This window comes from Electrona antarctica (genome assembly GCF_951216825.1).
Source record: "Electrona antarctica genome assembly, chromosome: 2".
In the NCBI taxonomy this organism is placed as follows: domain Eukaryota; kingdom Metazoa; phylum Chordata; class Actinopteri; order Myctophiformes; family Myctophidae; genus Electrona; species Electrona antarctica.
Window position 1 is genome coordinate 32,759,132 of NC_136807.1, and position 144,179 is coordinate 32,903,310.

At 42.7% G+C, this 144,179-nt stretch overlaps 5 protein-coding genes across 9 annotated transcripts in view; 1 reads left to right on the forward strand and 4 right to left on the reverse strand.

Moving 5' to 3' along the window:
* The window catches only part of ccdc187 (coiled-coil domain containing 187), a 33,648-nt gene extending 21,387 nt beyond the window's left edge, over positions 1 to 12,261 (forward strand). For 3 of the 4 annotated variants that reach the window (XM_079513409.1, XM_079513411.1, XM_079513410.1), the window contains exons 7-12: positions 2,896 to 3,005; positions 3,660 to 3,737; positions 5,497 to 5,688; positions 7,581 to 7,675; positions 8,027 to 8,121; positions 8,791 to 12,261. In XM_079513409.1, coding sequence (XP_079369535.1) covers positions 2,896 to 3,005; positions 3,660 to 3,737; positions 5,497 to 5,688; positions 7,581 to 7,675; positions 8,027 to 8,121; positions 8,791 to 8,942 — 722 coding nt within the window. In that variant the 3' untranslated portion in view covers positions 8,943 to 12,261. The remainder of the gene's footprint in view (positions 1 to 2,895; positions 3,006 to 3,659; positions 3,738 to 5,496; positions 5,689 to 7,580; positions 7,676 to 8,026; positions 8,122 to 8,790) is intronic. The other variant, XM_079513412.1, reaches the window with a different exon arrangement.
* An 18,700-nt stretch (positions 12,262 to 30,961) lies between these two features.
* On the reverse strand, positions 30,962 to 31,786 carry LOC306933055 (mitochondrial nicotinamide adenine dinucleotide transporter SLC25A51-like; the record flags this gene model as incomplete). The annotated part of the gene is made up of 1 exon (XM_079515048.1): positions 30,962 to 31,786. One exon carries the CDS (start codon positions 31,784 to 31,786, stop codon positions 30,962 to 30,964), a length of 825 nt encoding a protein of 274 aa, XP_079371174.1.
* A 1,822-nt stretch (positions 31,787 to 33,608) lies between these two features.
* On the reverse strand, positions 33,609 to 86,848 carry LOC306915647 (segment polarity protein dishevelled homolog DVL-1-like). 2 transcript variants are annotated; one of them, XM_079493124.1, is made up of 15 exons: positions 86,370 to 86,848; positions 76,201 to 76,270; positions 70,540 to 70,661; positions 60,077 to 60,195; positions 52,843 to 52,981; positions 51,273 to 51,366; positions 50,876 to 50,945; positions 50,297 to 50,436; positions 47,973 to 48,049; positions 45,844 to 45,911; positions 44,920 to 45,000; positions 44,488 to 44,622; positions 43,938 to 44,105; positions 43,010 to 43,225; positions 33,609 to 37,117 (listed from the first exon to the last, which is right to left on the reverse strand). In XM_079493124.1, exons 1-15 carry the CDS (start codon positions 86,537 to 86,539, stop codon positions 36,516 to 36,518), a joined length of 2,271 nt encoding a protein of 756 aa, XP_079349250.1. In that variant the 5' UTR covers positions 86,540 to 86,848; the 3' UTR covers positions 33,609 to 36,515. The 2 variants fall into 2 exon arrangements, with proteins under 2 accessions (XP_079349250.1, XP_079349249.1); XM_079493123.1 differs by having other exon boundaries at positions 44,905 to 45,000.
* Positions 86,849 to 90,202: 3,354 nt separating this feature from the next.
* Positions 90,203 to 103,895, reverse strand: LOC306935282 (matrix remodeling-associated protein 8-like). The gene is made up of 11 exons (XM_079518255.1): positions 103,779 to 103,895; positions 98,979 to 99,005; positions 98,346 to 98,654; positions 97,954 to 98,055; positions 97,699 to 97,829; positions 97,223 to 97,565; positions 92,535 to 92,693; positions 91,870 to 91,900; positions 91,403 to 91,482; positions 91,249 to 91,302; positions 90,203 to 90,988 (listed from the first exon to the last, which is right to left on the reverse strand). Exons 1-11 carry the CDS (start codon positions 103,792 to 103,794, stop codon positions 90,963 to 90,965), a joined length of 1,278 nt encoding a protein of 425 aa, XP_079374381.1. The 5' UTR covers positions 103,795 to 103,895; the 3' UTR covers positions 90,203 to 90,962.
* A 700-nt stretch (positions 103,896 to 104,595) lies between these two features.
* On the reverse strand, positions 104,596 to 110,073 carry aurkaip1 (aurora kinase A interacting protein 1). Its single transcript, XM_079519011.1, has 4 exons — positions 109,947 to 110,073; positions 107,943 to 108,069; positions 107,028 to 107,524; positions 104,596 to 105,567 (listed from the first exon to the last, which is right to left on the reverse strand). Exons 2-4 carry the CDS (start codon positions 107,995 to 107,997, stop codon positions 105,451 to 105,453), a joined length of 669 nt encoding a protein of 222 aa, XP_079375137.1. The 5' UTR covers positions 107,998 to 108,069; positions 109,947 to 110,073; the 3' UTR covers positions 104,596 to 105,450.
* Positions 110,074 to 144,179: the final 34,106 nt, after the last annotated feature.

Consider the following 144,179-nt stretch of genomic DNA (forward strand, 5'->3'; position numbering starts at 1 on the left):
TGTAGATTTACATGCGACAAATAATGTGTGCTGTGCTCAGCATTAAGCAGGTTGCTGTGTGTTCCATGGCATTGTCATAGTCAAAAGAAAACAGGGACATCTAACCACAAACGAAGGTTTTGGAACCTTTACTTCATCTATGATGATTAGTGAAAATAGCACAAGCTAAAGCTCACAACCTGTGTTGTGAAATGCAGAGAGAGAGAGTAGGGGAGTGACTTACAGCAAATATAATGGTTCTTGTCTGGTCTGTTGTACAATTTGCAATCTTCTAATTTAGGCATTTAGCATACACTCTTATCCAGAGCAACAATGTATTGATGTGTTTATTGGCCTGTCATTCTAACACAATTTTCTCAGATTGTTTTTTTTGTTTTGTTGTAGCTTGCTTCCAAAGGTTTCATATCAGCATGAACACTGACTCTGCTGTAACTACTGCTATAACACGTTTTGTTGGCAATATCTCGTTTTGCTCCAAGTATCCATGCAACATGCCAGCGAGCCTCTGTATCGTTGTATAAGTGGCGTGCACTGGTTGTGTCTTGATAGACAGTTGATAGGTCATGTCTCGTGAATTATAACATTTCTGTGGAAATGTTATAAGAAAACAGCCTCACACACAACTCTCTTCTTAACATCATGTGTTATTATGTATTCTGTACTAATGTTAACCTCTTTTAACAAGCCTCAAATGCCCTCCCTACTGCTGTCTGCATGTTTGGTTGAACTCTCGACTCAAGACGACAGCGGGGGTCCGTCTTCCGCCTCTGTACAGCAGCGAGCTCTGAGCAGCCCGCGGCAACGACATCGCTCTACTCACGCCTCCAGGAGTCAGCGTTCTAACTCTCACACTCAGTCAGACTTTACAGGGCGCCAGGCTCAGGAGTCCCTCAGGGCTCCGCCGTCAGATGAAGGGCACCGGGACTCCAGGAGTGAGTCCGTGGAAACCTTGAGTGACCACGACACGGAGGATTCAGACACCGTGTTCCCCCAGCGTCTCCCGCAGAGGAGCCGGAGGCTGAACGGAAGCCTCCACACCGCCCCATGTCAACGGCGGGCGTCCCTTCGTCTCCCACGAGAGCAAAACCACAGGAGTCTTTGTCACTCTCACGTCAGCGGCTCCACGGAGGAGCAGAGAGGCTGTGAGGAGGAAGGAGGGGGGCGGGAGTGGAAGGAGCGGGTCTGTGACCTGGATGACAGGAGGAATAGGAGGAGGTCAGGAGGGTGGGAAAGGAACGGCGAGGAAAGGACAGAGAGGAATGGCGATCACAATAGAGACGTTCAACAGAGACGATGTAGTCGCAGTCAGTCCGTCCGGCTGCAGGACGGGGACAGACACACAGACGGACGTACTGACACAGGCGCAGACAGACGTACTGCCAGAGACCTAGCACGCACCTGGTCCTACCGGGAGAACCCTGACAGGCATGTCCGCTTTCAGGACGACGACAGGCGCTGTAACAGTTACCACGGCAGTGACCGTGGTGTGTGGGAGATGCTGGGCCAGGTCCTCAGAGACAGGGGAGTGGCCGTGAGGCACGGCGCTGCCCCGCAGCCGCAGGCGAGACCTCGAAGCGGAGACAGCCGGGGGTCTCACGGCGATGGGAGCGAGGCCTCGTACGGCAGTGCTGACCCTCGGCCACAAAAGGGGGCCTTCCAGAGAGCAGCCCCCGCCAGGCGCAGTTACCACAGAGATGTCAGAGAGGTGGGGAGACTGTCGTCCAGAGAGACCAGCGAGAGAGACTACAGGGGAGACCGGGAGAGGCGCCATTATGGCGGCCTGGCTATCGAGGAGGAGGAAGATGGCGTGGAGGTCGATGAGGAGGAGCCCAGGAGAGATTCGGACCTGCGGAGCCGAGAGAGGGGAGGGAGCAGGAGGTGGAGAAGGGGGGCAGAGTTCAGACCCAGGACCGGGTCATCGGTTAGAGAGGAGGTGAGCGAGGAGGAGAGGCCTTGCAACGGCGACCGTAGGGTCAGGAGGAGCACAAGTGAACGCCGGCGTGGGCGTGTGGACGCAGAAGAATGTTTGAGCTCGGAGCAGGAGGAGCTGACGGTTGAGAGGAGAGAGGAGAGGACAGAGGAGAGGCCACATCGGCGAGCGCCACAGCGGAGCCAAAGCCTCCTGTGCAGCAGCGTGGCTTCAGCCAGAAGGGCTAGGTCCACACACGCACCGCCAGGTAACACCCAACAGGGGGAGCCAACTCCCCAGCCGGCGGAGGGAACCCTTCCTACCTCTGTGTGTTTTGTGTGTGTATGTGTGTGTTTTTCTCCATCATCTCCCCTCAATCATGATCAAATCTGGACAAATTGGGGCCTTTGAGATGTGACTCAGTGTGGTCGGTTCTCTCCGCTGACGTGTGACGTTTTCCTGTTCCCACTTGGTAACGTCGGTCCCTTTGGCCCTGAAATCATCATCTGGGAAATGACTTTCAGTAATCATGCTTTCATCTTCATGCCGTTTGTTCCGTCCGGGTCCGTAGACTAGAAGTTCCACATCTCCATTGTAGCTGCTCTGTGTGCCATCGTCACGTTCCGTCTACTTTCCATCTTTCCCTCATCTTTTGCTTGCCGTGATTCAAGTGTTATCCCTTTGAACTTTTTGGTTTGGGTACTTTCTTTAGATTTTTCTTTGCGCCTCTGGTTTTGGTACTTTCTTTAGATATTACTTTGAGCCTCTGGTTTTGGTACTTTCTTTAGATATTACTTTGAGCCTCTGGTTTTGGTACTTTCTTTAGATATTACTTTGAGCCTCTGGTTTTGGTACTTTCTTTAGATATTACTTTGCGCCTCGGGTTTCGGTACTTTCTTTAGATTTTTTGGGTGAATGGGTTTAACAGAAGCTTTGGTTTCCTTTCTTTTTGTCCATCCATGAAGCGTGTCCAACATGTTCCACAGGTGCGGCGGTGCAGTGTCTGGACCTAGTGGAGCTGCAGCAGGTGCTCCGAGACCAAGAGCTGGCCCGCAGACTGCAGGATGAAGAAGACCGGGTGCTGGTGGTGAGGAGGGTGAGCACTGTTAACATTAATGTATGCTCGCCATATGAAGAGAACTCAGGCAGGATACACTGTTAACATTAATGTATGCTCGCCATATGAAGAGAACTCAGGCAGGATACAGGGAAATTGGAAGCGATGAAACAAAACAAAAATACCTGGAACATGAATTAAATTGAAGATGATAAATCGATAAATTGGTGTCCGACCAAAAAGAATACAAATCTGTTAGTGCTGGAGACTCGGAGATGGGGAGCCCCCGGTTACTGAACAAACACTATTACTTACAGCAATAATTTATTCAAGAATAAGTCTGAGAATGATAAACACTGTGTGAAAAGAGGGATTAACTAGCAATTATGGGCACTAGATTTGCCCATAACATCAGGTTTAGCAGGCATATACAGTAATATACAGGGGTGATGGTACATTTAGGGAGTTTACCGGAGTTTGTTGGTAAATTTACCGAGTGTTTCCTGGAATATACTCAACCGTATTCCATGCTTTTTGCGCAGTAACTAAAATACCATCAGTATGTAAACCTCTTCAAGATTTATATGTATTCTATAAATAAAATGTATAAACACATGTTGAGGTTTCAGGGTAGAAGGATTGGCGTGTGTACTTGCAGCCCTAATGAAGCATTCTCTGGTGCATTTCTTCCAGAGTCCTCAGCCCTCCTCATCTTCACGCAGCTCTTACCCAGAAGGGGACTTCAGGGTGGCTCAAGTGGCCCAGGATGAGGTGAGATGATGTTTATCACACTGCAGAGGACGGCTGGCCAATTCACCCGTCATATATCGAAACCCATATTTAGAACCAATAACCAACCTATTATTATTATTTAAAAACAAGTTTTTTCTTTTATACTGTGACGATGTGACCACTCTTTGTCACGAAAAGGAACCAGTTGCCAACTGATTTGTGCTGTACATGCTCATCAAGAGGGCACGCTTGGTGGGCTGTGTATGGACACAAACAGAAACAACAAACTACAAACTTTATTTATTCAAGAAAACCATAAATGTATCGTCTCTCTCTCTCACTGCAGCTCTGCTCTGGAGCCTATAACAATCGAAATGGAGTTCAGGTCTTTAAATATGTTTGCTTGGAATCACACCTACAAGTTCTACAACCATTTGGGCCAATTCCGTATGGACAAGGATTTCATTGTGTCAAAGAAGGACACTCAAAGCAAAGTTTTATGACTGAAAAGCAAATGTTTTATATCAATAATTTGAATATCCTTGCTGGGGATGCTGTGGGCGCTGGGGGTGTGTTCCCTCCTCCGCGTCATCAGTGCCCATACCCGAGGTGAAAGGGCGTTTCTGTGTGGAGTTTGCATGTTCTCCCCGTGTCCCCTAGGGTAGGTACCCTCACAAAAAACATGCAGTAATCCTGGTCTCTAAACTACCTCCCACAGGAACCCACCCAGGGTGCCGCCCCGCGTCCGAAACGGTAGATAAATGACTCATGTGGGGGTCCTCCCCAGGGGTGTGGGGGGGGGGAGAGTTCCAGACCCCCAGGAACGCGCCCAGGGGGCCGGGCCGGTTCCGTCGTGCTGCCCCCGTGCCCCGTGTCCGAAATGGTTGAGAAATGACAGTTACCGTGCGCCAGTCCCTCTACTGTACCCTCTACTGTACTGTACTGTCACTGTACTGTACTGGCACACCCGAAAGCATCATATATACAGTTAATGTGTGCGTTAGGTTGCGCACAGGTGGTGAAAAACAACCATGTTGTTTTCGTGCTCATACCCAGCCAGCTACCCAGCCACCCACCCACCCACACACAGCTCCGTAAGGGAGTGGTTGCACCACTCAAAAATGGGTTGCAAAATCGTGGGATAAAAATTAAAGAAATAAATTGAATTCTGAATCAATGAATCTGATTTACCACTTAACCGTGTGTTATGGTGTTGTGATGTACAAAAATAGTGAAAATAGCATTGCAATGCTTTGTGAGCTTGTAGATCTGCTATTTTCAGGCAAAAGTGAAATTGTGATATTGATTTGATGTCATATCACCCTGTCATTACTGACCTTACCTGCCCTTGAACTACCTTAGTAGTGTTCATCGATCAGTATGCATATCAAGATGTTGAGATGAGTGTAATCTGATCTGCATTGCATACCAACAACGTGTATTTAGTGATCCCACGAGGGAAATTAAGTTGTCATGGCAGTACTGCAGTTATGAAACACAGGCCAGATAGATAAAAAAGAGAGACAACTAAACTTTTATCAATATATTGATGGATTTTTTTTAAATATACAAACACAATACAAGAAGACATTGTGCGACAACACAAAATGATAAAAAGAAAAGGAGTCAAGACAAGGACTAACAGAAATGACAAAAGACATGCACTATACTGTACATAAAATAAGGGTACTTAGTCTGGTATCAGCATCTGAGTCCTGAGACCAAACATCTGCAAATATTCAATCAATCAAAAATCTGCAAATATTCAATCAATCAAAAATCTGCTTTTATCCAACAGGAAATTGCGAGATTCATGCAGAAGAGGGAAATTACTTGGAAGCGTCGGTCTAGAGAGGTAGAAGGCCCAGTGTCTTGGCGGGAAGACAGAGAGATGAGCAGTCGGTCCAGAGAGGTAGAAGGCCCAGTGTCTTGGCGTGAAGACAGAGAGATGAGCAGTCACTATGACCCAAGAGCTTCCAGAGAGAGACAGGTGAGCTTTATGGAGAGAGACGGGTGAACACAGTCTCAACATTCAACATCCAAGATTTTGTGGATATCTGGTATAAAACTTGTCCAAAACTTTAACCTTTTCAGGAAATGTAAAAAAGAACCAGCCAATGGATATAATGTGATTAGTCACAAATTTCTCTTGTTAATACTGTACTTTTCATTGGGTGTTTTTGAGTGGTGCAACCCCTCCAAGGAACAGCAATGTCCCTATGTCCTAACCTATGTCCCGATGTTTAGAGTACCAATAGGGGGTGTTGTTGCACCACTTGCTTCAGACTGGTCAGATTTTTTTCCCACAGACACACTTTGACTTTGCGAAAATATCAAATCTACAAGCTCAAGCCTGCAGATCTTCTATTTTCACTACTTTTGTGCGATGAACTAGGGTATTAATTTACATAAGTTTAAATATGGATACATGAGGTTTCCGCCCGACAGTGACAATTTGTACAACTACACAAGAGCACCTCAAGTCGTTTTGTCATAGTCGTTATAAGACACCTACTACATCTGCTACAATGCTCAATATATTATTTTTGTTATCAGATGAACCATGAAACCCAAAACAAAATTGTATACATATTACAAATGCTATGCATAAAGCATAATCAATTATTTGGGGTCATGTGGAAAGCAGACTAAAGCCATTTTCCCACTGAGCAAAAAACAAATTATTTCTGGTGAAAAAACGTCATGAGTGATAAAGTGCCATACATCCTTTTTTTTTAATGGTGGATATAGCTCCTGTTGCAAGTTTTGTGCTATTTATGATCCACCAGAAAAAAAGAGAAATACATGCTCACAGAAATGCGTCAAATACGTCAATTGCTTTTTCTTTTTAGGGGAGCCCCATGTTTACACAAATCCACATTTACACACTCATTTTGGAATTACTACTTCCTTGGTTCTGCATTTCAATGTGGAAGTGGCTAAAATAATGTCATTCATACATTCTGAATCACTTACAACTCACTTTACTTCAAACTATGACAATGTGACATTATGCCTGTCACTGTATGATTTCACAATAAAAAAGAAAATTGTACCCTACTCAATTTAGGGGCATTTGTTCTGACTGGGTCCTGTGGTTCCGTCTAAAAAACGCCTAGCTTTCATGGAACAGTTTGCTCATACATGGCATGACAAATGGCATAGGAAGTATTATGTTACACTTAAAGAGTAATTCCAGCTCTTTATCCAGCTTTTTTGGAGGAGCACTGTGAGCGCCTTGAGTAGAAAATAGTTAATTCTTAGGGTATATTGTATAGGGTCACTATTTCACATTGTAAACAACAGCAAATGCTTTAAGTTAAATAATACATATATAATAATTGATTAAAAATAATTGTGTGTGTGTGTGTGTGTGTGTGTGTGTGTGTGTGTGTGTGTGTGTGTGTGTGTGTGTGTGTGTGTGTGTGTGTGTGTGTGTGTGTGTGTGTGTGTGTGTGTGTGTGTGTGTGTGTGTGTGTGTGTGTGTGTGTGTGTGTGTGTGTGTGTGTGTGATCTTTTTTTTTTTTAAATAGTGTTTTTTGGGGGCTTCTGGTGTCACAAGGCCATGAGGGTTACCCTCATCAGTAGGTTTTATATAATTAGATTTTGTGCCTCAAGGTGGTGATGGAAGAGATGCCATGGGGTCACAGAATTCAGTAGAGTTCATCCTTTGGTGAGCATGACGTGCTTTCAGAGTGCAGGCCTGTGCTGTATGTTTATTTGAGGATTACAGTTCTTGTTTTAGAACAATTTTGAAAACTGGGCTGATTTTGTCAAAGCTCTACACCCAATTCACACAACCACAGACTCCGGTAGTGGAACAAATCTTAGGCAAAATGAAACCATTCAACTATGGTGCTGTGTTGTGTTGCTGTGCCACAGGGTCAACGAGAGAGACTGGACTCCGAGGGTCTTCCCTCCCCAACGGAGGACTACTCCCCAGAGACCCAGCCCCCCAGCCCGGTCTCCAGCACACCGTAAGTCCCCTCCTCATCCAGTCGGCTGATCCACGTGCCAACTGCCAATATCACACACATTGTTTGTGCTGCTGCTAGTGTCTACCTGTTGGCTTGGTTGTACCGTTGCCCTCCTTGGGGGGGAGGGGCTCCATTTACATTACTGACAGGTTTTCAACAAAACAAAAAAACATTGCGATGCGCCATGTTGTGAGCATTATCTACACTATACAATTGTTGTGTGTTGTCATGTGGGGGTACAGACCTTCAGGGCATGACACCATACAGGGAAATATACATATGACCCTAGGTCATAACAACAATACATAAAAAAAGCTATGCCTGTTCTGACAGACCGTGTTTTATTTGCAGACAAGTCCAGCATATCAGAAACATTGCCGAGGAGCTGGACCCGACCTTCAAGGCTCGGACACAGAACAAGGACAGCCTCAGAGTGGGACAGACAGGTAATGTCAACATGAGTGATAGTAAAACACAAGGCTCACAATCAGAAAACACAGACTGTCAGTCAATTCAAAGCAAATTTGAGCAAATCGTTGGTGAAGGGGCATGGAAGGAAGTCAGAACAAGAAATGTACAATATTATTGACATGGGTATCTTTGCAATAATCTTTGCAGACAGCTAAGATTGACTTGAAAAATAGACACCAATATACAGGTATTATTTCAGAATGGACCTACTGTTGTACTAGTTTGGTCCATGGATGTGACAAGAAATAGAGGAGGGTCTCTCGTGTTCGGGTTTGTTTTAAATTCGGATTTGATTTTGGTGATTATTGGCAAGTTTATTCATAAAGCAGTCGTTGACCAAACGCTTTCCAAAAGACCAATAACAACACATAGACGTAGTCTATGATAAAGCCAATAACATAATGCAATGAAGAGGTGCTAGTATAAAAAGTCATTTATTTTTATACTAGCAGCAGCTGCTCTAGCGTCTTCTCCTTCTTCTGCAACTGTTGTCCTTGTTCCTGTGATTCACCGGACTAGCCGTTTCAGGCTTGAGGCGCGTTTGTAGACTCCTTTGCCCGGTGTTGTTACCATTGTATTTCCAGCTGAACAGTGAAACATTTAGCACGCTGTTTGATCATTGCCTCCGTCTGTTATCAATGTAGGCCCGCCCTACCAGTCACCTCCTCTGCCTCACTCTGGACTACCTGACTTCACGGAGGAGCCCACCTTCATCCCCCCCACCAAGAGGCCCAGTGACAAATCAGCACGCAGCAGCAAAGCCAAAGAGAAGAAGGAGAACTGTAAGCAGCAGTAAAACATCGCAGTTGGAGATGCTAAAATGTGGGAACTCAGGACACCAAGCAACACTAAGAGGACACTCCTATTCCAGGTGAAAAATCTCCACTGGTTAGTTACTGGTTACTGGTTACTCTGTACTCCAACTAGCACTTTAACCAGTTGAAGAATTGAGACTAGGTGGGACATATTAACCACTTAAACCCTATTGTGGGCAACTCATAATGGTCAAATATTTGGCAAAAAGTAGCCCATCTTCAAGCTTCCAGCTGGAAGTTGAAGTTGATCTGTTATGGAATGTCTTTTCGTCCATGGGCCCTGAGCGCAGACGCTGATTGGCTCTTCCCCTTTTTTGGTTTCTGCAAAACGTCCACCCGGTGGTTGGGGCCAGACCGCTCTGCAGAAGACACACGATGTGAATTCACGTGACCTGGATAGTTGGGGCCGTCCGTTCTCTAGATATTATAACTCTATGGTGTAGAGGGGTTGGATAGTTGGGGCCGTCCGTTCTCTAGATATTATAACTCTATGGTGTAGAGGGGTTGGATAGTTGGGGCCGTCCGTTCTCTAGATATTATAACTCTATGGTGTAGAGGGGTTGGAAAGTTGGGGCCGTCCGTTCTCTAGATATTATAACTCTATGGTGTAGAGGGGGAAATGAGAGGGTCAACCATGTATAGGAGTTTTAAGTGGTTAAAAAAAAACATTTAATCGATTGGTGACAGCAGTATGCGCTAACTATAGGCCTCTCCTTTTAGAAGGGAAAGCTGGTTTATTGAAGGATTCTCACAACCCTGTGTTGATGAGAGGGTTTAAATTGTATATATATTTTTCTTTCGCTGAAAGTGCGGTTTAGTCACCGGCATTGTGCACTTGACTTGTGTGGGCTCTCAGCTATTAGTCAGCTCATCCAGTGCCAGTAGCTTCTCTGGTGGTCCTCTCCAGCTCTGAAACATTCAGAGCCACTCTTGGTGAGCCCGTGCGGTATGGCTGGATGCAGGTGATTCGTTTCCACTGTTATTAAGTTAAATTGGTTTATTTAGTTGCACCGGAGACACATTCATTATCAAAGGTGCTTTTTGTCGGCTTTTGTTTTGAAAAGGACTGTGGTAAAAAATCCCCCACTAACTTCCCACATCCATTCCTTTCAAATCCGTATAATTCTAAGGCTTATGCTGAAAGTACTGCTGTGTTTCTGAGAAGTGATAAATTGCTTCATCATAAATTCTGGTTGTCAATTGTGACTGTCCTGGGCTTTCCATGGTGCTCTGTACCAGTGTTATAGCCATGCTAGTGTCTCAAATGCAGCGTTGCTAAAGTCACACGGATGATATTAAGTCTTGAGAGAGCCACTAAACAATTCATGCAAACTTTCCCATGCACGTGAGTGTCATGGTTATGATGAGTCACTCCGCCTTCAGTATGTCAACCTGCATGTTATTTATATACAGTACCACTCCACTTGACGATCAGCTGAACAAACTAAACCCTTCCTTGTAGTCAAATGTGATTTGCATAGCAGCACAAATTTGACTTTGAAGTCACATTTGAAGTAAAGGCAGTGTTTTTTTTTGTTAAAATAAGTGTGAAATAGTTCCAATAGTACTCATTGCTGTAGTGCATGGGTCTTAAACAGGGGCTCTGCGGTCCTTATGGGGTCTTCAGTTACTATAGGCGGCTGAAAAATCTTTGTGATGGGAGAACAACAACAAAATAGATCACTTAAAGCACCTTTTTAAGTGCTTTGTAAATTATACAACATTGAAATAAATTCTGTATTGGATCAGGAGCCATTGAAGTGATCTAAGTATAGGGGTAATGTATTCAGCCTCTCTTAACCCAGTTTCAATCCACTGGACTCGAATGGAAACATGGAGTTTTAATTAGTATCATCAGTAACACCTGTGAAGGAAGTAGGAAGAGTTATTCTGTGTGCACCATAGAGCAGGGGTTCTCAACCCGTGGGTCGCGACCCCTCGGGGGGTCGCCAAATTATTTTGGGGGGTCCCCAAATTATAAAAAAAAAATATTTTTATTTTATTTTTTTCCCAACTGAATGGATGGAAAATCGAAAATTAAGAGTTTACATGGTACACATAGTACATGCATACACCTTCCTAATGATTATATCTGGTTTCAGTATTTATTTATGGTGTATTGTCTCTATTATTAAGGTTATTGGGCGGGGGTCCCAAGACATTGCCAAAGCATTTCCGGGGGTCCCCGGCCAAAAACGTTGAGAACCCCTGCCAGTGGCGTTTTGAAGCACCCGGAAGGACCGTCTCAAAACGTCTACTTCCGCATTGGACCACCACATTTTGGTGGTCCAATGCGGAAGTGCAACCGAGCGCTCAATGTTAAAGCCCAGCTGCACCGGGTTTCCCGGTCATGAATCCACGGGTCCGCCTGTAGTCCCTCCTCTTACCACTAGGGCCCAGTGCTTCAATGTTGGAGTGCTTCACTGGCCCCTTGGTGTGCACACTGTCCGTTGACCTATAGGATGACCTACAGTGTTGTCTTTAACTGTAGAACGTTTTGGGACACATGCAAGTGTTTGATCATTAATGTATGTGTCATTAATGCATAGGGCTGGGAAATGTGGGCAACATCAAATATGATGACCTTTTTTTTTTTTTTACCAAATACCCCTATCGATATTGTGGCGATAATAAGGTATTGTGACGATGATATAAATTGTCTTTTTAAGTTTTTCAACAACTACAAAAAATAAACTGTGATGCATTGTGAGCTTGTAGATCGGCTCTTTGTTGACCAATTGCAAAGTATAAAATGCTTAAGCTGAAAAAGCTTAAAACATGCATGCAAGACTTTTGCTATGTCACAATAATTTATATACAAAAATCCAATATTGATACACTATTAACCAGCCCTATTAATGCAAGTGACTTTATTGGTTTAGTTACTGTATACTGAGGTTATCAGTAAACAGATATCTGTAGTGTACACTACACTGGTTATACAGTAGTTCTGTTAGATCTGATTTTTTACACTTTTTTGTCAATCTGCACATGTAAATATGATCCAACCCATGCTTATAGCTTTAATATTGTTTGTTGGGTTCGATCATTACCGACCCAGTCATTAAAACACGATCACTTTTAGTGATAGTGGGTTTTTCTTTTTTTTACCTTGCTGTATTCCTTCCAAAGATACTTTGTATAATTATGTTCTGCCCAGGCTGAAAACACAACATGCTATATATTACATTACTTTTTTTTGTTATTTATGTATAATTACACTGCACTGTTTATACAGTATGTATTAGTAAGTGTTTATTTTCTTGAAGAAAGTTGTATTTCCTGCATAAACTACCACAAATACAGCATCAGCATTTTTGTTCGCCTTTCTTTTTAATAAGGTTTAGTTTAAAAACATTTTCAAGAAGATTATCATAATGAAAGACATACAAAATAGTTCAAAGTGATGAATGTGTTCAAAGTGATGATGTAAGACACAAACTGCATAGGAGAGTGCATAAGGAAACTTCTGTGAAACTACAGTACGTTGATGTATAATGACCCCCACATACTTCCTTTATGTCATTATAAGGAAACTGTGTTTGAAGACCTTTTGTAAGACCACGTCTCCAGCGCTGTGAAGGGATGAACGCTACTGTTGTAAGAAGGAGAGCTATTTCCACCATGCGCTACATCACTATAGCTGTGGGTGGGGCTAACATTTCCACCGTCTGTCTTTTCCGCCCAAACACACACGCCTGCATGTTCCATTTCAAAACAAGGCTACGCCTGCTACACTACGGAATACAAATGTGGCGATAAAACCACCAGTAGGTCTGTCTAGCCCACTCCAGTGTTTGTAACTGAGAAATGCAAATGCACGTAGAGGTGTTATTTTTTTCATGTGAACCCTCGTGTGTTTTTATGTCAGTGTGCGTGAGTCATTGTCCTTTTAAAAAGTCCATGATGTGACACATCAAGAATCGCCTGACATATTTGTCACATGACGAGTCAGGTTGTATCTGAAATTGGATATTAAGAAGTCCAGGGTATTGAGAAATGTACGTATCTGTCCTTGGAACACTGGGAAATGAGTCAGCATACATGTCTCAACTCGTAGTTGTAAGTAATGAAATATTTGCAGTCATACAAAAAAATGGGGAAGCTGATGCTATCTAAGTAGATTAGTGGTTATTCTGGTTATCCATTTACGTGACCTCAAAACAGCCTTTGGATAAGGGGAAACTCCCAGACAAGTATCTCAATGGTGCCCTTGAGATACAGGGCAGGAAATCCCATTTTTATTTTACTGGTAATGAAAAGAATGGGCCAGTAACCTCCCTTTCTCACTCCAGAGTAAAACAGAAGGAACTAGAAAAGAATCTGGAGGAGTAATATAAAAAAACCTCGCCACCTCCTGGTGGCGCTATAACAGGCCGTTCTGGAAAATTTGGCATCCAGGGAGTGTGTGCAAAATTTGGCATCGACCGGGTTAACGGTGCTGGAGATTCGCTGTACACAGACGGACGCACACGGACGGAGGGAGTGCAAAACATACTCTCTCCCCATGCCTTTGGCCTGGTGAAGACAATGAAATCTCCTTACATGCCCAATAGAAATAAAATGGAAAAGCCTACAGTACTGTACATCATAATCTGACTTCAAAATCAAATTAAAGTAATGGTTTATCAATAAAATTTAGACAATTAGTGGTGTGAATCTTTTGGCATTGATTGTTGGGTTCAAGATTTGATAAATCTATTCTCGATTCAAAACTTCAATACATACTCCAAGTCCACTGTTCCAAATGATTGCATGAAATCAGAGTAAAGTGAGTATTGGATGAGATATACGAGAAAAGGTTTTATCTAATGATTGTAATAATGTAAACACAATGGTAACAATGCTAAACGTACAACATTTTAGTATTGCTTAAGGTTGCTGTAAAAAAAGAAAAAGAAAAAACTAATACTGTTACATAAATACAATTGTTAGGGTTAGACTAGCTGCCTTTTGTACCTTTCAACATCGCAGAAGATAAATGTGGTTTCTATGTGAATCCCCGCCCCACGTATAACAATGACTGTCTGTCATTCTGTGTCGTAACGTTGATGAAAGGCTGAATTTTAAAAGAGGTTTGAAGAAGACAGAAAACCCTGTGGTCTGTGTTTTACGCGCAGCAGCCCTCCCACCTCTACAGTCATACTGTACCACCCTCACACATTCAAATGTCACCACAGGTTGTTTTTCACATTAGTAACTTACGTATGTACACAAAAGGAGCTACTGTGTACCTCCAATAGTATGTGTGGTCATATTCACAGCTATTTAGCAACACATCTTTAGCTTGATTTATTTAACAATTGATTTCAATGTGGAACACTATTGTAAGAATGTATCCAGTTCAGGTACAGGAGTTTAATAACTGCAACACAGCTGCAGCTAATCAAATTAATAATGGGTGTTGGATTTAGGTGTAGGCCTACCACTACACTACCAATATGCTAGCATAGGTCAGTCCTACGTCTATCATATCCATTAATCATTTTGATTAGTGCTTACATCATGGTGTACTACATGATCAGTTCAGCCATCTGTTGGACTGCCATGTTACTGTACACATGGTCTTTGTTCTTTACCCTGGTGAAGTTTTTAACCTGAACTCAAAACAAACTACAACATCAGCCTAGGGATTCAACCCCTTTAAGTGGTTAATCAAAGGGAAAAAAAGAAAAGTCATATAGAGGTTGTCTCCAGCCTTGGCTGAGGAGAGTGCGGTGTATTAGTTTACACTGTTATTTCTGGGGCTAGATAAGGATTACACAAAGAGGTACAGTGTTGTACCGTATGAAGCGCTTAAATCCTCCCTTTTGGCCTCAGCCCAAATGTTAATGGATGATGGTGGTGAGGTCACCTTGTTTTTCCCCTTCAGAATTGACGGTACGCTCCCTCCCCCTTCCAGTCCAGTGTGGTTTCTCTTTGGTGCTGGTAAAGCCAGACGAGGGGGATTCTCCAACACTGTACGAGACATCCATGTAACAGCTGGTGTTTGGGCGGCGGGGCACATCCAGCTATACGCACGCCACCCACTTACAGTCCACAAAAAATAAACCTAAATAAGTGTTTGCAGTATATACTGTACCAGTCCAGTCCGATTTCCCTTAGTCTCTCAACTCTCTTCCATAGTCTTTCACCAAATTGCAAAGGTTGTGACAGGAAGCTGTCATCATCTTGTGATTTCCGTTCAGATGTCTTTAAATATCTTAAATATATTTTTGAATTCCCATTTCTGCTAATCAGCAAGCGAGATAGGATTCGACTGTTTCAATTTACAATAGGACTTATTACTCGACTGCGAAGGCTAAACGAAACAGGAGTTCTACGCTTATTCAGCGCCTCTGACATACAGTACAAACTGTTGGGCCTCTGACATACAGTACAAACTGTTGGGCCTCTGACATACAGTACAAACTGTTGGGCAGAAGCATTTGAAAATATGGTGTCTGACTGTCTGTCTCGAGACTAGAGACTACGTTTCCATTCTTTCACACAATGAGTTGTGTTTTGGAATCCTTTGAGGCTAAAGACTCTGTACTGCTAGCGTGTTCCTCCTCTGGCTCGTGATAACTGCTCTCTGTCGCGTTGCAGTTTACAATCAGAGTTCTGGGATCATCTGAGGGGGACAGAGGTGTCCGGGAGTCATCTGAGGGGGGCAGAGATCTTCTGGGATCATCTGAGGGGGACAGAGGTATCCGGGAGTCATCTGAGGGGGGCAGAGATCTAGGAGAATCTGATGGAGGCAGAGGTGTTCGGGAGACATCTGAGGGGGGCAGAGATCTTCTATGAGAATCTGAGAGGAACAAAGACCATCTGCATTAGGGTTGGAGAAAATTGAGAGAGAAAAAAAAGCCAGCCATATCATCAGTACAACATATAATCTGCTTTGTGTCATATGTATTTGTGGCAGATCTACCTGAACAAGTTACATGGTCAGAGTAATCTCCTTCAGGAGATCTTATTATCATTGTAGGAACCCATTTTGTCTTTCTTTTCTGGATGACTTTGACGACCATGAGGATCCAAATGGCCATCAACGCCACACTAGGAACGGCCACACAGACGAGCACTGGCCAAGTGTCTTCTGTGTCATCTGGTTCATCTTTTCCATCTGGTAATAACAGCGGATGATTAGGTTTGGACAATATGGATAAAATCAAATATTACTTAAATACCTCAATATTGATATTGTGATGATAAAATGACAATATCCATTTTATCTACCTAAAGTAGCAAAACTACAATGCGTCGCAATGAGAACTTGTAGATCTGCATTTCTTTTTTCTTTTTTTACTATTTCTGAAAGCATAAGGCTTGATGATGATGATGATGATGATGACACTTTAGCCATATCTCTATTATGATGTGCAAAATCCCAGACTATATTTAATCACATATCACAATATTGATATAATACTGTTATATTCAATGTAATATCGATATATTCCCCAGCCCTATTTGAACGAGGGGAAAAATCCCTCGCTTTAAGCAGAGCGACAGAACTGTATTGTCTCACCAGATCTACGTCCCTTTACGGTTGTAGGAGCCATAGGAGGCGTCACAGTTGTAGGAGCCATGACATTTTTACCACACTTGCTATCACTAACTGCATTCCCCTTGGCCACAGGATTGGGACACCTTGGAAAGAGGAAATGGATGCATTTAAAGATCAATCACAGGGAAACTGGTGCATTTTGCAGGGGAACTACGGTAGCCTGTAGCGCACAGTAACGGTTATTGTTTAAATCTGGAGATGCTTGTTCACCTGGTTGTCCAGGGTTTACACTTCTGGTGAATTTGGTCGTTGAAGGTTCCACTCGGACACTCTCTGCAAGAGCCTGTTGACACAATTTGCATTACACTTTAGTTTTCACTGGTATTTCACTGTTCTACATTACAAATTCATGTCAACATAACACAAGGTTAAAGTTATGGCAACTGATAGCAGATTACTGATAGATTCGATTTCAGTATGTCACAGGCATATTGTAATTACAATGGTTATAATGATGATGACTACCATGGTAAGAAAGTCAAGCTTACCCGTTTACCCGTGGAATTGTGTATTGTATATTTTGCATGTTTCTGTATTTTTATTAGACTACAACCTTTAATCCTTCCATTTAAAAGTCATGTTCACCAGCATACCTCAGCATACCATTATAATAATTTAAGTTTTAAATGTAATGTTTACTAGTATTGTGTCATTTTGTTTGTCTTACGTCCGGGTGCAGGTTCAGGCTCCTCTCCTTTACCACACTCCTGTACACAGAATGAGCAGGCATCGTCTCCACACCGGAGTCCTTGTATACAACCACACACCGTGTCCGTAGTGGCCGTGCACGGTTTCTCTGGGAATTGATCACCTTCACAACAGACAGACAACCATCATCATCGTCAATAATATTGTAAAAGTCGCTACTTTTTGAATTTCAATGACCCCCAATTTCATATGCATCCATGCATGCCTGCAGTATGTATACAGGCCATTTAGTTTATATTTTTCTCTGGGACCCCAGTCTACGCTGTAAAATCCTCAATGTTAATTTAACTCTGAGAATATGCAAATGGACCTCTAAGTCTAAGGCAGGGGTTCTCTGACCTTTTTTGCTCAGGTCAGCCCTGTAAATACATTTTTCCTGAATTGACAGTTACCTTACCTTCATGTCATAATTAGGCTAATTACAGTACGGAAAAATGTCAATCTTTCCCCCTGAGATACAGTATGTCTTGAGGAAAATATCTGTTTCCGTTATACAGATTGAAAATAACCTTATAGTCAATGTTTAACCACTTGAACCCCAGCATCCCTATTCTGGGTGGTGCAATGCGTTGTGAGCTTGTAGATCTGCTATTTTTGGCAAACAGATTTGATGTAGATAGAAAAATAACGCACCCAAGTACTCTCAGGGTCCATTAAGGTTCCAAACCCATAAGGGTCCATTATTTGGACCACTGGTGGTCCCCTATACCCGACATTGAGAAACAGTGGCACAGAGAATCTGTTTTAGAAGAAGTCAGACTCCAGAAATAAACATCATCTGAAAACATACCTATGCATTGTGTACATGGGTAACATCTGGCCTCAGGGCCACCGCGGCTGTAGTAGTGGCGTTTACACGGAATACAGAGGTCCTTAGGGTCTGGTCCACAATGCGTAAATAAACGATATCCTAGACAGAGAATTCAAACATCATGATGTTCACATATTTCAAATAATAAAATCAAATATGACGAAACATTGAAAATGATTCACAATGAATACGATACACAATGAACTGTGGTTTTGGTCTGGTACGTATAAGGGAATCCATAGGCACATATAGTCCCTATTCAATGAAGTGTGGTTTTGGTCTGGTACGTATAAGGGAATCCATAGGCACATATAGTCCCTATTCAATGAAGTGTGGTTTTGGTCTGGTACGTATAAGGGAATCCATAGGCACATATAGTCCCTATTCAATGAAGTGTGGTTTTGGTCTGGTACGTATAAGGGAATCCATAGGCACATATAGTCCCTATTCATACAGTATCTGTCTTTGTTGTGGTATTATCTGAAGCATTCTACTTTACAATTCTACTCCACTACATCTCAGGGGCAACTATTGCCTTACTGCACTCTTGTTTTACAGCTTTAATTACTAGTTACTTTGCAAGGTAAGACTATTAATACGTACATTAACTGATACATTAGGATGTAAGCTACCCAGCAGCAGCACATACAGTATTTGAAATAATCCCCACCTTTAACTGCTCAAGCATTAAAGTGATGCTCACATTAATGCATTACTATTCACAATACAGTGATATTCTACATAATGAGTACTTTTACGTGTGGTCAATACCATATCACTTTTTTCAAGAAGCATATTGAACACAGGACTTTTTTTTATTCATAACAGAGTATTTCTATATTGTGGTATTTCTACTTCTACTGAAATCAGAGTACTGTATTTCTCCCACCACTGCCATCATATTTATAGTGCATAATGTATTGATGTCTGTTCATAATGATCAATAGTCCTCATACCTGGGTGGCATGCATCACAGCAGACATCCTTTCTGTTTCCAGTAGGGCTCCAAGACTTGCATCCTCTCTCAGTGTCTGCAGTGATGCTCAAACAGCCGTGGATGAGCAGACAAGCTCCCAGTGCCCAGCTCATTAACGTCATGTTGGCGTGGCTGGACCACACAAAGCTCAGAAACTGTAAGCCAGTCAGCTAAAATGTACCTCCCGCTTTAATAATAAATAGGTATATCTACACAAATGTTTTTTATGTTTTTTTTCTTTCTTTTTATCTGTAGCTTTAAAAAACTAACGTTTTGATCCTTCTGTAAAATAATAAAAATCAACTAGGTAAGGTTCCACTCTCAATGGCCTCAGCACAGCAGTGCAAATTGAAATAATAAGTCAACCATCGCAGTATAGGAAACTTGTAGACTATTCAGAGGGGGGCGTGTCACACTCAGGGGTGAGTCATAGACTAGTTGCGGCAGGAATCTCTTTCGTTTCTTTTCTTTTCTTTTTTCTTGACATTGACATGTGTTGTCACATAATCAAAGCCACAGGGTGTGTGTGCTGTGATGAATGATGACATACTTTTGGTCATGACATTTGGACATGAACTGTAATGACATCTACTAACAGTACGTGGTTCCCAAACCTTTTAGCTCAAGACCCAAAAGAGAAATTAGACCTGATTAAATTATCTCACTCTGGTACAATTCCAAAACCAGAGTCCCCTGTAGCTTTATAACATACAGACCACCAGCCACCTCCTATTTTCCCTCTACAGTACACCCAACCTCTTTGGCGATATTAGCCACTTGACCAAATCTCTTTGACGAAAATAACCGATCTACAAGCTCACAGATATCACTGGTGTTTTAGTGAACCAGCAAACCAAGCAGTAGGCTCTATGCACAGTTGCACACTTTTTATAATCCAGCTTACTGTGGAGACACGTGCTGGAACTTTTTACTTTTAAATGTTTTGTTATTTTCGTCTTTTTTTTCAAATCCTCAAAAATGATGAAAAACGGCATGCTATAGTATGCCGTCCGAGACCATGGGCTATAGTCCATGGTATCGGTGTGATTTTCGTCTTTTTTTTTAATCCTCATGGCCATGGGCTATGGGCTGAACTTGAACCCACAACCTGTGGCTCACATAGACAGCAGTTTATCACAGAGAGCCACCTTCTTCTTCTTCTGGGTGTTATTCTCCAAAATGTGGTCCAAAAGAGTAGAAGGAACTCAGCTAGACTTTAACCCACAACCTGTGGCTCACATAGAAAGCAGCTTATCACAGAGTGTCACCATGCTCTCTGAGAATCTCCTTAGCTTTCCATCTCTTTCCAGTGTTGTTCTGGATGTTATTCTCCAAAACAAGCTGGAGGAGTGAAAATAGGAGGAACTCAGCTGGATTTGAACTCACAACCTCTGGCTCACATGGATGTCGTCTTAACAAGGGTACCACTGAGCTCTCTGTGATTTTAAATTTTAAGTTGTTCTTGGTGTTAATTTTCAAATGGGGCCTTGGGATCACTCCCCGTTGCAGTCAGAACTGCAGCATCACTCCCAATCTTCCGCCGTAGTCTGAAAACCCACCTTTTCAGACTCCACCATGGCCCATAGCACTTACCCTACCCCCTTAGACAGCACTTTTTAGACTTAGATAGCATTTGATACAGACTTATAGCATGTTATGTAGACAGCACAATAATTGCATTGTATGTAGTCATAGCACTTCATATAGTATATATGTACAGCATAGTATAGTATATATGTATAGTTTATATGTACAGTGTCATTATATAGATATGTTCTAGGCGGCTAGCTACATTCTTAGCTTACGCATGTTTCTTGATAAATGTTTTTATATATGTGATGTATTCCCATGTTTTTGTTCTTGCTTAATGTAAATCGCTCTGGATTAAGAGCGTCTGCTAAATTGTAAATTGTAAATTGTATCATGTACAGAGCATTTTAATGGTGTTTGCTGTGCATTTAAGTGTTATCATGGATGTTAATCAGACAATACAGGAGAAAACATGACAGAACACAGACAGCCTGGCCCAGCTCAATGTGTTCAGTGGCTGTCCACATGATCCAGATGTTGTGGATTCAAATCCCACTCTGGTCTTTACTCTGAAATTTTACTTTGAAGAAAGAAGAAGATAAAAGTGCCCGGAAATCTCACTCAGTCAGGTAAGGTAGTGAAGGTAGTGATGGTGCAGTTAGTAAAGAAAAGGACCTGGAAGTCAAAAAAATCACTTTCACCTACTGTAGAAACTCCATTCACACTTTTTATAATTCAGCTTACTGTGGGCACACATGCTGGAACCTTTTACTTATGTTTTGTAGTTTCTGAGTAACTTCAACGCCCAATGCATTCTCAATGGCAATAGCACAAACTTTGGCATGCTACTAGTCCTACATACTTTCACCTAGAAACCCCATTCAAACCTATTTAGGTACATCTTACGGTGGACTTACTGAAAATAAATCTTTGAAATGTTTCATAGTTTTAGAAATATAGTGCTTTTAAATTTAAATTTAAATTGCAGGTGTAAGTATGTAGGACTAGTAGCATGCCAAAGTTTGTGCTATTGCCATTGAGAATGCATTGGGCATTTAAGTTAAATAACTCAGAAACTACAAAACATTTCAAAGTAAAAAGTTCCAGCATGTGTCTCCACAGTAAGCTGAATTATAAAACGTGTGAATGGAGTTTCTAGGTGAAAGTGATTTTGACGTGCCACTATCTGCCATTATAAATTTCTCACATTTAAAGCACTATATTTCTAAAACTATGAAACATTTCAAAGATTCCTTTTCAGGCAAACATGTCCACCGTAAGATGAACCTAAATAGGTTTGAATGGGGATTCTAGGTGTAAGTATGTAGGACTAGTAGCATGCCAAAGTTATATTTCTTTTCGGACGGCATACTATAGCATGTAGTTTTTCGTGATTTTGGACTATTTGAAAAAATTATGAAAATCATGAAAAAACGACATACTATAGTTCATGGTTTCGGACGGCATACTATAGCATGTCGTTTTTCATGATTTTGGAGGATTTGAAAAAAAGACGAAAATCATGAAAAAACAACATACTTTAGTCCATGGTTTGTCATATTTTCGGGACACTATGTCAGAGGCAGGACTTGAACCTGCACCTCCTGATTCCCAGGCAGGCTCTGTACCCAGTCAGCCACTGTGCATGCGCTTCTTAAAAGGCCGAAAAGTTAATGACAGAAGAGCCAGAGACTTGTTTCCATTGTGGTTCATAAACATTAGAACGTCTAGAGATAAACAACAGCAAAAGAAACAATAGACACATTTCCTGTTATTTTATTTTTGTATCAATGTTGTACTCAAAGGGAACAGCAGACTGTGTTGTGGCAGGTAGCAAGTAGATCAGTGACTTAGCACACTGGCTGCATGACCGGCCGGTCGTGTATAGTCGGCACAGCCGGACAGCCAATGAAACGAAGGCTTGCCTTTGTTGCCAGGCAGTTTGGCCATCTTTTTCACCCAATCAGAATTTTTCACTTTTCTTTGTAGGGATTTGGAGACTGGAGTTCGATTCCCCCTCATGGAAGATAGATCCATAGTTAAAGTTAGTTATTGACCAGTTAACTGCCTGGTAATTGCATACCTGGATGTAAAATAATAATAAAATATGTTGAGTTGTAATTGTACCACTGTGTCTGTGACTTATTTCTCTGCCCTTGATTTTCTATACTGCTGTAAATTTACATTGTCAGTAGTTATGATTGAATTGATGAATTTGGATAATTCTTTCCATCTAGATGACCAAGTTGGGTCCGGGGACCCTCAGGGGTCCTTGAGGGAGTTCCAGGGGGTCCCCATGCAGCTAAATGATAGTTAGTAACCAAATGGACCGTTATGGTTCTGTAACTCAGAGTGTACAAATGGAACCAAATGGTTCCATTTGTACACTCTCATAGTTAAATTAACATTGATTTAAAAACATAAATTGGGGGACCCAGAGATAGAAATACCAGAAATGGGGGTCCGTAGACTAATGCATGTCAAACTGGGGGGGTCCTTGAAATTAAACGGGTTGAGAATCACTGCTATAGCCAGGGAAAAAAGGAAAGAATATCTCTTATGGGGGGTCCCTGGCATATGTTTTCAAATGGGGGTCTGCGGGCTAATTAGTGTCAATTTGGGGGTCCTTGACATGAAAAAACCATTGGTAGATAGCAGTAGTACTCATCATCATTGCCATCTAGTGGCTGTTATAAATCATAGCACAGCAAATGGAAGGCAGCCTCTGTAGACATGTTTAAAGCTCAGCTCAAGACCCACTTCTACACCCTTGCTTTTAATTGATTTATTTGTCTTTTTAAAAAAAATGTTATTCATGTCCTCACTGTATTGTTTATGCCCTGCCTTTCTTTCTTTTTTGTGTAAAGCACTTTGAGCTGCATTTCATGTCATGAAAGGTGCTATACAAATAAAGTTTTATTATTATTTTTTATTAGCAACAAAACATTTCTGTTGAACTCTGTGAAATTACACAACTCTTATATACATACAAAGATAAAGATAAATAGTATTAGAAAATAGATAAAATATCAAAAAACTGTGGGATACAATATATAGTGCAAATGTATCGGCTAGCAGCAGTTGAAATCCCATCCTAAAAATAAAACAAATGAAGAAGGTATTGCTCTGTTTATGTAACAGAATTTCTTTATACAGATGTAATTTGCTGTAAGCAGTGTAGGGGTATAAACAGTGTACACACAATGATTTGTATTCCTTAAGGTGCTTCCATTCCATTCCTTTCAGAGTGCATTCTCTCTCTATGAAAAAAGTTTTAGTCATTTGTTTTTATCAACACTTGTATGTGTGTGCGTGCGTGTGTGCATGCGTGTGTGTGTTCCTCAGGCACAGTAGAGGCGTACAGACAGTTGGACTGTGAGGTGATGTGGCAGCCCTCCTCCTCGCCTCCAGAAGGAGACTTTGACCTGTGCGTCCATGAAGGCAGCGCCCAACGCCTGCACTGCGTCGCCACGGTCTGCCGCTCCCTCACTCGTTAACTAAAACACCTAAAACAGGCAGGGAAAGCATATTGTTTTTTAAATGACCGGTTAGTTTGATTAGAAAGTTCTGCATTGTCCCTATAACTCATGCATCAAATCACAAAACGTGTCGGCTGAGTAGAGATACAGAATGGATTCTTCTAATGGTTTGTTTGATTTATTGATTGAATACTTTAATAACAGCTTGCAAAGAAGTACAGAGATACAGATAATGCTAAAAGGATAACACAGGCCTTGTTTCCATTCTGGTTCTATGTATTCAACTCATCAAGCGTGGGCAGTGTGTGTACTATACAGGCTACACATCTGTCAGACCCCACTTCTGCATTGCTGTACTGAAACGTCACACCTGTCCTCAGACGATTGAGGGTTGTCCACTCCATGCAGGGCAGGTGCTGGCTGGCCAGGAACATCTGTGGGATCCTTGATGTAGTGGTGAAGCCTGGATGTTCTGCTGCCTTGCACTGATCCCTCCATCTCGCCATCACCCAGGAAGCCTTGGAGGTGTCAGCTGGTGTTGTGTGAAGCAGTTCCTGAGCCTGTGTGGCAAAGGGGCACAGGGACTGGTGTTTTAAGGATTATGTTATACTTTAGCTATTGAAAAATAGCAGATCTACAAGCTCATAGCGCAGTGCTGCACTACGAGCTTGTAGATCTGCTATGTTTGGAAAATCTTGAAAATGTGGCGCAAATATTAGAATATATATTCTTTCAGAGCGAACGTTTTAAACTCCAATCTTTGCTTACGGGGGAAGACGACTTGCAGCAAGCTATACACCTTGAAAAGTACAGTCATGACTCTTACTAAACACCAAAACTCAAGTGTACACTTAAACTATATGTTGGCTTGTTTACTGTTGAGTGAGAGACCCACAGTTTGGAAAACACTGCATTAGCTGTCTGGGTGTTATACATATTGATATGACAATTAAAATTGTATTGCTATATCACACAAATTATGTTGTATTACTGTTGTATGGTAGACAATATATTTGGGTTTCAAGTGTGGTCATCTGAACACAGCGTCTTTACACTCTAGTGAAATAGTGCATTTCATATTTAATGTAAACATACAAAGAGGACTAAGGCGAGGCAGTCAGCAGGTCACAGCGCTGTAGGGCTTCGAACCCTATATCCAGCAGAAGCTCGGATAGTACTCTACCAGTGCTTTTTTTGCTTTGCAACACCATGCCTTTACTTGCATGTGAATTATTGATGACACCATGATAGGAGTACAATAACTTTGCATTGTGAATAAAACATATTAACCACAGTGTGGTTGCAGTGTAATGCTAACGATGTAATCACAGGGCTGTCTGCTTCATGTATTATAATTAAAAGTGCATTCTGGTATTGTGAATCAATGTACTTAAATGAAAGCACCAACTTCAGTGTTTACTGACTGACCTATAATAACAATATAGCCTCCAATAGCACAGCGAGGGGTCCGGGGACCCCCAGATTTTGTAAATAGCATCAACATCAGCTAAAGCCACTATAAAGCCTATTTGAAACTAGGCGATCTACGAGCTTGTTGATCAGCTATTTTCAACAAATCAGAAATGAAATGAAATGAAATGAAATCTATATTTACCCAGGGTATCTGGGCTAAGCTCAAGAACTTGTTTCCAGCCAGGCCCTGCTCATAGAACACATTTCATCGTAGTGGTTGATGCCTTGTTCAAGGGCATTTCAGCGGTGGTAATTTTAACGTGTCGGACGGCTGGTTCGAACTGGGAACCTTCCGGTATCTAGACCGCGCCGCTATCCGTTCGGCCACCGCTGCCATTAAACTCAGTCATTAAACTCAGTCAAATAAATGTTAAATCATGAAATATAACATCGGGTCTTGTGTAGGGTCTAAGGAGTAAACACTGATACAGTGAGTTATTATTTTGTCTGCTGGTTGCATGAGTTCAGCTCCATGTACAGTAACAGCTCAGCACAGTACTCAATTAACAGATCCCTGATCGATCTAAAAACGAATCCACTATGCCCCAAGACATATAAGCATTAAAACGTTTCCTTTGACAAGTCAGAGAGTGATCTGTTCGTGCCCATTGAGCCATACAACGTCTGTTTACGACGATGCTAACACGCTAATTCGATTAGCATCCCTTCCTTTGTCAAAGACGTGCAAAATAAAAAATCTGTCAATGTATACACATTATGTTACACGTCTTTATCGGCGTTTCTGTGGTCGAGACAATGCATTGTACCGACCTGTCAGTTTCTGCTGCTGCTCGGGACTTCATGTATATGACGTAAACATTAAACAGGCAGAGAGACATATATGAATCCAGGCATTAATCTCGTCCAAAAATATATAAAACGTAAACGCCAAAATCGCGAGAGAGTCAGCTATTCATTACAAAATATTTCACAGACCTTGATGTGATTGTTCGCTGTGATAAAGTAACACAAAGGTGATGATGATGATGAAGCAGGACAAAATACAACGAGACGAGAGGATAAACATAACTCGAGAGAAGAAGAACAGCGCCACAGCCAGCCCATCCACACCCACTCTGTGGCCAGACGTATATTACATCGGCAGCGAGATTAGGACAGCGCCACAGCCAGCCCATCCACACCCACTCTGTGGCCAGACATATATTACATCGGTACCGAAGTTTAGGACAGCGCCGCGGCCGCCGTCCGCACCCACGTTGCGGCCGGAAGCGGTACTGCGCCCGTAGTGAAAATTCACTACCGTAGAGAATGAACGGGACCTCGTTTAGGGCCGTTTAGCTCGCGCCGGAGATTGTGGGTTCAAACCCCACTCAAATCTTTACTTGCCAAAATCTGCCATTGACTCCCATTCTGAATTTCTCAAATTTAAAAGCACTATATTTCTAAAACTATGAAACATTTCAAAGATTCCTTTTCAGGCAAACATGTCCACCGTAAGATGTACCTAAATAGGTTTGAATGGGGTTTCTAGGTGTAAGTATGTAGGACTAGTAACATGTCAAAGTTTGTGCTATTGCCATTGAGAATGCATTGGGCGTTTAAGTTAAATAACTCAGAAACTACAAAACATTTCAAAGCAAAAAGTTCCAGCATGTGTCTCCACAGTAAGCTGAATTATAAAACGTGTGAATGGAGTTTCTAGGTGAAAGTGATTTTGACGTACCACTATCTGCCATTATAAATTTCTCACATTTAAAGCACTATATTTCTAAAACTATAAAACATTTCAAAGATTCCTTTTCAGGCAAACATGTCCACCGTAAGATGAACCTAAATAGGTTTGAATGGGGATTCTAGGTGTAAGTATGTAGGATTAGTAGCATGCCAAAGTTATATTTTTTTCCGGACGGCATACTATAGCATGTCGTTTTTCGTGATTTTGGACTATTTGAAAAAAAGATGAAAATCATGAAAAAACGACATACTATAGTTCATGGTGTCGGACGGCATACTATAGCATGTCGTTTTTCATGATTTTGGAGGATTTGAAAAAAAGATGAAAATCATGAAAAAACGACATACTATAGTCCATGGTTTGTCATATTTTCGGGACACTATGGGTACGTTTACATGAGGTCTTTCAACCCCTCTTAATTCCGAATAGAAGTTAAATCCTATTAAACGTTGTCATGTAAACACCTACAAAAACTTAAATCCGAATGAAAATGCTCGATGCGATTTAAAAACCATTCCGATGTCACTGGCCGGATTATTCCGATGTTGAATGCGATTGGCCGAAAGTTGGACTCATGTATACACTGCTTCGGATGTAAATTCATTCTGGTCTTTCTGAGCATGCTCATTTCCAAGGCGCTCCAACTCCAAGGCGCTCATATCCAAGGCGCGCCGAGGAGTTTGCACATAGAGCGCGTTATTTCGTGCATTTTGCAGATCCGAAATCCACAAAAAAAAAACGTGGAGCAGGCTGCAGCAGTGGTGATGATCCCCCTGATCTGTGAGTGTTCAAAGATCCAACCGTCCCGAGTTGATGATCACTCTGATAATTTTCAAACATGTTTGATAGGCCTATAGGTTATATAGCCAGCCTATATGTATATGGATGCTTCATGCTACTGTAGGCTAAGTGCATCGGGGGACTCACAGAAAGACGGAGAGAGAGGACGAAATTCCGTCAGTCCGCTGTTCAGTAATCTCACACACACACACACACACACACACACACACACAGTCACAAGAATACGATATTATCGCTATAATGTCCATCCTATCCCTTTAAACTTTTATAGGCTATAACTTGCCTATTCCAAGTTGCAACCAAAACGTCATGAAACATAACGGCTTGGCAGTTTAATTGGGACACGTTGTCAGCCTGTAGATCAGCGCTTACTTACACAATGTACGTGCATTGTGCAAAGACGAATCACAAATAAACCCAATAGCCTTGTGAGGCGCACAGCGAAAAGTTGATAAATGCGATGTGTGTGTGTGTGTGTGTTCAACAGTCTCTCTCTCTCTCTCTCCTCTCTCAAAAATAACGAGCGACCCTTGATACAATAATAATCAGTGTGTTGCGTGCCCTGGCCGTGCTGTGTAGATAATAAAGTACAAATAAAAACGAGATGATCACCTTCCCAGCGGAGAAGGGGAGCCGCAGCGGGTGGGGAATAAAATACGGTAAACATAATATACGCCCGCCCCTATCCAACCAGCAGCCTCAAAGCTACTGCAGAATGAAATGATGGGATTTCAAAGTATCGTCTTTAGTCTGTAATGTTTGTAGCCTATTGTTGAGACAGTCACATAATGAATGAACTGCCTATATTTTATGTGTCCAGCAGATGGCGTAGTTTCACGTGAATTAACATATATCATGTCTTATATCACATCTCCTTGTAAACGCTCATTCGGAATTACCATTTCCCATGTAAACACGCAGCAAAAAACATTACTTCGGATGTATTTTAAAGTATTTATTCGGAATGATCAGCCTGCATGTAACCGCGGCCATTGTCAGAGGCAGGACTTGAACCTGCACCTCCTGATTCCCAGGCAGGCTCTGTACCCAGTCAGCCACTGTGCATGCGGTTCTTAAAAGGCCGAAAAGATAATGAAAGAAGAGCCAGAGACTTGTTTCCATTGAGGTTCATAAACATTAGAACGTCTAGAGATAAACAACAGCAAAAGAAACAATAGACACATTTCCTGTTATTTTATTTTTGTATCAATGTTGTACTCAAAGGGAACAGCAGACTGTGTTGTGGCAGGTAGCAAGTAGATCAGTGACTTAGCACACTGGCTGCATGACCTGGAGATTGTGGGTTCAAACCCCACTCAAATCTTTACTTGCCAAAATCTGCCATTGACTCCCATTCTGAATTTCTCAAATTTAAAAGCACTATATTTCTAAAACTATGAAACATTTCAAAGATTCCTTTTCAGGCAAACATGTCCACCGTAAGATGTACCTAAATAGGTTTGAATGGGGTTTCTAGGTGTAAGTATGTAGGACTAGTAACATGTCAAAGTTTGTGCTATTGCCATTGAGAATGCATTGGGCGTTTAAGTTAAATAACTCAGAAACTACAAAACATTTCAAAGTAAAAAGTTCCAGCATGTGTCTCCACAGTAAGCTGAATTATAAAAAGTGTGAATGGAGTACATACTATAGCATGTCGTTTTTCGTGATTTTGGAGGATTTTAAAAAAAGATGAAAAAGTGCCCTTCTGGGCACAGGTCTCCACCAGGAGGATAGGGGTCTGTGTGTGATGCTTGGTCTGTTGTAGCGCCACCATAAGGCTGATTTGAAAACTGTCAAGTGGCATTTCTTCCAAAGCCTAGTGGGAATATGCATGCACAGTTTCACCACAATCGGACGCTGCGTTGAGTAGTTGTGGCGATTTGTACAAAACGGGTACAAAGCGGGCTACTCCTGAAAAGTTTAGAAGCCAATCGTAGCCAATGAGGGTGGATTATGAGAAATCAAACAAACCACACATGACTATGGAGAGCATGTGTACCGATTTGCGTGAAATTTGGATAAAATCTGAAGGAGTAATATTAGAAAATGTTTTTTACATATGTCGGCCTCCTAGTGGCGCTATAAAGAGCAGATGTGAAAAATTCCAGGCAAAGGTTTTTCCTTGGCCTATAGGGAGTTGGCATACAAAGTTATCCACAGATCCGTGCAGTTAGAGGTAAAAACACTTTTCGGCCAGTTATAGCTCCACCATGAGGCTGAGTTGAAAATGTTCACGTGGCATTTCTTCCTCGGCCTAGTGGGAATGTGCGTGCACAATTTCACAGAAATCACACGATGTGTTCATGATTTGCAGCATTTTGTTTGAAACTGAGCACTCCTTCGAACTTTGGAAGCCAATCTTAGCCAATCAGGATGGAGTCTGATAAATCTGAAAGACCGGTTTCGTTGAATGGCTCTAGAGAGACAGTGTACCAATTTGCGTGATGTTTGGACAAAATCTGTAGGTGTACTGTCCAAAAACTTGTTTTGCACAAAGCGGCCTCCTGGTGGCGCTATAACAGGCCGTTCTGGAAATTTTGGGGCAGAGGTTCATCGTTGGCATCCAGGGAGTGTGTGTGCAAAATTTGGCATCGACCGGTGCCGGAGATTAGCTGTTCACAGACGGACGGACGGACGGACGGACACACGGACGGACGGAGTGCAAAACATACTCTCTCTTCCCTAAGAATATGCCCATTGCAGCCAGACAGAATAAATCTTCCTACTTCTGGGCCCTTCCTTCACAGGTGTTACCGATGATACTAATTAAGGCTCTGTTCCTATTTAGTGTGTAGTGGTTCTCAAAATAATCATTTATATTGCAAGACAGGGTGAAGCATGACTGATATCACTTACTACCATGATGGACAGGGATATGACCTTGCTGCCCGCCACACCCTCAACAAAGGGGCCATATAAATCCCCAAGTATTAAACCCACGTTATAGAACTTCTATTCTGTTCAACGAATCTCATATGACCTTCAGTAGAAGCTCATAGGTGGCGTTGATAATGCCCCAGGAGAGTAGCGAGCGATGAAAGTTGAGGTGGGCTCCTCGGAACAGCTTGGCAACACTTCTCCCCCTGTCTTTCCACACCGTCATCAGCACCTCACCGAAGGGTCGGAAGGCCCCGCCCACCTGGGCCTGTGCCTGCGACTTCACCACGTTTAATGGGTAGAACATGATCCCGAGGGATGCCCCCAAAGCCCCTCCGCACATAAAGTCGTTGATCCAGTGGCCCATCTGGCTGGTTGCCTCTGGTAGCTGCTCTTTCATGGGTCCCCGGGCCCCGAAGAAAAGCACGTTGCTGGGACCGTTGCGGAGCAGGACTGGGATCAGGCCGCGGTAGCACTCGCTGACCCCGTACTTGGTCAGGAGTGTCCGGAATGTGTGGAATGTGTTTTTGAAGCCGGCACGGTGCCGGTGGTCTTGGAGGAGAGTCTGCACGCGCTCAAATGGCATCAAAGTGGCCTCTGCGGTTCCTGTCAGTGCTGCAGCAAAACTCCGCGTGGCCAGCTCCGGTACGCCGCTACCGTCCGCTCGGTCCAACAGCACCCTGGAGATGTCCTTGTACATGCCGAACATGATGGCCCCGCTGCTGCTCTTCTGGAACAATGGAGGAAGAAGGCCTCGGTATAGGTTCCTAAGCCCTTCTCTTTGCAGCTGCTTCGTGGCCTCCATGGCACGCACGCCATGAAGCTGCTGGCGGAACATCACCTTCTGGATGGGGAAGGTCACCACAATGTTGATGAGACACGCGATGGAGCCACAGATGTAGTGCTTCCCAGGGTCCATGGTGGTAACCGCTATATGGGAGGATCGAAAGGCTACAGCCTAAGCCTCCAGCATCACTGGTGCACGTACCTCAGTAACTTCACTCAGTGGGAGAGGGGGGCATTTCAGAAATACTGTTAGATAGCTTTTTGTAATGGTTTATGCTAATCATGAACAAAAATCTCACAGTGAAATGTGACTGCAATAAAACACTGCACTGCACTGTTCACATGTATGTGTCTGACTGCTTTGTATGCCCATATATGAAGATCCCAGAACTCTGCCCAAGCTGATTGGTTGAAACACTTGTCCATATATGGATCCATATGTCATGTCTGCGGAGTGGACAGTAGGGTGCTCAGGATGCACCCTGGGGAAACCACTGTTGAGGATGATGGGATATGTTGTGGATTCTGACAGTCTGTGGCCTGTTGATTAAAAAGTCCAGGACAGGTATATGCCAATTACTGCCAGTTTGTTTGCCAAAGTCTATGAAATAATAATGATGTTAAACGCAGAACTGAAGTTAAAAGTCACACCTGTGTGAAGTGAGGGGCACTATTATTATTATACATCATACATCATCTCATGAACAACTGAATTTGTGTGATTGGTTGGTTAAATTTACGTCATATTTGGCGGACATTTGACCTAATTTCTCCTTTCATTGTCAATGGCAAATATTGAGACGTGTTGGGACAAAAGCTCTATAGGAGGGGCTCGGTGACATGTTGACAACGCTGCAGGTCATGGTCTCCGTCAGGCAGGATCTCTGGCTCCAGGATGGGCACCAGGCTATTCTGTTGGCAGATGCGGGCATACCTGGCCAGGACGTTAGCATGATGGCGAGTGCCTATGGGCATCCATCCGAGATCTTGAGAACACACTTGGCAAAGTCACAGCCGTCTTACTTGTACTGAGCACAGCGCTCCGAGAGGCCGTCAAGACCTTGTGTGGTGGTTTCATCATCTGTTCCATTCAGACGAGCTGTACCTTAATGCCAACAACGATGCCTTTCTCTTTGGTGACCTCGGGGAAGAGTACGCCGCTGTCTGCCTTCTGCAGAGGGTCTTGTGGAAGATGACCCCACCCAGATTTTGCACCCACCTTCGGAGACGGAGGGGTCAACGGGGAAGAGGTGGTCACGAAAATAGCAACAGTTCTCCTCATTGATCTTCTATAGGCTCTGGAGAGAGCGATGGGAACAGATGAGATAGTAATGGAATATTCAGCTTGGATCCTGCCAAGTTGGTGCGTCATCAATATGACATCATATTACTTACAGTATGTCATAGACTCTAAGTCTGAGACTGGGTCTGGTCTAAATAGTCTGACAACAGGTATCAATGTCTTAGTACCTTATACCTGCTGACAAGTGACAACAGGTAGTTACTGCATGGCTTGAAACACATCATCTTATGCCCACATATGGAGATCCCCAAAACCTCCCAGTCATGCATCACATCTCCATAAATCCATTTATTAACCATTTCCAACCTTATTATATAAGTGCTCATTTTCATCTCCCCACAAAAATAGTGGATCTACAAGATCCCAATGAGAGAAACAGAGTACATAGCTGTTATGTGTTATTGTTATGTGACTTGGCGTACTGTACAAAGAGACAGACCAAACAAATTAGAAGTGGTCTGAAAGACACCAGGGTAAAGGTCCTTGCAGACTGGATGCGTTTTTCGGAAAACCAGCAGAAAAACGCTGCTAAAAATCCGAAAAATGCAGCAGTGTGCATCCACGTAACTCGAGAACCGTTAATGCCTAACATTGACCAGTATCAAGCTTTTAGACTAAGACATTTTAGAAATCAAGTACAGACAACTTTCTGAACATATATATTTTATTCTTATATATATAATAAATTTCTATGTACAATTTATTCTTCTTTTGTAAAGAAACAAAATGAAGGAGAAAGCTTTGATTGCAAACAGTGTTTCATACTAAAGGGAGGGAGACAAACAGTGGAAAAGTGCTCAAATAATTAGTGACTGTGTTCCACAGCTTTTTGTTTTAAGCAGACACAGAATGGATTTAGCTGCTGATTCTGGGAGCGACAACGTCCATCGAGTCACACTTTCATAGTCAGTTCACAACATGAGAGCCGTCTGACAATGATATATTCATATCATCGCTGTCGGGTGGAAACCTTGTATGTCCACAACCAAACTACTTTTAAGGACATAGAAAAAACAACCTGTGTTCAAATGATTCAATGTAGTTACTATTTAGTCACAAGCTCCTGTTAATACTTTTCATTGGTGAAATATTCATAAAACCCACAGACGGACATAACCACTTTCAACCTTGCGTTATTATTATTTTAGGCAGTCTTCGTCACATTACAGTGTTTTGCGCAAAAGTAGCAACACTGTAATACTGTCATAACAAAAATGTTTTGACATATTTGCCTCTCTCACTACAGCATTTTAATACATCCCCAGCATTCATTAATTATTCACCTCGTATTGCCAGCATTTTCCCCCGTTCAACTCTTATTCTGAAGAGCCACCACGACCGGATGTTATGATGTCATACTAGTGTGTGTGCTGTCGTATATCACTTCAGGTCTCCTGATGAGAGCAGAGAAACCATCATCTCAAGGATCACAGCGTCGGCTATCTGCCGTGGAATAAACCTTGTTTTGAGGAGAAATGCCATCGGGGACAAGGAATTGGAGATACAAGCGATTGAAAGAAAAAGATAGATTGGCCGCGGGTGCACAAAGAATCCAAGATGGCGCGCTCCAGTCATGTTGACAACCTCAGCTAGAAATCCAATGCTAATGTGAGTAGCATCTCGACTCGATCGATTAAAAGCTCTATAAAAGACCAATTCACATAGATCTACGGTAGTGGCACTCGGCCAGATTAATCCAAAACACATAGATTTACGGTAATGGCGGGTTAACGGTTAACACTGTAATACGACGAAGCATAAAATAGCAATTAATTTGTGATAAAACATAGTACGATGACATTTGGAGATACATCGTTTCTGCCCGACAGCAACAATATAATACAGAAACACAACTGCCCACCATACCCATGTGAGGCTTTGGTTTTCCACCCACACTGGTTTATATTTCAGGATTCCGTCACGCCGTCAGCAAACCAAGTCATCCCAACGCAACCCGCCAAGTCCGCTGTGGTGGGCATTGTCCAACCGTTTGTGAATCCTGTTTGCAATCCCCATTTGCAAAAGTTGCTGCTGTTGTTTTTTTTGTTTTGTTTTTCCCGATGAGCCAGGTTCAGTTTGTTTGGTGGTAAAACGTTCATCACAGATGTCGGAGTTAAATAAGGACAGCGATAACGATACATTCGACACAGCACAGATTAACACAAGCGCTTATTGTCTTGAGTCACACATTAGGGGCTTGATGTCTGATTGTCTGTCAGTTGGCCATCGTTAAGAAAGCGTCGGACACCGTCACATGATCACATGTGACATGATCACATAAATAACATCACGAAAATTATCCAGTGTATACATTTCTTCCTTTTGAACACTGCCGGGGGTTTAGGTAGCCCCCTCTCCTCCAAACACATAATCTGAATACGAAAAAAAACAAAAAACAATAAAAGTTATCTCCTTTTAAAGCAGTTTAGACAGTCATGCAAAAAGTGCAGCCTAGGTGAACGAACGAACGGCCGGCCGCAGGGCCCTCCCTCATTAAGCTGTTAAGAAATAAAAGGACTGTTAGCAAGTTCTAGTTGGCAGATAGGAGTTTATACCAAGGGTAGTGGCACAGCAATACAAGTGAGAAACGTTAATAATAAGGGCTGAGGTTTAATAGCGTGGCAGGGGCTCAGGTGATCCGGTGTCCAAGTCCTGGGCCCGGGGGGGACAACTTCATAACTCTGGGCTATGGGTCTTTGCCTGGGCCTGGGGGATTGAGATCCAGGCTCCAGCCACATTAAAGGTCTCGTAGAAACAGAACAAAATGATTTAATTTCAGAATAATGCTCTCCAACGACGTCTGTGAAGGATGACCACATTGAACACCACTCACGTTTCACAAACTGTACACGTCACGTCAATACAAAAGAGGGCTTCTGTTCCACAGTCACAGTGGAGCTGTGTGCTTTTGTGTGGTGAGAGGAGGAGGGTGCTCTCTCCTGATGTGCTCCTGTGTGGTGAGAGGAGGAGGGTGCTCTCTCCTGATGTGCTCCTGTGTGGTGAGAGGAGGAGGGTGCTCTCTCCTGATGTGCTCCTGTGTGGTGAGAGGAGGAGGGTGCTCTCTCCTGATGTGCTCCTGTGTGGTGAGAGGAGGAGGGTGCTCTCTCCTGATGTGCTCCTGTGTGGTGAGAGGAGGAGGGTGCTCTCTCCTGATGTGCTCCTGTCGCCCCCAAAAAACGCCTTTGCTTGAACATAAGGGGGCCGTTGTTGTAGCAGAGTCAACATTCTGATCCTGGGATTGGTCAGCTGCTAACAGGGTTAGCAGCTGAGTGGTTCTCAAAGTGTGATGAGGAGTTGAGGAGTTAGGGGTCTGTAACTCCCAAGTGTACAAATGGAACCAAATGGACCCATACAGGTCCATTTAGTTCCATTTGTCCACTCTCAAGAGTTAGATTAACACTGAGGACTTTACAGTTTAGATTCGGGTCCCAGAGATAAAAAGAAAATGCTATAAAAGGGAGGGCACTTGAAATTAAGAACCGTGAGAACCGCTGGTTTTAAGAGTAGGGGAGGAGAGGGAGGATCCTTGTGGCTGTGGAGTTTTAAAGGCACTGTCCTGTCACATGATGTCAACAAAGAACTCACACGGGTTGCCCATGGCGTGCTGGAAGGACTGGCGGCTGGCGGTAAGCTCAGGGGGAACGGATGCTAGCTCTCTCCCCGGAGGGGCTCCAGGGGGCGTGTTGCTGCCGACGGGGGTCTTTGGAACCAGACGAGTCAGGCAGTATGGGGGAGGCAAACCCGGGGGCCCGTAGGAAGAGGCATGGCTTCGCTCGCTGTGGGCGCAGGAGCCCGGCCCCGGCTGGCTGAAGGGCGCGTGGTTGTAGGTGAAGGAGGCGTGACTGTTGTGCGAGTGAGAGTGGCTCCGGTGAGACTGGGCGTGGCTGAAACCCGACCGGGCGTGGCTGTGGCTGGAGGCGGCGTGGCTGTGGCTGGACAGGGCGTGGCTGTGGCTGGAGAGGGCGTGGCTGTGGCTGGAGAGGGCGTGGCTGGCGTGGCTGTGATGACTCAGCTGGCTGGCGGACCGGTCGCCGCCGCCACCGCGCCTCATCCCACGGACGCCAGGCTCTGATTCGCTGCATGTCGACCTGTGGACTTTCTCCTGTGGGGAGGAGCGCCGACCCTTCCCGGCGCTGGGGTTGGACCCACTGCTTCTGCTCCCTGAGGAGGGGAACAATGAAAAACAAACACACATACGTCAAGAGTTATAGACCTGCATGGGTCCATTTTGGAACCCCCTCAAGGAACCCGGAGGGTCCCCGGACCCCACTTTGAGAACCACTGACCTAATTCCATTATAGATACAAAGTCAGGAGCTCCAACCGATCAGCTATGGCTGATTTAGACCACGACTGAGGGAGGCAAAAGGTCACACGCTAAACAAAAAGGTATTATGAAAGCTTCATGAATCTTTCATAAACCCCATGGGCCATTGTACAATTACCATGAAATGCTTTCAGATGGGTTGACATATTTTCACAGGTTTCACATATTTAATTACTGTGAAGGACGTGGAATAATAATATGTAAATGCTATGAAAGACTTGACTGTACTTTGTTTAAAGTGTGACCAGATATTATCGTCATTATGCAATCCAAAAACATGATTGTTACATAAATCGCCTTCCCGATAACAGCAGCAAGTTATTACCAAGAGTCTCCTCCTGCAATATTCATACAGGACAATTCCTTAACCACTTCAGCCATATACTTTGTCGTTCAACGAATAGCGAATACAAGATCTACAAGATTAAATTATGCAACGTTAGAGCTGCTATTTTCAAAATATTTTAGACATTTAAATTCTATGAAAGTCTTCTCCCGTCTTGCCCAAAATAGAGTGTTTCAAAATGTGTAAAGCATTGGGTCATGTTGGAGCAGCAAGAAAATAAATCATTCCACCTATTTTCTGATTTGTCTCATTTTAGTATTACTGTACTTCACACTGGTGGCAGGTCATAGTGACAGAGGTGTACCACCAAATTGAACATTCCCCCTGCCATATTCTATAATATGAGCCCCACAGTACTGGGTAAAAGAACGGTGCATGATCGCCCTCTATCAGTGAGAGTGAGAACAGCACAAGCCTCGCACTGATCATGTCCTGCATCATGCACCTTCACTACGGTTCCCCCAGAACTGTACCAATGCATGCCCATGGGTGCAGACTAGAGAGGGACAATGGGGCCCCCAGGCCAGTACCAATGCATGCCCATGGGTGCAGACTAGAGAGGGACAATGGGGCCCCCAGGACAGTACCAATGCATGCCCATGGGTGCAGACTAGAGAGGGACAATGGGGCCCCCAGGACAGTCGCACATAACTCCAGGTGATAGGGGAAAAACACACACAAATACACACACACACACTGAAGGAATGGGAGGCATGGAGTGGGCCGGGAAAATAAAACCTCAAAGCTATGGATGGAGGTAAACGTTGAGGGCTTTGGAGACGAGAGAGAGAGAGAGAGAGAAGAGGAGGAGAGAAGCAGGGTTTTAGATGGCTTACCGGGCCGTTCCCCCACTGTGTCCTGGTACTATATCCATCCTTCAGTCTAACGTTTGCCCAGCAGAAACAGAGGGAACAACAGAATTACGCACGCACGCACGCACGCACGCACACACACACACACACACGTGCCCGAACATGCACGCACACACACACGTGCCCGAACACGCACGCACACATCTCAGGCCAGCCTTCTACAGCCAACTTCTGTTGTTCCTGCCCACAGAGATCAACAGTGATATGTCGGAAGTAAAAAACGCATTCATTTTGTTTTCCATTGCTTGTAAAACGATGCTATGTCTATGTGCTATACTCCTGTAGGAGCCAATCAATCAAATGTTGGAGTGAGTGACTATAGCCCAGTGCTACTCAACCCGCGGTCCGTGGGCCGCATGTGTACCCTGCTTAATGTATCTGTGGCCTGTCATGGTCATATCTATAAAAATAAAAATATAAGTAGTTATTTTCATTGTTTTTAACAAGATTGTAGGTATTGTATCATTTGCTCCAAGAGAAAGTGATATGGCCTGATTTCAGCTGAGTATTAACCACTTCCTTATTTATTCACCTGTGATAATCTGTTCATTATGTTCTCTTCACATTTTTTTATGAATCCTCAACTTTATCATTAAATCACAATGTTTTTGTTCATTGAGGTTTGGCCTTATAGATGGAAATGTGGCTTTTTACTCATTGTTTCCTTATTTTTTAGACTAGTCATGTAGTCTGTTACAAAATAAATTAGTTAACGTTTCAAAATAATACATTTTTAGCTTGCGGCTCTTGGACTTTGGCTGAGTGGCCCCTGAGCTATCTTAAATTGAGTAGCCATGCAGCCTATAACCCGGAGTAACGATCGTACATCATCGTCAAAGATCACTACAAGTCAACTAAAATATTCCACAACAATGTTAATTTTATAAATGAAGACAATGGCTAAAATAAAAAAAGAAGTAAGCTACATGATCGTTTGGTTGGAAGAGCAGTTCTTTCTTTCACTCTAAAAAATATAGTATGCACAGTAGTCTTCTACCGTCCCCTTTTATTATTATTCTTTTGATTCGAATAAAATGTTTTATGGTCATAATTAAATCATGACTCCTGTTGATTTCAGGCATAAATTATCTTCCGGCTCCAGCAGCGCCGAAGTGAAAAACATGACGTCACTGTTGCGCCATGTATATATTAGTCCTAAGTCTCAACTGCATAACTTAAGCCTATTTTGATGTACAATGGTGTCACGCTGCAAAATATGACAGATCTACAAGCTCACAACATGCCGCATCTGCAACGGATTGTGAGCTTGTGCATCTGCTATTTCCACCGTCGTACTACGGAGCACAAATGAAGCACGTTGAGCCCTTCAGCGCACGCACGCGTACACGCACACACACACACGCACACGCACACACACACACCTGAACTCACTAATGTCCACAATTCTTGTTCAGAAGGCCAAAAATAAAATAAAAAATAAACAATTAAGCTTTCTTAATTTCTCTCCTCCAAAGTTTCAAAGGCTGTGATTATCTGATATAATGAGCAAATGGTTAAAAAAACAACAACAACAAAATAATAATGAATGAAGATTGCACATATGGAATGTAACATATATAGTCTAGCATAGCGAGACGAACAGAGATCTCTGCATTCTGATGCATCTAAATTCAATGAATGGGCTAAAACTGGGTGGAAAACAATTCAGAGATTTAATAAATAACAGCATTGCAGAACCAATGCAAAGACTTTAGGGTAGGGTTGGGATCCTTTAGGACTTTAACGATTCTGGTTGCTTAACAATTCTTTTCTTAACGGTCCGAGTCCTTAGCGGTTCCCTTTAACGACTCCTACAGGTGGTTCCAAATGGACCCGTTACTCTTTCAGCGTTATGGTGGTCCTTGAAATAAAAACAAGCTTGACAACCACTGGTATTGTAATTGTATAGCAGACATGACGTGACGTCCACGGACAGTTGGGTGCCACCGATATTGTCCCTTATCATTTGACCCATTTAGGCCTGACCTCAAAATTTTAAAAAATCCTTCTAAATCCTCCAGTTTTCTGAAATAAATATTTTCACGATTTTTCAAAAATAGCAGACCTACAAGCTCGTAGCGCGCCACTCGGTGGCGCGCTATGAGCTTGTAGATCTGCTATTTTTCAATAGCTAAATTATAACATAATGTTTAAAACTCTGACAGTGTGAAGGCGAGAATAACAAAAAACAAAAACACGGTTCCAGAAATGGTTCCAAATGTGAAGGAACTGGTTACAGTTCCTCAATATTGGTTCTGGTTGCAATGGTTGCTCCAGTTCTGGATGGTTCCCAACCCTACGTTAGGGCAGTCCATGATATTAGGATGGTATCAGGATTGGACAAAGCAATGAGTCTGTTAGCAGCACTAGTTTTCTCTGCTGTTCTAGTCCATAATATTGAATGTAGAATTCCCCCACACGTATCAGTAGTCTGGCTACTACGTAACACAGGGGTTCCCAAACCTTTTTTTGTAGCTTGAGACCCAACAGAGATATTATCATATTATATTAGAGGCATTATCCTGAGGACCCAAACTTACAAAATGTCTTTTTTCCTTCTTCTTCTTTTTTTTTTTTTTAGCAAGAAACACATTTGAAAAATGTTAGGCCATTAGTCGTGACCCATACAATGGGACACAAACCTTTTTTGGGAAACACTGATGTTAACATAGAATCCAGCCATCTAACACATCTACTAAATCTCACTCCCATAACACCACCACTCTCCCTCAATGCAGAGATTGCATAAAAAAGGCATGCAACTAGCAACACAGGACCAAAAACCAAAGAGAGGATCATTCAAGAATCAATGGGAGAAGAAACATGGACCCGATTGGGATTTATTTCAAGCTGGAGATTTGTAATCGTATAGTGGAACAGGCTTTTATCATAGTGTACACACCCAGTACTGCAGAGCCGTCCGCTGTATGACTCAAGTTGTTCATGATTGACCTTGACAATACAGGACGGGTTTTAGAAAACACACACTAGACGCAGAAATAAACAATCTGATCTGGTGTCAGTTTAACTACCAGTATAAATACACAAAAACAATGAATCAGGCAAGTATTGAAATAGTGTGTAAAAACACACATGAAAACGTTTTCGTAATGCATCATAATTTGACTTAAATGTTTTTAAGCTCTAAATTCTAATAATTGCTATAGAGTGTCTGTCCGTTTAATACACAGGAAATACATTTTCAGGTGGGGTTGCACATTTTTCAGCCTCAAATGTATAGTGTTCCAGTTCCAATTTTGTGTGCTGATTTCATTGAGACATCAGTTCAAAAATTCCCTCCTTTATTCTGTCTTGTGCGAGTTCTCTAGCCTGATTGAATAAGTATCCCGACCCGAAAATGCATTTTCTATTTAAAGAGCTGGAGAGACAGGGAGACCCTTGTTACTGAAACTGAACACACACACACTATAGCAATAATTAGACTGTATAGCTATTTAACAAGACAAACTGCACATTTAAAGGGGCATGATGAAACCCATTTGATTTTGCCGTTTGTTATCCGGTTCAGGTTAAAAACTACAGCAGGGTAAAAAAAACATCTTATTCAACAGGATGAATAAGACTGAATTCACACCAGCAGTGGCATTTCACTAGCACATTCTGAGAAAGCACCGAGGTTCTATGGCGAGTGGTGACCGCCGCTTTCCTCCCCGCAGCAGGAGGAAGAGCCAGCAGAAAGCACTGAGGTTCTATGGCCAGTGGTGACCGCCGCTTTCCTCCCCGCAGCAGGAGGAAGAGCCAGCAGAAAGCACTGAGGTTCTATGGCCAGTGGTGACCGCCGCTTTCCTCCCCGCAGCAGGAGGAAGAGCCAGCAGAATGTGCTGTGTGGCCACTGTGTGGCGATACAGGGCGGCAGCCAGCCAGAAGCGAGCTGTGCTCTCAAGTAAGCGTGGAATAAGCGCCCACAGAAACTAAAGTAGCAGTTGTACTGTTGTAGGTGTGAAACTAATCAAGAGCAAATGCTTGGCCTGTTTTTCATCTAAAATGTAACATTTTTAGAGGAATATTTGGGGCCGGATGGCCCCAAATATTCCCAGTTCGATCCCGGGCTCCCCCAGAGTTAATGTTGACGTGTCCTTGAGCAAGACTCTGAACCCCTAATTGCTCGCGATGAGTAGGTTGGTGCCTTGCATGGTTTCCTCCACCATCGGTGAATGAATGCGTGTGTGAATGGGTGAATGTAATGCACAATCTACCGGTATGTAAAGAGCTTTGGTATAAAAGCGCTATATAAATAATGCACCATTTACCATTTACAGACAAGCTGTCTGTGAGCCCTCCTGCCCATAACGATTGGCTTTGTTCATTTTTAACCTGAACTGGAAAACAAACTACAAAATCCGTCTCCTTTTCATACCCTATTTAAAAGAATAGCCAATGTACAAATTTGGAGGTCAGATAGATAAATTGTTTTAAATGTTCACCTATAATGACATGCCCAACACGGGGACACCAGAGTTTGAAAGTGGCCAAGCAAGCGTCACTCACCCTCACTGTGCTGGCTCCCTGCGCTGCCACTGTGGAAGCTGTGACACGGGTCCGAGTATCCCGGAGGGAAGCTGGGCGGAGCGGACGGGAAGGGGGGGTAGGGGAATGGCTGGCCCCCCAGGGGCCAGGGGTTGGTGGCAGGAGGCAGCGGGGCCAGAGTGTCCTGTTCCGATCCCCCACCACTGGAACCTTCGTTCAGGTTGAGGGACGCCATGTCTGATGAAAGGGAGAGAGAGACACCATGCTTTAACCACATGTCTGATGAAAGGGAGAGAGAGACACCATGCTTTAACCACATGAATGCTAGCGTCCCTATGTCATAATAGGCAAACATTCGGTGAAAATAGCCGATCCACAAGGTCACACCGTGTGACCACCAAGAGTTTTGGTGTAGAGGGAAAAAAGGAGGGGAATAAGTATAGACTCTTGGGGGATCCCGCTCAACAATATATACTGTATGACTGAAGGTAAGTAATGTAAAGCCATTATAAGCCATTATATCTTATATGTACAAGATATTATCTTGTACGTACAAGATAATATCTCGTACGTACAAGATATTATCTTGTACGTACGAGATATTATCTTGTACGTACGAGATAATTATTATATTGCACGGACAAGATAATATATTGTACGTACAAGATAATATCTTGTACGTACGAGATAATACCTTGTACGTACAAGATAAAATATATTTTGAATGCATGGCCATTCAGGGGCTCCGTACAGTTCAGTACTTTCCATTAAAAAAAAACTCCTCGACTATTAGTTTCAAGGAAAAGGTAATCAAAAGGTAATTGTTAAGCAAATAAGCAAATAATCGACAGCTGCAGCCCTACTACCTCTCGTGGCTTATCGATTTATCATAACATGCAACGACAGCAGTTGTATGAACAATGCATGAAGAGGAAGACGTGTGCTGTACTTTGACAGAGGTCCCCGAAGGTGTAATAACACTGTTCAGAGAAGGTGATCTTGTTGACGGTGTGCCTCAGGTAGCCATGTTTCAGCAGGCTGCTGGCGTACTTCCTGGCATCACGGCGGTCCTTGAAGCCCTCTACTCTGGAGTAGAGCCAATCCACCACGTCCGCGCCTGACACACACACACACACACACACACACACACACACACACACACACACACACACACACACACACACACACACACACACACACACACACACACACACACACACACACACACACACACACACACACACACACACACACACACACACACACACATTAGGGCTGTCACTCAAATAATTGCGTGTTTTTGGTAGTGACCTTTTGGAACATAAATTAAACATTTATGTTTGGCTTTTAGGCTTTGTATTTGTTGCGCAGGGAAGATATGACAATTAATAATATTATACTTTCAAAAAACTGTGAGAAGAGTAGAAATTGTGGAAAAGAGTGGAAGCTTGATCTAGAAGCTTACTGTAGCAGTCTAATATATCATTAGGTCTCCTCACCGATGACGGCGTTTGCAATGGTGATCTTCAGCCACATGCGGTCTCGAATCTCTAGACCCGAGTCAGGCAGCTGCATCACCTTGACGATGGTTGCCATGTCCGTCTTACTCGCAGAGAGAGGCAGGTCATCGAATTCTGGGAGGGAGATGGAACAATCACTGTGACACTTCAGACCTGACGTGAATATGGCTCAACATGCATTGCTGGAGGCATGCTCAGGCCACTTTCACAGGTGGCCTAGTTGACAATGACATACAGCAGATTAGCAATAGTAACATCAAACATAATAGAGTGCTTTTCTGGGCACTGAAAGACATTATAAGTCAAACCAAATTTAATTGAATGAAGCAAAACGTAAGAAGAAATAATTAGAATTAAGAAGACATTCAAATAAATGTAATTTAAATGAACGTATACTTAGTGTGTTGGTACCGTAGTGTGGGTAGGTGGGTCCCGTTAGAGCCGTGGTGTGAGAGATCCAGGCTGCGGGGTCGATGGGCCTCACTGGCTCCGCTAGATTGATTGATTGAATTGATTGTTTGATTGAAAATGGTATTAACAGTTTGTAGAATGGGCACAGTTCAAGGAAAGCACAGGTCAATACAAAATCTGCTAAGAGGATAAAACCAGAAAAAGCACTAAGACTAGACTTGTTTACATAAGGGTCCTCCATTTTCAATTTCAACAGAGCATTTAAAGACAAAAAGGAAGTCATCATATACACGGTTAGTTAGGGGGAGGGGCATTTATAGGGGCCCGTTTTGAATTGCAGCCGCCTATAAGTGGAGGAACCAACAAGGGTTGATAAACCACACGGTACAACTGGCACCAGATCAGAACATGGTCAGGCTCTCAGTATTGGATATATGTTTACATTTAAATGTAACAGATCAACATGCTTAGTTTGGTGAAATCGGTATTTGGTGGTTTAAACTTAAAGCAGTGGTTTCTCAACCTTTTCAGGCTGTTCTCACCCAATATAATCCTATTTTAACTGGGGACTCCCACTCTGACAAGCAATTGGAATAGTATGAGTTGAGTCGTTACATTTAGTTTGACGGATATATAAATAGAAGATCTACAGCCCAATGTCTGCCTCTTTCTTATATGATTTGACAAATTGGCCAAAGTTTGACCAGTATTTATAGTATACTGTAGTTTGTTGATTATTTTTTATGCAGTAATGGTCTTTTTTAATATCATTATTTTGTAGGTATTACATTTTTTTAATTGTCACTTCACTGTCATCTGGGACAGTGTTCCCCCCAAAAACTATCCTGAGGGGACCCCCCTGGGGATCCCGACCCACAGGTTGAGAACCACTGGTTTAAAGGGTAACAGTGTACTTTATCTTACCGCGGGGGATGGTGAAGTAGCTTCGTGGGGACGGATCCCAGCATTTGGCAACAGTTAGACTAATTGGCCTAGAGAGAAACCATAAAGAAGAGCTCTTTAGGTTGAGAGAGAATAGTAAACACACTGGTACAAAATGCACGTGATATGGGGGGGGAAAAGGAATCTAGGAAATAATTCATTGTCATCAACAGTATCAAAGCTGCTTAAATCTACAATCTGTTAGTTAAATTATATCCTTTGTCTCCCTCTCCTGACAGAAAGAGGAAATTGCAACAATGTCAGACTACAAGCTTGTGAAAAATCCTGCTGCTCGTCTCCTCACTGGCAAGAAAAAGCGTGACCCTATCACAATTTACAATTTACAATTTAGGCATTTAGCAGACGCTCTTAATCCAGAGCGACTTACATTAAGCAATAACAAAAGCATGGCATACATCACATATATAAAAAGTAGTTATCATGAATCATGCGTAGACTAAGAACGTAACAGTGGAGTATCTATGTAAACTATACATACTATACTATATAATATATTATACATGTGTGCTATAAAGTGCTATGACTACATAAAGTGCAATTCTAGAGCTGTCTACGTAACAAGCTATAAGTCTGTTTAACATACTATCTAAGTCTACATAATGTGCTATCTAAGGGGCTAGGCTAGGGCAAGTGCTACGGGCCATGGTGGAGTCTGAAGAGGTGGGTTTTCAGACTACGGCGGAAGATTGGGAGTGAGGCTGCAGTTCTGACTGTGATGGGAAGTGCATTCCATAGTTTTGGAGCCAGAAGGGAGAAGAGTTTGGGACGTGTGGAGCGTTGTCCCGGCGTTTTTAGTGAAGGTACCTCCAGCTTCCCTGCGTTGGCTGATCTGAGTGCGCGGGAGGGTTTGTAGGGTACGATCATACTTGTGAGATATGGGGGGGCCATGCCTTTGGTTGCTTTGAATGCCAGCATCAGAGTTTTGTATTCTGTGCGGGCAGCGACCGGGAGCCAATGGAGGGAGCGGAGAAGGGGGGTGACGTGTGAGAATTTTGGCTGGTTGAAGACCAAGCGGGCTGCGGCATTTTGGATCAGTTGGAGGGGTTTAAGTGCATATGCCGGTAGGCCAGTAAGGAGGGAGTTACAATAGTCAAGTTTTGACAAGACTGTTGTCTGGATTAGGAGCTGGGCTGACTCCTGGGTGAGGAACGGTCTAATTCGTCGTATGTTGTAGAGTGTAAACCTACAGGATCTAGTGACAGCTGTGATATGTGTTTTGAACCCCAGTTCTCGCCTCACTCCACTTGCTCCTTGTTTGTTTTAGAATTGATTTGATTTTAGAAAATGTTATTGTTGGTTTTTAAAGCCCAAAATGGGCTGGCCCCTCCATATTTATCTGATCTCATTGAGATCCCAATACATCCCAACCAGAGACCTGTGATCGGCTGACCAGTTTGTGCACGATACTCAGAACAAAACAAAAGGTGGCCGGGCCTTTGTGGTTGACGGCCCCAGACTCTGGAAGACCCTCACACTCCACATTCACTCTGCTCAGTTATTGGCGGTTCTTAAATCCTTACTAAAGACTCATCTTTTCTCACTAGCTTTCAATGCTGTTTGACCGTGTAAGTACCCTGCCCCCCACGGCTTGTTGTGTCATGTTCCTTTCTTTCTTCTGTTTTAATTTATTTTCTCTTTTCTTGCCTTGTCTGTATTTTAATATGCTCTTTTAATATGCTCTGTGCAGAGCTTTTGTTCGACCTTGGTCGTTGGAAATGTGCTATACAAATAAACTTTGATTTGATTTGATTTACAATAAAGACGGGAGACGGCAGGGCATCTACTGTCCAATCCGGTATGTCGTCTCAACTTACCCTACAGCCTCAACAGGGTAGAAACATGTCTCAATGGAAGATTAGGGAGAGTCTCCCATTGGGAGACCACCTTTGCAGATGTACTAATTATGTATTAACACACTCTACCATAGTGCTTCTCAAACTGTTTGATGTCAAGGACACCCAAATGGATGCATTATATTACATTACATTACATTACGTGCTGTATGTAATAATAAGTGTAAGTGCAGTAGGGACATTGGGTGGTTTCTCCGGGAGTTTCCAGGTGTTCCTGCAGCACAGTGTCCTACTTACCCAGTTTTGGAGACGATCTCTCTGAGGATCCTCACCGCGTCGTCGTTACTCATGTTCTCAAAGTTCACGTCGTTCACCTGGAGGAAACGCACACAACAAACCACACGTTCATTATAATAAATACTGTGGGGGCATTCTCTGGGGACTCCTCTATTCCATTCTCTGGGGACTCCTCTATCAGACCATTCTCTGGGGACTCCTCTATCAGACCATTCTCTGGGGACTCCTCTATCGGACCATTCTCTGGGGACTCCTCTATCAGACCATTCTCTGGGGACTCCTCTATCGGACCATTCTCTGGGGACTCCTCTATCAGACCATTCTCTGGGGACTCCTCTATCGGACCATTCTCTGGGGACTCCTCTATCAGACCATTCTCTGGGGACTCCTCTATCGGACCATTCTCTGGGGACTCCTCTATCAGACCATTCTCTGGGGACTCCTCTATTCCATTCTCTGGGGACTCCTCTATCAGACCATTCTCTGGGGACTCCTCTATCGGACCATTCTCTGGGGACTCCTCTATCAGACCATTCTCTGGGGACTCCTCTATCGGACCATTCTCTGGGGACTCCTCTATCAGACCATTCTCTGGGGACTCCTCTATCGGACCATTCTCTGGGGACTCCTCTATCAGACCATTCTCTGGGGACTCCTCTATTCCATTCTCTGGGGACTCCTCTATCAGACCATTCTCTGGGGACTCCTCTATCGGACCATTCTCTGGGGACTCCTCTATCAGACCATTCTCTGGGGACTCCTCTATCAGACCATTCTCTGGGGACTCCTCTATCAGACCATTCTCTGGGGACTCCTCTATCAGACCATTCTCTGGGGACTCCTCTATCGGACCATTCTCTGGGGACTCCTCTATCGGACCATTCTCTGGGGACTCCTCTATCAGACCATTCTCTGGGGACTCCTCTATCGGACCATTCTCTGGGGACTCCTCTATCAGACCATTCTCTGGGGACTCCTCTATCGGACCATTCTCTGGGGACTCCTCTATTCCATTCTCTGGGGACTCCTCTATCGGACCGTTTTGTGGAGTTGTGCGTTTTATCTCCAATGCTGCTCTCAGGCATTCAGAATCAGAGGAAAAGGCCTGCAAATCCTAAGCTTTCTATACAATAGAATGTACAAAATAAACCTACATCTATACAGTATACAATATATTTTTAAAAACTACAATACAGTATAGATATACAATACAGTATAGATATGTAAAAGTGGCTGTTGTGGCAAAAACAAACACTAATTATCTAGCACAGTGGTGCTAGATAATTAGTGACTCTGAAATTGATATGAATTTGGAAAGATTTTGGGGCAAAGGACCCCCATCAGAGATTTGTAAACATAATTTCTGTCAATTTGTTTATAAAATAGCACAGCTACAATCTCACAATGCATTGCATCGTAGCTGTGACCCAGATGTTTGATATCCATCTAATAATCATCTGGCTACTGTTTGGACTAAAGCTATAAAGCTATTAGTCTAAAGAAGGATTAGCTGTGCCCATGCCAGTAGGTGTCACTAAAGAGGAAGAACAGCTGTTTTAGAATGAAAGGAAGAACCTTCTAGTAAATTGGCTTAAAGCACATAAACCCTAGCATTCCTATTATAAAATAGTAGATCTACAAGCCCACACTTGTAGATCAGCTATTTTCAGTGAACTCCAGTCAAGTATACAGGGTTTAAGTCTCCCCAGGACTCAAACATACACAATTACATTTTGAATTAAACACTTACAGTAAGCCTGATTACAAGAATAGCAAGCTGAACTTATATATTTTCTTTTTGTTTCTTTTATAATTCATGAAAAATGTTGTATCTATTTATTTTTAATTCCTGCATATATTATATATATTATATTACATATATATATATATTTTTTTCTTTTTTGTAAAAGATATAGATTTTAAATGGATATTTAGTCGTGACCCATTAAAACATTTGCGTCACCCAAAAATGTGTCCCGAGTACCCACTGTGCGCGAATCACTGGTTTAAGTGGTTAAGCTGGATTTATACTTAATGGCGTGCCAGTATCACAAAGTATATCAAGCGCTGTAGTAACTCCTTTAACCACTTGAACGCTTGGTTGACCGGAGTTCCTCAGAGCTCTATACTATTTATGTTTTCACTCTACATAATGTGTGGAAAGTTTTCCCCAGAATACGTATGGGTTTACCCGTGCAGGCATGTAAAGCATTGGTTCACTACCCTGTGGACTCCCATTTGAAAAGGTTTTGTGCCAGGGTCAAATTGGGGTCCCTATAGACCCCACTTTGAGAACCTATGTTGTGTAAAACACCTAACGTTACCTGTAGCAGCATGTCTCCAGGCTCTATCCTGCCGTCGGCCGCCACAGCGCCACCCTTCATGATGGAGCCGATGTAGATCCCCCCGTCGCCCCGGTCGTTGCTCTGACCCACAATACTGATACCCAGGAAGTTGTACTTCTCTGTCAGCACAGACGGAAAATAACAAAAATAAAAACAGAGAGAGGAAGACAACAATCAGGTATAATAAAAATGTAACGGTACATACTGTATGTAAATCCTCTTTGTCGGGCAGAAACCTTGTATCTCCAAATTTCATATTTTTTATGTTTTTTCGATGTCATAATAATGTCCTATCATCATATGACAGTGTTGTGCCAATCGACAAGCTCTCAATACATCGTGATATGAAGTGTTCTGTTTCACAAGTTCTTGCGTATAATGATAAACAGGGACACAGTTGATTGAAAGCAGTTAAGTCTATTGTATTATATCGACTAAATAATAATGACATTGGATCCATTGGAACACTGGTTCCTTTTGTCCATTTCCTGAAAGGTAATGGTTTTGCACATACAAGGTTTCCTTGGATGACAGCGACGACTAGCTGTGGAGGTTTACCCATGTTTAGTGTGACGGTGATGATGTTGAGGCTCATGGTGGAGTCTGTGATACTGCTGAACGACGACGACTGGAAAGGCAACACAATCACAGTGTTCATTTTGACAGTAAATCTTGATTTAGCTTTAGTCATAGTCTATTGAATAAAATTACATGTAGTTTTAGTTGTATTTAAGTCATCTGAAACAACAAACCAGACTAAATCTAGTTGATTATCAACACAATGTTATCTTGGCAGGGCTTAATGAATGAAAGAAGGTATAGTTGCCGAACATTTCGTTATAGTTTTACTGGACGAAATTAACACTACAGTGGCATACTCACTACAGTGGCATAAAAAACAATCATCAATAGCAAAAGTCATATACAGTATAAGTTTCTCCAGTCTTTCACTCACCCGGTCGATTTTGGCCACCTTGTGCCTCCGTCGGCGCCGTTTGTGCCGCCGCATCAGCTGAGAAGAGGAACTCTGCTCCGTGGAGCTACTGAGCCTGAAAACACACAAGAGGACAAGAAGGTTATTGCAGTTAAGTGCTTGAAACCCATCGTCCCTATAGTCCTCATACATGGGTAACGTGGAATGCCTATTGATGACCTTATAAGATACAATTTGGCTTAGCAGAACACCTTGGTAGTAGCATCCTCTGCCCCCACCCCTCCTTTTTCTGAAAATACAGTATGTCTTTTGCTGCTACTGAGCTTTTACTGATATGCATTGTATTGTATTGTATGTCTTACCAATACATTGAGTACAATGACCACAGTGGAAACAAGCCCCTGGGCCTCTTTGTGTTATCATTTTAGTCTAACTTTGACTGTACCATTATTAGGGTTTAAAATAATGAAAATTAGACTTGATATTTCACTTGACTTAAATAACATTTAAACCAGGCTTTATAAAACAACGATAACTAACTAACTGAAACGGTATTATGTGTTTACAAAACAACTATAATCAGAGACTACTTTTTGACAAATACCCCAAGCAAAACTTGTGATTTGCCGTTTTCATGTGCAACAAAATATAGCCCCGTTCTGACATTGGCAAAGGTGAAGGAAGTATAGTGGCCATTTTGAAATTGACATCATGTGAAAAGGTCCACAGCGTGTGACAGTCAGGGCAGGCTGCCTATTATTGTAGCCACAAACTGTTCAGTGACTAAATTAAATAAGAGCAATGTTTACAATGCTCTGAGAAAGGTGAGCTCATAACAGGATGAGCGAGAGACGAGAGAGAGGGAGAGGGAGAGAGAGTGTCACATGATGCACTCTGCATGCAAGAGAGAAAAAAAGGAAAACCTGTCCTTTCACTTTCTTTGGACAGCGACAAGAATCAATAAATAGATTCAACTATAGATTCCTGGAGCTGGGAGCGAAACTCCAGAATAAAACTCCTCGTGATGACTAGTCAATGGCAGATTTAATTTTGGAGTTCATGTATTTCCTCTTCTTACTGCACGCATGCACGCCCCACACACACACACACACACACACACACACATGTGTTTTTCAGAACAGTGGTTCTCAAAAATAGCAGATATGCAAGCTCACAGAGCATTAATTTGTGCCACGCTGTGAGCTTGTACATCTGCTAAAAATGTTGAAAAATATCTACAGTGTTTGAAATTATTTTTTTTAACACAAATCGTCTCTTCTGGGAGGTCCCTGCCACAAAACATTTTTAGAGGTGGGTCTGCAGCCAAATATATATATATCAATTTTGAGAATATATATCAAGTTTGAGAACTACTGATTTAGAAGCTACAAGCTCATAGTAGCTTGTAGGTCTGCTATTTTTGAAAAATCGTGAAAATGTGGACGTCGGGCCTAAATGGGTTAACAAATTATTCTGGGGACCCCCTGGAACCAGCTCAAAAGTGAAGCTAACAGTTGGTGCTGAACACAATGAATAACAATTTAAAACCAGGAATCAGAAACCAGAAACGGAGCACAAAGTGGCGGTCTACCTGCTGGCGTCCTCGTCTTCCTCGCTGTCCACAAAGGAGCTGGACTCCAGCTCGCTGCTCATCACTGAGGCGCTGTCGTAACCCATGGCCGAGTCCCTTGCCGCACGTTCCGACTTAGAGTGACCGTTGATGCGAGGGACTGTGAGGAGAGAGAGAGAGAGAGAGAGAGACGGTAAAATGGCGACAAGTTAGATTTAAGGTCACAAAGAACGAAGGTTGCTATCCGAGTGGTCAGGTCACTTAGAGGCAGAGAGAGAGAGAGAGAGAGAGAGAGAGAGAGATAGACAGACGGCTGACTGACAGACAGACAGAGAGAGAGTGGGAGACAGAATCAGAATCAAGTCACATCACATGATTGCGTGGTATGACAAACAGGTGTTTTCTTTGTACAATTTGTTTGACAGACAGACAGACAGACAGACAGACAGACAGACAGACAGACAGACAGACAGACAGACAGACAGACAGACAGACAGACAGACAGTGAATGCTGAAGTGGAGTGAAACTAAACTTTTTTGTTTTAAGGGTAAACATTTTATGAGTTCAAGTCGTGTCAGCATGTAGACTTTGTAAACAATAGCACATTCTCTAGCATAAGTCCATTCCCTAACCCAAAGCCATCCGTATCCCAACACCCCATACGTACATCGCCATGGCCGAGGCACTGTCTCAGGGTGACAGCGGATTGGCTGGAAGGGCCGTGTGCGGCGCCGGGGCCGCGGCAGAGAGAGCGTCCGCCGGGAGCCAATGAAACATTCCAACAATGTGGTCGTTCCCATGCCGGCGTTCTCTGCCCAGAAGGTGTGCGTACGCAAACAAAGCTTCATAGGTTTTCGGTAGAGCGGTGCAAATCTTCCTCTCTGGGATTCACTCGAGCATTATTACTTTTTAATCTCACACGCACTCATAACCCACTGAGTGCCATTGGTTGTCGTTCAAGCCCTAAGACCCTCTGGACCCTGTGAAATATGTTCTAGTGCGCAAAAACATAAGCCTGGATTGTTGCCAACAGGCTCCAAGTCTTGTCTTACAATAGAGGCAGAAGCAGAGACACAAAGCTCCTTTCACTAAAATATCAGCTTGACTTTATCTTGCGATAAAAACGTCCATAAAAGTAATCCATAATAGCAAACGTTGTTGGTGGTGTGAAGTACTTTATGAGCGAGCAGCAATAAATCCTTTGGCTTCCTATAAAGAAATCAAAAGTGTAATAATAATAATAAAAAGTACATCAGACAGCAATGTACACAGTAGGTAGCAACAGATCCAGGATATTTTTATGAACCCGGTTGAGATACTTTACAAATAAAGGTTGTTAAAGTTTAATCTTTGTTAAAGTTTAATCTTTTGCCAGTCAAGTTCAGCTTATCATTGAACTGGAGGCTTTCCGCCGTTTCATTCATTAAGATCCACAAATGAACAATGCCAACAGCCATCAATGAATGATAAAAAGTCCTACACGGGTGCATATTCCATTTTGAAGACATCAAATAAACAACATCACATTAGGCAAGATAAGCTGTCTGTTCATTCAATGTAAAACAATAATCCTCGCAGACGAGATGATTTCATGTCCCGCAATCATAACTACATCAGTCTCACACCGGCACAAGATCCCAAACAGCTCTGAATATAATAACATATAACATCACCAGCAAAACTCCCGATCATCTAACCATCTTGAAATGTCAAAGTTTCAAGCCCAGAACAAGATCCTATTGTCTCTCTCACCGCAGCGCCAGTGGACACGGTGCCTCCAGCAGACGGACTCACAGAGGAACTGAGCTAACCGCGACTCGCAAGCCAAAGTACTACCTCCTCCCTCCCCGCCATAGGATATCTGCTAATCTCTCTGTCGGGCCAATCAGATGCGAGCAGTGGGCGAGGTGGAGGGAGTCCAGAGAGATATTATGGGATTTGAGATGATGCTCTGTTTTATCTCTGCTCCAGGTGACAACGTCAGGTCATTGGAAACTCTCCCACCAGCTACCTACTTAGCGCATCACGACGCCCGCTCTGGTGACCTTTACTGCTCCCCCAGCGCTGCTGTGCACGACAGAGGACGTGAAAGTTCACATGGGTCAGCGGTGTTTATTCTGTGTTAATACATTAACACAGCCGCTATTGTTTAGAGACTTAACTGTGTCTCGTACAACCTTTCAATACCAGTCAGGGGTTCACTGGTTTTCTGTCATCTCTTCTTTTTTATGTGTAACATGCATTTTGTTTATGGTAATAATATAGAGTCAAACTCTGCTTGTAAATATGGCTATTGTCAGAGCCAGGTAACGTATTAACCCCCCACCCCCCGCCCCGCCAGCCTTGAAACAGATCCCACTCCAGAAGTCCTCGCAGCCCCCTCGGGGTGCTACACCTGTCCCCCTCGTTGCTGGAACCGTCAACCGCATTATTCATCTGTCCATTGTCACACACACACCGTGCAGAAAGGAGAGAACAAGAGATACGCTTACCGGGGTTTTAGCAACTTTGATTCAGAACTGCTCTTGTCCACACAGTCAAACAGAATAGACAGAATCATTTTTAAGAGCCTATATAATGTGACAGGGGAATTCCTGTCTGCTAGCGCTACAGGCAAGGGGGTGTGTGTGTGTGGTGGGAGGGGGGGGGGGGGGTCTCAGCTCATGTGACTGTGATATACTGCAGCGAGCAATAATACAAACACAATTGACAAAGTGAAATTAGATTATTTGGACCGCATAAATGAGATTTACGATCCATGAAAAGTGCATGTTCGCCAGGGTCGGACGGCACGGCCTGTGCTGCTGCGATGCTTTCACTTAATTACAGCTGACGAACGAGCAGCTGGATAGACGCGGATGGAGAGAAGATAGGAGGAAACACACACACACACACACACGCACACGCACACGCACACGCACACGCACACACACGCACACGCACACGCACACGCACACACGCAGAGAGAGAGAGCTATACAGAGCTATCCTGTTGATTTAACAATTTCTATCTCAGAGTGTACAAATGTTTGTACAATTTCAGAGTTAAAGGGTGTGTAAGTAAGTGATATTCCTTTGTTAGAATAAGTGTTAAATAGCTCTACAGTATATTCCCGCTAAAACAATTGCCTTAGAGTATTTTGTTCAGTGACAGGGGTTTCCCCACCTCTCCCGCACTTTAGTAAACAGACATATCCTTTTCAGTCGGAATACCAGGCAATTTTATCCAATCAGGAAAGAGAACGCATACACAATACAGTATAAACAAATGAAATTGGAAGTATTAAAACAAACAAATGAGCAGGGACAATTAGAACTGGAACGCAATAAAAATTGAAGCTGATAAATAGTCTTTGCAGGGGTCTTTTTCCTGACCTGAAATTTAATTTTCAGTTCACTAAAGAGCGGTAGAGAGTATAACGCTTTCACTTTTGAACAAACATTTATCACTCACACCCCCCTTAACCTCATAAACTCTAAAGGTGCGTTCAGACTTGGACGGTTAGAGCGGCGCGATTACATACAAAGTCAACGAGGCGCGAATGGGCATGGCGAGACCTGGCGCTGTACAAACGGGACGAACCGAGGCGAATATATATATATTCAGGTCTGAACGCAGCTTAACCTTGCATTTTGGGCATGTCACAATAGGCAAACATTTGCAGAAAATCAGCTACAAGCTCTAATGCGTCGAGTGACCATTGTGAGCTTGTAGATTTGTTACCGCTGTAGCAAAATTGCTCGTGCAGGGTGGGATCTCTGTCGGTTCTTTGCTCTACATGTAACGTGCCTTGACACAACTTGTTGTGATTTGACACTTTAATAAATTTGAATTGAATTAGATCTGGTATAGAACGAGGGCTCCATACTTAGAGCCCTGGGGGACACCTGTCAATGTGGTTAAATTACCACTTAGGATTTGACTGTGCATGTGTATACTGTATGTGCATTGTGCATGTGTATACTGTATGTGCATGTGTATACTGTATGTGCATGTGTATACTGTATGTGCATGTGTATACTGTATTTGTGCACGTGAGAGCTGCAGGACAAACGCAGCAATGTAAATTAGGCCAGCAGCATCAGTGTTATTACCCATAAACAACAATGTGCAGTGGGTTTGTACAGTATGCTTTGTGCCGAGTCATCATGTGCGAAGCAGTAATACGATACATCAGAGTGGTGAAATGTGTATAAAAACGTTGTTATTCTGCCAAGAGTCATTTTTCATGTAAAGCTCCTTTCTCGTTTCCACCGGCACATTGTCTAACTCTCTTCTTCTCTCTCAAGCTAACGGCACACACACACACACACACACACACACACACACACACACAAAAGCCCCACCTACCCACTGCCTGTGTGAAGTGTGTGCTGCGATACTAAAATTGTGCCACATAAATTAATGAATATTTTGGTTAATGAGCCTGAAGCTCTGGAGCCAGACAGAATGCAGAGACACTTGTATTGAGAGAGAGAGAGAGGTGTGAGCGCACACACACACAGAGAGAGAGGCGCGCACACACACACACACACACACACACACACACACACACACACACACACACACACACACACACACACACACACACACACACACACACACACACACACACACACACACACACACACACACACACACACACACACACACACACACACACACACACACACACTCTCCAATGGAGGTACAGGGCGGGGCAACAGGATCACATTAGATAATTGACACAGGGGTGAAAAATTGGTTACAAAATCGTGGGATAAAAATATATTAAAAATAAATAAAGCCAGTAAATGACACTGACAGTATGCTATAGCATCATATTATTATATCCCAAATCCCAGCTGATATCTAGTCTCATATCACACTATCAATATAATATCAATACATTATATTACCCAGCCCTAATAGAGGTAGTCTCCCATATCCAGACAATCACACACAGCTGGTGAGTGGTGAAGTCCTGACATCTAAATTCAATGCATGGGCTAAAACCAGGTCCAATCAGAGATTATCAGTGATATGATTGGTTTTCAAGGCCGTAGTTTTTTGTTTTAGCGGCCGTTCAAGATCCAATCCTGACAATTCCCCTGACATGATAGAACCTCCTTCCAAAAATGACCTTAATACAATGTAATGTAAATGTAAATGAACTCTTCTGTGGAAAGAAGAGAATCTGTGACTTGAAAGCTGTGACTCGTTTATACTTGATTAAAGCTGCACTGTATAACTTTCCTCTTCTACCCCGGAATTTTACCATTGAGCCAATAGAGCCTGCCTGCTTGCTCCGGGGATAAATTGGATCTTGACCATCAGGTCAGAATTCATGTCAGATCCTGTGTCTAGGTGAGACATGACCTTTGACACAATCTAATTGTCTCAAGCAAGGAGACAACATTTGAGTTTATTCATAAAGTGTTGCTTTAAGCATTGAATGTAAGCACTGCTTAAAAATGCGTCATTCTTTTTTTGTAAATTGTAGGGACATGAGATACTAGCACTCAAGCTTTTTAAGAGACATGAACCTGAGAAGAGTGGTCAAAGAACAAGACATCAAACCTGTCAGGCTGCCACCTATGGAAATAACATAACTAATATAAGTTAAAAGTATTGTAAATTGGGCACCAGCACAATTCAAAACAACGTGGATATGCATTATAGAACACCTTTGCTTCATAATCTGATTTTAAATAGCACAATTCAGAGGAATGGCACTATCTGGGAAATCTGCAAGTGAAATATGATACTGTATGTATGTTGTTCGCTCCAGGACCCAAACAGTAAGTTAAGTGTCAAACAATTTCAAGCACCATTCGTGACTCCAGGGCTACATGTAAACACAACTAGCATCTCTCTAAATAGCACCGCTGTAAAGATACACTAAAGACACAGAAAGTAGGGGGCTACATTCAGGTCTTAACAATAGACAAGCAATAGTTGTATGTCACAGATCTAGTTCTATAGTTCAGGATAGGATAGGGGTGAAATCACGGAGTGGAAAACAGCCCCCGACCATAAACCTGAGCCCCGCACAGGAAAGACAAGAACCAAAGAATAGGGTTTGTTACGAAAGACAGGAAAGTGCCAAAAGCTATGCTGGCTATAATGAGGCAGACGTGTGTTCTGGTTACTGTTTCCATTGCTGTGCAGTGTCAACTTATGGCTACAGTATGTTCACACACTGCTTGCCCAAATCTCATTTATGACATATCTAGTTTGGAAGAATCGGAATACGTTTTTGAAATGTCAAACAAACGGGCCTATTGAACTGGACCGTAACATTGTACCTGCTGCTACATTCTTTCATCTTGCCTCAGGGCGGCCTGTTATGAATACACCTCATGTTCTAAACATTGTGTAAATGCCTGCTGCTACACACGCTAGTTGTGTATTTGTACACGCACATATCATTGATTACATGGCCTGTGACTTCTTCTGACCTCTCCCGCTCTACCCTACATCCTCTCTTCTCGTGAAAGCTACAAAATAAATAAATAATTCACACTCTTTACACCTGATGTGACAATAAAGATGATTCTGATTCTTTATAATCAAGTCTGAACAGAAAATAAATAAGTAAATGACATTAAATCAGACTTGATTTTGAAATGTGATTCAGATCTTATTTCTAAAGACGTGCCAATGTGTACAAGGCCGACAGTACTGTATGTGCTTCTAGTCATTTCCAGAAGCAGAGAAGTAGTGAAACAATTGCATTACATTTTAGTAATCAAATCTAGTGATGTGCCATTTACAACATATCAAATAAATAATTAAATAAAAGTTATATTTTGGACTGGGCAAGCACATTCATAAATTCTACTTGAGTTCTATCTGAGCTTGTGATGAGCATTTACCATGATTTTGTATAGTATTATTATTATACATTATTATCATTTTATGATGTAAATCAATCACATACAGTTAATATTTGACTACTGAAAAAAAACAGCAATGCATGCACCAGGCGATTTAACTCTGGTATCAAATATTTTTTGGAGAGTGCATTTATTTGTTTTTTACTTGTCTGTCCAAAACATTTTTGAATAGTTCAAATAGCCGATCTACAAGCTCACAACGTGTTGATGTAGATCTGCTAGTTGAACTTTAGGGATAATGGGTTTAGCACTGACTGAAATATAGCCCAAAGTCGCCTTCTATGACGATATGGATATTATACGGACATATTGTCCAGTCCTATATAAAGCAATGGTCTCTCTGGGTGTGGGGGTGTTCCATAGTGATAATACTCACGCTCAGTCTCTCGTGCTCTCCTCCGCGCGCGCTCCCTCTCACGCTCCCTGCGGTGGCTCAGGAGGGACTCTGTACCCGTCTCCGTGTCCAGGCCATCTCGACTGCTCACCGCGTTGGCACTGAAATGGAAGCATTTGTACAATTTCTGAAAGATTCAAACAAAAATAAATATGTGCCTTTGTCTCTCTGTCGCACACACACACACACACACACACACACACACACACACACACACACACACACACACACACACACACACACACACACACACACACACACACACACACACACACACACACACACACACACACACACACACACACACACACACACACACACACACTTCAAGGTTATAATTTATTGTTACATCTTGTGTACAGGTACATAAGAGTAAAACTTATTTTTGTTTGGCTTCCTTACAGACAATGCAGCAGCATATACAGTAGATAGCATAACATTCAAACAACAAAACACAGCAAAACAAAACAAAACAAATGAACCTCTTTTCAATGCTCTTGAATCAGCAGCGTTCTATCTCTGCCTCACTGCTATATTTTGTTTGGTTCTCTGCACACAGCCTCGGAGGAGAACCCAAATCATATTATAACACACGCTGCTTCAGATTCAGCCCCCCTGGCCAGGGGAGCGACCTCATTGTTGCGTGATATGTGATGTGTTTCTCACTAAGTGTCATTAATGACCAGATACCCTGAGAGGAAGCCATTCTGTACAATGCAAGCATTAATGAGCCCTATTGAAAGCCCAGATGGCGCCCGTAGCATGATGGAGAGACGGAGAGAGAGAGAGTGAAAGACAGACAGACAGAGAGAAAGAGATGGAGACAGACAGACAACAGAAGGAACAACAACATTAAAAGACATAGAAGTGCTACATCAGGTGTGGGTTGAGCAACGAGCAGGGCTGATGGGCTAGGGTCAAGAGCAGTGGTGGTGGTGGTGGTGGTGGGGGGGCTGTTCTGCAGGGGCCCTGGGGCAGATTGTTATTCTATCAGATTGGCTGTTGCCCCAGGCAGGCGCTGGGGTTAAGGGACGGACATGGCCACCAGGCACCATGGCGCTGGGGTTAAGGGACGGACATGGCCACCAGGCACCATGGCGCTGGGGTTAAGGGACGGACATGGCCACCAGGCACCATGGTGCTGGGGTTAAGGGACGGACATGGCCACCATGCACCATGGCACTGGGGTTAAGGGACATGGCCACCAGGCACCATGGAGCTGGGGTTAAGGGACGGACATGGCCACCAGGCACCATGGTGCTGGGGTTAAGGGACGGACATGGCCACCAGGCACCATGGTGCTGGGGTTAAGGGACGGACATGGCCACCAGGCACCATGGCACTGGGGTTAAGGGACATGGCCACCAGGCACCATGGTGCTGGGGTTAAGGGACGGACATGGCCACCAGGCACCATGGTGCTGGGGTTAAGGGACGGACATGGCCACCAGGCACCATGGTGCTGGGGTTAAGGGACGGACATGGCCACCAGGCACCATGGCGCTGGGGTTAAGGGACGGACATGGCCACCAGGCACCATGGTGCTGGGGTTAAGGGACGGACATGGCCACCATGCACCATGGCGCTGGGGTTAAGGGACAGACATGGCCACCAGGCACCATGGTGCTGGGGTTAAGGGACGGACATGGCCACCATGCACCATGGCACTGGGGTTAAGGGACATGGCCACCAGGCACCATGGAGCTGGGGTTAAGGGACGGACATGGCCACCAGGCACCATGGTGCTGGGGTTAAGGGACGGACATGGCCACCAGGCACCATGGTGCTGGGGTTAAGGGACGGACATGGCCACCAGGCACCATGGCGCTGGGGTTAAGGGACGGACATGGCCACCAGGCACCATGGCGCTGGGGTTAAGGGACGGACATGGCCACCAGGCACCATGGTGCTGGGGTTAAGGGACGGACATGGCCACCAGGCACCATGGCACTGGGGTTAAGGGACGGACATGGCCACCAGGCACCATGGTGCTGGGGTTAAGGGATGGACATGGCCACCAGGCACCATGGCGCTGGGGTTAAGGGATGGACATGGCCACCAGGCACCATGGTGCTGGGGTTAAGGGACGGACATGGCCACCAGGCACCATGGCGCTGGGGTTAAGGGATGGACATGGCCACCAGGCACCAGAGAAACCCGAGGCGGGTGAGAACAACACTCTCCACTGTGTGTCTGTCACACACGCTTTAGGCCTCACTCACACTGTTGCAACATGCATACAACATTTGTCTTGTGTCTTGTTCGTGTTTAATGGCCGCCCCAATGCATTTCCAATGGAAGTCACATGGTTTGACAAAACATTTTTGTTTGATGCGGGGGAGGGGGGCACAACACAGCCATCAAACAAAAATGTTTTGTCAAACCATGTGACTTCCATTGGAATGGCATGCACATTTTTCAATCTTTGTTTTACATTCATATTATCATATGATATTTGTTATATATCCCCTTATCCTACCTTAAATTGACCATACCGGCAGTATGGCATGTTTGTATGGGTGTGTCACATATTGTCATTATTTGATTTACTGTATACCCTGAAATCTTGAATAAACAAAACTGTGAAAAAAAAAAGTTTGTTGAGCCTATTGATTACGGTTCATACACATGAAAATTACTGCCGTCTATTTAACAAAGAACATTGCGGATTGTCAAATTTTAATTCAAAAATCCAACGTACAAAACATCACTACGTTGTTGTTTAACTTGTTTTGGTCAAAGTTAGCTTACCTTTGTGTTTTAATGCATTATAAAAGCCTGTATTAATGTGAAAACTGTGTCTGAAAATAGTCTCCAGATTAAATATTGATTTATAGGGGCGGGGGGTGGCTGGTGGTTCCGCCAGTTAGTTCACTGCCAATGACCACATGCTCCTTGAGGGTCTCAAGGACCCCAGTTTGAATCCAACTCCTGTCTCACATGTGTTCCCTCTCTCTGCGCTCCTATACTGTAGGTTCCTATATCTTTATATAAAGCATTACAAAAAATCCCCCCCAAACATAGGGGAGAAAAAAAAAGATTCATTTATAAATTAAATTCAAACATTCACTAACTTCACGTTGATGTCCAGCAAACATTTACTCAAATATTGATGTAAGTTTGGTAAATTCAATTAAATCTTAATGACTTTTGAATTTAAAACAAACCATTAACAGAAAAACGGTCCGTTTATGCATACTGTACAGTACGGATGAAGCCGTAATAGACGATGACATTTATTGACTATAAAGCGACCTAAGCCTAACCCTTACCCCCAACTCTAACCCTATGACACTGCAGTAAACACCAACATCTTGTTCCTAATGAGTAGACATGCATCTCCAATCAACTGGCCTACTGTATGTCAGCACACACGCACACGCACACACACACGCACACGCACACACGCACAGACTCGTTTGCACATACGAACCTCATTCTGTACTCATACCATACATACTCAAACCAAAGTAAACACAGAGCCCAGAGACAGGATGAGACACGCAGCTTACATGTCTCCAACACGTGTCAACAACTCTACTGTAAAATAACTGATCTACAAGCTGACAAACGCAACGCAGCTACGGAGTATAAATGAGTTACAACCATTTTCATCCTGGCGTCCCCGTTTTTCGCATCGCATTGCAGGTGAACGTCGTCGGGAATCGACCGATTAATCGGGCGAAGATCAGTTACCGCCGATACTCTATTACTCGCCTTGTGGACTGCCATGGGTGTGTTTTATAAGATGACCTACTCAGATGCCAGTTGCCAAAGTTTATATATTGTTTCATAAACCCATATGATTTAATAATATTCAATCAGCCGAATCAGCCTCAGACCTTAATTGGTTAGACCTTAATTGGTTTAGTGGGCACATATTATGTGCCCACTAAACCAATTAAGGTCTGAGGCTGATTCTGCCAATGCCTTCTAAATACTAGTTCTCACACTTTCAAGATTTTTCAAAAATGTTCAAAAATAGCAGGTATACAAGCTCGCAGTGCAGCACAAAGTGACACACTGTGAGCTTGCATATCTGCTATTTTTGAATAGCCAACACTAAAATGTGACACAGATGCTTTGCCAGCTTGAATGGGTTGACTGATGAAGGGCTGAAAGACTTTAAAACTGTTATTTAGTTTAATAACAGGGGGAAAGAATAACAACAAAAACTATATTAAATAGTTATCTGTTATCTGTATCGGCCAACATTTCAGCCCAAAATGTCCCCATCGGTGCATCGCTACAACATTTATAAATTCTGAAACTAGCCGAAGTACCAGCTCACAACGTGACGCATTGCGACACGTTGTGAGCTTGTAAATCGCCCATTTCCGCTATTCATCACACAACGAAGTAAGCAGGGCTTAAGAGATAAAGGCAGATGCAGAAATCATGTTGCGGTTAGGGTAACCCCCCCCCCCCCCCAACATGTGTGGATGATCGATACAAATGCAAACCACCCGAGGGGGACGTGCTGTAGCGCCTGTCGTGTTCTCTCAGCGGGAGCGGGGAGACGCTCAGCGGCACATGTTGACACGTCCCTGCGTTGAGAGTCCTTAATAATGCGCGCACCTGGACTTTTTTTGCTCTCCGCCGGCTGCCGCCGCTCCTGCTCTCCGGCAGCAGGTCAGTGCATGCATGCAAATTCTGCATGCTATAAAAAGCACCATGTGTGGTGGTGTACGCCCATGAAAGAGGGCACGTGGGTTTTGGGCTTTTGTAATTTTTTGTCACTTGTGTTGTGTGTGGCTGGTGGAAAGCTGCGTGATGATGGCTGATGTGTCAGTCAGTCAGTCAGTCAGTAGCTGCAGTCGTGCCAGGCAGGGGGTCTACTGATCCTGGGGGAGATTAGCCAGGGCAGTTTGGCTGCAGCTGTGAACAAACGACACTCGCTACGTGCACACGCGCGCGCACACACACACTGTCTGTCACACACACACACACACACACACACACACACACACACACACACACACACACACACACACACACACACACACACACACACACACACACACACACACACACACACACACACACACACACAGCTGCCAGTCTCCCGCCCACCCCCTCCCTCCTGGGAAATGGAGATGGGTGCTTTTAATGTCCGCTAATCCGGATTACCGAGCAGCAGCAGCAAGCACATCAATTCTGTCCGTTTCTCAGCCCGAAACACCTTCTTGTGCATTGCTCATCAAATGCCGCCATTCACACCGACGGACGCGTCATATAGGTGAATAAAGCATGATGGGGGTGGGGGGGGTGGGGTGGGGGAGGAAGTGGTAATAATATTCCAGGCTATTTTACAAGGGAGAGGTGGTGGAACGGAACGGAGGGGGTGTGGGGGTCGTTTCTGCCAAGAAGACACAAGGCGGAGGGGCTGCTTTGCAAAACGGGGGAATTCACCGTGGTGTCTCCGTAGAGAAAAGCCTGCCTGTCTGGCTGGCTGGAAGAGAGACAGAGAAAGGGAGAGTGAGAACGAGGGAAGGAGGAGGGAGGGGGTAGAGTGGGGCAGTGACGTGAGGCAGAGGGGGGAGGGCGCCATGATAGAAACGCTATCATTTTTCACCACAAGGTGGCGGCAGGCCCAGCAGTGAGTGAGAGAGAGAGAGAGAGAGAGAGAGAGAGAGAGAGAGAGCTGGTGGGACTGGGGGAACAATAAAACCATCAGGGCAGCTGACAGTCAAAGCAGCAGGGAGCAGCCCCGCAGAGGGCAAAACATGAGCCCAGACGTCAAACAGTGGATAAAGAGATACCCTGAGACATGACAGATTGCATGTTCTCAATATAGAGTCCCAGCTGTATTTGCTGTGCTACTGCCACTGCTGCAACGGCAACTACCCCCCCCCCCACACACACACACACACACACACACACACACACACACACACACACACACACACACTACCCCACCACCCCCCCAGGCCCTTCTATATTTAGCTTCGGGGGCCTTTCTCCTTTACCGAGAGCGGAGGGAATCTCTAATAATGTGTTAGACCGTCGTTACAGTCTGGGGTTCTTAATGAAGAAATGTCTCCATCAGGTCAGTGTTCCATGACCCAACCGTCAGGTCAAGTGTCTTTAATGCATCATGTATTTAATCACAGACAGATATGCAGTGTATGGCAATTTGCCCGTTATTTTATTTTATTTTTTCATTTGTTCAGTAATTCTTCTGCAGTTTTAGTAGACCGAAAGCTTGCAAAATAAATACATTGATTTGTGCACAGATCTAAGTGTGCGGAGCTTCCATTTATTTTTTTCATTATCCCTTTGTGACTCCAGCACGAGTGGTGGTTTCTTTTGCGTTTCTAAATCTTTCGAAAATATCTTGTATACAAGCTTGTGGCAGCGTGTGGCATCTCTATTTTCGAATTTCGAAGTTTAAATAAGTGGTTAACCTGTGAATCTTTGCTGACAAACAGAGCACACATGCTATTTCTTTCTTTATTTTTGGACAAATATATTGCATAAACAGTTGATCTTTTCTCCACCATATAATATTTACTAATATTTGCAATACAGTAAGTGAGTAACAGTATACAGTAGCCTACTCTCATATTTCTGCTGCATGAATGTATATTCCGGAAATATTTGGTTGCAAATGTATTTAAGTTTAAGTTATGCGTATTCTATATTCAGAATATTCTCCCTTTAGCTACAAGATTTGCAAAATTAGCAGATCTACAAAATCAAAACGAGTCACTTGGTGCTTCGTTGCAGGCTTGTATGTCTGCTACTTTCGATACTTTTGTGTGAAGCTGTAGTATGATCAATTATAGGGCGTCAATTTACAAAATAAAAAAAACTGTTAAAAAATGGAGGTTTCTGGCCTGGGCCGTGGCTCAGCGGTCCAGGCACCTTGGCTGGTAATCCAGTCTGGCAGTGTGCCGCGGGTTCGACTCCCGATCCCGACGTCCTTTACTGCATGTCACCCCCCCATCTCTCTCCCCATTTCCTGTCAGCCTACTGTCTGTCCATCCATACAAAATATAAAATAAAGGCGAAAGCCACAAAAAAAAAAAAAACATACAAAAATGTGAGGTTTCTATCTGACAGCAACGATATGCTAGTCTACTGTTAGGTGACGACCTACACAAGGCATTCAAGGGCATGGTACCCCACCGCGCCTTCAGGACATCATCCAACCTTCCCCGCTCACTTACACAACATCAGGTAACACAGGAAGGCTGCTTGAGCCACAATGTAGATATAAATGGTGCATTTGGTGCGTTATATATGCCATATATAACGCCTTTATCAAAGGTGCTTTGCATAGATGTGCATTATTACATTCACAATTACATTCACACAATCATACACCGATGGTGGAGGAAAACAAACTTGTTCAATCGGGAGCAATTAGGGGTTCAGTGTCTTGCTCAAGGACACTTCGCCACTAACTCTGGGATCGAACTAGGAACCTTCGGGTTCCCAGTTTTTACCAGTGGCTTGAAAAGCACTGGTCTATGAATACCCATGAAAACTATGACATGCTAGTCATACTGACACCCGCTGACTGAGTTCTGATTGGCTGCCTTTCTACGCAACCCATAGAGAGTCGGACGCAACCAGACACTTTGAATGCCGTAGTCGAAACGGTCACTCCCCGTTTTTACTACCCAGTTTCGCTCCAGTGAGGGGAGGGAGGGGCTAGCCCACACCGTGCCCGCCCCAGTCAGCGCACACAGAAGTCAAGGCAGACGGCTGTGGAACGTGAACTTGTGAAGCCCAACGTGTTGAAAGAAACACAAATAAAAACTTCAGCGAAAACAGAAGCCCAACATGAGGATAAAGGAAAAAATTCAGTCCAAATGTCCAGTTTGCTAATTATAACTACGACTACTACTTTGCTGTTGAAACTTTAAATTTCTCTAACGGTGGTATGGTCTAATCTAATGGAATAAATTGATGATCAAATGCAGGATGACGATTCAACTAACTGTCGCCTTGCTCCCCCGCCACTCCCTCCCCCGCCACTCCCTCCCCTTACTGGTGCGAAACGGGGTAGTAAAAACGGGGACGCCACCAGCGTACACCCGCTGATTTAACAACAACAACAGGATCTGTCGAGGTGACTCTGTAACTGACAGTGTAGCCTTAGCCTACTACAAATGGAACCAAAGGACCCTTTTATAACAATAAACTCTCATGGAAATACAAATGGACTGTTATGGGTCCATTTGGTTGTATTTGTGCACTCTGGTAGCACATTCTCCAAGCCATTATATGTCGCACCTCACGCACAGCTGTCGGTTGTAGTGTTGACATTGGCTTGGCAGGTACAAAGAACATCTCTCATAGTCATATGTGTCAAAATCGTGGGGGTCTGCGGATCGGCGGGTCCAACGGGGGTCCCCGCGGAGGCACGGAGGTCGGCGCGGGGATCTGTCGTAGTCTGCGTGGGGGTCCGACTCATTCAGTGCCACCTGGTTGACACCAAAGTGTAGATCTAGGTTGTGCCATTTTTGTCATTGTGACAAATACAAGTCAAATAAAATCTGTTGTGCACGTCATGTGCACGTAGTCACGTGCACACCGGATTAGATTTAAAGGTTAGTTTCTTGGAAGCACTACATTGTTTTCATTGACTATTTGCCCTCTCATTTGTTGACTAGGGTTCAAGCTTACTCTACACTTTTTATAGCTCAAAGCACTTTACAATGGTTCATTCATTCATACATTGGGAGGTGAAGCGGTGCACAGTCGACGCCAGCGTCCTCACTTCCCACATTCACACACCAATGGTGGCAAGCTAGCACCAACTGACTCAGTCGGAGGCAATGTAGGGTTCAGTGTCTTGCCCAAGGACACTTCGATATGTAGACAGGAGGAGCCGCGATTCGAACCGCCAACCAATGGATCATTGGGCAACCTGCTCTACCTCCTGAGCCACAGCCCGCCCTAAGACCGTAAGAGTTTAAAAATGAAATTGAAATTGCCTATATGGTCTATTCTGTACACGGTACACCAATGTCTGTGTATAGTGTAGATGCTGTCACATCTACTGTATAAGGACACTTTACACTGTATTACTTATTACATCTCAGTAGTACTCTTTTGTTATAACCTTATTTACGTAACCCTTGTATTATACATTTTATATATTATAGTAAAAAAAAGATATATATATTGTTGCTGTCGGGCAGAAACCTTGTATCTCCAGATGGAAACAAATTCAATAATTGTGCTACTTCGTCATATGACAGACAGTGTCACACAAAAGTAGCAAAAATAGCCGTTCTACAAGCTCACATTGCGACGGGTTGTGAGATCATGCTATTTTTCCAAGTTTTTATCCTGAAAATTAACAGTTTTGGACATATGAGGTTTGCACCCGACAATGATGACATATGGTATATATTATATATAGGTCATTGCTACAGAAGTAACATTTCTCAGAGCATACTCTTAAGAACACGTGCAAAATAAAACCTCTTCAACGCCGACTCGTCCTTACGCTGTCTCATTCTCGTTTTTCTAGGATCTACAAGCTCACAGCGTGTCGCGGAGCGACGAGCTGTGAGCTTGTACATCGGCTATGTTTGGCCCGAGGGACAAAGAGTAAAGCAGTTCAGCTTTGGAGCAGCACAGCACACACACACACATGGCTGGCTGGGTCACGTATATCTCTTTATTAACGGCAAGCTGGGGTATGGATGGATGGCTGCTCTTCAGGGCTCTGCACAATGGACCGCATTGAGCGCCACTATTTCCCTGAAGACGTTTATGTATTCGCGGCTATTTGTAGAATCTGTAACACTGGGGTGTGGGGGGGGTTGCATCGATGCTTACATAGATATACGCACACGCATCATGCGTGCAAGGAACAAACAAGATTATTATAATATTATTCATTCATCCTTCATTTCTGAAGACGACATCTTCATCTTTTGCATTCACATGCACACATGCAAGTCTACACACAAACACACACGTGTATACGCACGCATTATGTGAATGCATTCATGGACACTGATGCACACACCACACATACACCCAGTGAAAGTAAGCAGTAATGTTCGCCTTCATGCACACACACACACACACACACACACACACACACACACACACACACACACACACACACACACACACACACACACACACACACACACACACACACACACACACACACACACACACACAAGATGTCATGTTCACACAGCTCTATTCCGAGCAGAGACCACTGCGTGGGACTGCCGTCTCTGATGAGCACCGCTTACATTCTGATTAGCCCATATGGCGAGCAGCTCGTTAAAAAGGTCAACACCGACCCCCCTTCCACCCCAACCCGCCGCCCCCGCGCACAGATTCTGTGTGTTCCTCGCAAATCTGCGGCGCGTGCAGCATGCGAGGGTAATTGTGCATGTAATGAGTGGTGCGACAGCCAATCACACAGAGGGAGGCCCCGGCGTGTTGATGAGGCAGCATACGTACTGGAAGGAGGGGGGCCGCGAGTCCCCGATGCCCCCGGTTCTCTCCAGGGGGGGAGGCAGGTCAGCATGGCTCTCTGTGCACTGAGAACCACCGTCACTGTGGGCACTCTCTGCTAGGACCAACTGAGAGAGAGAGAGAGAGAGAGAGAGAGAGAGAGAGAGAGAGAGAGAGAGAGAGAGAGAGAGAGAGAGAGAGAGAGAGTTTGATTGATTGATTGAAATATTTATTAACATTTTGCAGAATTACAGTACAATTCAAGCACAACTCAATACAAAGACTGTTAACTGTGAGTGGACGACCCAATAAAGCGAGACATCAACTGAGGGACAGCCAGTGGACAGTGGACAGAAGAGCTGAGCAAATCGGACTAAACAATGTCACTAACTGTTGCATATCACTATTATCATTGTTTGTAATTCACTGTTTTCATTATTACTATATTGCTCGTTACTCATAATTGTTAGGATGATTGTTTCTGTATATGCAATGTTATAATTTGTTTTATACATGCATGCTTTTTGAAATTGAGAGAGAGAGAGAGAGAGAGATTTTATTCATTCATAAGAATTAGTTCATTCAAATAATCAATTACAAACACAATACAACGCCACAGAAGATTAATTTAAAGCAACACATCTACTGTACAAAAGTGATTCCCATATCTTTTACAGAAGGAAGTACACCGGCCCTTCATAGTACCATTATATTTTGAACACCTCCAAGTCCACTATTATTTCATAGTATTTACATTTTATATTCAAACTGTAACATACTCGTGCTCTAACTAAATTCTTGAAAACTGCTAAACACAGTCACACTGCTGCCCACCATATTGTTGACAGAGAGACACAGACAGACAGACAGACAGACAGACAGACAGACAGACAGACAGGACAGACAGACAGACAGACAGACAGACAGACAGACAGACAGACAGACAGACAGACCCACTGTTCCAGGGGTTACCTCAGCCAAATGAGGAGTAATTCAATTTGATTTGATTTGATTTAATTATGATTCAATACACGTATTAAGATAAAACTATGCATGGCATGTGTTCCCTGCATGGCTATCACAATATAATATAGATTACCATTATCTACTATTTAATATCAACATTATGAATCCAATGTCATTTTAAACAAAAATCTATATCAAGGTCCATAGGACAGAATTATTTGAAATGGGGCTTCATGGTGTAATGAAAGATAAGCTGTGGAGTCTGGAGTGTGTGACATCAAAAAACCTAAAGAGCGTGGACCGACTATTTATATTATTATAAGCATTTCCAAGTGTTTTTCATATAGAGCTCCGAAGTCTGACGTCACTTTCAGTAGAGGGTGTCAATCTCCAGGTTCATGTATTTGTTTTTTGCATTGAGATCCCCAAACGGCGATTTTAGGTCGCTTCATATAAGAACTGTGTTTGAAAAATAAACCGACCACCTCGGCGTTTCTGTCAGGGGAGTGGCTGTGCGTCGTTAATGATGTCCATTCATATTTGATACAGCCAGTTTCTGGAGAAAATGGAATTAATGTGACCGCAAAAGCCTTGAAACTACATATGAATGCAATGTCGCTGAGCATATACGTCACGCCCAGCTGTCAACATATTGCGTTCCTGAGATTCCTCGTTGACGTAAGCTCAGCTGGTGGTGACTCGACTCGTACTAACCACGATACATTATATATCAATAAAATAAAAATAAAAATAAACGTAATTAACGTTCAGTTTCTGTTGTGCGACGGGCTGCGGGCAGAAGCAGCCTACCCGGAAATGTAGTCTCTGGGTTGTTTGGCTCGTTTCTAACGCTTATTTTGTTACTCTTTGGGTATATTTGTACATTTCCACCTTCAGTCGATGCTTCATATCCATATGAGTGAAAAGGCCCGGGTGATCGGTTTATTTTTCAAACACAGTTCTTATATGAGGCGATCTAAAATCCCCCTATGGAGAGTACAATGCTTATAAAAACATACATGAACCATGGCGCTCACTGCCCTCTACTGGTAGTAGAGGGCAGTGACGTCAGGACTTCGGTGCTCTATACTCTTTGGCCTTATATATGTCGTTTTGGCTTCACCGGCACATTGTTCAGTGCTCGTTTAACGCAAAGCATGAATTTACCTTAACCCCCAGCATCCTTATTCTGGGGTTTTTAAACACACATGAATGTTGCTGATCCAGTCTAATAAAAAACTGATGATAGTGGTCAAAGAGTCATGACTTTCTAATATTCATTACAGGAGATTCCACAGAAACTAGATAATACATTGAATATAATATTATACATCTTTTCTTAAATGGATTTAAAACGACGACCTCTGAAACGGGCCAACACACACACACGATTCACACAGAACACTATCATTATGTGGTGATGAAGTGACGTAATTATATATTTTTCCCCCGAAGCGAGGGTGATTTTTCACCATGAATAAAAGCACCAACCTGCATTATACTCTATGAGGGCATCGCCAAATTATTAATAGCATGATATGAAATATTGGCCGATCGATTTTCAGGTCATTTACCGTCTCTCTCCCGGTGTGGCAGGACGTTTAAATCCTATATATATTATACTTATAGTTGTCCGGGTTCCCTCAGGGCTCCGTCTATACTAGGGCCGCTAGTGTTTCTACACCGAATCTCTTCGCCTGAAATAGCCGATCTACAAGCTCACAACGCGGCACAATGGCTGCGTTGGCAAGCTTGTAGATCGGCTATTTCGGGCAAATGTCCCCCTCCCCCCTCTCCCCGGAACAGGGACTCTGGGGTTCAAGCGGTTAAAGGACATTGCCTAGGGGCAAAATAATGGCAGTATATGGATCATTATAATTCTACTTGGAAAGAGACTAATCTAAGCACTGGGAACTGCCCACTGGACTGTGTGTGAGTCACTATGGTGATACCGCTGCCTCAACCTGTGCCACTCTGTGCTGTAGTATGGGATGCGTTGTGCACCCTTTAAAATGGAGAACATTCCATCGTTTCAACACACCATCGTGCACCCATGTTGTGTGTGTGTGTGTGTGTGTGTGTGTGTGTGTGTGTGCGCGCGCGTGCGCGCGCGCGCGCGCGCGTGCGCGTGCGTGTGTGTGTGTGTGTGTGTGCGTGCGTGTTGTCTGTGGGCGTAGAACTGGATGAAGAAGCCCTGGCCTGCATGCCCTCTGCTGATTCGCCTTTTATGCTTTTTGAATACAAATGTTCAGGTTAACAGTGAGCTCACAGTGAGTCACACAGCCATGCCTGCCTGCTCTGTGTATATAATAGGGCTATTACTTACACACACACACACACACACACACACACACACACACACACACACACACACACACACACACACACACACACACACACACACACACACACACACACACACACACACACACACACACACACACACACACACACACACACACACACACACACACACACACACGTAAGTGTGTTAAAGCTATTAGTCCAGGACTTATTGTAATATTATTTGAACCAATTTGTATGGCAGAGTATGTTGATAGTACCATTTATTATTACACAGCTCGGTTGAATGCTCGACTCTGATTGGTCAATCACTCTATGTTTTGAATAATGGCCGCTGAACGCAGTAACATTTTTGTATTATGCTTTAAGTAGAATGTGACGTGTCAAACTAGGGGGTTTTCATGATTCTGAATCTATTGCAAGCATTAGTTTTGCACAAAAAACAGCCATAACAGTCATCACAAATGTGAGGAGGTCATCACATTAAGGGGCACATTTGAGAAAGTGGCTATGGCCTAATTTAGCCCAAGGAGTGTTTTTCATGCAAAACTAATGATTGGAATGCGTTCAGAATCATGAAAGCCTCCTAGTTTGACACATCACATGCTACTTAAAGCATAATGAAAATGTGAAAGTTTTGCCTTACGGTACATAGGTTGTTAATGGTACCCCAACTTTCAACTCCTGAATTTACCATGATCCACTAATTATTGAATTGACAATTTTTAATATGTTATTTGGATGACCCTAAGGATCATAAAAAACCTTGAACGATTACTATTTATTTTGGTTCAAACCTTAGATTGACTGGCCTATTGATTCTGTGGTGTATCCAACATGGCAGCAGTCAACAGACACACCATGTTATCTACAGAGTGAGACAATGGCCAATTTAACTGTATGGATTGTATTGTTTTGTTACTTGTATCTTTAATGAAGCTATAAGCTGGTATACACACACACACACACACACACACACACACACACACACACACACACACACACACACACACACACACACACACACACACACACACACACACACACACACACACACACACACACACACACACACACACACACACACACACACACACACACACACACACACACACACGATCATCCCATCGGCCGTCACTTTACAATCATGCCATCTGGACAAAGTCACAGGACGTTGAGAATATGAGTAAGACTTGGTTTTAGTAGATTGGTCCACTCAGATTGGTCCACTCAGATTGGTCCACTCAGCCGTTGCTGCACTAAACAAACTGCCTCGCTCATGTGTTGGTTTGTGTATTCTGGGGACTCCCAGTTTTTATGTTGTTGTTACATTAGCTCACATGCCAGTGTTGTTGTTACATTAGCTCACATGCCAGTGCCATCTAAATCTTCCTAAACTGTCTGTTTGTGAATGGGAGACAGGAGACAGGGGTGCTCCTCCTCACAAGCTGCAGCCCTTTAGCAATCAGGTGGAGCCCTATTTAAGCTCTGCTCTGCATTTTCAGATCCTCAAGTAACATGCTGTGTTTTTCCTGCTCCCACAACTTTGGCTATTTACATTGTTACGACTGTTTTGCCTGCTTTTGCATTTTTGCTTTTTGTTGTGCTCTGGGCTGGTAATAAATCTTTGATTTTTGAACTTTGAACTTGCTTCTGTGTTTGAGTCTGCATTTGGGTTCACTTAGACTTTCATGCTTTTCATTTTTTCCAACACCCCTAATTGTTATGCGTTTTTCTGTTGAACAGACATTGACACGGAATATCCCTTTGGGACAACAAAGACTGATTATGATATCGCTGCAGTATAAAAGGCATGAAGCTCAATAATTTACACAAGCCTAGTTCACAGCCTTAAGAGCTACCACACTACATTCAACTAGTTCACAGCCTTAAGAGCTACCACACTACATTCAACTAGTTCACAGCCTTAAGAGCTACCACACTACATTCAACGTGTGTAGTTCACAGCCTTAAGAGCTACCACACTACATTCAACGTGTGTGTGTTGCAAGCTGCGTGTTACAGAAGTGAAGTGATAACAGTTCGCCAATCACCATTAACATGAGCTAGTGTGCTGTCCTCCTAGTTTTAGCGGCTGACTGCATATCTTTGCCACAAAGTTCAACTCCTAATGGAGTGCAAAAGCGCTCTCGTCACATACGAAACGGTGCGTGAGATGTATGCTGAAGAGTGCTTGAATATATCTGTGTGGAGGAGGCGTTTCGCTCATTCTACAGTATACGGTACTACGGCGGTCTCGACGGGTACATTTACATGATCCACAGGGGGCTGTGTGCGCATATCTTTGGCGAGCGCTGAGCCAGCGCAGCCCTCTGGGCACTCTGCCAGGAGGAGCGAGTGGGGGGACAGTGGAGCGCTATGATCCATCTCACTTACCCAGGACACCACTCTGCCGTTGAAGCAGGGCAGCTTGGCGTTGTCGTCGGAAATCTCCTCCTTGACGACCCTAAACAGGACAGAGAGACGCAGTCTGTGTTAATGCCTCAAATTTTGTACTGGCGTGACAGTGGTGTCACACCTAAAATAGCAGATCTTCAAGCCTTAAGATCTGCTATTTTCTTAACTACTTGAAATCCATATTCCGGCGATCTACAAGCTCGCAATGTGTCGCAATGTGTTGTGAGCTTGTAGAGCTGTTTTTTTTTAAGCAAAATGGTATGGTTTAGAGGGGGAAAAAAGCAGTCCAAATTAAAATACACAGCCAACTCAGGTCTGTTTTACCAAGTCTATGGTCTAGTCTGGGTAAGGCTATCAAAGCAGAAGGATGCAAGCATGCACCATGCAATATACAGTACAGTACAAGCATGCACCATGCAATATACAGTACAGTACAAGCATGCACCATGCAATATACAGTACAGTACAAGCATGCACCATGCAATATACAGTACAGTACAAGCATGCACCATGCAATATACAGTACAGTACAAGCATGCACCATGCAATATACAGTACAGTACACGCATGCACTATACATTACAGTACCACCATGCAACCTGCTCTGCAAGATTGACAGGATGAGGCATTTACTCTTTGCAAGTTAGTCAGTTTACATTGCAAACAATCCGCAAATCGTTAAACATTCAAGGATAAAAACACAATAAAATCCAGGACTTATTTTCATTGTGGTCCTCTCACACTAACAAGGTGACAGTCAAAGCAATAAGAGATTAGAGACAAATTTACATAACAAAACATCGCACAATGGCGCCGTATACAATTTCAATTAATTAAAATAAAATATATAAACGGCTTGGCTCACACAGGTACCGTTTCCAACATCCAAGTCTATGTTGGATATTTTAAAAAGGTCACATTGTGCACTTGGTGTTAAACTCTTGGTGACATGAGAGCCAGGTTGTCATTGTTTACCAGTGATTTATGGCACATGAAGGCTGACCCTTCAGTTACGCAAAGCACCATTACATGATAGCATGTCCCAACGCCACAAGGACAGCTGAGCATAAATAACAAATGAATAGTCTATGTCAGTGGTCCTCAAAGTGGGGTCTGAGGACCACCTGGGGGGGAGGGTCCCCAGCTACATTTGTAAATACAGCATCAGCATCCACTTTATCCATTTTGACCTGCTGTTTGTTTTGTTTTTGTGAATGAATCAGGTAATCCATAATAAAATAAGATAGATGATACATGATACATAAAGGTGGATATAACTTTAGTGCTGCAACTATTTAATTATTTCCTTTCTGTTTATTATAGATTCAATTTCCATTCAATTAGTTTTTCAATTTGTTATATATCAACAACTTGATTAACCACTTAAGTGTTGTTATAACTTATATACTTTGTCGCACAACAATGTCATGTCAAAATAGTGACAATAGCTGATCTACAAGCTCAAGAGTCGTGATGCAATAATAATCTGCAGCTAAATGGCTATGCCTTATTGCACACATTTATATGCCTCATTGCACAAATGTAAACTTGTTTGGCTCTGTGACCTTAATATTATTATGCTGATGTGGATAGTGCTAAAGGCTTCTTATTGAATTACTATTATTATTTAAAACCAAACAGAATTGCATTTGCCTCTTATACCTGTAAGTAGCGACGGACAAATAAAACCTCTCGATACCATACTCGTATCAGATGTAATAATGAAAATATTTAGTCTTGAAATAATTGCTATCATCATTGGATTGGATTGTCTCTGTGTGTGTGTGTGTGTGTGTGTGTGTGTGTGTGTGTGTGTGTGTGTGTGTGTGTGTGTGTGTGTGTGTGTGTGTGTGTGTGTGTGTGTGTGTGTCTCAGCGTACATGGTGGTGACATGAAAAGGTACAGGGGTTGAGAAGATAGGGTTTCGGTGCTCAGAAGTGTGTATTAATAGAGAGATCATGTGTGTGTGTGTGTGTGTGTGTTGGTCTCAGGCTGTAAATTCCCTACAAAAATACCTCCCAGTTAACCTTTGACCTGCTGGGACACAGTTCAGCCAGAACCAGTCCTCTCTACACCTGCTGGGCTCGTGTCATAGGACACACACACACACACACACACACACACACACACACACACACACACACACACACACACACACACACACACACACACACACACACACACACACACACACACACACACACACACACACACACACACACACACACACACACACACACACACACACACACACACACACACACACGTGAGAATAGCAGATCTACAAGCTCACAACACATTGCATCACGTTGTGAGATTGTACATCAGCTATTGTCACTATTGTATGTAGGCCACAGTTGTACAACATGCAGACTAATCTTAGTCAATTATAAAAGAAACAATCTATTACAATGATTTTCTGTTGATTTGTTGCTATGCAAGAAAGGAATTAAAGAAGAAAACCTAGTTTCTCGATTATTTGGTTATAAGTCGGTTATTGGTTCTAAATATTGTTTCGATAGGTCTTTTTGTGTAATTGCCCAGCCCTAACACACACACACACACACACACACACACACACACACACACACACACACACACACACACACACACACACACACACACACACACACACACACACACACACACACACACACACACACACACACACGCATACGCACAGTCTCTCTCTAACGAAAACACCCTTGTTTACTATTACAGCATAACCATCTGTATAGTATTTCTGCATGTTACTACTCTTTGCAAAGAAACTGCCCCCAAACAATCCATTTTATTATTTTTTATTTTATTTTTTATTCTGAGAGATCTTCCATTAGCTAGTTTGTCTTTGAACTCTGAAAATGAAAAAGGAGAGACAGGCAACTTGAGAGGAAAAAGGAAGCTTCAGATCTTCTCGTGCAGGAGTGTCTGTCTCCGTCTGACAGGCGGCGGCAGAGATTTATAGCTTTTTCCTCCTCCCTGTTTGCCAGAACTTCCCAGCTAATACCGAAGCGACTAGCCAAGCTAGCTCGGCGCGTGTGTGCTGCGCACGCGCGCGCTGCGCGCGCGCGCGCATGTGTGTGTGTACTTTTTATATCGCAATACTTGTGAGGACCTTAATGTTCCCAAAAGTATATGGTACAATTTGAGAAATAGCCATTGTGAGGACCATCAAGAGTGTGTGTGTGTGTGTGTGTGTGTGTGTGTGTGTGTGTGTGTGTGTGTGTGTGTGTGTGTGTGTGTGTGTGTGTGTGTGTGTGTGTGTGTCAGTATGAGGGCTGTATTGCTGGGAGTGGTGGACAGAGATAACATAGCCCTCCTCGGTACAAGGCTGGAACTCGACCACAGGGACCAGACGGCTGCGGTCCGTTCCACCTCGGAGAGGAAAAGGGAGCGGTTGAGGAGGGGGGAGTGGGGGAGTAAGCTGTTGATTCTGCCGGCTGCTCGTTAGGTAGGAAGTGTTTGCATCCTCTCTGTCTCTCTCTCTCTGCCGTCATATGACCAGCTGTTAAGGTGACTTGTGAGGATGTGGGTGTTGTCAGTTCATATAAATGTAGGGACGGACCGTTCCTGAGGAAAGTCCTCATTGTTAATCTAACTCCGAGAGTATACAAATGTAACCAAATGGACCTGTATCATTTGTATACTCTCAGAGTTATGTGCAAACGGATAAATGAACACTGAGGAATTTACCGTGTACAGCGCGGCATGCGTGAGCTGCAGTATTGACGTTCGACGGGGCTTGATCAGAATCTTTGCATCTTCAGAAGATATTAGAAGTGACATCGCGCACCCAAAACAAGGGACTTACAGTTAATATGTCTCTCTCTCTGTAGGGTTAAAGAAAAGGGCCCTGAATCAAACAGAAACCACACTGGAATCCAAAGAAAACAGATGACGTCGCTCCGCAGCGCAAACTCTGAAACACGCACAGCCTGCATTCTTTTCAGATTCCATTTGATATCACGAGCAGCATTAGGCCTAGTTCCACCCTGAACTCCTGACGGACATAAGCGTGCGCACACGCACACGCACACACACACACACACACACACACACACACACACACACACACACACACACACACACACACACACACACACACACACACACACAGAGCCTTTACTTAGAGAGGAATATGCACGATCTCAGAACTAAGTGTTGACACAGCTTTCACTTCACTGACAGATTTCAGTGGATGAGTCACTGGTGGTGGATGCCTATGCTTGCGTACGAATGTTACGACGTACATGCATGATGCACGTGTGTGTAGCACAGAGAGATTTGATATTTGTTTATGTCCTCCTGAGTTACAAAGGAGGATTAGCCATTTACAACCATTTACAACCTCCAGACCAGACCCCCCCACGGGACAGGGAGGGTCAGCCAGCACTGACTGTGTCCAGTAGGCCAAGGACTTTGGTGGGCTTTGCCGATGCCACCGTGTCCGGCTGTAACCAGGGAAGCATAATATTTGCAGTGGTGAAAAAAGTACTCAAAGTTTCTACTTAAAGGAGAATTCCATACTATAAGGCTTTCTTACCTTTATTTGTAGTTGTTACGTCCCCACCAAAGAGGTCCAGGTGTTTATGAAGAGAGGATATATACAAAAAAAAATATTTTTTGAGCGATGGAAATAAGCGAATTAGCTATTACCCCATAGCCTCATTCAATTCAATGCAATTCATTGAGGGCTTATGGTAGGGTAAATAGCCAATAATGCGCTTTTGCACAAAATAACACCTGGACCTCTTTGGTGGGGACGTAACAACTACAAATAAGGTAAGAAAGCCTTCTAGTATGGAATTCTCCTTTAAGTGAAAGTATCAATACTGCAACAGATACAACAGATACAGGGTGCGGTGCAGCGTTCAAGATGGCGCGCTCCATTGCTATTGACATCATCACCTAGCAACCCAGTGCTATAATGTAAGTAGTATACGACTCCATCGATCATAAGCGCTATAAAAGACCGTTTGGTGTAGATCTACGCCAGTGGCGGGGGAGAGATATTTGAAATTCCTGTCAGCCTACTTTCATCTATCCCTCTATCAATAAAAAGAAAAAAGGCGTAAGTGTGTAGTGGAGTAGAAGTAAAAGTACTGGAAATACTCAAGTAAAGTACAAATACCTCAAAAGTTGACTTAAGTACAGTACTTGAGTACATGTACTTAGTTACTTTCCACCCCTGAATATTTGTAGTTCAAATGAGATTGTAATTCAGGGGTCGTGGCCTCTGTCCCACTGCTTAAACTGTTACATTCTTAAAGGATTATGGTTTTAGAATTGACATATTCAATGTGGAAATAATTAGCAATTCAGTAAATCTATCAAACCCGATCTCTCTCAGCAGTACTGTAATTGCATATGAACATAGTAGGTCCCTAAACAGCATCTTTTCACTATTTTGTGGACATACATATGGTTCCTCATTGTTTGTGCTGTGGTACACAGGTAGAATAACCTTCCAATGTGTCACAAACATTCATCAAGAACGGTGGTTCGTGGCGACAGTACAGTTTTGTGCAAAGAGCTGCAGATTTGTGTCCCTTTTAACTTTAAGCATCACTTTCTCAGCAGAAGTGAAATCTTCCCCCCTCTTCCAGTCCCCCTGTTTTCTGAGGAACAACAAGACTGTTTCTTTCAGACCAACCTCTTGGCTGCAGCTCCAGTGTGCCTGTGTGACTAGAATTATACTGAGGGCTCTCTCAAACCCCAACGACAAAACACCACATCATCACCTTGAAGTCTCTGTAATGTGCAAGTGTGTGCTGCTTATGAGAAAGACACACCATGTGAATTAGCATCCTGTCTTATGAATATGGATGAATATTATGACAGGCTGGTGAACCCAAAACGCAGCCGTTTAAATGTCGATACACAAACAAACTATAAACCTCGTCATTGAAACGAGGTGCATCGCCTACGTTCATTTTTGTTCATTTTGCTCCGCAGTGTGAATGCAGATGCAACACAACCCGTGCAATTTAGAGGAAAACAATTGCACGACACTGACGACAGTAAAGCATTTATGAGCATTACAGACGAGACGTGATTCCACCAAGACGAAAACAGCACCTTTTACCAAAACAAACAAAATAGTGTGGTCCTAATTGCACGCGCTGACACGGCCATCACACAACCTGGTTCGGCAATCCCGTAAGAAAATGGCTGGTTCCTTCTGCACACAGCAGGGGGGCTCTACTACAGAGGACCGTGCACTGGCTGCTGCTCATTTACATTTCAAACGCCGTCTATAACTGCAAGGGATTTGATGTTTTCCCTCTGTGTTGGGGAGTCTCTTATATTTCTCCCCAGCTAGTTCTCCGGCAGCCATACTGTCTACGCCTATGCAGTATGGGCAGCATGGCTGGCTACCACAAAGCACTGCTATCCTCTGGGTTCGCTTCCATACTGTGCCTGTACGGCACTCCCGAAAACCTAAATACTCTAGCTTTACTGAATATAGGGCTGTCCTCTCATAGTCAAATTAACGATTAATCATTTTGGTCTATTGTAAACTCTACAATAGGCTAAACCTTTAATATTGCCAGTCTATAACTTTCAGTAGCTAGTAGCCATTGTGAAATCAACGTTAGAATGTTCACTTCTCAGCCAACCAAAAAGGGCTGGTCTCAGCATGACTGCATGCAGCAAACACAATTTTACAGATTTGTTGATTCAATCATCTAATTGCCAAATTCCTATGACTATTATTCGCCTGGGACTTTTTTTTTTAGACGAGGACAGCCCTACTAGCTGGACTGAATAACATGGACTCTTACAGAGATGACTCCATGATAGACAGTACAACTGAAACCACAGGTGAAATCATATTGTTTCAGCAGCACTCTTTGTGTCGATCCAAGCTATAGGGTTGGGCATTTGCAATTGACTGAATTTAGGTTAATTGAATAATTGAGAAGCAGGTTTTTATTTAGATTTCCTTTTCTCATATCAATGAAATGAATGAATCGGCCCGATTATAACGATTAGTCTGATTAAACACCTAAGCCGAAATAAACGATCTATAAGCTTGTAACGTGTCATGATGCAAAGCATTGTGAGCTTGTAGATCTGCTATTTTCATTATAATTGTTCATTAATCATCAGAAATTTGAAATAATCCTGAATAAAATGTGAACTGTAGGTACTAGGTAGGTAAGTAGGTAGCATGTCAAACTCCTGTTGCCTACTGTAGTGCGTTCAATGCCACAGCTCCATGTGGACGTCGTCGTAAGAGCAAACATGCTTTGTTTGTCTCCACAATCTGCTTGTCGATCACCTGACGCGCGTGCGGGCGCACGCGGGCGCACGCGGGCACACACACACACACACACACACACACACACACACACACACACACACACACACACACACACACACACACACACACACACACACACACACACACACACACACACACACACACACACACACACACACACACACACACACACACACACACACACACACACACACACACACACACACACACACACACACACACACGGCTGGCTCGCAGCTCGCTGAGGGGCAGGAAGCCGGGCAGTGCGGGGACAAAAGCACAGCAGCACAGCCGAGCCTATAGCCTACTTTACCCACCAGGAAGAACGAGCTTCCCGCACAAGGTCACTGTGCTGCCTGCCAGGGAAATGTATGCGACTATAGTCTAGCGCTGCCGCTACTACTGCCTCCGTCCACACTTCCTCCACTCATGTTGAGAATGATTGTGCTAGATACAGTGTAGATGTGTGTGTGTGTGTGTGTGTGTGTGTGTGTGTGTGTGTGTGTGTGTGTGTGTGTGTGTGTGTGTGTGTGTGTGTGTGTGTGTGTGCGCACGTGTATGAGACATCACATTGGAATGAGAGCAGTCGTTGACACAAACGTCCTCCTCTGCAGTGGCCTTGATACAAGTGAATCTCTGTGACCAAGTGCTGGAGGAAAGAGACGGTTTGTCACAGCTTCTATTAAGCTCCACACAAACCTGTTGGAAGGAACCTCTAAAAGAAAACAAGAATGAAGAGTGGACATTTGTAGCCTAATACATGCCGGGGATGTGGGGCGGCGTCCCTCACAGCAAACGCAACAAATCAAAGACATGATGAGACACAAGTAAAGCGTAGACCGCATATACATCATTTCACGATTAGTAGATTTGTGATGAATACATAGATTTGGATACTGTGCACAAAATGGTTATAGACTAGTACATCTGTCACAAAAAGTAAAAAATGAAAAAAATGCTGCTTGTTCTGATGGAGCTAACAGAAGAGCTACTCAATTCTAACTGCTGTTTGTTCTGACGGAGCTAACAGAAGAGCTACTCAATTCTAACTGCTGTTTGTTCTGACGGAGCTAACAGAAGAGCTACTCAATTCTAACTGCTGCTTGTTCTGACGGAGCTAACAGAAGAGCTACTCAATTCTAACTGCTGCTTGTTCTGACGGACCTAACAGAAGAGCTACTCAATTCTAACTGCTGCTTGTTCTGACGGACCTAACAGAAGAGCTACTAAATTCTAACTGCTGCTTGTTCTGACGGACCTAACAGAAGAGCTACTCAATTCTAACTGCTGCTTGTTCTGACGGAGCTAACAGAAGAGCTACTCTATTCGAGCAAATCCTCCTAACCACTTCAACCCTGCCTATACACTCCTTTGTACGACAAATAATCAGAATAGCTGCTTTTCAAATTTGAAAGCAGTTAAAACAAATAATTTTCTAAAGCATATGACCCTACAAAATGGGCTAAGTATGTTACAATGTATATACGAATGCAAATGGCATGGAACATTCTTATAAAACGTCACTATGCACCACAGTATTACCATTATCAGTGGTTGGACAGTTAGGCCAAAGTGAAATCTCAAGAAAAATGCAATCAGTAACTCTAAAGTTCTAAAGCCATTATTACAGCACAGTAAAAGAGTCAATGCACCGGCCATTCACTGGTGCAACCTAGACAAATAGGATTGACACATCATGGAATGTCAGACTAATTTGTCCTGAGGGAGCTAGATAACACTTTCTCCTTTTCACCTCTCCCTGTGTGTGTGTGTGTGTGTGTGTGTGTGTGTGTGTGTGTGTGTGTGTGTGTGTGTGTGTGTGTGTGTGTGTGTGTGTGTGTGTGTGTGTGTGTGTACTTAAGAGAGATTATAGGGATTTAACTATTACTTTCTTGATCGAGCCCCATATACCTGTCTGTTTATGTTTCAGCGTGTTTGTTTATGCTGCTATAGAACACACACCATGTCAATGAACTTCAGCTGCTTGCATCCCACAGCATGTGGTTGCTGCTTTGTCACAGAAATGTTGTGACATCTAGAAAGCCCAGCCATGGCATTGGGGTCTATAGTGTCGGCAATAAATTAAAGTCCATTTGAGTCATTGAGGCAACTGGACATAACAGTGCGCAGTGTGCAATATGGACAGAATGGAATATACTGTAAATGATATTTTTGACCAATAAATACCGTCCTCAATAATGATATTCTGATGACAATATTGAATTGTGATTATGTCAATTCTTTTTTTTTTCAACAAAAAATAAAGAGAAAAAACAAAGGAAATACAAAGCTACAAGTTCACATTTATTTCCCATATTATTAATATATTCTCGCTCTTTCACGATTTTTGAAAGTATACAATAATTAGAGGCACGGGTCATTAACAGAAGGGAAAGACAACACTTCCCAGACGGTATCATAGGCTTTGATACTTCAAACAATCTTCTGCCTGGTCCAGTGCACACAGGAAGGGCTTGTACAGGTATAATAATAATAATGATGATTGAAGAACTTGTGCATGCATGCATGGCACATGCACGGAGGCATGATGGCAATGTGTGTGTAGTAGCTAGTAGTAGCCTATGCATGCACACATGTTACAATGTTGCAACCATATATCTTTTGATGCTTCTATTTATGGTCTATGCATGCATGCATGCATGCAAGGCTGCTCTTCAGAAGAACCATTGAGCTACGCACAGCAATAAAACACAACATGACCCGCACGAACGCACGCACGCACGCACACGCACGCACACACACGCGCGCGCGCGCAGAGAGAGAGAGAGAAATAGAGAGAGAGAGAGAGAGAGAGAGAGAGAATAATCATTATTCGGCCGATTCATAAATGGGAACTTACCCAAAATCCTGGTCCATCGATTTGAAGAAGAATTTGTAGCTGTTGACCGGACGATTGTTGAGGACATTTTTAAAATCCGCTAGCGTGACTTTCTCGGGAGAAACGGACAATTTGACCAGATACGGAGTCTCCTCCTCGTCAATGTGATATATGATTTTAGTCTCCGCCATGAGAGTATGTGTTATAAGGGCAGGACAATCATTTGACACACAGGAAAGCAATAAAACAGGCCTGACTGACTGACTGACTGCTGTTGGAACAACACTACTACCCACTATCCGTAAACATAGTAGCCTCAACGACGCCGAGCATAAACACAACGCTCCGCCTCGCACCGGGAAATAAATAACCGCGTCTCTGATAAACAAAGCGAAAATCCAGACATAATAATAATGGTGTTATGAGTGTCTGTAGTCCTGCCCCTGCACTGTGTGTGTCGGTAGGTACGGTGGCTCTCTCGGCACTAAAACAGGAAGGGACAGTCCACATCCTTGCGAGATTCACTACTTGGAATATTGCTCCTTTTTCACAGGCTAATTGGTGGTACAGTGCTGCCCTCTAGCGGTAGTCTTGGGCCGTGACAGCCAGTGGTTGTAGGCCTACAATACTGCAGTAGTTCTCCAACGTTTGAGCGGTGCCAAGCGCCCCAACACTGTGACTGACTCTGTGTGTGTGTGTGTGTGTGTGTGTGTGTGTGTGTGTGTGTGTGTGTGTGTGTGTGTGTGTGTGTGTGTGTGTGTGTGTGTGTGTGTGTGTGTGTGTGTGTGTGTGTGTGTGTGTGTCGTATGACCTATTGACCCCTGCCCTGCAGCTGTTTTGAGCAGTCAGCTAATTGGAGTCGCATTGGAGGGTCAATGGGTCACACACACGTGAGAGAATGGAGATTAAAATGAATGGTCAAGCCATATTTAAACAAGATATCACAAGATATCACAAGATATAGGTTACAGACTTCCAGCTCCAATCAACTGTACATCTGTGCAAAGAAATAAAGTAACACAAACAACAATGAGCATTTCGCCATTTCCCAAAAATATGATCAACATAAATTATCGCTCCCAGGCTAGCTCTAGCCTTGATACAAGACAGTCATATGACCGCCGGCGAACACCCACAGAACGCTTCATGGCCCAGAGCTAACTCACAGTGCACTCCCTTCACACCACCCATGTTATTTGTCGGGTAATTTGGACCATTTAGGTCGGGGGCCCCCTATAGCGGGCAAATTACGCCTCTGCAGACCTGTAAGGTTCCATTTGGTTCCTATAACTGTAAATAATTTAGCGGGAGAGTGTTCCTCATTTTGCTTGGGACCCCAATAAAAAGAAGAAAGAAAGCACTAGGCTAGAGCTTTCTTTTTCATCTTTTTTTAAATTGTCTTTAGCAGACCTTGTAAATCTATTGAACTGTACTTTTCTGTGCTTATTTTAGAAACAGTTTTTAATCAATCAAACTTCTCAAGGGCCCCCAGACCCAACTTTGAGAATCACTATACTAAGCACAGGACACAATGGGGTGTAGATGGCCTGGCAGGCTGTGGTAGAAAGTAAAGTAGGCTATATCACTGCCACATAACACTCGTCCTTCAGCATGTTTCAGGTGTAAGTCTACTTAAGTACAATTTTGAGGTACAGTATTTCCATTATTTTATTATTTATACTTCCGATATCCCCCAACATCTCAGAGTCAAATAGCCTACTTGTACTTTTTTACTCCTCTGCATTTTACTGATTTGGTTCCACTTACTTACACATAGTAAACGTACTTGTAGGCATGTAACGATTCACTGAACTCATTATTATTATTTCTCTCACACAAATCCAGTATTTTCCAGGGTAATTTATGTGAGTACTTCTTCCAACACTGTGCGTAGGTGCAGGATATGTGCACTTTGCTTCCCTGTTGAGAAGCAGTATTAAAACTCAACACAGAGTCCAAGCCAAACATTCCTTTTTATGATCACATGAAAACAACATTAGGCCTCTCACTATGTAGTGACACTGTGACAGCCTAAATGATCAAGTGTAGTTAATGGTTATATAATATAATTTACTAATTTGTAGGACAGTAGGGGAGGTCTTGTATTGCATTTGACTCATGTGTTGACTACATGTATCTGACATCAAAAACAGAGTTTTGGTTCCACAGTATGTGGACATGGTGTAACAATTAACCACTTAAACGCTCTAAAACTTAGTTGACCGGGCTGAGTTCTGTACTTGATTTTGATCCACCTTTTCGGTCCAGGTACTAACGTATAATTTGTTTTTCTCTTCAAAATAAAATTGAGAAAACAAGAAAATGTTTTATATTTTATTTTTAAACCTAAAATGAAACAACAGAACACAGGCCTGTTTTTCGTTATTCTGAATGTCTGTAAACATTGGAAATCAGCGCTTGTTTGCGCTGATTTCCAATGTTCAGAATAACCAATGTTCAGAATAACAAAAAACAGGCCTGTGTTCTGTTGTTTCATTTTAGGTTTAAAAATAAAATATAAAACATTTTCTTGTTTTCTCAATTTTATTTTGAAGAGAAAAACAAATTATACGTTAGTACCTGGACCGAAAAGGTGGATCAAAATCAAGTACAGAACTCAGCCCGGTTGTCATTTTAGGTTTAAAAATAAAACATGATGTTTTCTTGTTTTCTCAATTTTATTTTGAAGAGAAAAACAAATTATACATTAGCACCCTGACCCCCCCCCCCCCCCCCCCCCCCAGAATAGGGATGCTAATTAAGATTCAAGTGGTTAAGAGAATAAAGTAATCTGCTGTAAGAAAATATGCATAACATTCATATTTAATAAATGGGTTATCATCTAGTTACAGTAGCCTACTGTGAAGTCTCCTGTCATAATAACATTCATATTTAATAAATGGGTTATCATCTAGTTACAGTAGCCTACTGTGAAGTCTCCTGTCATAATAACAAATACAAATTCATGACTCTTTGACCGCTGTCATCAATCTTTAATGAAGGGAATCTTTTATTAAACTGTATCAACATTCTTGGTGTGAGTGTGAGTGTGTGTGTGTGTGTGTGTGTGTGTGTGTGTGTGTGTGTGTGTGTGTGTGTGTGTGTGTGTGTGTGTGTGTGTGTGTGTGTGTTCGTGCGTGTGTGCGTGCATGGTGCGTTCATGTGTGCGTGTGTGTGTGTGTGGAATACAGCGAATACAGTGACCATTTGTGACTCATTACTGGGAGTTCATACAGAGAAACACCAAATGTATACTTATTGTAGTCATACGACTGTGTCGCTTAAAAATAAAACAGATGTTTTTAGTCATTTTTGTGCAACACAGTTATACTACTATAAGCATACGTTAAGTATTAATGAAGCTAAGGCAAGAGTGCTTAAAACAGTTGTTTAACAACAGCAGGTATATAACCAATCAGTATGGAGATTTATTTTTACAGAGCAGGATACATTAAACATTACTTGATAAAGACCGTCTCTGTCTGATAAACAAAAAAACTGAAGTCATGTCAAGGTTTTATTTCCTGAGTTGTGGTGCATAATGCATATTAATGGATCTACAATGACATCATGATATTCCAAAATATGATATATATTTTTTTTTTGAAAGATGGTGTGCCGTGATTTTTGTACTTTTTCCAATTTTTCATGAGGTGATAGTACTTCATTAGACCCCTTGGTGTGGTTGTTATGTGCAATGATGTCTTCCCTTTGTATTTATGGTTTCTTCCTGGAGGCTGAAACCTTGACAGTCAAATGTGCCAATGAAAAAAACAGTAATATAGTGACATCACACTATCAGCCCCTAACCCTAACCCCTCCCCATTTATCATACAACAACAGCTGTGGGTGTGGCTTCAGTTCAGGTGGATCACCACTCATCACCAGGCAAACCAGGCATACTTAATGAACTGGTGGGCGTGCCCACATAAAAACGACATTTTAACAAATACTGTACACTTTTTTGTACCTCCTAATATAACAATAAGACCTGATGATCATGTTTTAGGGTGGAAAAAAACATGGCACTCCATCCATTTAAACAATTATTTGCTTTCATTATCCAAAATGTATAAATATAATTTATCATTTGTACTAATGTAGAAATATAACAATGATGTCAAATCAGTTTGTAGTAAATACCACATTTCTCAATTGGTTGATACCTCATTGAAACTAAACATCCATAAAAAACTCTGTAAATACAGTAAATTGACCATTTGTATACACGATAAGCATTTAGCATGAATTACAGTACATCCTGCTTGTGCAAATTTATAAAAAAGTAAAAAAGAAAGATCAAAATTCAATAGTCAAAGTTTAAGTCGTACTCTAAAACATGCATTCTGGTTTAAGATTCAGAGAAAACGAAACAATAGTGTTACTTGAAATAGCTAAAAATATGACGAGTACTAATCAAAATGATCTTTAATCATGTTGCAGTATCGTCCAATCACAATATAGTTTATTACAAAATAGGGGTAGAAAAAAGCACTGAATGACAAGCTTAGTGAACCAATTAGAGCAGAGCTTTGTCGCCTGTCTCCCTGCCCTCTTCCTGTCTGTCTGTCTGTCTGCTCTGGACCCGCCAGCAGCATCTTAGCAAGTCAATCTTCACTTCCACAGCTTCCCGTCAAAGTCTGAAGGAGGCCATAGAAGATAGCAGGAAATTAAAATAGATGTTAATGTAATGGCATCTCTATTATTTTAAGTCCACACAATTGTGTTTTGATTGATTTGTAAACAAAGAAAATAAAAAGAAGAAATAAACCATTCATTCATTCATTCTCAATGTCAATAAAGAAAATTTGAAGCAGAACAGATGTTTTTTGGGACATCGTTGAAATTACCTTCCCCCACCAGGAGAGGGAGACAGAAACACAGAAACATTCATTCTTACCTATATTGGAGCCTTTGGACATATCCATCTCCTTCAATAGGTTGTTTTTGTAGTCTATGGAAGGTACAAATCAGCCACATTATATTGTTACCGAGCAGTGGTTAATTAGACTTGAGAGCTAATGCTTTGTCTGTGCAGACAAGGCTTACTGTACCTGAATTCAGCGGTTCCAGGTTGCAGGCCTTCAGCTCTGTACTGTCCAATGGAATGTCATCGCCATTGATCACATGACCCCTGCATAGGAATGAGTGACACGTTGCCATGAGAACGACTCTATTATCCCATTTAGGACAGTTTTCAGAAAATCCTGTTTCTATATCAGTGGTTCTCAAACTATTTCATGTCAAGGACCTCAGAAATTATATGTAATTGGCCACCGAGCCCCATCTGAAATTATGTTGTTCCAGGGATCTCCCCCCACACGACTTTTCAAAAATACCAGATATACAAGCTCATAGCGCGGCACTCGTGTATATCTGCTATTTTTCAATAGCTAAAGTTTAAAATAATGGTTAAAGTGGTTAAACGCTAAGGTGACACAGATGCGTTCCAGTCCTTAATGGGTTAAGTAAGACAAGTAGTGCATCGATGATGCAATGCTTTTCACTTCTTAGTTCTTACCGTTCCGATCTGCGCAGTTCATACTCCAGCCCTGAAAAAATAAGATTTCACTATATCAATTACCAGTACACTACAGCACAACACATTAGAACAGTGTGTTATAAAAGAAGAAGAAGAAGAATGTAGTCAATGTACTGTATATTTGAGGCACATTTTATCTAATTAGCTATTAGTTAATTTTGGGGCATGTATTGACAGGTACAGTAGAGAGAAAGGAAACAGAAAGAAAGTGTGGGAATGGCATGCAGCAAATGGTCTGGCTAGCTGGGAATCAAACCGGAGATTAGCAGGCATTAGAAGAACCCACACATACTGTATGTAACCACTTGGCTATCGGGTCGCCCGAGACGAGACAGGGAATTGTGAGAGAGCTGGAAAGTAATACAACACAAACGGAATCGAACCGGGGACGTTCAATGTACAATCCATTCATCCACCGCCGTGCATCCCTGTTCTGGGTGATAGTATAATAGGCAAACATTTGGCGATAATATGCAAACGCTAGACGAAAATAGTCGATCTACAAGCTCACCTTGTAGATCGGCTATTTTTGTCGAAGAGATTTGTGTAGGAAAAAGAAGGGACCGAAGTCAACGAAGTAAACAGGGTAGGTAAGAGCTGAGGTGAAGAGGAGCACACACACAGAGGACACTCACACACGCTACCTCTCTTCCTGCGTCGGCGCGTCAGCAGAACCACGGTGGCCACGATGAAAGCCAGCAGTAAGAAGGTGGCCAGGACGTATCCCAGCTGCAGCGTGGAGTGACCTCCATGCTCAGGCAGGATGACATTGACCACACGGGGCCTGTCCACCTCATCTGTGCCTGAAGGACAGTGGTGGAAATATTACTCACATTTTTTTTTACTTTACAAGTCTGGAATTCAAAATGTACTTGAGTAAAAGTACAAAAGAAATGTCCACAAGAGAATAATGACTATCGGCCAGTAGCATTAACCTCCAATGTGGTCAAATCCCTGGAGAGAATCCTAACTGAGGAGCTCCGAAAGGAAACAGAGCGATCACTAGATCCACATCAATTTGCATATGCACGGAATCGGGGAACTAGTGATGCGATTTCCACACTAACACCGTGTATTGAAGCACTTAGAGAGAGCAAAAACATATGCAAGACTTCTCTTTGTTGATTTTAGCTCAGCCTTTAATACAATCCATCCAGACATTCTTCTTCGTAAGTTATCTGAGATGAAGGTGAATCCAGTTCTGATTAGATGGTATTTCTCCTAGTATATGTACTATACCCTGAGTATCGGCTAATGCCATCAGGTAGGAGGTACGAGGTCCATGCGTGCAAATATAATAGGTACAAGCATTCCTTTGTCCCTCTGTCAATCACACTCCTTAACAGAGTCCTTGCAGAGGGCAGACAGGGTAGGGGTCGAAGGTTATGAGGTGATGTTCTTCCTCTTTTGCACTAGGTATGTTGGTGTGTGGTTTTTTAATGTTGTACGGGTCACTGTGTGCCTTTGTTGTCTTGTATTGTGTATTGTTTTGTACTGTATTGTACTGTATCTGTATGCTGCAGGGCGGGTCCTTGGGGTACAAAATAAAGAAACCTTGAACCTTGAACCTTGAACATCAAAATGTACTTAAAGTATCAAAAGTAGAAAGTCCCATTTCAAGTTTGTTTCAAATTGCTGAAATGTGGCTGAAGGGGTTAATGTTTTGTAATACTCAAAATCTACAAAGTATCTAGTAACTAAAGTTGTCAAATAATTGTAGTGGAGTAACATACTCCAACATACTATGATGTGACATCATAGTACAAAATTTTCCTCCTTTTTCTAGGATTACTACAGTTAATCTCACACTTAGCCTAAACATATAAGTTATGGTAAATACTACACCAATGCATAGGTCTGTTTCAGCCTTATACAGGCTACGATAAAATAGAATAGAAAAACAAAACAGCTATGGCAGCTGTTACTGCAGGAAATATCAAACTGAATCGCTTTTGGATTGGATTTGTTTTAGTGCATTACTGTGAATGGCAATAAACAAGGACTGAATTGAAAACCGTTTCTATATAACTCAAAATATTATTACCCTGGAGGCTTATTTCATTTACTTTGCAAGAGAGAGAGAGAGAGAGAGAGAGAGAGAGAGAGAGAGAGAGAGAGAGAAAGAGAGAGAAAGAGGAGGGGGGAGAGGGCGCTGGACCGCAAATGTCAAAATGCTTTTCAGCAGTAATGACTACCAGACCTGATGTCATGCAGCTGCTTTTCCTGCACAGAAAAACAGGCTAACCAGAGAAGGGGAGGGAGGAGGCAAGAAGGAGGAATTCAGTTATGTGGTATGTCTGTCTGTCTGAATTACGTTTCCAGTTATTTTGCCCTTCTTATAAACACAGAAGTCTAGTTTCGTGTATGGAAAACAAATCACTGACACCTTCTTTATGAGTAAACGTGACAAACGTGATAAGCATGACAAGTCAGTCTAAATAAACAACTTGCTAACTACTGTATGCACATTATTCTAGAAATGGTACAGTATTTAATTCTGTACCACTCATGTTGAGTATGCCATATTTTTCCCTTTGACTACTGCCTGCCTGTTGCATATAGGCTTACAGTCCAATGAGAAAGAACAGCTGCTGTTGCAGAAGCCTTCAGTCCCTTCTCTACTGTTAACCATGTCAAACCTGGCTATATAATGTATAAATGCAGTAATGCACCATGTATGTGTGTGTGTGTGTGTGTGTGTGTGTGTGTGTGTGTGTGTGTGTGTGTGTGTGTGTGTGTGTGTGTGTGTGTGTGTGTGTGTGTGTGTGTGTGTGTGTGTGTGTTTGTGTGTGTGTTTGTATGTCTGTAATCTACGTAACTCAGAAACTGTTCGCCCCACCGACTTCAAATTCGACGCACGCGTCCAAGACCACCACGGGGAGTGCAGTGCCCGGCCTTGAGTCGGTCGGACCCAGAACCGCCACAAAACGCCTTTGCCAAGGCTCTGAACAGGGCCCAAATGAGCCAATTGATCACGCCTGATCACCCCTAGATCTCCATATACTGTATGGAGCTGGCCTGTTCTGACATCACAATGGTTTTCTGACATCTGCATAGACTCCATATTTGGGCATGCCTGACAAAGAACTCCATATACTGTATGGACATAAAAGGGACACAGACATAACTGGGTGCGGCATGCATTTCCAACTTGCATCGTTCCAAGTAGGCCAGTGTCCAACAGGCACCGCTCTAGTATTGTCAATGGTCCAAAAAATAGCAGATCTACAAGCTTGTAGATTGGCTATTTTCTCTATTTGTCATATGACAAATAGAAAAAAAAAATATATATATATATATAATATGATAAATGTTCTCACACCTGTCAAAGTGAAAATACTGTTATCACTTGAATAAACCAGGTCTCTCTCTCTGCTGGTGAAATGTTATGATGACAGAGAACAGAGAGCGTGCACATTGTCATCATTATTCTTCTTTCTTATCAAGCTGTGCTTCCAGGCTTAAAGAAGCAGTTCACCCAAAATAGAACACAACATGTTTCCTCTCACCGGGAGACTAGCCATCCAGATAGCTTTGGTGTGACTTGACAAGATATGTGGTTTTCTGCCATTATTGATTTCTGTCACCCCGATACAACAGCGCTCAATGACATTTGGTGGGTGGTGGTGCTCAAAATGCAGCACCTCTGTCCAAAAATATTGACCAGGTTTTTCAAGCCTATTTTCTACGTGAGTAAAGCGGTCAACTAATTGGAATTGGATGCTACTGTAGTTTATCAATAAGAGCAGATGTTAATGTTCAATCTCTAATCGGGCTATGCCGGTCTAACTGAGGTAGACTAAGTAATATACTAAGGTTAGTATTTTATCACCTGTCAATGCTTAATTTACACAAAATGCATGAAACCGCTGTGTCACGTGCACACCATCTGTCCCTGGAGAAATATCAGAGTCCCAGTTACATGTCATCTGCTGCCTGACAAATCAGACATAAAGCCACATGTTAATGCCTGTTTGACATATGCTGCACAGAGGTTGCACTTTGTGGAGGCCGTCCCTGTTGTTGGGAAATCATTTGCAAGTCAATGAACTGACAGAAAGCATCTTCATTTTCAGAATCAGACCGAGATTCATGTTCATTTCTCGACAGAAGTCTCACTGCTTCCTCTGATCACAAAGGCATAGCAATAGCATTCTACTCTCTCTTGCCGTAAATGATTACAGCATTAAAGTAAAAGGCTGTAATGACATTTGTAATTGCATTTGATTGCTGGAGACTGCAGGGCCTCTTGGGCATTCATCTAACGAACAAAAGAGCCCCAGTGTGTGCACACGTTCTGCCCGATGCCTCGCTGAGATGACTTCAAAGGGACCAGACGGGGAGGCATCGATCCACGTGTGCATGTCTTGCACAGCATCCCTCAAACAGAACTATTAAAATGGGCCAACGTTGCTTTAAAAGGGGAAGGAGGCTTCATAATCTAACACATAACTTTGCCCCCTCCTCTCGCTCTGCTCTTTCATGTCACAGCTGGTCCAGATGCGGACCAGATGTAGCAGACTTCCTCTGGGTGCTGATAAACAAGCCTGAACCGGGCAGAGGCTGATACACATCGGCTCAGAAACAGACACGGAATGGGGAGAACGGGAGGATAAACAAACATGGCGATACAGAGCCAGTGGTCTACACGTGGTGTGGGGAGTTTGGAAAAATGGGGTCAAACTGAGGAAAAATAACTGGTTGAGCTTACAGCTCCACTCCTTACGGTTCGGGCTGTGATATCTTACTGCTCTCGTCTGCAGAATAGAACTGTCTGCTGCTGTAAACTTAAACCACCGTTTAACTGAGAAAAAATGAGAAATGTCTCCAATGAAAATGGGACCACTTCCGTTTCTAGCCAATTAGTGGTTATTTAGAGAGCTTCTTAGACCAGAGCAAAGCCTGTACAGTCAGTCTGCAAACCCTTGCTCTTCAACTCACAATGCGTCTTTCTCTTTTTCTTTGTTTCTTTCTCTCTTTATTTCTTTCAACTTCTGGTTAGTGCATTCCTGCCATCTCTTCCTCTTCAGTTCAAACACAAAAGCAGGACAGGAATTGGCAAGAGGAGGAACTGACTTTACTGAGCAAATATGCTTATAAATCTAATCCAACCCACATGAAGAGTCCAGGAACAATGTTCTCACTCTGTGCTCACCAGCCCTAAGAGACTCAAAGCCCAGTCACTTTTTGGCTTCGAGATCAGTTCATTATTAGGACTGCAAATGGATTATTTTCATACGGATTTTTCTAGCGATTACTTTTAGCAATTTAGCAATATTTAGATCACGTACCGTATGTTGACATTCTAGGAAGTAATATCTCATATACGCACGTGGTATCGGTGTATCGTTGGGGATAACCAGAGGGGCTTCGGTGAGGTGATCATCATCGTGGGGAGGAAGCGGGGGTCCCACTGTCAGCCTGAAGATGCGTCTCTCGTGCAGACCACAGTAGTGGTGGTGCAGGTGACAGGAGTATAGGCCCTTGTCCACGGGCGCCAGGTCGGCGATGGTCAACGAGAAGTCCCCCAGCGAGAAGGCGTCCTCGTCCACGCTCATCTTGTTCTGCAGGAACAGCGACCCGTACTCCCGGCGCTCTCCGGAGGCGTAGAGGTCGACCAGGCGCTCGGCTTTGTCGGGACGCACGCCGGGGGCCTGGAAGTCCCAGTGGGCCACCTGGAGTGTTGATTTGGACAGCACATTTTGATTTGAGTCTAGTCATAATCATTTGATAAAAGGTATATTTTAGTTTTAGTCACATTTTAGTCATCTGAAATGTTTAGTTTTAGTCGACAAAATCAACACTCACCTGCTGCTGGTCCTCCTGAAGGCCGTCTCTCCACAGGGGGCGGCGGTTGACGCACGGCAACGCCACAGAGCTGCCTAGCAACACCACGAACACCGTCTTCTCGCCGTCCCACAAACGTTTCTCTTTACGCACTGAAAGAACAGATTATATATAGTTTCATATTGTGATTATTTTTTTCATTTGGTTGGGGTTTGCTAGGGAACATTTTAGGCACATTACGGATTTTAGGTTTCAGATTGCTCAGAAGAGCCTCACCTGACTTTGTGACATTGAGCTGGATCTGGATTGACTGGTGAATTTGACAGTAGTGATGGTGCAGATTACAGGTGTAAACGCCGCGGTCAGATGCTACCACATCTGGAAGAAGCAGCATGCATACAATAACAGTATGAGATCCAAATTAAATATTGAACAATATTTCTTATATAATATACGTATCAGTATTATGTACAGTATATATGTTATATATATGCAGTATACAATATATTGTCGTCATCGGACAGAAACCTCTATATATCATCTTTTTGTCTTTTCATGAAATATTATCCTATTAATGTCGTACGACAGTATCGTCACAGTGTCACAGTGCATAAACTAGCCACATGGTTTCAACTAGAACATCAACGTCAACATAGAGGAGGTCTCACTGTTGAAAACGAGGGAAAAGTTGCCATCGATGAAAGCAGAGTTGGGGACGGAGATGCGTCCCTTGTTGAAGCCGTTGTAGACCCTCTGGTTGGCTCCGGGGGACATGTCCAGGATGCGCTCCACAGAGTACTCTGGACTGGTGCGAACCACGTCCCAGTGGACCACCCTCTGTCTGTCCTTCAGACGGTCCTGGGTCCACACCATGCGGGCACTGTGGCAGGGCAGGGCGGCCCTGATGCCCGCCGGCAGGGTGATGTTCTTGGCTTCGATCACCACGCCTAGCCTGCTGCTGCTGCTCTGTGTCCAGGCTGACGTCATCACGACAACACAAATAAATAAACACACTCTAAAGACCACTGGTTCCCAAACACTGGGTCGGGACACATTTGTGGGTCACAGATACATTTTTATGGATATTAATATTTAAGAAGTAGTGAAAATAGTCGATCTACAAGCTCACAACGCGGCACGAAGCAATGCGTTGTGACTCTGAGCTTGTAGATCTGCTATTTTCACTAGTTTGGGTCCCATAGAGACATTTCACATTTCTCTTTTGGGTCACGGACTAAAAAATTAGAGTGTACATAGAAAAGAGAAAGATATAATACGTGAGAGTAGATCTTCTGACTTACCGGCGGGCATGAAGAGGACTGCAAGAACTGAAACAGACAACAACACAAAATTGATGTTTAGAGTCATTCTCTTGAAGGCTTTGGTTAATCACCGGGGCTGCTCTTCTTATACGGTTAGCTAGCACGCTTTCCCAAGACCTCTGTGTTTAATCACTGAATAAGAATCTTGTGTTTATGTTGAATCATCGCTGCAAAAGGACAGAGTCAGCAAATTGGCTCGATCCCGAACTGACCCGCGAGCCAGGTTACTCAGAGCAGATGTGTCACAGAACTTTTCGTGAGAGGACTTCTTAAAGAAACAGAGAAAGGAAATAAAGAAACAGCTGCAGGGGCATGGCTAAAGTGGAAAGACATTTATTGTATCACTTTCAACCTGGCATGCTTATTTTGTCATTTTGTAGAGTTGTGAGCTTGTAGATCAGCTATTTCCATCAAATTCCGTGGCCAATAAAATTGGGCATAAATTGTTAAGCGTCACACACAGGAAAACAAGAGAAGAAGATAAACCTACCTTCAGTGCAAACATTGGGAAATAATAAATATATTTCTGTGGACAATATCTTCCCACTATTGGTATGGGAATTTTCCCTGTACTGCTGCACGTTTTCTATTTCTGGCCTGTGTTATTCTTTTTTTCCCCCAGAGTGCTATTCCATGTGCTGTTTACCTAAGAACCAGTGGAGATGTATGCAGCTAGGCCCAGGGCACATAGAGCTCCATTCAATCGTCATTCCTCGAGTCAAGGCCACATGTGGTCCTCTATACAGCTGAAAACCCACACTGATCACTGTGTTGCACCAGCTGCACCTCTGATATTTCAACTGAAGATGACGTTAATGTTTTATTGATGTCATCAAATACTGTAATGCAAGAAGAGAAGGGTGTGGGGGCACGTTTTCACCCGCTGCGTTCACAAGAGTTCAGGTTATGAGCCACATATCTACAGTGTAATAAAAGAAGAATGTGAAAGATGTTTTTCTATTCTTCACAGGTCATTTTTTTTCTTTTTCTTGTGTCGTGGTGGTGGGGAGGGCTGCACAGCACAATCCAGGTCAAGTCTGGTCTCTAACCCTTTACTTGTACTGTGTTTTTCTTGCATTATAATTGTATTGGACATTGCTATGCTAGCACAGTATGCCACAGCAACATTTCACTTCACATACTGTACATGTATGAGCATGTGATGTGACAACTAACATCTTTGAATCCCGAATGTTTCGCTGTAAATCTTTGGTGGGATCTGAATTGAGGGTTACAGTATATACCCTACAGAGAGAGAACAACGTTTCCTGAACCCTGTCATTTTCTCCATGGCTGCTCCTTTGCAGCCACAGTAGCAGATGACTCAGGAGGCTGATTTAACACTTAAGACTTAACAACCCACCACTCAAACACAAGACGTAATGACAGACATTTTCCAGATGACCTGCCAAATGGCTATTGTTGCTTGTACCCCAAACAGGCTCTTAAAAGAACCCCCAGATTCAAACTTATGGTAGTTAACTGAACAAGTTTGTTTTACTATAACCACTTAAACCAATTATACTTAGTTGAGCAGGGTCGCCCAGGGCCCAGGGATCTATGGGTCCTCTCCATGTTCACTTCTACGGCAAACCTCTTTGCTGAAAATAGCAGATCTACAAGAACACAATGTGTTGCAACCAGTGAGCTTGTAGAAACGATAGGGTTCATATGGGAGTGCATTCTGTTCAAATAAATTCCCATGCTGTGGATGACATAATTGCTACACAGTAGTCGACGAAAACCCTGACCAGTGCATATGCAATTCTACATATCCTTTAATTATTCTGATACAGAGAACACCATAACTACATCAACAGTGATACTATGATTGACAGTTTGGCTCCATGCATTTTAAACCCTGGCTGTGCCAGGGATAAGATAATTATGATAAGATAAAAAAGCAAGGTTTCTGTGATTCTTTATGATCTCAAGTCTGTGAACATTAACCACTTCAGCCGCATTGCGAGCATGTACATGATTTTCAAATTATCTTTTAGACATTTTGAACATTTGAAATGGGCGATTCTGCACAATGGGTACTTTTACTTTTGATAATTTAAGCCTATATAATATATATTGATGCCAATACTTTTGTACGTTTACTCAAGTAGGCTACATTTTCGATACAGGACTTTTAATTGGAACAACTGATGTAAATTGCAGTATCGATACTTTTACTTAAGTAAAACATGTGTACTTCTTCTATCAGTGCCGTCTGGTAATCAGAATATCTCTCTACCTTCGGCTCATCCGTGTTCAAGTATCTCTGGGCAAGACACGTAATCAAATCCATTTTTTGGACATAGATGTAGGCCTACACCTTTTGACAAAACTCAGAGAAGAGGTTCTGTGTCAGGATATCCCTGCATCACACTATCCCTGCAATCTTATGGAAGCAATTTATGCCTGATTTAAGCAGTTGTTTCACCGCTGTCTAAAAATGGTACGTGCCTGTCCTAAGTTTATCATCTGTAGCTAGCCAGAAATATATTTACTTTTTTGGAAACAATACTTCTATCGGTATGCAGGAACAGGGGCGGCAGGTTCCTATAACGGCAGTGGGTGCCCCCCCCCCCGCTTTTCAGTTCACAACAATTAACGAACACATAATTGTTTCAGCATCTTGTTTCAACATTTCAGCATGATCAACAGTAAATAATTAAATTGTTTCAGCCATAAGCGGCGGGTGGATTTTACCTTTAGCTGGTGGGACGACGACGACGCAGATTTATTTATTTATTTCCCCCAGATGGTCTAACAATGTCCAATTTATTACCAATTTCGTACACCATTGCTCACGAAAGCAAGATCCTTGACCCAATTACAGCCACTGCATCTTACCTTTTAATTAAAATAAAAGTAGTCTGAGGAAAAGGAACAGTTCTGTTCCCCGGACATTGTTTTGGGATATTTTGGCTGAGATGGCTCTGTTTGTCAAGTCTCAAGTCATGGCTCTTTACAGACGGGCCGACGGTACACAGACAGCAGCCTCTCCGCTGACTGTGTTAGTGTTGTGTTGCTGCAGGAGACGGAGTGTGAATGAACCGTGCGGTCACTGGAACAAAGCCACCGTATTAGCATTTGAATACCTGTTCTGTGAACACCGTAAAGGTGTGTGCCTACGTGACAAAATGACCAGGGGGAGGGGATCTTCACCCTTAATCTCAGTGGGTGCTATTTGGCTTATTATTTTTTCAGTGGGCGCCCAAGCCCTCAGGCACTCCCAAAGTTGACGCCACTGTGCAGGAATATCCTGATACGGAACCTCTACTCTGAGCTAAAAGTGTAGAGAGGTTCCAAACAGAGCCAACTGTAAATGTGGGTGTATAGAATAGTGAAGTCCTTCTTTGCTGTGCTGCACATTTATACATTCAGAGATGCTCTTTACACAGAGGAACATAATATTGACACTGTGGTGACATCATCACGCACCAACGCAAGTGCCTTCAGGTGACCTTCACTGTGCTGTGATTTACAAAGGTTGCAGGGTTGGGTCAGATTACTATTTTTCGTTTTCTTTTTTTCCCTGCCTATATTGATAGTATACAGTAGCCTATAGAGTCTATAGGCTACAGTATAGACTATAGTATAGACAGACAGGAAATGGGAAGTGGCACGCAGCAAAGGTAGATCGTCTCGAACGCGCAACACGCTGTGGGGCTGCATTGGAGCCTATAGGTTCCCGAACCGCTAGCCTCGGAAACCCAGACGTTTTTATTTCCAGGGGGAGAAAAAACGCTAGGTATTGATACTTTTCCTTAAGTAAAAAAATGTAGTACTTTTACCACCATTGGAAATAGGGAGGCCAGAGTTAAGTCAATGCATCCCGAACTTGAACTTGACCCTGAACTTGAGGTTGACCAGACACTGATAGGACGTGCTGTAGGCCTAGATGGATGCACCCATCTGTCCAATATCTCTGGTATAATCTTTAATAATTAATATCTTGTGCATTCCAAGGGTTATTTTCAACATAATTATATCAAGGCGACTGGGTGATTGTAAAGCCTAATCATCATGGCTTAAGGGTAAAGCCCCCTCCTCCCTCTACAGCCCACTCATGTTGAAACAGTCATTACTGACACATATAATGACTAGTGGTAGGATTGTGCTGACTCCCCTACTCTGACCACAGTTAACTAGAAACACATTTGCCCCGGGGAAACAAAAGCCTGCACAAACATACCAGCAGGCTAAACGTCTCTTAATATCCAGAAAGTTATAGTATTGTTCAGTTCCCATGATGATGCTCGGGATCAAAAAGCAGAACAAACTTCAATGTATTAATAATAACAACAACAACAAAACTCTCAAAGTGCTACATCATGGGCATGGCAAGGAAAAAAACCTAAAAACTATTAAATTAATACAATTCAGATCAATGGTAAGAGACCCCCTCCAACTATACACTGTACTGTACAAGAAAAACTCAATAAGTCCATCTAGGAAAACGGTTTAACTCACCTTTTTAAAAGTATCCTTGATTGCCCAATCCATTTTTAATACAAATAAAAAACGCACATTTTCTCTCATATGCCTATAGCCTTGCATACGTCAGAAATCGTGCAAAATGTAGGCTATAAAATTATTCCGAAGATTATTCTGAATCAGAAGAAATTCAAGAATGGACATTGAACACAATTATAGCCTATTATAAAATACGACACTAAGGAAAAAAACATTTAGACCCCCAGCAGGTCTGAGGAAAAAAAACAAATTTAAGGTAATCTGCAGTAGGGCAAAAAATACGTTTTGGAATCAACAAATAAAACTTACTGTGATATAAAGTCATGATGTTGTGCGTCGTCCTCCTGTGCGTAAAACGCCTGTTGGATGTGCGTACTGTTCAGTGGGTCACAAAACAATGCTCCCTGAGGGAAACTGATCCAGCAAACAATACTTTTGTAGTGCACTCCACCACGGCGCAGACGCTCCGCCTCACTGCCTTCAGCTCAGCCTCTCCAAAATAAGACGACGATGTCGCTTGAGCACAACAAATAACAGATCTACAAGCTAACAACTTTTTAGACCTGATCTTGTAGACCTACAAAGTATAGGCATTTAAGACTTTCTCTGAAATCCCAGCGGTCCTAACGTAGTTTGGGATTTCAGAGGACACAACACAGGATTCCAATTAAATTGTTGCGGTTCTTGAAAACTTTACGTGAAGAATGGGCTCTACCTGACCTTGAATGGTGACTAAAATAACCATATTTTAACCATGAACATGCAAATCCATCAGTTAGAAGCAGTCCGCAATTAGCAAATCAGCATTCAGCACTGAGCAGAGAATAATAATAATAATAATAATACAAGTATTTACTACTTTCCTCTTTTGCAAATTGAACATCAGAGTCCCCACATCCTCTGTAAACAACATTATTTCCCTTACAGCAGTAGTTGTTTCATATTTGAATAACAATCAGTTCAGGTGATTTGCAGCAACTCTATTTGATAAAAATGTTACTGTATATACTATAATACTGCACAATACTGCCATCAATAGGATGAAACATGAAAATGCTTCTTAATCCCGGTTTGCTTGAAAACAGACATACATACAGTACAATGGATGAAAAGGACAAGGCAAACATTCAGCATGACAGGTACAACTTTAATGTAAATTTTAAATAATTGCTTTACAAAAACAAACATGCATATCGTCTGTCGGGTGAAAAACCTCATATGTCCAACAGTGTTACATTTTCCGGGATTCAAATTCAAAAGTAGCAAAAGTAGCAGATCCACAAGCCCAAAGTGCTACTTTCGATGATTTTGTGTGATGCTCTAGAGTCTAGTATGATCAAGTAGGCCGTTAATTTATGAACAAACACAGAATATGGAGACAAGACGTTTCTGCCCGACAGCAACGATACACAATATGCCCACTTCAATGATACCCGCTTAAGAGTCAAAGAAAGTAGACCGTTGTATTTGCAGAGTGTGATAAGAACACTGTCTGTACGGTTGTCAGGTGTCAGCTGTTTAATCAAAATGTATACTCTGTACTAGTGCCTTGTGTCACTTGCCAACAATAACTGATTTTAAAGCTAATGTGTCACTTTATAAACCTCATTTCTCTGCCTTTATTGGAACATCAGGCTGGATGGTTTACGCATCGGCAATGGTGACCTCGACCTCTGCACCAGGCTTGATACTGATGCAGGTTTTATCAGCCACTTGTGGATCCTCATCTGGACGCGGTCCCAGGTCTTCCTGGTAATAACGCAGAGCGTTGCTTGGCATGCTGACTGGCCTTGAAGGCATTTCTCCTTGGTGCCACAGAGAAAATATACTTTGTCTTTATGACGAATAGCGAACATGGCACAGACGCCAGGTTGAACGTGGTTCAAGATTCATCAGTGCACACGGCATGCTTAGCTTGAGAATCAGCTCTTGTCGGCAAGTGACACGCCACACTGAAAGAGGGTATTAAACAGAGCTTCATTCAGTCCCTTCGGTTTCCATGCCGTCTGATAAAGATCTTAGGCACGGTGTATCCCTCTGGAGCCTTCTTCAATCCAGCCCGTGTCCAAATCCTCTCCATGTCCTCCTCAAATCGCTTCTGTAATGGTCATACAGAGGTACTGTGTTAATAGAGCCTGACTGATACATCGCCCCTTATCGCTGTGTCTTAAGATTACTTTAAACACTAGACAAACAGTGTCATGATTTTTAACCACTTCTAACCTGGCATCCCTAGTTTGGGCATGTCTTTATAGTATGTTTTGGTCACTGAATTGCATACAGAGGATTTATTAATTAAGCTGTCGTTGGCACATTCATAATTGATTTGTTTTGACAGATGCTATGCTGTTAAGACTCCCAGAAAATCTTTAAAGATTAAGAACCATTTAAAAATATATCAGACAAATTATAGATTTAATTTCACCCTCAATTAACTAATAGATTTATTTTCATCCTCAATTAACTGAAGCCTTCATGAAGAATATTGTAACGGGTTAAAGGTTAATTAATGCATGTGCAATGTTTTCAGCAAGCCATATTGGAAAGAAATTGGGCCACTTCATTACAAAGTCTGGGTGCTGATATTGTTCATGTTGGCTCACTGGAAACATTGCTACAAAGTGGGGTCCAGGGACACTCAGGGACATTGGAGCCAAACCGTTTCCAAAATGTGGATCTCAAGAATTTCAAATTTTAGATGTTAATCTAAATTGATAAACTATTAAATTAATTACAAATATATTTGCATGCATCTAACACATTGTAGTTTTCTTACCATGTAGATAATATCATATCATATATATTAATGCGTTGAATCATTCAACGCATGGAATTCAATATTGGCCCAAACCACACCAAAGGGTCAAGACGGTTTTTAGCGTCAACTCCTTGCAACCGTTTGGACCCAAGGTCGCATGGTGACCCTTTGGTGTGGTTAGGGCTTTACAGGCTCACAGGGTTTCTCTGCGACCGACTACTAGTCGACTAAAGATACAAAAATGTTTTGCGTTTGACTCACAGTACTCATGTGATGGAGCATAAATTACACATAACTACTTAACCTATAAACCTTGTTGACTGGAGTCCTCCAGAGGTCTATACATGGTCCCGTTCTTCCCTCTAACACCAGTGGTTCTCAACACTTTTTCATGTCAAGGAACCCCAAATTGATATGCATTTGGCCACGGACCCCCATATGAAGATGTTTTGTGCCAGGGACCCCCAGAAGAGAAGACTTGTGTAAAGCGAGTACATCTGCTATTTTTGAATAGCCAACGTATAAATTATGGAAAAGTGGCTAAAATGAGTATACTCATGTATTAAGAAATGTAGGTGGGGACCCACAGTATCCACCCCTCCCCAAGGACCCCTGGGTGTCTCCCACTTTGACAACTGCTCTATATATATCCGGGGGGGGGGGGGGGGTCTTTTATCATCATGATGATGATATATTGATCCACATTACGTCACAGGGGGCGGAATAATAATGCATAGAGACACATACACACAAAGTCACACGTTGGAGCGCTTAGCACCGCTCGAAAACAAAACACGCACCTGCTTCCTCTTTGCCCGGCCCAACAGCACTTTCCTACGCACGAATTTCGTCCTCTTCATCAGCTTCTTGTACCTGTGGTGGTTCATCCTCCGCCGCCGAATCTCCAGCACGTTCTTGCAGCCGAGTGGCGTGATGCTGCGGATCTCACCCACCCCGACCACGCCCTCCAGAGCGGGAACAACGGAGAGTGGCGGCAACACACTCTCCTCCAGCAGCCGACCCCCCACGTCCTCCTGGGGAGAGAGCTGCGGAGGTGCCTCCAGGAAGGGAGGGAGGGAGTAGCGGAGGGACAGCCAGCTCTCCAGAGGACTCACAGACATTTTGCGAGGCACTAGGGCCTCGTCCAGTTCCGGTTCGAGTTGCACCCATCTAGGAGGCGAGGTATTGTCCGCTGCCGTTGAGTATAATTTGCTGTGTCTTGCATTTAAAGAGGAGCAGCATGTGAGAGGTGCAGATCCACTCAGAATGTGCAGTAGAGGAGGTTGACAACGTCCACCTAGAAATGTAAAATAATGCCATTTATCCCCTGAAGTGGTGAAACCAGAAAGTGGTTTTATTTTGTAACCTTTTTCAACCCGTTTTCATTCCCATGTTTGGCATGTTATTATAGGTGAAAAAAGTATATTTTTGCCAATACATTTCTTTAAATTGTATAGGGCTTAAAGCTGCAATCCGTAACTCTTCATAACATTTTCTACTGATGAGCTAAGCCTAATACATAACTTCATGCAAAATACCACTTATCAACTAGTTGGTGCCCTAGCACACTAAACAGACCAACTAAAACCACTGTCTCTGCCGATGTCTACCTCATTCTACAATATGTATACAGATTGCTCAACATACACTTTTATTCATACATTCATTGCATTTTTAAGTGGTTATATCGACGCAAATGTTCTGTTAAAACTTACCAGTGGATCTGCAAAGCAGACGGAGTGGAGGCACAAGCCTTGAAATAAACATCATCCAGCCTATGATGATCACATCAATACGAACATCATCAGGAATGATTTGGATAGTCAACTGTCCTGTGGGAGTCTGGGAGAATAAATATGCCGTTAGTCCTATTTCTAATTCCAGTCATCAGTGGTGTAAAGACTCTCACTTCCAGTCATGTTGTTGGATCTGAATAGTTGCTGTGGGGATATCTGATTAGGACGTTGGGCTATATGACATGTCTAGTATGACAATCCCTATATTTGGCCCGAGGCGACCTAGTGCTGATATCAGATAGATGTGGTAGAACCATATATGGATAGATCTAACTGGCTTAGTCATCGTGACAAGCATAGTCGGAGAATATATAACAAGGGTCGGCTTCAGGGAGAAGGCAGAAGTCGAAGCATCCTGGTTTAAGTTCTAACCGGCGGACACCACTGCGGCGGGTCCTAACCTAAGTAATCAGCAATAGAGCCTTGAGCTATTTGATAGTACCTTTAATTAAGTACAGTACTTAAGTACAATATTTGAGGTATTTGTACTTTACTTGAGTATTTACAGATATACAGTATTGATACTTTTACTTAAGTAAAACATTTGAGTACTTTTTCCACCACAGCCAGTCATTATGTGTATTCCATAATACACAGAATAGAGATCACTATGCATTTTACTAAATCCCAGTGGATATGAAACTAAATGACAAGAGTTTAGCCCAGATTGTGATTAGAGGTACACTACTACTTTTATACAATCAAAAAGGATAACACAAAAGCCACAAGGGCTTGTTTCCATTGTGGTCCTAGAGCAATATAAATATTCACTTATATTCACTTTGTTGTTTTATTTCACTATTTCTGTGTTTTATATCTGTATATGCCTTACTTATAGATTTGTTTGTGTGTTTTATATCTGTATATGTCTTAATTGTTGATTTTGTGTGTGTGATCTCGGCAGCATTGCAAATGAGGGTGAACCTCAATGCTCTTTTCGAGAACAAATAAGGTTTCAATCAAACAATCAAATGATAATGCTGCCAAGATAAATCCCTTCAGTGCTCTATGGCTGATTGGCTGTGTATACTGTAGGTCATGGAATCAGGTATAGTATGAAATATAATATAAGAGCTAAATAAACAGTCAGCATCAAGATAGGTATAAGGTATAAGGTTTACCTAGATTTTAGAACTTATGATAATGTATTATTATTATAGTACGGTACTTTTATATCTTAATTAATCATCTACTCGTAATCTATTTTGAACAATAGTGTACATTTAGGGTTGCAGTCTGGTAGAGTTTGTACTATCCTTGAATCAAGATCACAGATGTATTTTGACATTTGCATCCATGAAAATAAGTCACACTCGATAAAATACTTCTATGATGTTAGTCAGACTATGTTACAAATGTTGAATCAATTGATTGAAGGCTAAATTTGCGGCAACAATACGGTACACTTCTAAGATTCAAATATTGTATTTGTCACATGCTCTCATGTGTACTCCTGTAGTGACATGTTGGAGTATCACTTTAATTGTAACCAAGTTAATCCACTGCAAGTGCAAGACAAAAATGTAGACAGTCCACATAGATATATCTTAACTTTCTATGACCCTGTTAGAATAACACTACCATCAGATAATTAATGAAGACAATGTCTAGTTAAATTGCCCAGCTGACTCTTTGGGCTAAAGCTAATGTAGCTAGCTAGTAGCTCGTTCCATAGCTCTAATGCGTTGTTAACTGCAACGGCATTAGAGCTATGGACCAGAGCTGCTAGCCCTGGTCCAGTGCTTCTCGCTGTAAGCACTGGACCAGGGCTACAGAGCTGCTAGCTCGATTATTGTGCCCTTGGTGCTTATTTATTTATTTAAGGACTTGACGAAAAGGACGTAATATATTTATATTCTTGTTGTGAATTAACGATCTAAAAATAATCATTAATTATCAGATTGTAGAAATCATTAACGTTACCTGATATTAATGTTCGCGACCCGGTGGGCTAAGCTTCAATGTGACTCCAGAAGACAACTTCCGGAATGTGCACTGCAACATTTCCCGCACTTCCGGCTGTGTTGATGAAAGCTCCACACTGGTTCCGCCTAATTGGTTCCGCCAAGCATCTAATCAAATCTTTATGCAGACTCTAGTCTGCATTTCCTTCTGCATTGCAGACTGCAGAGGAATATTGTACACTACAGTATAATTGTACTAACTAGTAGGCTATACTAGATTGTCTAATGCAAGTGCGTCTGTCTCTGACATCACATAACAACACCATCATTTCAATTTACCAAAACAAATGCAACATTGAGATTTATGGACACGTTCCATCCCGTGTGGCTAATAATAATGATAATAATAACGATAATAATAATAACAACAACAATAGTTTGGGAACGACTCTAATAATTTTACCGCTGTTTCGGCGCTGTAGTGCCGAAATGATTTCGGCTCGTCAGAAAAGTTCAGTAGCACCGAAGAGCCGACTTTAGGACGGTACCTGCATTTTGTTTTGAATTAATATTATTACAAACAAATATTTTATATAATAATAATGAATGAAATAAAAATCTATGGAATTTCATGAATTAGAAAACAAATGTTTAAGATGTAAGCGAACATAGCCTATCTACAAGCTCACGGTGCGGCACAATGTGTTGTGAGCTTGTAGATTTAGTAGTATCTATAGTATCTGCTTGTATAGATCTACTAATTTCTCTTTTGGGTCACAGGCTAAAAAGTCCCAAACTTTTGCTGCTATAGAGCTTATAAATTGTCCAAACCAGTCTGTACAACCTATTCAGGTACACTCCCAGAAACTTGTCTTTTAGTCTATGATCTCCACAAGGTCCCAGTGGATGGTGTTGAGAAGTACCTAGAGGTATATAGTGTACTACTTAAGAGGGGCATATAGCCTTGACGATACTTCACATTTCAGGAACGTTATAGGTCTGATGCGGGTGAACGTCTTCAACACAATGTCTCTTGGCTGGATGAATGTGCCCACAGTGGCAAAGGTAGCAGGACAAATTCCACCTGAGGTCCCCCCCTTGCGCCACGGTCAGAGCAGCTGTGCTAATAGACCATATCATCTACCTCTGGGGGGGAGTGAAGTTTGGAAGTGAACACTGCAACGTGCTTTACGCATTTGATGTCAACACCCACAGCTGGTCCATGCCCAAGATTTCTGGCGTTATTCCAAAGGGGAGAGATGGCCACTCAGCCTGGCTCTTGGGGAAGGTGATATGGAGGATGCACAGATAGAAACATAAAACCGGTAACAATAGACAATAGCATGTACAAGTTGGACACCATCACAATGGTCTGGGCCTTTGATAACACCAGAGGCAGTCCAGTACATGCCGGATACTGGTTTTCTGCCACCATCATCAGGACAAAGCTGTATGTCTTTGGGGGTCAAGGGGGCCAGGACTATGACCAGTACAATAATGTCAAAGTGTTTGACACAGAGACCAACTTCTGGCTGAGCACACCTTCTGCACAGCTACCAGAAGCACACGCTTCTCATTCAGCTTTTGCCTACAATGGAGAGCTGTACATAATTGGTGGCCATAGGTTACATACTCATAACCAATACTTCAATGATATATGGAAATTCAATACAAAGACCTTCTGCTGGAAGAAGGTTGAGCCCAAGGGAAAGGTCCGTTTAAGATGTATGAGATGTGCTGTTGCATGGTGGGAGATCGTATCATCCTAGGATGTTACGAGACCACTGACCTGTACATCTTAGACCTGTGTCCTATAGTCTGAATGCATTATGTAAACTAGCAGTATGTAAATGGTAAATGGTGCATTTATTTAGCGCCTTTATCCAAGGCGCTTTACATAGATTGTGCATTACATTCACCCATTCATACACCGATTGCGGCGGAAGCCATGCAAGGTACCAACCAGCACATCGGGAGCAATTTGGGGTTCAGTGTCTTGCCCAAGGACACTTCGACATGTAGACAGGAGGAGCCGGGATTCGAACCGCTGACCCATGGATCATTGGACGACCTGCTCTACCTCCTGAGTCACAGCCGCCCGCAGTATGGTCTAAATCAGTCTGAACTCCCACACAACATCAGATAGGAACTGGCAGCCATAGCTGAATCGGCACATCAGCATCCAAGTGAGCAGGCTTGAGGCGGTCTATAGCGACCCGCTCAGGCCTGCCTCCCATGTCTACAACAAAGTTATTAACGCCTGCCTCCAGAACACGGCAGGGTCCATCGTAGAAGGTCTGCAGTGGAGGCCGATGACTGTCGTGCCGGATGAAGACGTACCTGGACGACAGCAGATCCTTGGGAGAGAGAGGACTTCATGTCCCGATGGAACCACTCACAAAGCCCATTGCCCTGCGGGTTGTACGCCGTAGTGTGGTGAATCTTCACCCCCAGGTGTTCAACAACCGCAGTCCAGAGCTCAGAGGTGAACTGGGGACCCCGGTCGCTTGTGATGTCCCCTGGCGTGCCAAAGCGGGCCACCCAGCACCCGATGAAAGCCCGGGCCACCTCCGCTGCTGTAGTGGAGGACAGAGGAACAGCCTCCGGCCACCTGGTGGTCCTGTCCATCATGGTGAGGAGGTGGGTATATCCATGGGAGGCGGGCAGGGGGCCCACAAGGTCCACATTCACATGGTCAAAACGCCTCTCTGGCACTTCAAACGGTGCCAAAAGGGCCTTGGTATGATGGTGGACCTTGGCGCGCTGGCACACCACAAACGAGCCAGCCCAGGCCTTAATGTCCCTCCGCAGTCTACGCCAAACAAACTTGGCCCCCACCAGCTTGTTATTGTCCCATGGCATATTTTTCAAGATGGGCATGGTGGACGCATTTTCCGAAGGACAGAGTGACTTCTCTGGGATGTCTCCATCCAACAATCTCGCGCTCTCCAAGGTGATACACAAGGCGTTTGTGGATGTGAATGAAGAGGGCACTGAGGCAGCAGCTGCTACTGCTGTCACTGTTTACTGGTTGTCTGCCAATGCCAAGAACCCTGTTGGTTTTGTGGCTGACCACCCCTTTCTCTTCTTCATCCGGCACAACCCCACCATGAGCATCCTCTTTGCAGGCCGATACTGTTCTCCTCCTTGAGCTGTCTCTCAACTCAACTCTGGACCTGGTTACATGGACCACGGTTAGTGTATTGTTTGGGTCATTGGCTCATTCAATACTTTGTCGTATTATCGCTTTGGCCAAAAAAACAAACAACAAACATATATTATAGCGGTCCTGGATTCGAGTTTGTGTGTCTATTAGTCTATTAGTCTGTAGCAGCACTAGTGTGTGTTTGGAGTATTTGCCAGACGATTACGCAACTGTCTAGGGGGCTTGCTGACTTTTGGGGAGCATGAATGAGACAAACATTAAAAGTCCATAGACTTGCCTGTAAGGAAGAAACCACCTAACTCCAAAATGTAAATTTTTCAGGAAATAAAAATATACATTTTGAAATACATTTAAAATTTTGAAATGTGTCGGCAAGAAAAATAGGAACGCTTTGTGCTGATGCTGCAATTTGAAGCCTCGCACGAGCGTCATTTCCATCCACCAGCTGTTAAAACCAGGAAGAGACGCCTGCTCTAAGCGGAACCACTCACAAAGCCCATTGCCCTGCGGGTTGTACGCCGTAGTTAAAACCAGGAAGAAATGCCTGCTCTAAGCGCTTTCTGTTAAAACCAGGAAGAGATGCCTGCTCTAAGTGCTTTCTGTTAAAACCAGGAAGAGATGCCTGCTCTAAGCGCTTTCTGTTAAAACCAGGAAGAGACGCCTGCTCTAAGCGCTTTCTGTTAAAACCAGGAAGAGACGCCTGCTCTAAGAGCTTTCTTGCCGCCTATAAGCTGTTGCCAGATCTACCAGACAGGCGCGGACGTTTTCTCTGTCGGCCAGCGTCTTTTCCGGGTTTTTAGACAGCTGGTGGATGGAAATTAAGCGTTTCCGGGAATCTGGCCGTCGCGCCATTCAGCCGCGTGGGTGGAGCTTCTTTTCCATCAACCAGCTGTCTAAAAAAAGACGCTGTCCGACAGAGAAAACGGCCGCGGCTGTCGGCTCAGGTCTGGAAACGCTGATATTGACTGTTCGGTTATTTGGCGATGTTGTGCCTGGCTCCGACCAGCTCATGCAATAGGCAGAGTAACAGTGACTAACACGCACAGGGTGAACTAAATGTTCCAATAATAGCTTATATTTGATGAACTCAAACGTGCATTTTATAGGGTTTTTATTAATTCATGTTAATCATAAACACTTACAATCATACATTCACACGTTCTGTTCACACTTCCCCCAACACAAGATGATCTCAGTATCCCGGAACTCTGTCCTATTGGTCTGTAGTTCTATCCTGCTCTGTCGGTAGGAATTCTTGCTATCATTTCACACTCTAACTGTCCCAGATCATGGTAAAGCTTAGCTTGTCCTTGATGTATTTCAGACTTAGTTCAGTGATAAGTGTATCACTAATTATGTGGTTTTAAATCTTCATTATCATGAATTAAACGTCATTAATCAATGATCGGGACAATCTAAACATCATATTACATCGATTATGAATAATGCACAATTATATATATTAGCATATGATACATACCGCTGGCGTCTGCCTGCTTCATGTGTCACGTTGGATGGTATTTTGTGAATCTGGTCTATCATTGCTTTTGTCAGTATATTAAAGCAAGCTCTATGACTGATGTCACACCTCCATGCTAACACTTACAGCCAATCAGAAGCCACAGGACCATCCTTCCTGCCCTCTCTCTCACCGTCTCCACACCATAGCGCAAAACATTCTTAAGCTGCGCGCAGCTTAAATTCTGAGTTTTTAGACAGCTGGTGGATGGAAAAGAAGCTCCACCTCCGCGGAAGACTTGAGCGGAGGAGAGCGTTTCCGGGAATCTGGCCGTCGCGCAAGTATTCGGCGGAGGTGGAGCTTAATTTCCATCCACCAGCTGTCTAAAAACTCAAGCTTTAAGCAGCGCGCAGCCGAGAACGTGCGCAGTTCTTTTGACCGTGTGGCAGCACCTTGTGAGAGGACAGTTTGGAGATCTGACTTTAGGTTAGATTAAACTGTCAGACTATTATAGGTATTATTATTTAGGCTTTTTACCCATCCGATATATGATAGGTTATTTAGAACACATTACACAATTGAAAGGAATTAAAGATAGTTACTTCATCCCATTGCATGTGCCCAGCCTAGTGAGCTCAAGTCTCTCCTCTGAGAAGGTGTCATAAATGGCCTGTCTCACAACAGGAAGGTCGTAAACCCCCGAATCCACCGGTCGGTCTGTAGAATGGAATGTGGGGACCTGAAGCTCTCCCACTTTAGAGAGCTGCATATATCTCCAATCAATCTGACCCAATATATAATTTCTCATTATGAGTACAAATCTCATGACCTGATGAAGATCGGATAGATCGAAACGTTGTCAGTATTTTCAATAAAGAACGTCTTTCTTATACCCATGGTGTGCGGGCTCCATCCTATACCTACAAATCTCGCACACCCATAAATAACAAGACATTGACGCTACTCTCTGGGTAAAGGCTTTGTGTGAATTTTAGCAATGATTTGATTGGCTGATCAACCCATAGCGATGATTTGATTGGCTGAGCAAAGTACATAATGAGGATAAAAAGTGAGGGCAGAAAATTGAAGACACCAATTGTTATTGGCCGGAAATTACCACATGCATTTAAAGACAATGATAAGTCGTTCATATAATCATTAAAAAGAAAAAGAGGTAAAATTCCTCCTTGGCGAACACCATTGTTCACATGAAAGGGAGGAGACAATGACTTCCCCCATCTTTGTATCAGTTTAAAAAATAGCTTTTCATGATTCATGACCGGCACCACTAGTAAAACAGAAAGCATGGAATCAGGTAAAAACCTTCATATATATTCTAAGGTAAAAACCCATGAAGCAAAAAAAACATAGCCACCAGAGTTTCCTACTGGCAAGCTTGAGATGTTCCGCTGTTATATTGTCCAGAGTTTCCAGACCACAGGCCTTATTATCTCCTAGCTTCAATACTGTTTCAAGAACTTCAGCAGGAGTAACAATCATCTCATCATTAAAATCAACATTTTCCACTACAAGCGGATCACTTTTTACACAGTTGAATATCTCTGAATACTAGTTCTTCCATGGTTGTGAAATCTCATACGAACCTGCACCATCTATATTCAATGGAAGAGAGATTTTGCAATTATTTATCATTTTTAATTCCTTCCAGAAGTCATTCACATTATTATTTTGGAGTTTCTTTGCCAGTGAATCTGACCTCATTATATTTTCATTTATTTTAATAAACCGAAGGGCATATTTAACATTAGCATTAGTGCATTTATTTTCCTCAAACAGAGGGGGAAAAAGGTTAACCTTGTTTGGGTATTGATTAAAGAGTTAATTAATATTCAAAAACAACATCATGGATCTAGACAGTTTAATAGATTCAAAATAATAAAACCAGCTACATTGATTGATTGATTGATTGAAATTTTTGAAAATGTACTTCACAGTATGCAGAATACATTTCAAACGAAAGTACAGGTCAATACAGAAACTGTTACTTGAGGATAGAACCAGAAACAAAGACTTGTTTACATAATGGTCCTCCATTTTCAATTAATCAGAACATTTAATAACGTACAAATATACAAAAAAGGAAATCATACAGTTAAAAAATGGACAAAAGGGAAAAGACAGGGGTGCTGGGGCGACTAACTTTTTTGAATTGAGCAGGTTCGTATGAGATGACAGACGTGAAATTAGGCTTCTTATAGTAATTGATTATTATTGGGTCATTCATAATCAATAGGTATGATAGAAATGGGTGTGGCGTCATGATGGTAGTGTCTGTTAGCGAGCTGGAGCGAGCATCTCATACAAATAGGCTTACGAGCATTTCTAGCTGTGATTGGTGAATTCACTATAGTATACTCTGGGACAGTGGTTTTCAACCAGTGGTCCTTGAGGGGGTTCCAGGTTGTCCCCAGCTAAATGATGGCGAGTTGGTTACCAAATGGGCCCTTATAGATCTTTAACTCTTGAGAGCGTAAAATGAAACCAAGTGGACCCGCATCCATTTGGTCTCAAGAGTTACATTATTGTTAAACATCTGCATTACTTAAGGAAGTCTAAACAATTTGAGAAAGTAGAAGAATTATTATTTTGATAAACATTTGCCTGTCATCTCTCTTTATGGTACAAACATCAATGCAGCATGGAATTGGGGATAAACAAAATATTCAAAGTTTTGGGTCTGAGAGGCTAAATGTCATCAAATGGTGGTCCGTGGCTCAAATGCCAAATAAATAATGGGCCTTGATACAACAAGGGTTGAAAAGCACTGCTCTAGGAAATTGACCTGTTGAACAGAGAGCCTACCGGGACGGACGTAATCTCAGTTTTAAAACCCGCAACATGATCGACAATAACAATAATAATACACTTTATTTATAGAGGACCTTTCATGACCTTTCACCTTTCAACAATGTGGCGCAAAGTGCTTTACAGAACAAATAAAGAAAGGCAAAAACATAAAACAGCATTTAAACTTGATGTGCTATTTAAAGCTTGTAGATCTGCTATTTTCACAGCATTTAACATCATTTAAGCTTGATGTGCTATTTAAAGCTTGTAGATCTGCTATTTTCAAATGGCCGACGGCTGTGATGTGGTCGCCGGTAAAGGTCTTGGAGGATGGCTGTGATGTGGTCACCGGTGAAGGTCTTGGAGGACGGCTGTGATGTGGTCTTTGGATTATTTCCTCAGTTTACCTCATAGAGTATATAAAAGGATAGAGACTGAACTGGCGCGAAGCTCCGCCCCCCCAGCTATTCATGTCAGTGGAAGTTGCTCAGTGGCGTTTTGAAGCACCCGGAAGACTGCCGGAAGTACTGTCTCAGAACGTCTACTTCCGCACCAAATTTTGGTGGTCAAATGCGGAAGTGCAACCGAGTGCTCAATGTTAAAGCCCAGCTGCACGGGGTTTCCCGGTCATGAATCCACAGGTCCGCCTGTAGTCCCTCCTCCTACCACTAGGGCCCAGAGCTTCAAGTTGAATAGCCTCACTGGCCCCTTGGTTTACCTCCATTTGCGTCGGAATTCCTGGAAATGAAAATAAATCATGTAATTAATAATCTAATATAGACCTTAACTCAATGACCGCCATCTAGTGGTGGCTCATAGCGGCACACTCACACTTTTAAGATTAGTCTTATATTTATCAGTTATGGATCTTATCCTTACCTTCTCCTCCTTGCGCATCCATTCGAAATAGGGAGCGATTCTGGTGAACACATTGGGTGTTTTGGCAACTCTTATGTAGTACCGATGCCCAACGCTGACAGCACCAAAGACTGACAGCACCAAAGACATACGTTTTGCCATTCCACGGGCAGGTCAGTGGTCCACCAGAGTCGGCCTAGAGAGAAAGACAAGTGACAAGTGGATTTTTAGCTCTTCCATGGACCTGTGACTTGACCTTTTTCCAGGTCAAGTTTGAGGGTTTACACAACAAACACTACTTAGCCTCCCACTGCGAATTTCTGAGTGTTATATTTTAATATAACTATACGATAGGAACGATTCACAAAAATGAATTTCACCTACTTCTTTACTTTGATAAATGATAAAGTAACACATGTCAGATGTGTTACAGATGTGTTATGTGATAAAGCAAGATTTTAGACTTTCATAATTTTCTACCCTTGTATGCATGTTGTCATCCCATTACCATGTTCAATCTAGCCACACAGTAAAATCCTCAATCCTCCTGTTAACTTAAAGAGGTAGGATTTCACTATAACACATTTTAACGTCTGCATTGGCCTTTATGTTCACCCTAAGTTGTTTGATTCAAGATTTAGATATTTGATATTCTTTGATCAGACAGCCCCATGGCTGACTGTCTAACAATGTACACTAATGTAGGCCTACACGCAGTAGGCTACGCGTGATTTCTTTCTACGTCTGTGATTAGACATGGTAACGCCCCGCCTGCCTCTGATTGGCCTACCGACACTGCCCGTCTTGCCTGTCCTCCGAGATGCAAGGGTACTCCGTGGTGGGAAATAATACAAGTTCAAGAGAATGGCAACACGCGACAGTAACTTGTAACTTTAATTTTTGTGGAAGAGGCAAACCAATATTGTTTGTACCGTTTGCTTTGATTTAATAATTGATTGAACAACTATGATTTGATTTGGCTGTCTGTCTAATAGTACTAATACTAAAAAGATAAAGATCAAGGGAAAAGAGACCTTTTTACAGTACAATAATGTTTAGAGTTTACACATGTAGATGTATGCAAATAAACAGGCCAGCGGCATAAACAATATTAGTTTGCCTGTTCTACAAAAAATAAAAGTTACTGTCGCGCGTGCCAAGCTGTCATTCTCTTGTATTATTTATTTATTTCCCACGGAGAAACCTCGTAGCCTCGGTCCCATCCGATGCTTACTTATCTGCGAAAAGAAAACCTCGCGGCAGACTATCCAGCATGTAACCTCGCCTCACCCAGGCTTTCCACCACCTCAGAGGCAAGCGGGCGTTACCATGTCTAATCACGGACGTAGAAAGAAATCACGCATGTAGTACAGGTAGGCTACAGTTCAAAAGAAAATACAGGTCAATACAAAGACTGCTACTGAGGATATAACCAGGAAAAGCACTAAGGCTTAATTGTTTACATCAGGGTCCTCCATTTTCAATTCATCAGAACATTTAAAGACGTACAAATATACACTTCTATGGGAAAAAGTAAATAATCATACATTTTTCATGGTTTTCATGTTTATGTCAGAATAAGCTTACATGACAGCCACTGTCTTCCTTGCCGACCCCTAGAGCACACATGCCAGCTCCAAATATGGAGGTCTAGGGGTGATCACTGATCAGGTGTGTTCAATTGGCTAATTTGGGCCCTGTCCAGACTCCAGAGCCAGGGCAGGGGCCCTGCCTAGAGCTGTGTATATCAGTATATGTGTATGTGTATGTTGTGTTCAACAACACAGCCATGCAAAAATAACATTGACAGCAGTAGTCTAATAAGGTGTGTGTTCATTACACCATGTGGCCACTACCACTAGGGGGGCGCCAGTGAGTAATTTATGTTAATTTATGTTAATTTATTCATACATTCCATACATTCCATACATTCCATACATTCCATACATTCCATACATTCCCTAAATTCCATAATCATATTGTATATATCATAAAAATCATATTATATTATAATTATTATTATTATTATTATAATCGTTTTATTTATGTATGTGATGTATTGCCATGCTTTTGTTATTGCTTATTATAAATCGCTCTGGATTAAGAGCTTAAGTGTTTTTACATTAAGTGCTTAAATCTCCCATCTCTCCCTATCTCTCTATGTCCCATGCCTGCGTGTTTTCAGGAAGGGGGTTATCCCACAGATCAGCCAGACATGCCGGCTCCCAGGTGTGAATATGACAATAGAAATGTAGATTAACCTCTGGTGGGGGCCAGGGGGTGGGGGTCCCTTATCTTTTACAACTGCCAGGTGGCAGTTGTAACCGTGGGGTGGGGGGCCATTCTCTTTGAACTGCCAGATGGCAGATTGGGGGTCCCTTATCTTTTAGAAGTGCCAGCTGGCAGCTGTAAACCCCTCCCCCCTCAAAACATCTGTTTGGTGTGTTAATGTGTTAATTATGTTAATTAGAGGGGGGTTGTATGCAGTGTGTGTGTGTGGGGGGGCCAGGGGGGTGGGGGTCCCCTTCTCTTTGAAAGTGACAGGTGACAGGTGACAGGTGCCAGGTGACAGATGACAGCAGCTGACAGCTGACAGGAAAACACACAGCTTGTGTGTTGGTTCAGCCCTAACATTGCAATTTCCAGGCGCATATATACGTTGGAGTAATGGGTGTACAGTAGGTGTACACTATTGAGTACAGACATGGAAAAATTAAAGTATGAATAAATTACTTAAAAAAAGCTTAAAGTTAAAAAAAAGTTACAAAACAAGTTAAAAGTTAAAAAACTTAAACAAATAAAGAAAAGGAGAAAAATGAAAAATCAAGAACTTTTAGTGTAAATATGGTTTCTCAACTGTACTGCCGATGTACGTGTGAACTCTTAGAGAAGAACGCTTGAACTAGCTTGGGTGTTGTAGATGCCGCAAATATGTTCGAAAAGGTTTGTACAATGGTTAGTTAGAGGGGGTGGTCTACTGTGTGGGTGGGGTGTGTATGGGGGTTGGTCTACTATGTGTAGGTGTAGTCTAGTGTAAATGTGGCGTATAGCTGGTACTGCAGGTTTAAACATCAGGTTGGTCTGCTGTCTAGCTTTTCTTTTTTGTCTAACAGATTTGTCCATTTTATGGTGTAACTCCATTTTTGACCATAGACTATGGATCTAATAATGTAGGTGTAATTCCTCATACAACCACTACAGACCTGTAGGGGGGTTTCAGCCTCCTAGTGCAATTCCTCTATTTATTTTTAGTCCCAGTGGTTCAGAGGATACCCCTCATCCAGGGGTCCTACAAGGGGGTGTAATACCAGTTTTGGCCCATAGACTATGGATTTGAGCATCTCATCGGGGTAATACCGGTTAACATCACTACACCCCCATGCATCAGGGTTTCAAGCCCTCTAGGGGAGGGGGGTCTCAGGCTGCTATTATTTGGTATCCTTCAGACATGATGAGGCTCTTACATGTAACAGATCTGTCCTCTCTAATTATATTACAATGCTTTTCTTTTTTGTCCAACAGATTTGTCCATTTTATGGTGTAATTCCATTTTTGACCCATAGACTATGGATCTAATAATGTAGGTGTAATTCCTCATACAGCCACTACAGACCTGTAGGGGGTTTCAGCCTCCTAGTGCAATTCATCTATTTGATTTATCGTCCCAGTGGTTCAGAGGACACCCCCATCCAGGGGCCCCACAAGGGGGTGTAATACCAGTTTTGGCCCATAGGCTATGGATTTTGAGCATCTCATCGGTGTAATACCGGTTAACACCACTACACCCCAATGGTTTCAAGCCCTCTAGGGGAGTGGATCTCAGTTCACTTCATTTTTGGTCCATCACAAAGGGTGTAATATCAGGTTTGCCCATAGGCTGTGAATTTAAGTAATGTAGGTGTAATTCAGATCTACCCCATAGGCTCAATACATACATGAAGGGGGTATACTTAGCTTGAATATTGACCGGTGTAAATCTAGCCTGTGTAGCCTATCTGTGAACAATTACACAACATACAGAATAGTACGAGAGCCATAGGTGTTTACGATTATTTGTACGCAGTAACTGGCAGTTTTTTACAGTATTACATGGATCCAATATTCTCTGCTATTATTTGGTATCCTTCAAACATGATGAGGCTCTTACATGTAACATATCTGTCCTCTCTAATTATATTACAATATGGTTATGTTATGCTCATAGGGAACAGTGGTTCGAGCAGTAATTATTGTCTTCAGACATTGTATGATCAGGTTATTAACCAAACATTACAGGTAGTACAGCATAATCCCATATGGTCTAGTGGTTTAGGATGCTTGGAGTATAGCCATGAGACCCAAGTTCGACTCTTGGTGTGAGAAATATAAGTATATGTTTTCAATTATAGTGAAAGTTAATGATATCCACCTAGTGGGGCAATTTCTATAGATGTTGGTCAACCAGTCATGCAAACGATTTCAGCACCATAGACAGCATTATGCCCCTATTGTTAGGACTGTTAGTACACCTTATGTAGACACAGAACTCTATAGTGCATACGTATTGGTTCATCATACAGATATTCCACTGATGGATTGATGGTAGGTTACTAGTTAGCATATGATTCATGTTGATAATCTTTTGAAAAATGTGATTTTACGGGGGTTCATATGGTAAAATGCCTAAATTGTAAATTGTAAACTACATAACAATACTATTTACAGCATCACATACACAAAAATGATACAAAAACAAAACAAAAAATTATACAACAGCAGAAAACAAAACAAAAATTACACAAAGCAAACAGCAAAAAACATAACACAGCAACAATACGAAACAAAATCAAAAGGCTACACACCAGACAAGACAATATGTAAAAACATATGTGATAAAAACACAAAACAAAATCAAAAACTGTACAAAACACAATATGTAACAAAACATATGTGATAAAAACACGAAACAAAATCAAAAACTGGAACAAAACAAAAACTTGACAAAACACAACACAAACAAAAAATACTAAAACAGAAATAAATAAACTACACAGCAGACAAAACAAAAACTTGACAAAGCACAACACCACAAAAACTGGACAAAACACAACACAAACAAAAATACTACAACAAAAATAAATAAATAAACTACACAGCAGACAACACAACAAAAATAATAATAACTTGACATGAAGTATATGACTAAACGTGTAGCTAGATGGAATAGGGGGGTATACACAGACATGACCCGATACCCATACATGTCCAGATCAGGCGGTTATAGCACCACCAGCAGGTGGTTTTTGCTAAACCCCATTTTATTTTGGAACAAAATGGTTCAAATCATCAGATACCCTCCATGCCTAAGAAGAAAGGGACTATAATGTAGCACATTATAGTGCTATCATGAGGCCCACAACCTGCCAGGGCCTGTTTTTTATCTAGTATCTAGTCTAGTTTCATCTATATAGTTGTATCTAGTATACAAGCTTTTGCTCAATATACAAATTATTTACAATGTTTATTTTTATTTGTAATGATAAGATGTTTTTTTTTTTGGAGAAAACGTATAATTCCTACACAGGCAGGGGTTATCGATGTATACAAAAACATCTACTTGGATCAATTATCCTGGAATTATTTTTACTTCTAAGATTATATTCTTGAAAAAGTTGCTAAACTCTGTTGTTAAATGCTAAACGCCTATTGTTTTTAGATCTACAGTGATCTGTATAGATAGTGTAGTCAGAACAAATCACTAGTTGTCAGTGATAGACAGTAAATCCTTCATCATCAATCACCAGACACTTTTGACTCATTCACTCAGTAGTTCTCTCTTCCACTATATTATGACTAGGACATTATTCAACCAATACCAATAACTATTAACTAATAACTATTTTGCAACTAAATTTGGAAAAATTGTTAATTTCAGTTATTTTATCATTTTTCAGACATACTCTCTATCCATTTTTGTAACTGTGCAAACCTCTGTAGTGGTAAAAGACCCCCACACTTCACCATTCCCCCTGGTGGGTAGATAATTACACAGCCAACAGATCCCTAACAGCATCCTAACAGCATCCTCCATCTGATTTCACGAGCCAAAGGCCTATAGGGTCTATCAGAGATACAGGACCCGGTGGTCACAGGGGTCTGGTATAGTCCTACCATGAGCCCATAACCTGACAGGGCCTATTTTTATGGCAGGGTCTAGTTCCATCTATATAGTTGTATCTAGTACACAAGCTTTTTACATACACAAATTAACCTCAGTGACATATCCAACACTCATTTACCATTACATGCTGGTTAAACTAAATCACTAGTCACTAAATTGATCCATAGGGGGTATTGTACGGAAAAAAGCACACACCTATGGCATGAAATCTAATGTGGAACACCGTATCTTAACATCTTAGTCAAAATAATAGGCTAAATCATCATAATAGTTCTCAATCCTGGCTGAGGGTAGTAGGTAAATTAGGGCACTAGATCATTTGCTCACCCAAAGTTGCTGTGAAACTTCACAATATACAATAAATATATATATATATTTATGTCAGGGTCCTAGTAAAATATAGTGTAAGGGGTGCATTGGGGTATATAAATAGGCATTTTCGGTTTATAAAGACCTAAAGAGCCCTGAAGATACTGTATTAATTGTTAAAGCTCTGCATAATATAGACCCAAATACCACTTATTGCACACTAAGGGTTGGTTGTTTTAATGATAGACATCATATTTCTGACTTTTGACACCCTGATATATGACTTGGGTACTCTCTGTCACAACTGGTCAATACAAAATATACCAATTATGTACAGATTTTTGGTGTCTCTGCATCTTTACACAAAAATATTATAGCGTTAGGCGTGATGAAGACGATCATTGTATGAATTCTATCAGGGTTTTCTAGGGGAAGTTTTGAAAAGAGTCAACAAGTTGGCACATTAAACTTGAAAATACTACATTCAAGTTGTTTATGTTTGGGCAAGGGTCACAATTTCAGACAAAATTACTCCCCTCATCACAGGGGAACACAGTCATGTGGACACAGTCACTGTACGTTTTACATACATAAACTATGTTGTTCATGGTGTAAATAAAAATATTATACAATGAGTCACTAATATGACTTAATAATACCCCTTTTGACTAGACCCAACCACTCTTTGTATCACCAAATTCTTCTATTGTTGTCTATTCTACACACAAAGTATGAAGTGAAATGCTAAACCCCTCAAAAGAGACTGACCCCTAAACCAAGCCAAGATACCAGAGCTGTTTCATAAAACAGATACTGATGTTAAACACATACAATGTTGCAGAAATGATTTGCACTAACAAAACGACAACAAAATATATACATTTTTATGATTGCATATTTTATTACGACTGCATATTTAGGAATATTCACAGTAGTCCCTGTAGATGGTACACAATATCAGACCAATATTTGTCTCAATACAGTACATACAACATACAATGTGTACTATGTAATAATACGAGGGCGGAAAACTGTATGCATTATATGCAACTATACAATTGTTTCATTATATGCATAACTTATACGTGCCGCATTAGCTATATCTTAGATTTTTGTGTGTATATAGGGTAAATCCTTCAACTCATTTAGGTACGATTCACAGATTTTATGGATTCTGGACACTGGTGCTACAACTCCGTGAGTTTCCAACACCTGCACGAGTCCTGGTAGAAATTCATCAGACCATAGCTTGTTCGTTAAATCTTTAAAATGATTGTAGAAGTAATATCTAGGTGTATCACCCAAACACGGGTGTTCGGTTTGGCTAGAATGGTTTATCTGACAACCGTTGCAACTTTCTCTCATCTGTTCAGTTATAGCCTTTTCGAGTAGTTGCACAATTCGTATTTTCATAATATCTATATGTACTGTGCTGATCACCCCGTCATTCTCATCCATAGTCAGGGGCAAATTCACTGGGGATGGTGTCGAAAGCACTGTTGATGTGGTTGGAGTGTCATGGGGAATGGGTGAATTTGTGGATAATAGGTCTACCCTCTCAAAAAATTCAGCGTCCCCCTTATCATAGCCCCAAAATGCCCTCTCATCATATTCAGTGTCTTTATCCGTATCATCATATTCATCGTATTCGTCCGTATCCCCAATACTGTTGGGAGTCCACCATGATGGGGCCTCATACACTGCCCCCCGAGGGTCCATCCACCAAGCTTTGTCTCCTCCACTTGAGCTGGATTCTCCCAGTGAAAAAGTAGAGTCCTCCATGGTGAATGATCAATGATCATATCACAATTATACACAGAGTATAAGGTAGAGGGTGCGGAGTTCGCCTTTTTACCTATAGTGTAGGAGGGGTGGCGTAGTAGCTGCATATGTTGGTGCGTCATTTTCCAGGCTGTCATCAGGCATTGAGAATAATGTTGCACCAGCTGGTTTGGGTACATTTATGTTGCGGGGTTTTATCCAGATCTACGCGCCGCGGATTCTTTGCAAAGGGTCAGTCATGTATTGTCATTGACCTATCCCTTTGCAAAGAATCCGCGGCGCGTAGATCTGGATAAAACCCCGCAACATAAATGTACCCAAACCAGCTGGTGCAACATTATTCTCAATGCCTGATGACAGCCTGGAAAATGACGCACCAACATATGCAGCTACTACGCCACCCCTCCTACACTATAGGTAAAAAGGCGAACTCCGCACCCTCTACCTTATACTCTGTGTATAATTGTGATATGATCATTGATCATTCACCATGGAGGACTCTACTTTTTCACTGGGAGAATCCAGCTCAAGTGGAGGAGACAAAGCTTGGTGGATGGACCCTCGGGGGGCAGTGTATGAGGCCCCATCATGGTGGACTCCCAACAGTATTGGGGATACGGACGAATACGATGAATATGATGATACGGATAAAGACACTGAATATGATGAGAGGGCATTTTGGGGCTATGATAAGGGGGACGCTGAATTTTTTGAGAGGGTAGACCTATTATCCACAAATTCACCCATTCCCCATGACACTCCAACCACATCAACAGTGCTTTCGACACCATCCCCAGTGAATTTGCCCCTGACTATGGATGAGAATGACGGGGTGATCAGCACAGTACATATAGATATTATGAAAATACGAATTGTGCAACTACTCGAAAAGGCTATAACTGAACAGATGAGAGAAAGTTGCAACGGTTGTCAGATAAACCATTCTAGCCAAACCGAACACCCGTGTTTGGGTGATACACCTAGATATTACTTCTACAATCATTTTAAAGATTTAACGAACAAGCTATGGTCTGATGAATTTCTACCAGGACTCGTGCAGGTGTTGGAAACTCACGGAGTTGTAGCACCAGTGTCCAGAATCCATAAAATCTGTGAATCGTACCTAAATGAGTTGAAGGATTTACCCTATATACACACAAAAATCTAAGATATAGCTAATGCGGCACGTATAAGTTATGCATATAATGAAACAATTGTATAGTTGCATATAATGCATACAGTTTTCCGCCCTCGTATTATTACATAGTACACATTGTATGTTGTATGTACTGTATTGAGACAAATATTGGTCTGATATTGTGTACCATCTACAGGGACTACTGTGAATATTCCTAAATATGCAGTCGTAATAAAATATGCAATCATAAAAATGTATATATTTTGTTGTCGTTTTGTTAGTGCAAATCATTTCTGCAACATTGTATGTGTTTAACATCAGTATCTGTTTTATGAAACAGCTCTGGTATCTTGGCTTGGTTTAGGGGTCAGTCTCTTTTGAGGGGTTTAGCATTTCACTTCATACTTTGTGTGTAGAATAGACAACAATAGAAGAATTTGGTGATACAAAGAGTGGTTGGGTCTAGTCAAAAGGGGTATTATTAAGTCATATTAGTGACTCATTGTATAATATTTTTATTTACACCATGAACAACATAGTTTATGTATGTAAAACGTACAGTGACTGTGTCCACATGACTGTGTTCCCCTGTGATGAGGGGAGTAATTTTGTCTGAAATTGTGACCCTTGCCCAAACATAAACAACTTGAATGTAGTATTTTCAAGTTTAATGTGCCAACTTGTTGACTCTTTTCAAAACTTCCCCTAGAAAACCCTGATAGAATTCATACAATGATCGTCTTCATCACGCCTAACGCTATAATATTTTTGTGTAAAGATGCAGAGACACCAAAAATCTGTACATAATTGGTATATTTTGTATTGACCAGTTGTGACAGAGAGTACCCAAGTCATATATCAGGGTGTCAAAAGTCAGAAATATGATGTCTATCATTAAAACAACCAACCCTTAGTGTGCAATAAGTGGTATTTGGGTCTATATTATGCAGAGCTTTAACAATTAATACAGTATCTTCAGGGCTCTTTAGGTCTTTATAAACCGAAAATGCCTATTTATATACCCCAATGCACCCCTTACACTATATTTTACTAGGACCCTGACATAAATATATATATATATTTATTGTATATTGTGAAGTTTCACAGCAACTTTGGGTGAGCAAATGATCTAGTGCCCTAATTTACCTACTACCCTCAGCCAGGATTGAGAACTATTATGATGATTTAGCCTATTATTTTGACTAAGATGTTAAGATACGGTGTTCCACATTAGATTTCATGCCATAGGTGTGTGCTTTTTTCCGTACAATACCCCCTATGGATCAATTTAGTGACTAGTGATTTAGTTTAACCAGCATGTAATGGTAAATGAGTGTTGGATATGTCACTGAGGTTAATTTGTGTATGTAAAAAGCTTGTGTACTAGATACAACTATATAGATGGAACTAGACCCTGCCATAAAAATAGGCCCTGTCAGGTTATGGGCTCATGGTAGGACTATACCAGACCCCTGTGACCACCGGGTCCTGTATCTCTGATAGACCCTATAGGCCTTTGGCTCGTGAAATCAGATGGAGGATGCTGTTAGGATGCTGTTAGGGATCTGTTGGCTGTGTAATTATCTACCCACCAGGGGGAATGGTGAAGTGTGGGGGTCTTTTACCACTACAGAGGTTTGCACAGTTACAAAAATGGATAGAGAGTATGTCTGAAAAATGATAAAATAACTGAAATTAACAATTTTTCCAAATTTAGTTGCAAAATAGTTATTAGTTAATAGTTATTGGTATTGGTTGAATAATGTCCTAGTCATAATATAGTGGAAGAGAGAACTACTGAGTGAATGAGTCAAAAGTGTCTGGTGATTGATGATGAAGGATTTACTGTCTATCACTGACAACTAGTGATTTGTTCTGACTACACTATCTATACAGATCACTGTAGATCTAAAAACAATAGGCGTTTAGCATTTAACAACAGAGTTTAGCAACTTTTTCAAGAATATAATCTTAGAAGTAAAAATAATTCCAGGATAATTGATCCAAGTAGATGTTTTTGTATACATCGATAACCCCTGCCTGTGTAGGAATTATACGTTTTCTCCAAAAAAAAAAACATCTTATCATTACAAATAAAAATAAACATTGTAAATAATTTGTATATTGAGCAAAAGCTTGTATACTAGATACAACTATATAGATGAAACTAGACTAGATACTAGATAAAAAACAGGCCCTGGCAGGTTGTGGGCCTCATGATAGCACTATAATGTGCTACATTATAGTCCCTTTCTTCTTAGGCATGGAGGGTATCTGATGATTTGAACCATTTTGTTCCAAAATAAAATGGGGTTTAGCAAAAACCACCTGCTGGTGGTGCTATAACCGCCTGATCTGGACATGTATGGGTATCGGGTCATGTCTGTGTATACCCCCCTATTCCATCTAGCTACACGTTTAGTCATATACTTCATGTCAAGTTATTATTATTTTTGTTGTGTTGTCTGCTGTGTAGTTTATTTATTTATTTTTGTTGTAGTATTTTTGTTTGTGTTGTGTTTTGTCCAGTTTTTGTGGTGTTGTGCTTTGTCAAGTTTTTGTTTTGTCTGCTGTGTAGTTTATTTATTTCTGTTTTAGTATTTTTTGTTTGTGTTGTGTTTTGTCAAGTTTTTGTTTTGTTCCAGTTTTTGATTTTGTTTCGTGTTTTTATCACATATGTTTTGTTACATATTGTGTTTTGTACAGTTTTTGATTTTGTTTTGTGTTTTTATCACATATGTTTTTACATATTGTCTTGTCTGGTGTGTAGCCTTTTGATTTTGTTTCGTATTGTTGCTGTGTTATGTTTTTTGCTGTTTGCTTTGTGTAATTTTTGTTTTGTTTTCTGCTGTTGTATAATTTTTTGTTTTGTTTTTGTATCATTTTTGTGTATGTGATGCTGTAAATAGTATTGTTATGTAGTTTACAATTTACAATTTAGGCATTTTACCATATGAACCCCCGTAAAATCACATTTTTCAAAAGATTATCAACATGAATCATATGCTAACTAGTAACCTACCATCAATCCATCAGTGGAATATCTGTATGATGAACCAATACGTATGCACTATAGAGTTCTGTGTCTACATAAGGTGTACTAACAGTCCTAACAATAGGGGCATAATGCTGTCTATGGTGCTGAAATCGTTTGCATGACTGGTTGACCAACATCTATAGAAATTGCCCCACTAGGTGGATATCATTAACTTTCACTATAATTGAAAACATATACTTATATTTCTCACACCAAGAGTCGAACTTGGGTCTCATGGCTATACTCCAAGCATCCTAAACCACTAGACCATATGGGATTATGCTGTACTACCTGTAATGTTTGGTTAATAACCTGATCATACAATGTCTGAAGACAATAATTACTGCTCGAACCACTGTTCCCTATGAGCATAACATAACCATATTGTAATATAATTAGAGAGGACAGATATGTTACATGTAAGAGCCTCATCATGTTTGAAGGATACCAAATAATAGCAGAGAATATTGGATCCATGTAATACTGTAAAAAACTGCCAGTTACTGCGTACAAATAATCGTAAACACCTATGGCTCTCGTACTATTCTGTATGTTGTGTAATTGTTCACAGATAGGCTACACAGGCTAGATTTACACCGGTCAATATTCAAGCTAAGTATACCCCCTTCATGTATGTATTGAGCCTATGGGGTAGATCTGAATTACACCTACATTACTTAAATTCACAGCCTATGGGCAAACCTGATATTACACCCTTTGTGATGGACCAAAAATGAAGTGAACTGAGATCCACTCCCCTAGAGGGCTTGAAACCATTGGGGTGTAGTGGTGTTAACCGGTATTACACCGATGAGATGCTCAAAATCCATAGCCTATGGGCCAAAACTGGTATTACACCCCCTTGTGGGGCCCCTGGATGGGGGTGTCCTCTGAACCACTGGGACGATAAATCAAATAGATGAATTGCACTAGGAGGCTGAAACCCCCTACAGGTCTGTAGTGGCTGTATGAGGAATTACACCTACATTATTAGATCCATAGTCTATGGGTCAAAAATGGAATTACACCATAAAATGGACCAATCTGTTGGACAAAAAAGAAAAGCATTGTAATATAATTAGAGAGGACAGATCTGTTACATGTAAGAGCCTCATCATGTCTGAAGGATACCAAATAATAGCAGCCTGAGACCCCCCTCCCCTAGAGGGCTTGAAACCCTGATGCATGGGGGTGTAGTGATGTTAACCGGTATTACCCCGATGAGATGCTCAAATCCATAGTCTATGGGCCAAAACTGGTATTACACCCCCTTGTAGGACCCCTGGATGAGGGGTATCCTCTGAACCACTGGGACTAAAAATAAATAGAGGAATTGCACTAGGAGGCTGAAACCCCCCTACAGGTCTGTAGTGGTTGTATGAGGAATTACACCTACATTATTAGATCCATAGTCTATGGTCAAAAATGGAGTTACACCATAAAATGGACAAATCTGTTAGACAAAAAAGAAAAGCTAGACAGCAGACCAACCTGATGTTTAAACCTGCAGTACCAGCTATACGCCACATTTACACTAGACTACACCTACACATAGTAGACCAACCCCCATACACACCCCACCCACACAGTAGACCACCCCCTCTAACTAACCATTGTACAAACCTTTTCGAACATATTTGCGGCATCTACAACACCCAAGCTAGTTCAAGCGTTCTTCTCTAAGAGTTCACACGTACATCGGCAGTACAGTTGAGAAACCATATTTACACTAAAAGTTCTTGATTTTTCATTTTTCTCCTTTTCTTTATTTGTTTAAGTTTTTTAACTTTTAACTTGTTTTGTAACTTTTTTTTAACTTTAAGCTTTTTTTAAGTAATTTATTCATACTTTAATTTTTCCATGTCTGTACTCAATAGTGTACACCTACTGTACACCCATTACTCCAACGTATATATGCGCCTGGAAATTGCAATGTTAGGGCTGAACCAACACACAAGCTGTGTGTTTTCCTGTCAGCTGTCAGCTGCTGTCATCTGTCACCTGGCACCTGTCACCTGTCACCTGTCACTTTCAAAGAGAAGGGGACCCCCACCCCCCTGGCCCCCCCACACACACACACTGCATACAACCCCCCTCTAATTAACATAATTAACACATTAACACACCAAACAGATGTTTTGAGGGGGGAGGGGTTTACAGCTGCCAGCTGGCACTTCTAAAAGATAAGGGACCCCCAATCTGCCATCTGGCAGTTCAAAGAGAATGGCCCCCCACCCCACGGTTACAACTGCCACCTGGCAGTTGTAAAAGATAAGGGACCCCCACCCCCTGGCCCCCACCAGAGGTTAATCTACATTTCTATTGTCATATTCACACCTGGGAGCCGGCATGTCTGGCTGATCTGTGGGATAACCCCCTTCCTGAAAACACGCAGGCATGGGACATAGAGAGATAGGGAGAGATGGGAGATTTAAGCACTTAATGTAAAAACACTTAAGCTCTTAATCCAGAGCGATTTATAATAAGCAATAACAAAAGCATGGCAATACATCACATACATAAATAAAACGATTATAATAATAATAATAATAATTATAATATAATATGATTTTTATGATATATACAATATGATTATGGAATTTAGGGAATGTATGGAATGTATGGAATGTATGGAATGTATGGAATGTATGGAATGTATGAATAAATTAACATAAATTAACATAAACTCACTGGCGCCCCCCTAGTGGTAGTGGCCACATGGTGTAATGAACACACACCTTATTAGACTACTGACAGCTATGAGGCTGCTAAACTATTTGGATTGGCATTGGACAATCTTTGGGGGTGGGGTTTAGTGAAGGATCAATAATTTGCTTCTCATTTTATTTAGAGGTTGCAGATTACATTTCAGGAGCATAATGAGACCAGAAATGGCGCAACTTCATGCCCTGTTAACTGTTGAAAGGTAAAGGCTTTGAATAACAATGCCTTTCTTACGCCAAAGTTCCACTGCAGCCATCGGGTATTGCGTCAGCTTCAACGCAGGGAATGTTCCCTTTTGAATGGGTGCTGCGTTGCGCTGCGTTGCATTGCGCTGCGTTGCATTGCGCTGCGATGCATTGCGCTGCGTTGCATTTTGCTGCATTCGCCCCCATTGGCCCTATGGTAATTGTTTTGACACCATCCGAACGCAACGCAATGCAACACAACACAGTTGGTGGAGCTTTGGCGTTACAGAGTGACCATCCAGAGAGACGACTACATGGTACAGGGCCTTTCCAGAGCCTGCTCGGGCTGGTGCTGCTATGGTCATTCAATGGCCATATTAGGGAGTTCAACAGGCATTGACGTTTGTGCCGCTCTACCAATATAAGTCGTAGTGCACAATATACATTCTCACTCTCACTTCTGTGTTGCCACTGTTATAATGTTGCACTGGACGCTGCATCACCATAGGAATACATGTATGCATAATGCTGTGGTAGTGGGGCATAAGGTGTACTCCTTAAGAGGGGCATATAGCCTTGACGATACCTATCGAGGCCGTCTCAGGAACGTTAAAGATCCGATGCGGGTGAACGTCTTCAACACAATGTCTCTTCGCTGGATGAATGTGACCACAGTGGCAATGGTAGCAGGACAAATTCGACCTGTGCGCCCCCCCTTGCGCCATGGTCAGACAGCTGTGCTAATAGACCATATCATCTACCTCTGGGGGGGAGTGAAGTTTGGAAGTGAACACTGCAACGTGCTTTACGCATTTGATGTCAACACCCACAGCTGGTCCATGCCCAAGGTTTCTGGCGCTATTCCAAAGGGGAGAGATGGCCACTCAGCCTGGCTCTTGGGGAAGGTGATGTATATATTTGGAGGATGCACGGATAGAATCGCAGAACCGGTAACAATAGACAATAGCATGTACAAGTTGGACACCATCACAATGGTCTGGGCCTTTGTTAACACCAGAGGCAGTCCAGCACCTGCCGGATACTGGTTTTCTGCCACCATCATCAGGACAAAGGTGTATGTCTTTGGGGGTCAAGGGGGCCAGGACTATGACCAGTACAATAATGTAAAAGTGTTTGACACAGAGACCAACTGCTGGCTGAGCACACCTTCTGCACAGCTTCCAGAAGCACGCGCTTCTCATTCAGCTTTTGCCTACAATGGAGAACTGTACATAATTGGTGGCCGTAGGTTACATACTCGTAAGAAATACTTCAATGATATATGGAAATTCAATACAGAGACCTTCTGCTGGAAGAAGGTTGAGCCCAAGGGGAAAGGTCCGTTTAAGATGTATGAGATGTGCTGTTGCATGGTGGGAGATCGTATCATCCTAGGATGTTACAAGACCACTGACCTGTACATCTTAGACCTGTGTCCTAGTCTGAATGCATTATGTAAACTAGCAGTTATTCAGTATGGTATAAATCAGTCTGAACTCCCACACAACATCAGATGGGAACTGGCAGCCATAGCTAGAAAGAGAGAAATCACACCTGTCACGGAAACGGTCAACAGCGCGCCATTAAGCCGAAAATCATCCTTCGACGCATTCATGAACAGTATAGGTTGTAAGTATTACATTGTGGAGCAGTCAATCACTCCGATCCGAGTCCAAGTCGAGTAGCAAGTCATTTGGTCCAAGTCTCAAGCAAGTCTCAAGTTTTTCTGTTGTGGGCAAGTCAAGTCAAGTCGAGTCACAAGGTTATGTCAAGTCGGGTCGAGTCACAAGGTTGTCGAGTCAAGTCGGGTCGAGTCACAAGGTTATGTCAAGTCAAATCGGGTCAAGTCACAAGATTGTCGAGTCGAGTACTGTACTGTACTGTACTGTACTGTACTGTACTGTACTGTACTGTACTGTACTGTACTGTACTGTACTGTACTGTACAGTACAAGCTCTCCTCCCTGGCCTCTGTGTGTTAGGCTGCACAACAGTGACACTTGATGGTGGTGTCCGAGTCAGCTTGTCTCAAGTCGAGTCGAGTCTGGAGTCATTGTCTTCCAAGTCAAGTCGAGTCTCAAGTTTTTACCCTTAAGTCCAAGTCGAGTTGCAAGTCGTCAAATCAATGACTCGAGTCGGACTCGAGTCGAGTCATCGAGTCTCGAGTCCAATACTCTGTTGTGGAGTAAGGAAACAGCGAGACAGGAGACCTTGGGTGCATCGAGGTAGTTTACTCTCTTTCCACATAAAAGGATTACAGTACACACTGTCGGTGTAACCCGGCACCGGAAAGCCTCTACTCTCTTCCTGAACCTGTGTTCTTAAAGGCACAATAGGCCTACCTCTCCTCGTGAATGTCTCTCAATGTCATTAGATGTGGGTCACTACACAGGCCCCCCAGAATTCACCAGCATAAAAGTGGAACAGAACAGTCCAACCGAACAGTCCATCAGAGAATAGTCAACATGGCGGGGGACGGACTAAGTGGACAAACACACTGCGCTTTGCAGGAGGGGGATCGAAGGCAGGAAGTGGGGGCAGGGCAGAGGCCAAAACCGGGGGGAGCCCACGACGCGGGGGGAGAGCCAACTGAATCGGCACATCAGCATCCAAGTGAGCAGGCTTGAGACTGTCTATAGCAACCCGCTCAGGCCTGCCTCCTATGTCCACGTACCTGGACGACAGAAGATCCTTGAGGACGTAGGACCAGGGGAGGCAGTGGTGAGATGTCGGAATAGGGATCAGGGCATCGGCGACGCCCCTGGACACAGTTCGATGAGCGGCGGCCGACCAGGGAGATGTGGCATCTGGAAGAACCTCCCCCGGGACGCGCAGCGGCTGACCGTACACCAGCTCGGCGGACGACCCTTGGAGGTCCTCCTTGGGGGCAGAGCGAAGACCAAGCATGACCCAGGGGAGGCGGTCAGCCCAGCTGCTGTCTGTAAGGACGGCCCGAAGAGAGGACTTCATGTCCCGATGGAACCACTCACAAAGACCATTGCCCTGCGGGTTGTACGCCGTAGTGCCGTGAATCTTCAGCCCCAGGTGTTCAGCAACCGCAGTCCAGAGCTCCGAGGGGAACTGGGGACCCCGGTCGCTTGTGATGTCCCCTGGCATGCCGAAGCGGGCCACCCAGCACCCGATGAAAGCCCGGGCCACCGTAAACCCAGGGGTGTGAGGTCGAGGTGCTCTGGTGGGGCAGCAGGGCATGGACAAACTGCTGTCGGTTTGCGAGGAAAACAGAATAACCCGGAACCGGAAAACCTCTACTCTCTTCCTGAACCTGTGCTCCTAAAGACACAATACCTCTCCTGGTAAATGTGTCTGAATGTCATAAGGCCTCTCCAAACTAGAGCCCTTATAGACTTCACTGAAAGCCTCCTGCAAGTACAGGAAATCTCAGTTACACACACCTGTGAGGGGCACTCTTATCATATTATACATCATCAAATTCATCATACATCATCTCATGAACAACTGAATGTATGTGATTGGTTAGCCGATTTGCTCGTCTACATCGTGTGGGGACAAAAGCTGTATATAGGAGGGGCTAGCACCCCTCAAAAAGGAAAAATAGTGCTGCATCTGGAGGTCACATTGTTCATGATGCTCAATGATAACACAAGGTGGTACATGGTCAAAAGCGCATGGTGCCTTCATCATCTCTGAATTAGCTATGGGTGTGTATTGGGTATGAGAGGTCATCAGGCTGTTCGCCCCTTCGTTCTCTCCCCCTTTTTTTTTATGTTTTCGCCTTTATTTTATATTTTTTATGGATGGACAGACAGTAGGCTGACAGGAAATGGGGAGAGAGATGGGGGGGTGACATGCAGTAAAGGCCGTCGGGATCGGGAGTCGAACCCGCGGGCCGCGGCACACTGCCAGACTGGATTACCAGCCAAGGTGCCTGGACCATTAAGCCATGGCCCAGGCCTCTCTCCCCTTTTCTGATCAGTATATGTATCGACGTCTGACGTGTCTTAACATCTAACTGTTTCCCATGCACTGCATTAATGGTGTCCACTGCTCCTAATAATATGGAGGGGTTAAATTCCCGGGATGAATGCTGACGTCTTAAAGGCCATTAAGCTTAGAGTGCAGAAAAAACAAAAATGTGCAAAAGTTTCTTAATTGTCACATTAAGAAATTAGGTTACAAGCATGAAAAGAGGTGAAATAGAAGAGGTGAAATAGAAAATAAAAATCACACCTGTGTGAAGTGAGGGGCGCTCTTATCATCGTACATCATCATGACGTAAAATAGACAGTTTTTTCTCTGATGACGTTAAATTCTCCATTCATTGTCAATGGGAATTTAATGTTTGTGTAGGACAAAGTTTGTCCACACACATCAAAAGCTGCATATAGAGGGTATGCGCATGCTTAAAGTGAATGGCACATTGAGTGGCAAATCGAGTGGCAAAGCAACATGCAAAGTGAGTTTAACATTGTTTAACATTGTTTAATGCAATCAGATAGGACTTTTATGTTTGGATGCATGGGCTGTCAAGGCCAGAAAGTAAGCCAATGGGAGCCGCCTAAACGCCGCCAGCCAATCACGTAGTAGCGACCTAGTTTAAACAACCATTGCCACCACTCTTGTAAACAAATTGCCACCACACTCGGTGATCAGCATGTCGGGTCCTATGAAAAGCTGTGTGTGTAAAAGGATGACTTTAAGTTCACTGAGGAAACAACAAAATAAAAACTAGAAAAAGTGCCCTTCTGAGCACAGGTCTCCACCAGGAGCATAGGAGTGTGTGTGATGTTTGGCAAAATGTGTGTGTGTGTGTGTGTGTGTGTGTGTGTGTGTGTGTGTGTGTGTGTGTGTGTGTGTGTGTGTGTGTGTGTGTGTGTGTGTGTGTGTGTGTCGCGACTTGGCCTGTTGTAGCGCCACCATGAGGCTGATTTGAAGACTGTCAAGTGGCATTTCTTCCTAGTGGGAATAGGCATGCAGTTTCACCGCAATCGGACGCTGCGTTGAGGAGTTGTGGCGATTTGCACAAAACGGGTACAAAACGGGCTACTCCTGAAAACTTTAGAAGCCAATCGTAGCCAATCAAGATAGATAATTATGAGAAATCAAATAAATCACATGACTATGGAGAGCATGTGTACAGATTTGCGTGAAATTTGGATAAAATGTGAAGGAGTAATATTAGAAAATGTGTTTTACATATGTTGGCCTCCTGGTGGCGCTATAAAGAGCAGATGTGAAACATTCCAGGCAAAGGTATTTCCTTGGCCTCTAGGGAGTGTGCATACATGGTTTTACACAGATCGGTGCAGTTATAGGTAAAAACACAAATCGGCCAGTTATAGCGCCACCATGAGGCCGAGTTGAAAATATTCATGTGGCATTTCTTCCTCGGCCTAGTGGGAATGTGCGTGCAAGATTTCACGGAAATCACACAATGTGTTCATGTTTTGCAGCATTTTGTTTGAAACGGAGCACTCCTGCGAACTTTGGAAGCCAATCTTAGCCAATCAGGATGGAGTCTGAAAAATCTTAAAGAACCGTTTCGTTGAATGGCTCTAGAGAGACTGTGTACTAATTTGCGTAATGTTTGGACAAAATCTGTAGGTGTACTGTCAAAACATTTGTTTTGCACAAAGCGGCCTCCTGGTGGCGCTATAACAGGCCAATGTTAAACTTTGGGGCAGAGGTTCAGCTCTGGCATTCAGGGAGTGTGTGTGCAGAGTATGGCTGCGATCAAGGTGCCAGAGATTAGCTGTTCACAGACGGACGGACGGACGGACGGACGGACGGACGGACGGAGTGCAAAACATACTCTCTCCCCGTGGGCCTGGTGGAGACAATAAAAGATGCAATCAAGGCCATGATTTTATCCCCAACAGGTTCATATTACCAACCTGTCCATCAGGCAGTGTCACATCCTACAATATTTTAAGCTTGCAAGAATAAGCCTCAACTGTGCTAAAAAGGAAGAAAACAAGAGCTGCAACTACCGCCCTGTTTCCATTCTCTGCTCCACCTCGAAGGTCATAGAGAGGACATAACTGAATAGTTAGAGAGCCTGCCTGGGAAGGCAAAGATCACCAAATCCTAGCCCCTCTCGGGACCCTCTTAAAAGGTTTCTGACATTTGGATGTTTACCTTTTACGGAGGGTCCCTTCTCAGTTGTCGCCCGCAACATGGCGATTCTGGGATACAGGCGGACTTGGCCTCGCATATGTCCTTGCTGCGTTGTTTGAGTGATGGTTATATGTCTCTAAAGAAGCATATATCGGCAATAGGAGACAACGGAACGGAAACCTCAGCGAACGGCGCAGAAGCCGTTAAGTCTTTTTAATCTTTGTTAGACCGTTTTGGCAGCTCTGAAATTCTCTCTTCCTCACTTCCCATGTCCCGCCTCCCGAGCGGTGGCTGGCTAGCTGCACGTCCTAGTTACTGCCTCTGATTGGCCGACCGCATACATGCAGGATGTTTTTCAGAGCTGCCAAAACCATAGTTCGGTTTTTGACTTGTGGTTCGATTCAAACCTATTTCTTTCTTTTCTTGGGGGGGGGGGGGGGGGGTCCATTTGGTTCCATTTGTATTTTGTACACTTGGAGTTACAGACCCCTGACTCCCTGGATCCCACTTTGAGAACCGTTACTTTAAACCCTGTTAGCAGCTGACCAATGCAGGTCAGAATGTAGACACTGGTCCTCTAGCTGCTACAACGGCCCCCCCTTATGTTCAAGCAAAGGCGTTTTTTGAAAAACTGGATGTCATTGAAAAGGTGACGGAACCAAGGGCATGGGTGAGCAGCATGGTCACTATATGGAAACCAGAAAAGCAAAAAATCTGAATATGTATGGATCCTAAAGATTTAAATGATGCCATTGAGAGGGAACACTACCCCATGAAGACCATCGAAGAAGTCATGACTCGAATGCCAGGAGCAAAGATTTTCAGCACTCTAGACGCACAATGTGGCTACTGGCAGGTGAAATTAGACAAGAAAAGTTCAGAGCTTTGCACATTTAATACCCCCTTTGGTAGATACGCATACAAAAGGCTGCCCTTCGGAATCAACACAGCCGGTGAAATATTCCAGAGGCTCATGTCTGAGATGTTCGAGGACATAGAAGGCGTGGAGGTCATTGTCGATGACATCCTCGTGTGGGGGAAAGATGAAGAACAGCATGATCAGAGGCTCAAAAGAGTGATGGACAGGGTAAGAGAGAAACACATAAGGCTGAATCCACAAAAATGCACATTCAAGGCAAAGAAAGTCAACTACATGGGACACATCCTGACAGCCGATGGATTAAACCCAGATCCAAAGAAAGTGGAAGCAGTCAGAAAAATGCAAAAACCCACTAATAAGACAGAGTTACAACAATATCTGGGGATGATAACATACCTGGGCAAGTTTCTACCACAGTTATCCACTGTCACTGCCCCACTACGGATCTTGCTGGAAAGGACCACGGAATGGTGCTGGATGGAGGAGCAGGACAAGTGTTTTGAGAACCTGATAAAAATGGTGACTGAAGCTCCAGTACAATTTTTTGAGTGGTGTAAAATTAAAAAAAATGACCATGGTTGCTATGTTCAAAATAATTTCTGACGTAATTAAATCACACCCGGGTGAACTGGATGACCGTAGCAACCGTGGTCATTTTCTCTGCGCAAAAAAAGCCAGTTGTGAAATCACATCCAGGTGTGATTTCATTACGTCAGATCAGAGCTGATCAGGGTATATAATACCTTACCTTATTTCATTACGTCAGACATTACGTCAGACCACAGCTGATCATGCTATATAAAACCTTACACCACTCAGTTCACACGGGTGTGATTTTTATGATGCATCTCGGCCTGTGAAACTGAGTGTGGATGCCTCTAGCTGCGGTGTCGGAGCAGTGCTGTTCCAGGATGAGCGCCCCATAGCGTATGCATCAAAAGCATTTACAGACACTCAAAAACGATATGCACAAATAGAAAATGAGCTGGCTGCTATCGTGTTTGGCTGTGACAAATTCTACCATTACCTCAGAAAAAAAGAAACTAAGAAGCGCTACGTGGGTCCTTTATATGTAGAGAGAACTGTTGACAGGTGCTCTTTGGAGAGGGTTTCATATAGCAAAGCACAAGAGTTCTTAAAATGTTCTATACCTTGAGTCAATGTCACTGTGGAAGTATAAGGTGGCGAACTTAAAAGAGGGTCCAAGGCAGCTCTGTCCAGTAGAAGTAGAAAAATCCTTTATTTCATTGATTAGTTTAAATATTAAAAACAAGGGTTTAAAAACACGGCCTGCATGGACCTTCATCAGGGTCAACTAAAGATGACCGTTTGACACGTCATTAAGTAGTGCCAGTAATCAGCATCTCATTAGATCACATGACTACATCATCATCAGAATAATGCAGAAACGACAAACACCTGGGTATTACAGCTCATTAGCAAACTGAAATCTACGTACAAAAACCAGAGAATAATCACATGTAAATGCAGTATATAAATGGAGAAAAACAAAAAAGGAAAAATAAAAATAAAAGTATAAATGTTGGTATGTAGTACTATATATGAGGATGGAGGAGAGGAATAGAGAGAAGTCACTGTAGTAAGAACGGAATTTTTACAAGAAGAGAGAGAAATCAACGTCATCATTTAGGCCGGGGAGTACTGTAGCTTTCAGAGTGACTATCCAAAATGTCTCTCTTTGGAGGAGTTGTTTTAGTCTGTCACCCCCTCTTACTGATTTGGGGATGGTCTCGATTAGGTTGTTTGGATTTGTGTGTCCAGCTACCTTATAGTGTTCTGCCATTGGGTAGTTTGGGTTTCCCACCCGTACAGCATACTTATGCTCTGCCAATCTGTCTCTTAATCTGCGCTTGGTGCGCCCAATGTAGAAGCAGCCGCATTCACAATGCAGTCTGTACACAACATAAGTAGAATTACAATTGGCATAGTCTCTGAAGTGGTACGTCTTTTGAGTGGAAGGATCAATAAAGCTTTTCGTTTTGTCTATGTTGGAGCAGTGATTGCAATTTCCACACATGAAGTTTCCCACTGGTCGTTGAAGCCAGGTCTCTTTGGAGGGGGGGAGGTAGCTAGCTCCTTACAAGCTTATCCTTCAGGGTTGGAGCCCGTCTGAAAGAGAAACAGGGGGAGTCGGGAAACACAGGTTTTAGGTCAGGGTCGCTCTGTAAAATACCCCAGTTGTTTTTTATTATGCGTTTTATGTCGTGAGCAAATGAGCTGTAAAGTAGATCTGTCCAGATTTTTGGGGGCGGGCACTTTTTTGAAATAGATTCCTCCTATCCAATGTTTTGGCTTTGTGATAAGCATGGTTTAATCTTTAATGTGTTGCTTTTGTAGCCTCTCTGTGTGAATCTGTCATGCATAATCATTGCTTGTTGCTCAAAGTCATTGTCAGAGTCACAAATCCTCCTGAGTCTCTGAAATTGTCCAAACGGTATGTTTGAAATGAGACTGGAGGGATGGAAGCTATCTGCCCGTAAAATAGTATTGCGATCACTACTTTTCCTGAAAATGGATGCGTGTATAGTGTATATCACCATTAGCAGCCTTTGATATTTTCAAGTCCAGAAAGTTGATTTCTGACTTGCTGTATTCCAAGGTAAGTCTGAGGTTGTCATTGGTCGAGTTGATATATTTGTGGAAATCAAGTAGCTCCTGTTCACAACCAGTGAAAATAAAAAATAAATCATCAATAAATCTGCCATACCATTTTATCTTGTCACGGAAAGGGTTGGTTTGGCTGTAGATGACCCGCTCTTCCCATAGGCCCAGGAACAGTCCTGCGTAGCTAGGTGCATAGGCAGCCCCCATGGCTGTACCTTTTTCCTGTCTGTAGAGTATGTCCTGGAATAAAAAAAAACATTGTTTCTGAGTGTCCACTCTGCTAGAGAGACAATACAATCACTGGGGGGCATGTTGTCCTCGGGTCTTTGTTGTAGATAATGTTTAAGTGCTTCAAGGCCCTCCCTATGATCAATGTTGGTATATAGTGATCACTTCTGGTGTGATCCTTTCACATGGACATGTTCACTCACTGTGTCACACAGAACTTTATTATTTTGCAGTTATTATGATTACTTGTGTGACGGGGGTCAAGTGTGCTTTTCTTTCTTTTTTTGTGTTGCATAATGGCCTTATTATTTACCTGTTGATCAGTAATATTGTTTTCCCTTGTGTCATTTATTTTACTGTTCTGTTAATGCAATGTTCTCCTTTTGTATCACTGTCTGAGTTTAGTAATGTTGTGTTCTTGAACGTCTCCCTTGATTGCCTGATGAGCGTCAGCCACGCTGGTGACTTTGGCCGGCCTTGGGGTTCAAAAAGGGACACACAGGGCTCCGTCTTCTTCGCAAATCTAGAACTTCCTGTTTGAGAGCTAGCAAATTTAAGACATCTGCTTTCAGAATAAAAGTATCGTTAATTAAATAATTATTACATTATATTATTAGTATTATTATTACATTACAGTTATTGTAAAGACACACATTATGTTTCTGTGTAAAAATAAGTAATTAAATAACGTAAAAAAGTTATCTAAATGGATAAATGCTATTCACTGGAGTGCATGGACTTTTTTTTAAGTGGACGCTGGACAAGAATCCCTGCTATGTTTCGACTAGTGTGACATAC

Excerpts from the sequence above, each read along its gene's own strand:
- LOC306915647 (XM_079493123.1), bottom strand. The coding sequence starts at position 86,539 with ATGGCGGAGACTAAAATCATATATCACATTGACGAGGAGGAGACTCCG. Across the intron at positions 51,367-52,842 it reads GAAGACGAGGACGCCAGCAG|GCTCAGTAGCTCCACGGAGC; the intron begins GTAGACCGCCAC and ends GTGTGTTTTCAG. Across the intron at positions 37,118-43,009 it reads AGGGAGCCAGCACAGTGAGG|GGAGCAGAAGCAGTGGGTCC; the intron begins GTGAGTGACGCT and ends TCCCCTCCTCAG.
- LOC306935282 (XM_079518255.1), bottom strand. Across the intron at positions 91,483-91,869 it reads GAACTGCGCAGATCGGAACG|GGGTCATGTGATCAATGGCG; the intron begins GTAAGAACTAAG and ends ATTCCTATGCAG. Across the intron at positions 91,303-91,402 it reads CCTGGAACCGCTGAATTCAG|ACTACAAAAACAACCTATTG; the intron begins GTACAGTAAGCC and ends TACCTTCCATAG.
- aurkaip1 (XM_079519011.1), bottom strand. The coding sequence starts at position 107,997 with ATGATGTTTATTTCAAGGCTTGTGCCTCCACTCCGTCTGCTTTGCAGA. Across the intron at positions 107,525-107,942 it reads TCTGCTTTGCAGATCCACTG|GTGGACGTTGTCAACCTCCT; the intron begins GTAAGTTTTAAC and ends TTACATTTCTAG. Across the intron at positions 105,568-107,027 it reads GCCGGGCAAAGAGGAAGCAG|AAGCGATTTGAGGAGGACAT; the intron begins GTGCGTGTTTTG and ends TGACCATTACAG.